The 144,179-nt window shown below is 45.0% G+C and overlaps 1 protein-coding gene across 3 annotated transcripts; it reads left to right on the forward strand.

Moving 5' to 3' along the window:
* The first annotated feature begins 6,391 nt into the window (after positions 1–6,391).
* On the forward strand, positions 6,392–105,476 carry SH2D4B (SH2 domain containing 4B). Of its 3 annotated transcripts, XM_087432938.1 has the most exons (11): positions 6,392–6,575; positions 39,098–39,257; positions 41,398–41,545; positions 59,941–60,088; positions 77,116–77,329; positions 81,552–81,676; positions 84,635–84,749; positions 85,943–85,956; positions 90,755–90,760; positions 101,505–101,725; positions 105,321–105,476. In XM_087432938.1, the coding sequence occupies exons 1-11, from the start codon at positions 6,392–6,394 to the stop codon at positions 105,411–105,413; spliced, it is 1,428 nt and encodes a 475-aa protein (XP_087289064.1). In that variant the 3' UTR covers positions 105,414–105,476. The 3 variants fall into 3 exon arrangements, with proteins under 3 accessions (XP_087289064.1, XP_087289065.1, XP_087289066.1); XM_087432939.1 differs by lacking the exons at positions 84,635–84,749; positions 85,943–85,956; positions 90,755–90,760 and having other exon boundaries at positions 6,392–6,589; positions 39,094–39,257; positions 81,549–81,676; XM_087432940.1 differs by lacking the exons at positions 84,635–84,749; positions 85,943–85,956; positions 90,755–90,760; positions 101,505–101,725 and having other exon boundaries at positions 6,392–6,589; positions 39,094–39,257.
* The last annotated feature ends 38,703 nt before the right edge of the window (positions 105,477–144,179 follow it).

Here is a 144,179-nt window from a genome sequence, read left to right on the forward strand (position 1 = left end):
TTGCCTCATCCATTTAATGCTGACAAGAGCCCTGTGCAGCTTACCCATACGCAGAAGGGGAAAAGGAGTCGTAGAAATGTGGAGCACTGCCAGGAGGTCAGGCCAGGCTGGCTGCAGCCCTGGGCTCTGCCGCTGCCATCATTAATGTATACTGTTGGTTTCTTGTTTACAAATGTGGGTATCCTTGCCCTTTAGAGGTACTTGGATCCCACCAATTCCATGGTGGGGAAAGCCCCAATTCTGCTAATTCTGGGAGTTCATGTTGTGGGGGTCTATAGTTAAGATTCCATGCTCTCACCACTGAGGCCTGGGTTCCTTTCCCTGTAAGGGAACCATACCACCTGTCTGTCGGTTGTCATACTGTGGCGGCTGCATGTTGCTGTGGTGTTGAAGCTCTGCCTCTGGTATTTCAAATACCAGCAGGGTCACCCATGGTGGACAGGTTTCAGCGGAGCTTCCAGACTAGATAGACTAGGAAGAAGGACCTGGCCACCCACTTCTGAAAACATTAGCCATGAAAACTCGATGAATGGCAGCGGAGCACTGTCTGATAAAGGTGAGAGGGTGGTGCAGAAAGACCTCGCAGGGTTCCGCTCTGCTGTGCACAGGGTCTCCAGGAGTCCGACTCGGGGCGCTAACAACAACATGCTCCTAGCAGCCCACGTGCCTCCAACTCCCGTGCCCCTGGCAGTCTCTGTTTTGTCATTCCTCTGTCCTGGCAGAATTGGATAAAGTTCACTTTTTTTTTTCTAAATTAGATACCTACTCACAGCAAGCGTTTTGTGAGTTAAATCATTTTGATGAAGATTTAGGGCAGGGTGGTCCACAGCCTCGTCTCCATCTCTTCCTCCCCTGCCAGCTCTACTGCTTAGGAACCCCAATATCCAACCCTGTGTATGTGGAACAACTCAGCTCACCACAGCTTGGCCTCCCAAATGTGCATATGCAAACCTAGCAAGGTTTCCAGAAGATCATGGCCTTTCCTTCTAATGGGACCTGCTTACTCTCCTTAGAAGGCAGTGGGGGTTAAAATATGCTTTTTCCTGATACATGAAACTGGGACCATCCTACACATAACACTTTACAACCAGCTTTTTCCCTTAGGAATACGTCATAAGCACCCTTTTATGCCAGCAAATATTATTCTCAATATCAATTTCAATGGCTGTATGGCATTTTATCCTACCGATGTGCCATGATTTACTCATCTAAACCCCGTTTCTTGAACCCATCAAGTATTTTGAAATTTGCACTATTATGACTAATGCTGCAGTAATTATTATGTATGTCCCAGAACCCCCGAGGCCACAACCACTGAGGGATGTCCTGGCTGGATCACAGGTAACAGGCGAGGATCTAGCTGTTTATTCCTGCTCTGTTTATTGGATGAATCTCCATCCTGTTCCCTCTATTATAACTGCCACTTTGATCACATACTAAATAATTATGTATATATTTGGATCTGTGTCTGGGTTTTCTCATGTCAGTCTGCTTGTTCTTCTGTCAGAACTGAAATCTTTGATTTTATGAGTGTGAATACTGGCCATGTAGAGTTCAGTATTCCTCGTTATTTTACTAGGAAATAGTCTAGGCTGTACTCATCTTTCATTCTTTCCGCTGAGTCGGGTATCATCAAACCTCTCCCAACTTCCCAATTCATTTTCAGGTTTGAAATTGTATTAAATATATAAATTAATTTGAGATTGTATTAGTTATGTATCGCTACATAACAAATTACCCTGAAGTTTAGCAGTTTAAAACAGCATATATATACATACCTCATACCCTTTCTGCAGGTCCGGGATCTAGGATCAGCTAGCTTAGCTGGGTCACTCTGGCTCAGGCTCCCTCATGAGGCTGCAGTGGGACGTTGGCCAGGGCTGCCATCTCTCCTGACCAGATCCCCTGCCAATCCACTCATGGGCCTGTTGGCAGGAAGCTGCAGTTCCTGCCATGTGGGCCTGACGACATGGTTTCCCCAGAGTGAGTGATGAGAGATAGAGAACCCGGGAAGGAAGCTGAAATGTCTTTATAATCTGATCTCCAAGGTGACAGACCATCACTTCTGGCATCTTCTGCTGATCACACAGACCAACCCTGACACGTGTGAGGGGCCACACAAGGTCGTGAACGCCAGGAGGCGGGGACCGTCGGGAGCCCTCTGGAGACCAGCTAACACAGAGATGAACTGAACATGTCCCAGGTTGGGTCTTTCTGAGGGTGAATGTGCTGTGTTCCTACTCCAGCTTAACGCCTAGGTATGTCTCAGTGAAGGTTTTCACCTTTCTTCCTACGAGTCCCCACACTGTTCCAGTCATTCCAGTATTTCATATCTGTTGTGAACGGGATCTTTTTCTTGTTGTATTTTCTAAGTCATTGTTGTACTCATACAGGGACACTATCGATTTTTACAGCCATGATTTTTCAGTGGAGCTTAACTGGTGACAAAGCAGTAACTACTCTAGACTTTCCCTGAGCCCTTGGATTGCAAAACCGAGACCAGGTGAGCTCCTAAAGGGGCTCTGGGAGCAGCTTCCCCAGGTGACTGTGCCAGGGGAGGAGGGGAGGTGGGAGGGATGTAAGGAGAGCCTTCCTGCGGCCTGTCCTTATGTGGTGGCTGTGCCCAGGGTGCCTGCAGCTGGGATGATGGGGTTCTCTGGCCACCAGTTGATCCTGCCTTTGAGGTGGCTGTGTGGTCAGGGCATGGGGGAACAGCGAGGGCAGGTGGTCCACCTGATGGCCCACAGATTGAGTCCCTCTGCCCACACCTCGCAGGTCCAAGTCTTGAGCAGCCTCTGTCCAGAGTATTGTTCTGGACACCTCCCCAGCACTGCACAGGCTCTGGTCAGCTCCACTGGGAGAGTTCCTTCATTCATTCTCTTCTCCAATAGCTCTCATCTAGCACCCCTCATCAAGCAGTGTTCTAGGCACTGAGAACTGCGGTGAAGTACCTGCCCTTGTGCTTGTTATCTAGTAGGGAGAGAGAGACAAAGCACAAACAAATAAGTAAAGTGGTATCTTACAAAGTAAGTGAGAAGGGAAAAAAATCCAGCAGAATAAGGGAGGATCAGGAGTATAAAGGAGTTAAAACTTTGAGCAAAGATTTGAAGGAGTGAGTGAGCCACGTGGGTTCCTGGCAGAGAGAACAGCCTGGTGTGTCTGCAGAACAGCAAGGAGGCTGGCAGGATGGCTCTGTGGTGGAGGGAGAGCGGGGCGGGGCTGGGGTGAGGCAGATGAGGGAGGCCTCGTGGGCTTCGCCTCTGACTGAAATGGGAGCCGTGCGAGGTTTTGAGCAGAGAACGACACGATGTAAGTTTTAAAAGGATCTTCGGTGGAAGCAGAGCTGCATGGCAGGAGGCTCTGGGATGAGGAAAGGCTCCCCGTTCTGCCCCAGGAAGACCGACAGTGCCCATACTGTCCTTGTCACCTCCCTCCTAGACTTTGGCCAAAGCCCGCTGACTGTTCTCCCTGCGTCCCGTTCTTCTAGTCTCCTCTCCGTGCCAGCGCCAGCGCCATCTCTGAGAAACGCCTCCAAGTCCTTCTCCAGCTTAGGAAGCTCTGGGGACCTGAACGGTCTATCCATCCCCACAGTGTAGGCTTCCTGGCTAGGGAGGTCTGGCTATGCCTGCAAGGCCCTCTCTGGGGGTGGGTGTGGTGTGGACAAGGCTGTGCATGTGGGTCTCTGCCCCAGCAGCACTCACTTCTAGAGGCCAATTTTTTGGAGTCGCATTTTAGGACTTTTGATATACATTTTATTTCAGTCATATGAATTATATAAGTATGCTTTGCTCATTGTATAAAATAATAGGACGTTTGTAAAAGTGGTCCCCCCACCCCTTGCAAGAGGAAAGCAGGAAAGCATGTGTGCTCTTCCAGTCTTTCCCTTTGTCTACATAAAAGTAATTAGACATAAAGAATTTAAAAAATGGATTACACTATGCACAAAGTTCTGCATGTCGCCTTTTCATTTCATCTGCCGTAGACCTTTTCCCTGCCCCAGGAGGCAGATAGACTCCATTCTTTGTGACAGATGTCGTGTTCTGCTCTGGGCGGCTCCCCACCCCACAGAGGGGCATCCGGGTGGTTTCCAGTCCCTTGCACAACACAGCTTGCTTGCACCTCCCGCCCAGAAGGAACTGCGGTAGCGTGCAAAATTACATCACACTGGCCAATGAAAAATGAAAACAACAAAACCAGTGGATAGGCGGCAGAAAACCGGGTCTGAATACCCAGGGGCCTCACCCTCAGCCAGAACCGCGGAGCTCCTTCCCCTGGGGTCCCGGCCGTTAAGAGGCCCAGTGTCCGCCCCTCCGCCCAGTGCGACCCCGGCCCCCCACGTGCAGGCTCCCGCCCCCGCCGCCAGGGGGCGCCCGAGGCCGAGCAGCCCCCACCCACGCCCGCCAGCGCGTCGTCCCTGCCCAGATCCGCCCCCGGGCAGCTGCGCCCGCGGACCCGGGGTTGCCAGGGAGGCTCCCCTGCGGCACAACGTGGGGCACTAGCTGTGTCGTTGCCGTCAGTGAGGATGACCCCGTCGCCACTCCGGCGGAGGCCGGCCCCTTCCTGCTGCGCCGTGCAGTGCTCGCTGCCCGCTCCTTCCTGTAGGGTCTGGGGACCCAGAAAGGAAGGAGGGTGCCGGCAGGAGGATAGACGCGCGTCTGCCCTCCGTCCCCTTGTCTCCGCTCTGGGCTCCAGGTGCCTACCCGGCCACAGTCAGGGCACGAAAAACGAGCTGTGCGGAGGCAAGGAGGCTGGGGAGCCCTCGTCTGAGAAACCGAGGAGGCCCGGACGCCGGGTCGGGAGTCGCTGAGAGGTCTGAGGTGGGAGGACAGACCAGAGGGCAGGGTGGGAGCCCGGAGCACGGCGTCGCGGGGGCTGGAGCCTCTGTGGGAAGGCTCCAAGGCCTGGGTCACACTGGGACGAGCCAGCTAGTCCTGGGGAGGGGCAGCTTGGCCCCCTACACTTCTTTTTGACCCTGGGGGCTTAAAGCTCATCTGAACCCGCCTGATCCTTCTCTCTTTTGTGGGAGCCTTGCAGAGGGAGAAGAGCGCCCACCCACAGCTGCCTCCCATCACTTTTGGGTGCCGGACCCCCCTTTGGTCCTCATGGGGAGGGGGGGACTCGAGGACCAGCAGTCCCACCAGGCCACAGTGCCAAACCCTGTTTGTTTTCTCCTGGTCGGGTTAGGTTTTCACGCCATCCAGTTTCAAAACACTCATCCAGTGGCCAGTGGATGTCCAATTTGAAAACGGAGTGGAGTCCCTGTGCAGAAACGTGTGGACTGGGTAGCCACAGGCAGGTCACTCACCCTTCCTGGACCCCAATGGCCTTGTCCAAAGTCAAGGGCAGCTGTGAGGAGCTCTCAGCACCTACTGGCTGAGCTTTGGGTCTCAGCAGCGGCAGCTCTGAGCCGTTGGAGAGCAACACGGCGCTCTGTCCGGAGCGCTTCAGATCCAAGGCACAGAGAAGACCCTGTCTCATTCTTTTTAGTGACCTCCAGACACCCGCAGAAAACAACAAACAGTTAGCGACAACAACCAAAACTGACCCCTGGAGGTTGATGTGTGAGCACACGCAGAGCTTTAGAACCTGTGACAGGGAAGGGGGAAAGGGCGGCCGCTGCCTCCGTGTCTGAATTCTGTGATAAAGCTCCTTCAGTTGTCCCTACTGATTCCATTCTGGTTTCTTCCTAGGCTGTAACACAGTTAGAAGAAAAGCTCTTTCCTCCCCCCAGGCAGTTTTAAAAGCATTACCTCAGGATGCCGAGTGTCCTGGAAAAGAAGGTTGGCAAGGTGGAGCAGGCAGGGCAGAGGCTGAGGAGCCCGGAGGCTCCTGGCTGGCTCCTCTGGCCTGTTTGAAGTTGGCTGAAAAGACATGGAATTAGTAGGCGAAGCTGCCTCCTCCTCTTACCTGTGGAGGAGAGATCGGTTCCTGGCTGGCCCAGGCAGTGTCATTGATACAACTGGTGTCATCGTTACCTTCCACTAACAGATCACTCGACACCTGCCAACCCAGGCGGGCCTGGGCCTGGGCATTGCCCTGTGAAGCTGGAGGCTTCCCCTCTCCCCATTGTCCCAGAACTCCAGGGGAGGCCAAGACACAGGCGCGCTGGGCTGCGGTGCTTGGTGACCCAACAGGAGGACTAGATTGCTTCTGGTGGCTGCTCCCCTTGCAGGGTCCGGCTCCCTCTCCGTTTCCTGCTACCTGGCCCCTGTTGCTGCCCTGGGCAGAGGAGATGAGTTTGTCGCTGGCTGGGAGTTGAGGCCGAGTGACGATGCTGCATGGAGAAGGGGCTCTGGGGGTGAGGAGCCAGGGGTGAGGAGGGGCCTGGGTGTGCCGCCTGCCCCGGCTCCCCTGGCTACTGCCCTTCTGCCGTGCGCATCCAGGTGGCATCATGCTGCAGCAGATCTTGCATGACCTGTACATCGACCCTGCGCTCCTCGCTGAGCTCAGCGATGTGCAGAAACACATCCTCTTCTACAAAATGCGAGAGGAGCAGCTGAGGCGCTGGAGGGAGCGCGAGGCTTGGGAGGCGCTGGCCCAGGCAGAGGGCCTCAGGCCCCCAAAGGTCAAGCGAGGTATGTGGCTGGGAGTCACTGAGGGGCCGACCCTGGCCTCCCAGGAAGTGGAAAAATTATTGATGCCAGGCTATGTTCTTCTTTGAAATGGGCACTGGTGTGATGAGGGCTGGGGGCTTGAAACCCTTCTTCTGTGAACATTAGCCCAGGCCTCTATATTTTGACCAGGTCTGTAGGGCTCCAAGGCTGCAGAGGGGGCTACCCAGGGACCCCCAGGGGGTTGGGGAATGGGGACTTGCTTTGTCTTGTTGTGGGAGGCCCAAGTTCTGGAAGACACCTTTGAGATCTCAGATTGTGCTCAGACACAGTTGGTGATTGCCTGGTGAGAGAGAGGGCGTATTCTTGACCCTCATCTGTGGTTCTGGGACAGAGGGACAGGGTGCAAGATGTGAAGTTCCTCCTTCCCTGGTGTGCACGCCCCAGTGGATGTCAGCTAGCCAGCACCGTGCACCATGCCCCGCCTCCCTCGGCTCGTGTGAGGTGATGCTTTGGGTTGTGCCTGGAGCCCCACTGGGCATCCGGAGAGAGGGTGTCAGGGAATGTCCTGCACAGTGAGTGACCAGCCCCTAATGGCAGCAGCAACTGCAGACAAGAAGCAAGGCTCCAAGCTACGTTTCGGGTGGTTTCTATGCAGTCAGGTGCCAGTCAAGCCCGTGGACCGGTGCACCTGTGAATGGAGGTGCAGCTGAAGCAGTCAGGCTGCTGAGGCGTGGCACCGGGGGACTCAAGACCCTGCTGGGGTGGCACTTGACGTGCATGCTGCACTTGACAGTTTGCGACGCCTGTTCATCTTCTCTCCTTCGCTCCCCACAGCAATCATCCTCTTGGCCTCCATGCTGTTCACCAGAGTCAAGTGTAGACGTGGTCTGTTTAAAGTTTTCAATCCAGGACAAAGTCCTGTTTCTGGACTGGGCACACAGGCCCCTGGGTGACCTGGCTCCTGCTCTCCACTCCAGGCTCCCTGCTGGCCAGTCCCTCCCGTGTGCTGCAGGCCACGCTCACCCATCAGAACCTGCTTGCTCTAGCCTCTGCCTTTGCACATGTAGTTCTTCCTGTTGCTCATGTCCGCCTGCCTCCGTCCTTCCGACAAACTCCTCCAGGACTAGCCCCCACCCCCTGGAGTCCTCTGGGGATGCTCCTGGCACGGGGAAGTCCTTGCTTCTCTGCAGCTGCTGGGTGTGTAGGACCCAGCCCTTCCCTAGTACTCACCATGCTGTCATCATCATTTGTCCCCTGCTTGCCTGGCTCTCCCAGGGGACTCAAAGCTGCCACACTCCATTCTGTTTTCCATCCTTGGGTCTGCCACAGAGCCAACAGAGTGTTAAATCCCTGTTTTGAACAAAACACTCCCAAGGAGGGAGAGCTCTGACTTGGCTGCACGTGTCTGGTGCCGAGGCTGGGGCCTTCCAGGGAGGCTGCGCTGGTAGCTGTGCCACTAGCTGGTGAAAAGGACGGGTTGCCTTTCCAGCCCCTCCCGGCCTGGGCCCTGGGGCCTCACATCGTCTGTATGGTGGCTCTTCTGGGAGGAAGACAGATGTCTCAAAATTTAACTGCAAAAATATTTTTACAGCGGTTTGTCACACAGTGACGTCTACATTTTCACGTATAAATTATACATTAAACTCATTTGGGTTTCTGGTGCAGAAGACTCTTTTCTGGGTAATTAGTTTTCTGATTTATAAACATGGAAAAGAGGGTGAAACACACTGTGGAATGTGTGTGTTCCCGGTCAGGGTCCTGCCAGAGCCTAGCTCTGTGCTTCGGTCCTGCCTGTGGAGGTGTCTGGGCAGACCATGGGAAGCCCGTGGGGAGGGCTCTGCCCCAGGAGGCTGAAGAGCATCCTGCTGCGGGCCCAGGATGCAGGGTGTCTGCTCCCTGTCCTGGGAGCATGATGAAGGGTCACAACCACCCCAACCTGCTCTGTGAGCTTTACGTTTACTAGGTGCCTGCCCTCCCGTAGCCCTGTGACCCCATTTCAGATGAGGAAGCCACGGCTCACAGAAGTGACACAGTCCATCAGATGCCAAGAAATGGAGTTGGGGGACACATCCCGTGACTTTGACCTTGGGTCCGATGACTGATGTTTTTCCATTCATATACTTCTGAACGCAGACTTCATCCCACAAATGATCTGTGCACAAGTTCATTTGCTCATCCATCCCTCATTCACTCCCTTATCCGACGTCACTAAGTACTGGCTTTGGTGTACAGACAGACCACAGGGAGCACAGCCAAGTGGAGGGCCAGGGGCCAGGCTTCGTGCAGAGCATCCGCATGTTGGCTCCGGGCAGGGGTGCGTGGGCATGGTCTCCATTGGCTAGATCTTTGCTCCTCCTACCTTCACAGGCACCCCCTTCCGGGTTTTTGCCAGCCCCCGCCTGTCCCTGCCCCCTGATTTGTCCTGGAGGAGGCATCTGCTGTGGCCTGTTGAGGTGTGTGCCAGCCCCTTGGGGTCTCTGAGCACAGCCTGCTCGGGCCTTGTCGGCCGGAGTGATGCCTCACCTCCTCCTGCCCGTCTCCCCGCCCTGCTTGTCCTCTGATGCCTCCCCCACTCTCTTTCCTGGGCACATTTCCCACCTCCTGGCAGCCCAGACCTCACTGTCCCTAGGGCTCAGGTCCTGCAGGGCAGGGCGGGGCAGGGCAGGGGACGCCCATCCCTGAGCATTTCCCCGCTCTCCACCTGTGCCTGGAAAGGGTGGAGTAAACACTGTGACGCGCCTCATTCTAGCTTACAGAACTTGGGGGTTTTACTGATGCAGGGCGCACATTTGGGGTCCACAAAGCAATAAACTGGGGTGAAAGATGACGGTCAAGGCCGGCACACGTTGCTCGCCTGACCGTGCCAGCCCGTCTCTTTTGTTTTCACTTTATACTCTGGTGCGAATCTTCTGCCATGTTTTGGAAGACGCAGACCCTCAGCTCGGGTCGTTTTCTCATTTACCATCACGTTTGCTGTTTTGTCACGTTTCTGACAAACTCTGAGGTTTGGCAGAAATTGGTGCGGCTATGCTGAGACCCTGGGAAGGCGTGTTGTAATGCTTGTTTCTGCTAGATTTCAGCCGAGCCCTTCAGCATCACTCTGACCTTTGCAATGTCTTCTGTCTCAGTGCCCTTTTGCCACCACAAGAACCCACAGCTCTATCAGGAGCTGCAGCCTTCACAACCTTGCAGGCCCCTCTGTGCTTGCTCCTTATCCCAGTTTCTTGGGGCTGGAGCTGGGTGTTGCCTGGGACACAGGACTCAGGACACGTGTTCACACTGCTGCTGTGACCCAGGAAGCTTCCCCACCTGGACCTGTCCATTCTGCCATGACTGACAGTTCATGTCAGTGTTAAACTGGTTCCTCCGTGACCACTTCCTTATCCGTCTGGATGTCCTTTGCCTGGGAACCAGATGGCCTTCCCCACCCCCCTCCTTCTGCTTTCTCCTTTAATGTGGCCAACACCAGCCACGCTGTGAACCAACCCACACACTGAGTGGGTGGCTTCCCCTCCTCGGTCTTTCTCACCCACACAGCCAGCCCTGGGTCAGAATCCCCGCATGCCTCCTGTGCTGGCTCACTGGCGCGCTGGCCTGCCCGCTATTCCAGCCTATGGAGCCCTGCTGGGCTCCAGCCCCCGCTGCCTCCATGCCCCACGGCTCGGGTCAAGAGGCAGCTCCCATCCTAGGCACCCCCCTCTCTGCAGGCTCAGCCCTGAGTTGGGGCTGGAGGGAGACACCCTCGTTAGCATCCTCTCTGTGTCTCAGCATTGACTCACTCCTGCTGCCTATCTGCCCTGGCCTTGGTGCCCCAGGAGGGCCACGTCCATGCCCTGGTGAAAGCTGTGGGAGGCAGTTCTTCTCACGGGGCATCTGCCTTCTCTCTTTCCCGGGAACCGTCCAGGAACCCTGGCAGCCTGCTGGGCCTGAGCCCTCCCAGCCTCCCTGTGTTCCCTTTCCGGCGTGGAAGTTCTGACCTGGAACGCCAGCCCTGCCTGGAGCCCTGTGCTTGCCTGCACACATTCCTAATGTAGCCGTGTTGTCAGTGGTCCCCCTACCCCCCCCGCCCCCCCCCCACTTTATACACACAGCAGCCGAAGGGCCTTTAAAGTACTACCTAGCTCAGGCAGCTCCCTGCCTCGGTGGCTTCCATTGCACTCAGAGAAAAGGTGAATGCTTTTCACTGGCCACCGCCCACTCTCAACCTAATTTCCACCCACTGGTGTCCCTCAGCGTGGAGTGCTCTTTTCCCAATTCCTCTTGAGGCTGGTTCCGTCCCATCATTCATTTCTCAGTTAAACATTGGGCTCTTCACTGACCCTCCAGTCTCTCTTACAACACCTGCCTAATTGTCTTCATAGCATTTACTGCATCTGAAAGTATCTTTTTTTCATTGTGGTAAAATACACACAACATAAAATTTACCCTTTTAACCATTTTTAAAGTGTGCAATTCAGTGATATTTAGTACATTCAAAATGTTGTGCAACCACCACCTCTATCTAGTTCCAGAACATTTTCATCCCATCAAAAGGAAACCCTGTATTCATTAAGCAGTCACTCCCCACCCCCTCCTCCCCTCAGCCCCTGGCAACCACCGATAAGCTTTCTGTCTCTATGGATTTGTCCTCCTACCCGCCCCCCCACCCACGTGAGGTACATCAGAGCCAAGTCATGATTATCTCCTTCCTTTTCTACTCCCCGTCCCTCTGGTTCTGGTGGCAGATCCCTTGGCATTGGTTCAGCCTCTTCCTGAGTGCTCCACCACTAGACCTAGGCTGTGGGACCACCTACATCACTGCCTGGCCAGCCTCTGCTTTTCTGGAGTCTCAGAGGTGGGGAGTGGGGCCTTTCCTGTGGCTGTCAAATCATCACCCCTTGTGCGGTTTTACTTTTTTAGGATAAGTTGGAGGAAATTCAGTTATTCCAATAAAAGTCGTCTTTTGGTTCTCGGGATGCATTATGGTGGATGCAGGACTAGTCCGCAGGGAGTTGCTGTGATCTGCTGACAGTATACGGTGGGTGCAGCACTAGTCCGCGGGGAGCTGCTATGATCTGCTCAGAATTGGAGGCATGGCATATGGCCTGGGACTGCCCTGGTTGTGACTGTGGGGCTAGGTTTGGGGCCCCCTCCTGGGAAAGGCAGTGGAACAGAGGCCAGGGATCTGAGAGCTGTGTGTGTGTGTGAGAGTCATATGTGTTCTCCTGGTAGTTTGGGTCGAGGAGAGAGGGGCTGGGGGCCGGAGCTTTCTGCTCCGCCAGCCTGGACTGTGAGACCCAGTGTGGGCCTTCCAGGGAGTAGGTGCTCCACCTGGGTTCATGGACTTGACCTTGATGGGGCCCCACTTTCGGGCTCCCCAGCCCCATGTTCTGCCCCGTGTGGCAGGCAGAAAGGTGGGACGGCAGTGCTGGTGAGGGAACTCCTGTCACTCTGCTCCCCCCAGCTCAGTTCCTTCCTCTGTAATGGGAGGGTCCTGGGTGGTGTGAGGGTGAAGGAGCCCACCCTGTCTGCACGGCACTGGCTGTGGGCCTCTGGTTCCTCTGAGCCCACCCCTCACTCCCTGTGCCTTCCCGCCTTCCCCAAGCTCGGTGGTGTGGTTCTGACGGAGGCAGCGCCGTCTGGCAAGGGGCGCAGGCTCCCCGGCTCCCCGGCTCCGGCGCCAGCACTTGCAGAAGCTGAAAGGCCCCCGAGTCGCTAGGCGGACAGCGAGAGGAGCCAGGCAGAGGCTGCTGGGAGAGGACGTGGGGGCACCCGCTGTGATGGCTCTTGGTGCCTGGCAGGTCTGGGTGTCTCCAGGGTGACGGTGCAGTTCTCTTGGCTGTGGAGAGAGATCAACCTTATGTGGGGCCCTTAACTGTCGGCCCCGAGATTTCTGTATCTAGAAGGAGAGAACCGAAGGCGTGGCCTCGTCCAGCTGAAGGCTTTGATAGGAGGACCCTGAAGGGGGTCCCGGAGAGGGGGCTCAGATTCTGGAAGCTAAGGAGGAAGGGTGAGGGCGGCCAGCAGAGCAAGGCCTGCAGACTCACCCAGAGGAAGTGCTTCCTCCTGTCTGGCGTGTCCTGGGCACTTTATGTGCCCCCATTTACCTCACCCCTTAGGGAGCTGGGAGTTGAGTCCTTTTTATTTCATAAAATCTAAGACATCATAGCTTGAAAATCACTGTTGTTTATATACTACTAAGAAAGCTCTAAATGAAACCTGGTATACCATTGTTTGTAAGACATCTTGATTTCAGAAATGTTTAAATGTGTGTCTTCAAATCAATTAAATTAGTTATTATCCCCATTTGAGTTGAGCAAACTGAATCTCAGGAAGGTCAAGCAGCCTGCTCTGGGGACCGTGCAGCAGGTGGGGTTGGAATCTGATGGAGGCTTGCTAGGTTCAAGATCCCTGTTCTTCTCAGCACAGCACACGGCATGTCCCTCCTCACAGCTGCTCCCTCGGGGAAAATGATATACTGCAGGTGATTACACACCAGCACGAGAAAAGCAAAAATAAAACAAAATTATAAAAGTAATCAAAGAAAATATGAGAGAATATTGGGGAGAGCAAAGGCTTTCTTAAAATAAGACACAACAAGAAAAAAAAGGAAAATAAAGATCACTATGACTATATTAAAAAAATCTTGATGAAAGATACTAAACTAAGTTGAAAAAAAGAACACAGATAAATGAGAGAAAAATATTTGCAACATATATAACAGGCAGAGGATTAGTATCCAGAGAACATAAAGATGCTCTCCAAATCAATTGGCAAAAGACAAACAGTAGAAAAATGGGGAAAAGATGTGAACAAGCAATTCACAGCAGTAAGATTTCAGCTCGCAGTGACCACGTGATGGCTGTTCAACCCCCGGTCAAGCACATGGATGCGAACTGGACAAGGAAGGTGGTGGAAGTGAAAGAAGTGCGAGGGCAGTCACGCCAGGGAGGACCCAGGGAGGCAGACAGCCTCTCCCTTCCATGGCTGAGGGGCAGACGTGAAGAGGGACACAGCGCTTGTCCTTTTCCATCATTTCTGCAGGTTCCTGAAGAGCTTGGGCCCACAGGATGGGGTAGATGATGAAGGCCAGTGCCCAGGACCGCACAGCTGGCAGTGGTCAGTGGCCCAGCAGAGGACTGGAGTTTCCGTACAGTTCTCCTCCGTCTCCTGTCCCGCTTTCTCCTGGCTGCTGCCAGAAGCCCAAGGACCGTTTGCACAGACGGAGTTTTTCTCGGCTCTGAGGGGAAGCGCCTCTCGTGCCTGCTGCAGGGCTGCAGTGGGGGATGCTGGGCTGAGCCCCCGGGGTTAATTTCTGTCCCCTTCCCTCAGGGGTGATCACATCTGCCACCTGCCTGTCTCTCCTTCCAGCCTGGAGGTTGGCAGGGGCCTGCTGAGAATGGCCACCACCTGGTTATCTCCTGGTTCCCTGTAACCCCACCCCGTCTCAGCTCCAGCTCAGAGAGGCTGGGCTGAAGGAGCAGGTTGCAGACAGCTGCCGGTCCCTCTGTGTCTCTCCCAGTGGCTGGTATGACTGCTTTCCAGGTGTTTCTCACGTAAACATTAGCTAAGCTTCTTAGGGTTTTCCCATTTGGAACCAGATTTTGCATTAGACTTTGGGGTCTAAATTCTTTGCGTGCATTTTCACACCTATTTCCCCCATGTCCTTTCAAACTTACATGACTGTAGGCCTCAGGGATTGTTTATTTTTATGCTTTCATTTCACTGATGTGCTTATCTGGCCACCACGGTTGGGTTCTCACATTTGGACTCTGTGAGATGCAAAGATTTAGGACATCTGGTCCCTGCCCCTGGTGCGTATGCAATGTCTGCATTTTACAGATTAAGCTACTTGTGCCTCAGACATTGTTCCAGATGAGGAAACTGAGCTGGTCAGGAGCAGGGGTGAGACAGGGCTCAGAGAACCTCCTGCACACTGACTTGGCCGTGACTCAGTACTGAGGGCGGCTGGCATTAGAGGCGGGCGACTGTGGATGTCCCAGTGATCATCACACCACGTCCGACATATGTGGGGCATTATGGTCCTGCTGGAAGATCTTAGGTTTGTCTCTTGTTCTTCTCATAAGAGAGGCAAGGCTGCGTAGAGAGGCGGCCTTGACCTTGGAGCCATCATACAGTCATGAGGTTGGAGGGAGTGAGGAGAGGATGGTTTCGTGCGACCTGACCCCATGTCTGTGTCATTCACCCACAGCAAGGACAGTTCTGAAAACAGCCTAAAGCCGCCTGGCATTGTTGACAACGAACCTTATGTCCACACTGTGCTGGCCTTCACATCCTTTGTGCTGGAGGGAGTTTGTACAGTGGTTAGGGTGCCTGGGTTCAAATTTCAGCTCTGCCCACTCACTAACTGTGGCTATTTTCCACTTATTATTAGACTTTAGCAAGTCGCTCAAGCCTCCCTGAGCCTCAGTTTCCTTTTACGTAAACTGGGGATGATGATAGTAGGACCCATGTCTCAGATTTGTGGGGAAGATGAAATGGGATGGTCCCAGTAAAGCCCGGTATGTTGTAAGTACCTGATAAACATTGGTATAAGCACATTTCTCACACGCCTGGTCGAGTTCTTTTCCGTTTTTTCCAGAAGATTGAAGTTCACAGCCTAGAACAAAGACACCTATGTTAAAAGAACACACTAGCTGTTGGGGCAGCCACCTCCCTGCAGGATTTGCTGGAAGGCACCATTTCATCAGAAGTGGCCCTCCCCTTAGGAGATATCTATCTGTCTATTATCTATCACCTATCTGTCTATCTGTCTATCTATCTATCTATCTATCTATCTATCTATCTATCTATCTATCATCTCTCTATCTATCTCTCTATCTATTTATTTTAAGGGACTGGCTCACATGGTTGTGGGGGCTGACAAGTTCGAAATCTGTGGGGCATTCAGGATCTCTATGTTACAGGCTTGAAGTAGAATTCCTTTATCTTGGGGAAGTCTCAGTTTTTTGCTCTTAAGGCTTTTAACTGATTGGATGAGGCCTACCCACATTATGGAGGGTAACCTGCTTTACTTAAAATCAATTAATTGTAAATGTTAAATCACATCCACAAAATACCCTCACAGCAACATCTACACTAGTGTTTGACCAAACAATTGGGCACCACAGGCTAGCCATGTTGACACATAAAATGAACCATCACCACCTGTAATTGATTCTGCTCACATGTAGTAAGCACCTACTGTGTGCAGTGTGCATCTACTGTGAGAGGTGCTAGGAGTCTGCTCATTAGACTCCTACGATCTGGCTTGGGGGTGGGGGGCAGACAATTCAGTAAGGACATGCTAGGGAAAGGAGGATTCTTCCAAGCTATCTCCCAGGATCCAACAACAGCAGACACAGCCCCACTAAAGCTATCCCAGATCTGAATCCTTGTGGCTTCCACTTCCAAGATCTATTATCATCAAATGACCCCCACCCTTTCTGTGTCTCAGTTTAGATCGCATTTAGTGGGCGTCTGATTGCCCAGCTCTGGCTCAAATCTGTGAGCAAAGAGGCAGGGTCGTGGCCAAGCTAGGGCTGCTGCCTTTCAGGCTTATGAGCTATGGAAGGCAGAGCTAGAAGGGAAGTTGGGTATGATGGGTAAGCTGATAATATCTCTGCTTAGGGTGAACCATCTTGTTTTCGTTGACCCAGACTTTCCCATTTTGGTTTGTTTTTTTTTGCTGAGGAAGATTCGCCCTGAGCTAAAATCTGTGCCAATCTTCCTCTTTTTTTGCTTGAGGAAGAGTAGCCCTGAGCTAATGTCTGTGCCAGTCTTCCTCTATTTTGTATGTGGGTCACTGCCACAGCATGGCTGAGGAGTGGTGTAGGTCCATGCCCGGGATCCGAACCCGTGAATCCGGGCCACTGAAGTGGAGCATGCTGAACTTAACTACTATGCCATGGGGCCAGCCCCCCCAGACTTTCCTGGTTTTAAAACTGAAAGTTCTGCATCTTGGGAATCCTCCCCAGTTCCAGACAAACTGGGATGGTTCGTCACCCTATCTCTAGTACCTTAAACACACTCACATGAAAACTCCAAAAAAAACATGAGTTTAAGGAACAGGAAAACTGGTACCGTATAAGTGCAGAGGAGGAGTCACAGAGAAGGGAAATCTTCCTGGGCTATTTCTTGAGGCAGAGACCTTGCAGCTGGGTCTTGAAGGAAAACTAGGATATGGTGGGCATGTATGGCTCAGGCTTCCCAGCACTTGGACACTCTTTCTATTTGGAGGGAAATTGGAAGGTAAAGGGGGTGATATCAGCTTTCCCGCTCTTTGGCTGCTGGAAGGTGCACGTCTAGAGTGTAAAGTAAGGGTGAAGGCTCTGTTTTGTTTGTTTGTTTATGAATGTTTATTTTTTCCAGTAGTATTTGATGGAAAAAAAAAATCCTTTCTCCATTGAATTACCTTGGCACTGTTGTTGAAAAGCAATTGACCATATATGTGTGGGTCTATTTCTGGACTCTATTCTGTTTCATTGATGTATATATCTAGACTTACACAAATACCACACTATCTGTAGCCTTATAATAAATCTGGAATCTAAGTTGTGTGAGTCACCCAACTTTGTTCTTTTTCAACATTGTTTCGGCTATTCTAGGACCTTTGCTTTTCTGCGTGTATTTTAGAATCAGCCTGTCAATTTCTATAGGAAGCCTGCTAGGAATTTGAGATTGTGTTGAATCACCATTTGGGGTGAGTTGACAATACAGTTGAGTTTTTGAATCCATGAAGAAGGTATAATTCTCCATTTATTTAGGTCTTTGATTTCTCTCAGCAATGTTTTGTAGATTAGAAAACACATTTTGTTAAATCAATCTCTCTTTTATTTTTTTTGATACTATTGTAAATGGTATTTTAAAATGTAATTTTTACTTGTCTGTTGATAAAATATAGAAATATAATTGAGTTTTGTATATTGATCACCTTATCTCCTATGACCTTGCTAAAATCACCTACTAGTGCAAATAGCCTTTTTTTATAGATTCTTTGAGATTTTATATGTAGATGATTGTGCCATATGCAAACAGAGACAATTTTATTTCTTCCTTTCCAATATGTGTACACTTTTTATTTCTTTTTCTTCTGTTATTTTACTGATTAGGATCTTCAGTACAGTGTTGAATAAAAGTGGTGAGAGCAGACCCTTGCTTTGTTCCTACTTTTAGGGGGAAGTATTCAATCTTTGATCATAAGGTCAGTGTTAACCAAGATTTTTCATAGCTGCACTTTATCAGGGTGAGGAACTTCCCCTCTATTCTTAGTTTGCTGAGAATTTTTTTTAATTGCTGTTTTAATAGTTTTTAACAATGTGAGATTTTGGGTGGTACATTTTTGTTTGTCCTTCACCATATATATGTCTCCCTTCACCCCTTTTGCCCACCCCCCACCCCCATTGCCCCTGGTAACCACAATACAGTTTTCTCTGTCTGTGTGTTGACTTATATTCCACATATGAGTGAGATCATACAGTGTTTGTATTTCTCTTTCTGGCTTACTTCACTTAACATAATACCCTCCAGGCTCATCCATGTTGTTGCAAATGGGACGATTTTGTCTTTTTTTATGGCTGAGTAGTATTCCATTGTATATATATACCACATTTTCTTGATCCAATCGTCAGTCGAGGGACACTTAGGTTGCTTCCACTTCTTGGCTATAGTGAATAATGCTGCAATGAACATAGGGGTGCATAAGCCTCTTTGGATTGTTGATTTCAGGTGCGTTGGATAGATTCCCAGTAGTGGGATAGCTGGATCATAGGGCATTTCTATTTTTAATTCTTTGAGGAATCTCCATACCATTTTCCATAGAGGCTGCACCAGTTTGCATTCCTGGCAGCTGTGTATGAGGGTTCCTGTTTCTCCACATCCTCTCCAACATTTGTTGTTTTTTGTCTTGGTGATTATAGCCATTCTAACGGGCGTGAGGTGGTATCTTAGTGTTGTTTTGATTTGCATTTCCCTGATGATTAGTGATGTTGAACATCTTTTCATGTGCCTATTGGCCGTCTGTATATCTTCTTTGGAGAAGTGTCTGTTCATTTCCTCTGCCCATTTTTTGATCAGGTTGTTTGTTGTTTTGTTGTTCAGTTGTGTGAGTTCTTTATATATTATGGAGATCAACCCATTTGTCAGATATATGTTTTGCAAATATCCTCTCCCAGCTGGTGGGTTGTCTGTTCATCTTGATTCTGGTTTCGTTTGTCTTGTAGAAGCTCTTTAATCTGATAAAGTCCCACTTGTTTATTTTTTCTTTAGTTTCCCTAGTCTGGGTAGGCATGTCATCCGAAAAGATTCCTTTATGACCAATGTTAAGTAGTGTGTTGCCTCTGTTTTCTTCTATGAATTCTATAGTTTCAGGTCTCACCTTCAGGTCTTTGATCCATTTTGAGTTAATTTTTGTGAATGGCGATAGCAGATGGTCCACTTTCATTCTTTTGCATGTGGCTGTCCAGTTTTCCCAACACCATTTATTGAAGAGACTTTCCTTTCTCCATTGTATGTTCTTAGCTCCTTTGTCGAAAAGTAGCTGTCCGTGTATGTGTGGTTTTATTTCTGGGCTTTCAATTCTGTTCCATTGATCTGTGTGTCTGTTTTTGTACCAGTACCATGCTGTTTTGATTACTATTGCTTTGTAGTATGTTTTGAAGTCAGGGATTGTGATGCCTCCTGCTTTGTTCTTTTTTCTTAGGATTGCTTTAGCTATTCGGGGTCTTTTGTTGCCCCATATGAATTTTAGTATTCTTTTTTCTATTTCCGTGAAGAATGTCATTGGGATTCTGATTGGGATTGCATTGAATCTGTAGATTGCTTTAGGTAATATAGACGTTTTAGCTATGTTTATTCTTCCAATCCAGGTGCATGGGATGTCTTTCCATTTCTTTATGTTATCATCGATTTCTTTCAATAATGTCTTGTAGTTTTCATTGTATAGGTCTTTCACTTCCTTGGTAAGATTTATTCCTAGATATTTTATTCTTTTTGATGCAATTGTAAATGGTATTATCTTTTTGAGCTCTCTTTCTGTTAGTTTGTTATTAGCATACAGAAATGCAACTGATTTTTGTAGATTGATTTTGTATCCTGCAACTTTGCTGTAGTTGTTGATTATTTCTAATAGTTCTCCAATGGATTCTTTAGGGTTTTGTATATATAAAATCATGTCATCTGCAAATAGTGAGAGTTTCACTTCTTCGTTACCTATTTGGATTCCTTTTATTCCTTTTTCTTGCCTAATTGCTCTGGCCAAAACCTTCAGTACTACGTTGAATAGGAGTGGTGAGAGTGGGCAGCTCTGCCTCGTTCCTGTTCTCAGAGGAATGGCTTTCAGTCTTTTCCCATTGAGTATGATGTTGGCTGTGGGTTTGTCATAAATAGCCTTTATTACGTTGAGGTACTTTCCTTCTATACCCATTTTGTTGAGAGTTTTTATTGTAAATGGATGTTGTATCTTGTCAAATGCCTTCTCTGCGTCTATTGAGATGATCATGTGGTTTTTATTCTTTGTTTTGTTGATGTGATGTATCATGTTGATTGATTTGCGGATGTTGAACCATCCCTGCGTCCCTGGTATAAATCCCACTTGATCATGGTGTATGATTTTTAATGTATTGCTGTATTCAGTTTACCAATATTTTGTTGAGGATTTTTGAATCTATGTTCATCAGCGATATTGGCCTGTAATTTTCCTTCTTTGTATTGTCTTTGTCTGGCTTTGGTATCAGGTTGATGTTGGCATGCTGAGAATTTTTATTAGGAATGAATATTAGATATATCAAATGTTCTTCTGCATTCAGATAATCATAGTCGTTTCTTTTTTAGTCTGCTGATACGACAAATTACTTTGATTGATTTCTGAATGTTGAATCAACCTTGAATTCCTGTATGGTCATGATACATTATTTTTTAAATATATTTCTGAATTCAATTTGCTAATACTTTATTAAGAATTTTTAAAATCTGTGTCTGTGAGAGATCTTGTTCTGTAGTTTTCTTGAAATATCTTTAGTTTAATGTCAGGATGATGTTGACTTCATAAAAATAAGTTGGAAACTAGTCTCTCCTCTTCCATTTTATGGAAGAGTTTGTGTAGAATTGGTAATATTTCTTCCTTAAGTATTTGGTAGAATTCACCAGTAATGTCTTCTGGGCCCAGGCATTTGTTGTGAGCAGGTTTTAAACCACAAATTCTTTAGTAGACATAAAGCTACTATTCACATTGTATATTTCTTCTTGAGTGATCTTTGGTATTTTATATCTTTCAAAGAATTTGTGTATTTAATCTAAGTTACCAAATTATTGGAGTTGAATTCATGATGTGAACTATTGAATTCATGAAGTTGTTCATAAATTCATTTGTCTGTAGGATCTGTAGTGATGACCCCTGTTTCAGGCCTGATATTGCAAATTTCTGTCTTCTCTCTTGCTATTTTGAACAATCTGGTGAAAAATTTATCAATTTTACTAATGATTTCAAAGAACCAATTGTTATGTCATCGATTTTTTTTTCTATATTCTGTTTTATGGATTTCTTTTATTATCTTTCTTTCTTTTATTTTTAGATTTAATTTGTTCTTATTTTCCAGTTTCTTAATGTGGAAGCTTAGACCATAGATTTGAGATGCTTCTTCATTCTTAATGTAAGCATTCAACACTATAAATTTCTCTCAATATACTGCTTTGACTACATCCCCTGGATTTTTGTGTTGTATTTTAATTTTTCTTCAATTAAAATATTTACTAATTTACCTTGTGATTTCTTCTTTTATCCATGGGTTGTTTAGAATTGTGTAGTTATACTTAGAAATATTCAAAGGGATTTTTTCTAGATAACTTTCTATTATTGAGGTCTAAATTGATTCTCTTGTGGTCACAGTACATACCATAAATGATTTCAAACATTTTAAATTTGTTGAGATTTTTTTTTTGATGGCTGAGAATATGATCTATCTAGATGAATGTCTTGTGTGCACTTGAAAAAGAAAATATTGTGTTGTAGTGTAGAGTGTTCTATAAATGTCAAGTAGATTAACTTTGTTGATAGTGTTGTTTAGACCTTCTATACCCTAACTAATTTTTTTCATACTTATCCTATAAATTACTAGGATGTTTTAAAAATAACTTTATTGAGAAATAGTTCAGGTACCATACAAGTCACCCATTTAAAGAGTAGAATTAAATGGCTTTTAGTATATTCACAGATGTGTGCAACCATCACCACAGTCAATTTTAGAATATTTTCATCACCTCAAGAAAACCCCATACACTTCAACTATCGCACACCCTAGACTCCCCTCTCCCTGCCTCAGGCCTTAGCAGCCACTAATCTATTTTATGTCACTATAGATTTCCCTATTCTGGATTTTCATATGAGTAGAATCATATAATATGTGGACTTTTGTGACTGGCTTCTTGCACTTAGCATACTATTTTCAAGGTCCATACATATTGTGGCCTGTATCAGTACACCATTCCTTTTTATGGCTGAATAATATTCCTTTGTATGGATTTACCACATTTTATTTATCCATTCCTCTCTTAACGGACATTTGGGTTGTTTCCATTTTTTGGCTATTATGAATAATGCTTCTACAAACATTCATGTACCAGTTTTTGTGTGGACATATGTTTTCATTTCTCTTGGGTGTGTACCTAGAAGTGGAATTGCTGGGTCATTTGGTAACTTGATGTTTAATCATCTGAGGAATTTTCAGACTGTTTTCCAAACAGTTGCACCATTTTTACATTACTACCAGCAGTGTGTGAGAGTTCCAATTTCTCCACATCCTCACCAACACTTGTTATTATCTATGGTTTTGATTAAAGCCATCCTGGTGGGTGTGAAGTGTTATGTCACTGTGGTTTTGATTTGTATTTCCTTGATGAGTAATGATGTTGAGTGTCTTTTCCTGTGCTTATTGGGCATCTGTATATCTTCTTTGGAGAAATGTCTATTTAGATCTTTTGCTCATTTTTTGACTGGGTTGTCTTTTTATTATGGAGTTGTAAGAGTTTTTATACACTCTAGGCACAAGTCCCTTATCAGATATATGATTTGCAAATATCTTCTCCCACTCTCTGGGCTGCCTTTCTACTGTTTTGATGGTGTCCTTTGAAACACAAGTTTTAAATTTCACTGAAGCCTAAATTATATATATATATATTTTTTTGTTGTTGTTGTTTGTGCTTTTGGTGTTATATCTAAGAAATCATTGTCTAATTTAAGGTCATGAAGATTTATGCCTATTTTTATATCTATATTTTCAAATTTATTGAAATTCAAATTTATTTAACACAGAATAGCACATGATATTCTCATATTCTCATGTAATCACTTCTTGTTTTACATTGTTTTTATCATTCCTAATGCTATGTATTTTTGTTTTATGTCTTTTTTGCTTAATTAGGCATGCCGGGTGGTTTCTTATTTTGTTACATTTTTCAAAGAACAAATGTTTGTTTGTATTTATAATATATATGCTTTGCATTTCACTAATATTAGCTTTTTTTCTTCATTAATTTTTTCTCTTTTTATCTTATTTTATTGTTCTTTTTTATTGTCTTAGATTGAAAACTTAGTTTATTTATGTTACATCTTTTTTAAATAAAGCTTTTAAAAACTCTCATTATAAAATATTTGAACATATAGGCAAGATATAAAATAACATAATAAATACTTATGGACCCATAATGTCTTTATTAAATATTAATATTAGTGCCTTCTTTGTTTTTATTTAAACAGTTCATATATATACTGTTGAGACCCACTTTAATGTCTTTCTAAAATTTCACTCCCCATCTCTCTCCCCATATGCAACTCTTATTATAAGTTCAATGTGAATCATTCTTATACCTCTTCCATACTGTAATATATATTTTTTAAGCAATATGTTGCTTAATCATTAAATTAATGACATTATACTATATGCAATCTGAATTTACTTTAATTTTGTGGTTCTGCATTTTTAAAAGAAATATATCTGTGTTGTTCAAACATATCTATTTTTCTTGCTATAGAGTATTGCATTATAAAACATACCATGATTTATTTATGTTTTCCTTTATTGGGTATTTATGTTGTTTCCAATTTTTCATATTTTGAACAATATTTACATGAACCTTCTTGTTCAGGTTTCTCTGGGCATATGTGCACAAGATTCTGTAAATTATGTACCTGGAAGTGCTGTTCCTTAGTAATACTGTATAGCATCTTCAACTCTACTAAACATTGCCAAATATCTTCAAAGTGGTTATATCAGTACCTACTACTCTCAGCAATTTGTAGGAATTATTATTACGCCATATCTTTTCCAACACTTGCTCCATCAGACTTTTTCATTCTTTCCAATCTTGTAGGAGTGAAATTGTAGTTCATTCTTGTTTTTGTCTGCTTGTGTCTAATTAGTGATGAAGTTAAACATCTTTTTGTGTGAAATTTTTGTTGTACATTATTGTTTGTCAGTCACCATATAAATGCATCCCTCCACCCCTTGTGCCCATCTCCAACCCCCCTTGCACCTAGTAACCACCAAGCGGTTCTATCTGTTTGTATGTTGGTTTATCTTCCACATATGAGTGAAATTATACAGTGTTTGTCTTTCTCTTTCTGGCTTATTTTGCTTAACATAACACCCTCCAGGTCCATCCATGTTGTTGCAAATGGAATGATTTTGTCTTTTTTTATGGCTGAGTAGTATTCCATTGTATATATTTACCACATCTTCTTTATCCAATCATCAGTCGAGGCACACGTGGGTTGCTTCCATGTCTTGGCTATAGTGAATAATGCTGCGATAAACATAAGGGCGCATAAGCCTCTTTGGAATGTTGGTTTCAGGTTTGTTGGGTAGATACTAGTAGTGGGATAGCTAGATCATAAGGTATTTCTATTTTTAATTTTTTGAGGAATCTCCATACTGTTTTCCATAGAGGCTGTGCCAGTTTGCATTCCCACCAGCAGTGAATTAGGGTTCCCATTTCTCCACATCCTCTCCAACATTTATTGTTTTTTGTCTTGGTGATTATAGCCATTCTATGGGTATAAGATGATATCTTAGTGTGGTTTTGATTTGCATTTCCCTGATGATTAGTGATGTTGAGCATCTTTTCATGTGCCTATTGGCCATCTGTATATCTTTTTTTTTTTTTTTAATTTATTTATTTTTCCCCCAAAGCCCCAGTAGATAGCCGTATGTCATAGCTGCACATCCTTCCATTTGCTGTGTGTGGGACGCGGCCCCAATGTGGCCGGAGAAGCAGCGCGTCGGTGCACGCCCGGGATCCGAACCCGGGCCACCAGCAGCAGAGTGCGCGCACCTAACCGCCAAGCCACGGGACCGGCCCTGCCATCTGTATATCTTCTTTGGTGAAGTGTCTATTCATTTCCTCTGCCCATTTTTTGATCGGGTTTTTTGTTTTTCAGTTGGGTGAGTTCTTTATATATTATGGAGATTAATTCCTTGTTGGATATATGGTTTGCAAATATTTTTTCCCAGCTGGTGGATTGCCTATTCATTTTGATCCTGGTTTCATTTGCCTTATAGAAGCTCTTTAATCTGATAAAGTCCCACTTGTTTATTTTTTCTTTTGTTTCCCTTGTTTGAGTAGACATGGAATTTGAAAAGATGCCTTTATGGCTGATGACAAATAGTGTACTACCTATATTTTCCTCCGGGAGTTTTATAGTTTCAGGTCTCACCTTCAGGTCTTTGATCCATTCTGAGTTAATTTTTGTGTATGGTGAAAGAAGGTGGTCTGCTTTCATTCTTGTGCAAGTGGCTGCCCAGTTTCCCAGCACCATTTATTGAAGAGACTTTTCTTTCTCCATTGTATATTCTTAGCTCCTTTGTCAAAGATTAGCTGCCTGTAGATGTGAGGTTTTATTTCTGGGCTTTCAATTCTGTTCCATTGATCTGTGTGTCTGTTTTTGTACCAGTACCATGCTGTTTTGATTACTATAGCTTTGTAGTATGTTTTGAAGTCAGGGGTTGTGATGCCTCCAGCTTTGTTCTTTTTTCTCAGATTGCTTTAGCTATTCAGGGTCTTTCCTTGTTCCATATAAGTGTTAGTATTCTTTGTTCTATTTCTGTGAAGAATGTCCTTGGGATTCTGATTGGGATTGCATTGAATCTGTAGATTTCTTTAGATAGTATTGACATTTTAACTATGTTTATTCCTCCAATCCAAGTGCATGGAATATTTTTCCATTTCTTTATGTCATCATTGATTTCACTCAATAATGTCTTATAGTTTTTATTGTATAGGTCTTTCACTTCCTTGGTTAAATTTATTTCTAGATATTTTATTCTTTTTGTTGCAATTGTAAAGGGGATTGTCTTCTTGAGTTCTCTTTCTGTTAGATCATTGTTAGTATATAGAAATGCAACTGATTTCTATAAGTTGATTTTCTACCCTGCAAGTTTGCTGTAGTTGTTGATTATTTCTAATAGTTTTCCAATGGATTCTTTGGGGTTTTCTATATATAAGATCATGTCATCTGCAAACAGCGAAAGTTTCATTTCTTCCTTTCCAATTTGGATTGTTTTTATTTCTTTTTCTTGCCTAATTGCTCTGGCCAGAACCTCCAGTACTATGTTGAATAGGAGTGGTGAGAGTGGGCACCCTTGTCTTGTTCATGTTTTCAAAGGGATGGCTTTCAGTTTTTCCCCATTGAGTATGATGTTGGCTGTGGGTTTGTCATATATGGCCTTTATTATGTTAAGGTACTTTCCTTCTATACCCATGTTGTTGAGAGTTTTTATCATAAATGAATATTGGATCTTGTCAAATGCCTTCTCTGTGTCTATTGAGATGATCATGTAACTTTTACTCCTCATTTTGTTAATGTGGTGTATCACATTGATTGATTTGTGGATGTTGAACCATCCCAGCATCCCTGGTATGAATCCCACTTGATCATAGTGTATGATCTTTTTAATGCATTGCTGTATTCGGTTTGCCAATATTTTGTTGAGGATTTTTGCATCTATATTCATCAGGGATATTGGTCTGTAGTTTTCTTTCTTAGTATTGTCTTTGCCTGGCTTTGGTATCAGGGTGATGTTGGCCTCATAGAATGTGTTGGGAAGTGTTCCATCTTCCTCTATTCTTTGGAATAGTTTGAGAGGGATGGGTATTAAATCTTCTTTGAATGTTTGGTAAAATTCTCCAGAGAAGCCATCTGGTTCTGGACTTTTATTTATGGGGAGGTTTTTGATTACTGTTTCAATTTCTTGTGATTGGTCTATTCAGGTTCTCTATTTCTTCTTGATTCAGTATTGGGAGGTTGTATGAGTCTAAGCATTTATCCATTTCTTCTAGAGTGTGCAATTTGTTGGCATATAGTTTTTCATAGTATTCTCTTATAATCTTTTGTATTTCTGTGGTATCTGTTGTAATTTCTTCTTTTCCATTTCTAATTTTATTTATTTGAGCCTTCTCTCTTTTTTTCTTGGTGAGTCTGGCTAAGGGTTTGTCAATTTTGTGTATCTTCTCAAAGAACCAGCTCTTTGTTTCATTGATCCTTTCTACTGTTTTTTATTTCAATTTCATTTATTTCTGCTCTGATTTTTATTATTTCCCTCCTTCTGCTGACTTTGGGCTTTTTATTCTTCTTTTTCTAATTCTGTTAGGTGTAGTTTGAGGTTGCTTATTTGGGCTTTTTCTTGTTTGTTAAGGTGGGCCTGTATTGTTATGAGATTCCCTCTCAGGACCACTTTTGCTGCATCCCATATGAGTTGGTATGGTGTATTTTCATTTTCATTTGTCTTCTGATATGATTTTATTTCTCCTTTAATTTCATCGATGACCCTTTGGTTGTTTAGTAGCATGTAGTCTACACGGCTTTGTCACTTTCCCAGTTTTTTTCTTGTAGTTGATTTCTAGCTTCATGGCATTATGGTTGGAAAAGATGCTTGTTAGGATTTCAATCTTCTTAAATTTATATAACCTTGCTTTGTTTCCCAACATATGGTCTATTCTTGAGAACATTCCATGTGCGCTTGAGAAGAATGTGTAATCTGCTGTGTTTGGATGCTCAGTGATCTCTGTATATCTATTAAGTTGATCTTGTCTAGTTTTTCATTTAAGTCCACTGTTTCCCTGTTGACTTTCTGTCTGGATGATCTATCCATTTATGTAGTAGGATGTTAAGAGCCCCTACTATTATTGTATTGTTGTTAATATCTCCTTTTAGGTTTGTTAATACTTGGTTTATGTATGTTGGTGCTCCTGTGTTGGGTGCATATATATTTAAAAGTGATATGTCTTCTTGGTGGAGTGTCTCTTTTATCATTATATATTGCCCCTCTTTGTCTTTCATTATCTGTTTTATCTTGAAGTCAACTTTGTCTGATATAACTATGGCAACACCTGCTTTCTTTTGCTTGCCATTAGCTTGGAGTATTGTCTTCCAACCTTTCACTCTGAGTCTGTGTTTGTCTTTAGAGCTGAGATGTATTTTCTGGAGGCAGCATATTGTTGGGTCTTGTTTTTTAATCCATCCCACTACTCTTTTGATTGGAGAGTTCAGTCCATTTACATTTAGGGTAATTATTTATATACGAGGATTTATTGTTGCTATTTTATCACTCTTTTTCTGGTTCTTTCGCATTTATTTTGTTTCTCGTCCTGTGTGTTTTGGACTACCAATTCAGTTTCGTAGTTCTGTATGGGGGTTCTCTTAGTTTTCTTTTTCTTTATCATGTGTGACTCTGTTCTGATTATTTGGCTAGTGGTTACCATGAGGTTTGTATAAAAAATCTTGTGGATGTTATAGTCCGTTTTTGGATGGGCTCTTATTCCCCTAGATTAAGTCGATTCGATCCCTTTCCTCTTCTTCTTCTAAGTTATTGTTGTCACATCTTATTCATTCTTGTATTGTGAGTTTGTGTTTGACATCATGAGGTTATATTTATTTTTGGTGCTTACCTTCCCTTGATCTTTGTTTTTATAATTAAGTGTTTGCTAATCTATTCTGATAGAGAGCTGCAATTTTTCTGGTTTTGTTGACATATTTTCCTCCTTGTTCAAAACTTTGAATCCCCTTTCTCTTTTTTTTTCCTCAGGCACAGGGCTTCTTGAGCACTTCTTGTAGTGGGGGTCTTAAACTTCCTTAGCTTTTGCTTATCTGTCATAGTTATTATTTCTCCATCATATCTGAAGGATACTTTCACTGCATAGAGTAGTCTTGGCTGAAAGTTTTTGTCCTTCAGAATTTTGAATATATCATTCCACTCTCTCCTAGCCTATAAAGTTTCTGTTGAGAAATCAGCTGAAAGCCTGATGGGAAATCCTTTGTAGATTATTATTATTTTTTTTCGTCTAGATGCCCTTAATAGTTTCTCTTTGTCATTGATTTTTGCCAACTTTACTACTATATGCCTTGGAAAGGGTCTTTTCGTGTTGATATATTTAGGAGATCTATTTATTTCATTCACTGGTATTTCCAGCTCCTTCCCCAGGTTTGGGAAGTTCTCAGATATTATTTCTTTGAACAAGTTCTCTTCTCCTTTTTCCCTCTCTTCTCCCTCTGGAATACCTATAATCCTTATGTTGGATTTCCTAATTGAGTTGGATATTTCTTGGAGGGTTTCTTCATTTCTTTTTAGTCTTAGTTCTCTTTCCTCCTCCATCTGGGGGCATTTCTGCATTGCTGTCATCAATATTGCTAATTCTTCCCTCCATATTGTGAGCCCTGATGCTTACGGCTTCCAGATTTGTCTTTATCTCCTCTATTGTGTTTTTCATCTCTAATATTTCTGATTGGTTTTTCTTTATAGTTTCAATCTCTTTTGTGAAGAAACTCCTGATTTCATTGAATTGTCTATCTGTGTTTTCTTGTATTTCATTAAGCTTTTTTATGATGGCTATTTTGAATTCTCTGGCACTAAGGTTATACATTTCTGTGATTTCTGGGTTGAATTCTGGGTGCTTGTCATTTTCCTTTTGGTCTGGAGATTTAATATATTTTTGCATATTGCCTGTCAGTGTTGGCTTATTTTTCCTCATAGTGAAAATATATGGTCACAATTTCCTCTTGCTGCCACTGCGTGGGGGTCAAGGGCTGTGTATTCTGGCCCACCTTGATCTGCGGGCACTCTGGTTGGCCCCCAGCTGAGCTGAGGCATGGCTGAGCTGAAGTGCAGCTGATCTGAAGTGGCCCTGATCTGAGGTGTGGCTGAGTGGATGCTGCTGGGGAGGAAGTGTGGGAATAGCTGGAGCTGGAGCGCAGCTAGGCCGAAGCAGCTGGGGCTCAGGTGCGCGTGGGTTGAAGCAGCTGCAGCTGAAGTGTGGCTGGGCTGAAGAAGTAGGAGCTAGAGCACCACTGGGCTGAAGAAGCTGGAACTGGAGTGCGGCTGGGCTGAAGTTGCTGGTACCAAGTCAGCTGGAACCTGAGCACGGCCAAGCTGAAGCAGCTGAAGCCAGGCTGTGGGGAAAGTCGACTCAAAGGAGCTGGGGCCGTGGTGTGGTGGAGCCAGAGCAGCTGGGGCTGTGGCGCGGTGGGCCCTGAGCTGCTGCCACCTCTGGTACAGGGGTGCTGGCACGCCCTGCTGCTGGTGGGCCCGGGCACCTGGGGTCCACTGCCTCTGGGGCTGAGGCCAAGCTGAAGTGCCACTGTGCCAAGGCTGCAGGTCTGCTGTGCTGAAGCGCCAGCAGGCCAGGTGGGGGAGGGGCGCTTACCTTCCCCTCCCCTATCTCAGAGGTCTCGCACCTCGCTGTCACTCTCTGCTCTCCTGGGGGGCTAGCTTGCAACAGTTCCACTCCCTCCATAGGGGGATTCCCCATGGGCTGTGAGAGGTCTTGGAGCACGCTGGTTTTCCCAAGGAGACCAGCCCCTCCCCCCCTCTCTGAGAGGTGGGTGGTCTCAGTCTCAGGGTCACAGTCCTTGGGGAAGGAAGGGAGCCCCTCTTACCTCCTTCTACTTCCTCTGGGGATTCCAGCACCTCAGTTCTCATGTGTACGGCTATGTGGGTGCCTCTTATGTCCCCTGTGTTGTGTGAGTAGCTTCTGTTGGAATATGAATGTCCTTTTTGTTGTGTCCTAGAGGGAGAGTTCAATGGGGGAAGCTCCCTCCACCATGATGCTGACGTCACTCCTAAACATCTTTAATGTGTTAGTTACTATTTATGTTTTCTCTCCTATGAAATACCTGTTCATAACAATAATCTGACAGGAATGTGTTAAGCTGCAAGCAAGAGAAAATCCAATCACCAGGGAATTCCATAGTAGGGTTTTTTTCTCACCTAAGAAAAAAAATCTAAAAATAGGTAGTCTGGAGCTGGGTTAGTGGCTCTATGATATCATGACTGTCTCTGGCTCTTCTTTCATGATCTTCAGATGATGGCTCAGCCTTTTGGGTCTTCACGTGGTTGTTGTATTTCTTAGCATCACGTCTGTGCGCCAATCATGAAGAAAAGGGGGAAGAAAGCATGGTCGTGTCTATATCAGAACAGCAAAAATTTCTCACTACCTTCTACTTATATTCGTTGGCCAGGAGTTTGTCATGTGGCTGCCCTTCCATGGAAGGGAGACAGAAAATGAGATTTCAAAGCAAGCACATTACTCTCTTGATTAAACTCAGATACTAAGAGCAAGGAAGTAATGGAAAGAAGGTGGATGGATAACCAGTGGGTAACTCAGCATTTGTGACAATATCTATTGCCCTTTTTTTCTGTAGGGTTGTTTACCATTTTCTTATTGATTTACAAGGATTCTTTGTATATTCCAGATAAATTTTTTTCCAATCAAGATTCTGTGAGAAAATTGAGCCCTAATGTTGAAGTGTGGTCCATGGATTCCTGGAGGTCTGAGACTTTCCATGTTGATAAGGTCAAAACTGTTTTCACAATAATACTAAGATGTTATTTGCTCTTTTTATCATGTTTACACTTGTACTAATGATGGAAAATCAAAGGTGGGTAAATCTGTTGGTATCTTAATAGTAGTAGTCATTGTATCTTTTCACCGTCACACACTCACAGTAAAAATAATGATGGTTTCACTCGATGAAATAGTAAACCTTATTCAGTTTATTGTATGACAAAATGGGAAGTATGCATAAAGCATTCTGCTGCATATTGAAGAATGATGAATGTCGTGAGGAAAAGCACTGTGTGATTCTTTGAGTTACATGCTGAACTAGCCTCTTTATTCATGGAATACCATTTTTACTTGAAAGAAGACTGACAGCCAAACTATATCTTTTTTCAGACTTGGGTATTTGAAAGTGAATAAAGTGAATCCATCACTTTAAGGAAAACAGCTGATAGAATTTATGCCCATGATAAAATTCCAGCTTTCAAGCAAAAATTAGAATTTTTTGGAAGACTTGTACCTGCCACAATGAGCTTATTAGATTCCCAATACATAAAGGCTTTTCTCATGAGATTCATAATGATATTAATAAATATGATTTTCTAATGTCGTAAAATAAAATGAGTCCACATTCAGAAGATCTGCTTGACTCAGTGAGCAAATATTTTCCAAAGGACCAATGAATAATGTTGCAAAATCATTCAGGAGTAAAAGCTCCATTCCAAATGCAAAACAAATCAATGGATTTTTATTTTATTTTGCTTTGTAAAATTATAAACTTTTTGTTTTGAAGTAATTTTAGACTTACGGAAGGGTTGCAAAGTGGTTCAGAGAATTCCCATATAAGCTTCCCCCAGCTTCCCCTAATGGTAACACCTTATGTCACCATGGTACATTAACCAAAACTAAGAAATTAACATGACCAAAGAATTTTAATATAAAAAAGTACAATAAATTCATTGTTATGGTTTCAGGTTCCACATCACAACTAACCCACTACCACTTGTTTGAGTTTTAGTATAGTATCAAAGAAGATTATTGATAAATACCTGTAAAACTATTAATTTTTCTCTTTTCTTGTTTTCCAACTATATACCTGTGTGAAGTCAAAATTTTTTTATATACTTCAACTAACATTACGGATCGGAACAGAGCAAATACAGAAGCAGATATGAAAATCCAGCTGTTTTCTATTAGCTGGACATTATAAATAGATTTGAAAAAAATATAAAACATGGCCATTCTTCCAATTAGATTTTTTTTGTTTTAGAATATTTAGTTGTTTCATAAAAATGTTATATAAGTTAGTATGGAATGAATTTGCCATTATTTTAAATAAATAAATATTAAAATTTTTCTGTTTTAATTTTGAATGTGGTAAATATTGACAGATATAACCCATATGAACAAAAACTCTTTGACATACTCAATATTTTTAAAGAATGTAAAGGGGTTCTGAGAACAAATTATTTGATGACCATTGCCCTAATAGACGTTGAATGTAGTGAGTTAACTTTCCTACAATGCATCTAGACTAGTACTATCTTTATATACCATCCTTGGGAGAACTCAGAAAAATCATTATTCAAATTACATTTTATAGGGTTTATTTCTCTCACAGGACCCCAGTAGAGAAAGATTGTTCTAAACACTAATACATTAATAGAAGTAAGATATATTGAACCATGATTAGCAGATAACCCCTCTGTAGATGTTAGCTGTTATTATTGCTTTTATTAATTGTTGAAATCATTTGACAGTTATGTGTATTCAAATATCTTCTCTCAGTTGGTGTTTGATTTTAATTGTTTTTATGGGGTGTTTTGTTGTGTAGAAATTTTAAGCTTTATGCTGTATTCAAATTTATCAACATTGTCTCTTATACAACATGATTGTCCTTTATTCTTTCTATGTCTTGTAGAAGAAATTCTTCCCTTCCCCAAAGTTATAATGATATGCTTTTATATTTTCCTCTAAAAGTTTCTAAGTTTCCAAGTATTCCTTTTCACAAACTCATGAAACCAGTCTTTTCAACATCACCAGTGACCTCCACGTTGCTGAATCCAGTGGTCAATTCTGTCTTCATCCCGTCCACCATCAGCAGCCTTTGACATGGTTGATCTCTCCTTAATTCCTGAAATTCTTTCTCCCCTGGGCTTCTGGGATGTCACTCTTGCTCGGTTGTTCTGCCTCACAGACCTCTTTGCCCTTGCCTCCTTTGGGGGTCGTCCTCCTCTCTAAGTGTTGGAGGGTCCGAGGCTTCCATCCAGGGACCTCTTCTCTTTTCTACCTGTTCTCACTCTCTACCTGCTCTTAACCAGTTTGGTGGCTTTAAATATCTACGCACTGATGACTCCAAACCTTTATATCTGAGTTCCAGCCTCTCCTCTGAACTCTGTTTTATTCAGCTGCCTATTGGATGTCCAAGAAGCACCTCAAACTCACATTGGCCGAAAGAGAAACAGTGATTTCTCTAAGCTGTTTCTTCATGTTGCCCATTGCAGTACATACACCATTCACTTGGCTGCTTAAGCTGAAACCTTGGAGTTTTCTTGTTCTCTTTCTTTCACAATACATATCCAAAAGTTAAGCAAATATTGCTTTTTCCTTCAGAATAAATCCTAAATCTTAACCACGTTGTACCTCCTCCACCAGCACCACCTGAGTCCAAGAAAACGATGGTCTTTCACCTGAACTATCACAAATGCTAACTCGCTTACAGGCTTTCTTGACCCCATCTGTTTTCCACAAAACAGAAAGAGTAAGCATTTTGAAATGCAAATGACATTATGTCACTTTCCCCACTCTCCCCCTCTCATGGCTTCCCATCTCACTCAGAATAAACTCCCCAGTCCTCACCATAGCCGAATGCCAGCACGCTGGGCCTGCTGCTGCCTCTCCAACCTCACTTCCAGTCCTCCTGCCCGCCCTCTCGACTGCAGCCGCGACAGCCTCCTTGCTGTTTCTTGAACTTGCCAAGCACATTACCAGCACCTGGCTTCAATAATGATCCCATTCAGGCCCCTGTGTCACCTGGAGAACTTTTATTCCCCTTCACCCTGTAGGAGTCCCATTCCTGGTGACCACTCTTTGCTTCGAGACCCACATGGAAGCCTTGAGTTTCACACATGTTTGATACAGATTCCAGAGAGGTATATCTTGTATTTCTATGCATTTTTTCTTGTTATTTTGTATCTATTATTGCTATGTGTTTGAAAAAAAAGAGATATCTTCATGGGGACATCAAAAAGAAAAGCCTTTAAGCCTATAATTTTCTTTTGTGCTCACTGTTACCTGTGCACATATTTTTTTTGCTTCATTTTCCTCCCTACATAATGTGTAATTTCAGTTTTGATTTCCTCTAAGATTCATGGGTTAGCTAGGAGATATTTTCTTGATTATACATCAGTTAAGATTTTTAATGGTTATTATCCCCCATTGAGTTCTAATTTTTGTATTATTATTAAAGAATATGGCCTATATAATTTTTCTCATAATTGCAAGATCAAAAGGAAAAAATATATTCTCAATGTTTAAGGAATAAAGTTCTGTAGTTGTTAAATGAAATTTATTGACTGTATTATTCAAATCCTCTATATTACTAATTTTTAAAATCTATTTTAAAACCCACTTCTGAAACAAATACAGTAAAACTTCCCCCCCATGAGTATATACATTTTCAAATTCTCCTTGAGTTGTTAGGAGTTTTTTTTTTTTATGCAGTTGTCTGCTATGTTGTATGTTGTATAAAGTTTTATGACTGTTATATCTTCTTTGTAGGTTGCATCTTTTATTATCACATAATATTTTTCTTTGTCTTGTTTAATACATTGTCCTTGAATTTGCTTTGTCTGACACTGCCACTTCTGCTTTCTTTTTGCTTGCCTTTGCACAGTCTGTTGTTACCTAGCTCTTTATTTTTTAACCTTTTTCTTTTTTTCTTGGTGAGAAAGATTGGCCCTGAGCTAACATCTGTGCCCATCTTTCTCTATTTTGTATGTGGGATGCCGCCACAGAATGGCTTGATGAGCGGTGTGTCAGTCCGTGCCTGGGATTCGAACCTGTGAACCCTGGGCCACTGAAGCAGAGTGCACAAACTTAACTACTATGCCACTGGGCCAGCCCCTACCTTTTTCTTTTTTTAATGTGTGTTTTATTGAGATAATACATAGTTGGATTTTATTTTTTAGCCACATCTGACAGTCTCAGATTTTTAATAGGGGAATTAATTCTGTTCATATTTTTGTGTTAACAAATATACTTAAGGTTTAGAGCTTCAGTGTTATTTTGTGTTTGTTATCTTTACCAGTTGGGATGTGCTTGACCATAAGTAACAGAATACACGACTAAGAGTTGCTTAATTAAATAAATCCTTTGTATTATATTCTCATAGTTCATTTAATAATTATAGAACTTTATTCCTTGAAGTGCTGTATTTTTCTCAAATGACAAGAAATCTGGAGGTGTACTTCGAGGGGCACTATTGGCTTAGCCACTCGACAAGATCATTGAGGCTCCATTTCCTTCTGTCTTTCTGCTTACTCATCCTTAGCTTTTGTGGCTTTCTTCCTCATGGTTGCAAAAGTCTTCCAACAACTCCTGTGATCACTTCTTCATTGCAGGAGGAAGAAGGAGGTGAGGTAAAAGAGCAAAGGGTGAAGGGGTTTCTCCTAAGGAGTTTTCACTTTTAGTTTGGAGAAGGAAAGCCCTTCCCTGGGACTTCTGCCTACATCCACTTCGTCAGGAATGGGGACATCCGGTCACTCCTAGACTGATCACTTGCCAACGAGAATAATATTACGTGATGGGTTTAGAACAATTTTATTTGTCCTTTGAGGCTGGGGTGGAAACTTGCCTCTCCTGAAACTGAGGGATCTCTGTTGTTCCCTGAACAAATTGGAGTTTTCTGATCAGGGAGGAAAGTGGGCTGGAATGGATGGTGGGTAGGTAACTGCAGTGTCTGCTGTAACAGCTACATATTTTTGTTCTTTTTTCTTTTCCCTTTTCATATTTTTGCAGGATTGGTAAGCCTCTCAGTATTCCCTTTCCCCCACTATTAATTTGGAAGTTTTATAATTCTAACAGTGGTTGCCTCCTTGTTTCTATCTAATCATAATTAAACCTGTGTGTATCTATAACTATACTGCTTTTAACATGCTAAAAAATAACAATGTCCTCCTATATTAGTCAGGGGAATTAATGCTGCCTTCTGCAATAGATAAACCCTGGAATTTCAGTGGATTAATACAAGGAAGGTTTATTTCCTGATTACACCACAGTTTGATGTGGATGGGGTAGCTCTTGTGTGGCTCGCTTTGAAACACTGACTCATGGATCAGAACGCTTTTCTCTTGCAATTCCACCATCTTGGAGTCACCTATTTCCAGCTGGGTGGATGAGACACAGAATGTGGAAACGGCACACCGACTGCAAAAGCCTCAGCCTGAAAGTGGTACAGTCACTTCCCCCGACATCCACAGACTAGAATTCAGTCATATGGCCCCAAGGAACTGGAGGGAAGCTGAGAGAAGTAGTCATCTGGTGCGCTCAGGGAGAGGAAATGGGGTGCTGGACATAGCATGCTCGCTGTGACAGACTGTCATTCTGGTCACCCACACATTTGATTCTTCTCCTCCATATGAATACACTCACCACCTGCTTAAGGGGGGCACTCTCATGTCTCATTCAGTCACTGCATCCAGCCCAAAGTCCACAGTCTGCAAGGCTTCTGCATTAGTCTCTATAAAGTCTGTATCTGGCTGAAAAGACAGATCATCTAAACACCCCTCACCCCTTTAAGAGTCAACGTGCAGCGGTGGAGCAGGGTCAGTATACCCACCGCGGAAAAGAAGGCGGGTGCGCACCCCACTCAGGCACTAGTCTAGAGCACTGTGACGTCCCCTGCCTGGCAGTGAAGGGACGGCCTTGACCAGATGCTGACTGGCCCTCGAGGGGCTCCTCCTGTTCACTGTTCCCTGGGCCTCATCTGAATGAGTGTTGAGGATCACGCTTTCCTTGGACCAGCATAGCCTTTGAAACCTGCCTCCTGTTCATTGAGGTTGGGTACCCGAGGGCTGTTTAAGTCTTGAACAATCAAAGGCTTTTTTTAGTCCAGACTGAAAACCTCAGGAGGCTTCTGATGTGTTTGCTTCCCAGTAACAACAGCTAAAATTCTTTTCGGGACATATTCCACAAATTGACTGTACTTCTGCAACTCTTTACCCCATGTCTCTGCCTTTCAACTGAAGGACATCTACCTTAGGCTCTTTGAAAAATAGTTGTGAGAGATCACACTCAATGTGTTTGCATTAGCCAGGCTCTGCTGAGGAGCAGAGACAAGGATGGGATTAAACACACTAGGGTTTTGTTAAGGAAATACCTGTGAGAGAAAGAGGGCAGAGAGCCGGCGGAGTCTGGGAGAGCCATCACACCGAGACGCAGGTCTGACCTTGAGTGAAGGAGCCGGGAAGGAAGGTTGGATGGAGGTATTATAGCAGCCATGCAGTCCACGGAAGGTCTGCCAAGGCCTCAGGGAAGCTGTCCATCAGAGAAGTCCCGTGTCTCCCAGGAGCGAACCTGCCACGCTCAGTCTGAGGCTGGGTGCCGCCTCTGAAAGCCCCGCCTTGGGCGAACCCCGGAGCAGGGAGCTGGAGTACTCAGTCATTGTGCTCCCTGTGGTTGGACGTCTGCGCAGCACATCCTCATGGCCGCCATGGTGCTCTCTGCCCTAGGTCACCTGACTCACTTTGGAAGTTTTACTGGGCTCTGTCATGCAAAACCTTTAAAAATCCCATCTCTTGCAATTTGGGCCCTAGAAAGAGGTGGTTTTTCCAAGCCTACAAAGTCCCAAATTTCTGTATTCTCTCTATTCTCTTTCATTTCTACTTGCAAAGCACTCAATTCTTTCTTGAACTCATTTCTTTCTCTTAACACCTTGCCAAACACAGCTGCTAGCAACCAACACACAGTGCCCACGTTCTATTTTCCAATCTCCTCCCTTAGAGTGACAAGTTCAGAAGGCATGAAGGTGTCTGCCTTTTGGGTTGGTGTCTGACAATTTTACCAAATGTTTTGCTCCTGCGTCTCATGGATCTCCAGCCATTCAGCCTGCTAAACCTTACTCACGGCCCAACTGCTAAGGCAATGACACAGTTTATGTTTCTGTCTCAGTAGTACCCCACTTTGCGGATAGATTTCCATTTTAGTCATGGTATCATGGAATCACTTGCAGTAGGCAAAGTGAAAAATCTCAGCGTCTTCACGCAACAGGGGTTTGTTTCTTGCTCATGTTACAGCTGATGGAGGTCAGGCAGCCGCCCAGGGCCTTCATCTTGCAACTCCACCGTTTCCAATTCCTTGTTTCCAGACAGCAGATGGGGAAGAGAGAAAGAGAGAGAGAAGGCTCAGGGCTCCTAACTGGCTTGGCCCCGGAGCCACACGGTCACTCCTTCAGACAGTGCTGCTCTGTGTCTGGTGTTCTGTGCTGCAGGCCTCCAGCCGCGGCCGCCAGTGCCGGCCCTGGACACCTGCTCCAGCAGGCTGACTTGGCTGCTGCACTGCTCACTAGAGGCAGTGGCAGGGAGAGAGTGCAGGCCCGTGTCTCTCTGGGATCCTTTCTGTAGATGTCAGCGTTCCGCAGAGTGATGTGAGGCTGTGCACCAGCCCACCGGGGTCATTCCTTACTAATGAGAACTGGGGCCTGTTTCTTTTCCTCCCTCATTCCTCCTCCTGCTGTGAGGCAGCGAGCGACAAGCACATCCAGTGGCTCCAGGGGGCGGACGGCGAGGTCTGGGTCTGGATCATGGGAGAAGGCCCCGGCGACAAGCCCTACGAGGAGCTCTCGGAGCAGCTGATGGCGGAGCGGGCGCGGCTGCAGGCGCAGAGGGAGGCCGAGGAGCTGTGGTGAGCGGCGGGTGCGGGGGCCCGGACGCGCGGCCTGGGGTGCCGTCCGCTCCCCTCCCCGCGAGCGTGGTCGCTGTGAGCATTTCTGCCGCAAACATTTTCCCCGCTTTAATGATGGGCCGTCAGGCAATTGGCTGTAAAAGATAGCAGAGACTGGTTGACAGTGTCTGCCTCGGTCGTTTCATTTCTCTGTTGACGAAGTCCTCGCAGTCACTCCGTTGGACGTGACGGAAGTCTCAGCCCTCCTAACGGTGCGCACAGCGAGGGTGCGGGTGGTGCTGGTCTGCAGTCAGCAGCGTCCGCTCCCGCGGCCACGACACCGACGCGTCCTCGGGCTGGCGGGGGCGGCTGCCCTGGAGCGCTGGGTGCCCCGCCGCGCGGCGGAGGGCAGCCCGGCCTGCAGAGGCCCCTCGTGGAGCCGGACGAGTGCGCGGGACGTGCCGGCCACACACGGAATAAAATCGGTTATTTGCACAGCATCACCATGAATCTACATACACACGTTTTAAATGTATTCAAATATTTTGTATTTCGCTATAAAGTCTTTAATTTTGTTATTCGTTTTTTTCATGTTTCATTATGTCCTTTTTAATTAATGTCCCTCTTTTATTTTTCCAGATTTTATCTTTTACGGCAAATTGCCTTACGGCCAATGAGTTATGTGGAAAAGATGCTTCCAGCAAAGATGCTTGTGGGGAAACTACCCAGACCCCTTGGGGTGGGTCTGAGCTGGAGGACAGGGGTGGGTGGAGGGAGCAGGTGCAGGCGGCTGGCCGGCTGGTCTGCGCTCCGCTGAGAACAGGTGACCCAGCATCAGGGTCTTGCCTCAGGTGGACCTTGAGGGTTGGAATCCTGGCTCCACCAATGAGAAGTGAGCTGAACTGGGGCCTCAGTTTTCACATCTGTAGTGTGGGCCTCACAACGCCCTTCTCCATGGGCAGAATTCAGATTCACCGAGATGGTACATACAGAGCTTTCGTGTTTCCCTCAGGGGGTTGCCCGTGGGACAGGAGAGCCTTCACTTCCTTATCCGCTTGTCCTCCTCCTGTTACCTGCAGTTTTCATACAAGATGGACAGTGGAGCCCCCAGTGAGACTTGGAGTCGGACTTCTTTCATAAACAACTTGCAACATTTTTTTGCCAAACTTAGAAATCCATATAAAATTTACTCCAACATTTTCCACCCAGTTTTTAATGATAGTGTTATTTTGTTTTTGTGAGGAAGATCAGCCCTGAGCTAACATCCAATGCCAATCCTCCTCTTTTTGCTGAGGAAGACTGGCCTTGGGCTAAAATCCGTGCCCATCTTCCTCTACTTTATATGGGACGCCACCACAGCATGGCTTGCCAAGTGGTGTGTTGGTCCATGCTCAGGATTGAACCTGCGAACCCTGGGCCAATGAAGTGGAGCGAGTGAACTTAACCACTATGCCACCAGGCCGGCCCCTGATGATAGTGTTTTAATTGTAAAATTGTTAACAACAACCCACACTCACCACCTAAGATGACCTGGGTGAGCATTTTGGCAACACATGCTTTGTAAACTGCTTTATTCACATCTTGATAAATTGATTAATATAGATCCACAACATCATTTAAGATTACTGTATTCCATTACATGAGAAACCCAACTTACTGGTCCTGTTAGTGGACATTTAGGTTCTTTGCCATTTTTTATGTTATTAAAATCCTCTAATAAACATCTTCTACCTACACTTTTGTAAACTTGAGTGAGAAATGGGATTTCTGACTCTTTTTTCCTGGCTTCCAGAACAGTTCGACTGATCTACACCCCCATACAGGAGAGTGCCTATTTCTCCTTACTTTTGCCAACATTCAATTTATTTAATTTTTTTTTTTTACTTTTTTTTTGCTGAGGAAGTTTCACCCTGAGCTAACATCTGTGCCAATCTTCCTTTATTTTGTTTGTGGGTTGCTGCCACAGCATGGCTTGGTGAGAGGTGTGTAGATCTGCACTCGGGATCCTAAACTGTGAACCCCAGACCACCGAAGCAGAGTGCATGAACTTAAGCACTACACTACTGGGCCGCCCAGTTCCTAGTTTCTGTTTGAAGTTCTGTTGTTATGTGGTCCTTCAGTTTCCCATAGGAGCTTATACCTGCTGCTGTTCTCTTGCAAGGAGACAGAAGGAGGCAGAGATCACCAAGAAGTTCCGGGATGCTCTGGCCAATGAGAAAGCCCGGATCTTGGCAGAGAAGTGGAAAGTGGAGATAAAGGACCGGAAGGCTGCGAAAGTTTTGGAGGAGCGCATCCATGAGGAATTCAAGGTGCGACAGTGCATGAGGCATCTGTGTGTGGCCATCTGCTCTAGCTCCCACGCCTCTGGGCATGATCTCAGGTTTGGACCAGTCCTTGGCCATTGGTTGGTACTGAGTGCTTTATGAGAACAGAAATCTGTCATGTCTGAGCAGGAAGGAATTTGACACATCATTTGGGCTAATTTGCTTCTCATTGTACAGATAAGGAAACTGAGGGTCAGACAGAGGAGGAGACTTGCCAAGACCACACGTAATTAAGGACAAAGCCTGGATCAGAACTCAGGGCTTCTGCCTCCCAAACCAAGTGTCCTGAAAGGAGGCCTGGAAAGTGCTGAGTTTGTGGTCAGACCATCCTGGGATACAGTTCCAGCTCTACTGCTTACTGCTGTATGACCCTGGGAAGCTTCCTGAACTTCTCTGAGCCTTCACTTTCTTGTTTGTAATATTAGTGTAATAACAACACCCACCTGGAGGTTTCTGGAGGGTTCAAGGAGATGAAAAAATGCACATTTTCTAGTCCTGGATAGGGAGTTGTTGGTAATCTTGCACAGTTTTTTTTTTTTTTTTTTAATAGCTGTAAATGCACTGGCCACCCAATCCCAGACATTCACAATAACTTATATATACCTATGTGGTTCTATTTTTTGGTCTTTTGTAAGTTTATTGTTTTATTTAAGTGCTCCACATTTCTTTTCTAGTTAAACCTTTGGTTTAATATTTTTTGTTGCTATTGTGAATGAGATTGTTCTCATTACTTTAAAACCTGTTGCATTCTGGGAGAGTTTGGAGCTGGTAAAGGCGCTTTACAGTCCTCTGGTAGGAAGGTTAGGTTGCCTGAAAAAAATTTCTTTTATGGTTCCTATTTTGAGATTTTTTTTTGTTTTGACTACAGGAATAATACATTTTTTGGGGGTAGAAAAGTCAGAAAATACATACAAGAAAAAAGAAGAAAATAATAATTGTACTGAATTCCAACAATTGTATTATTTTGTGAATTGTATATTAATGGCATTTGCCTATTTTTGAGTTTTTAAGACCTTCCCCCCCCCCCATAATGATTAGGTAGTGAGGACATTGGCGCCTTAAGATCATATCTGTTGGAAATATTTTTCACAGTGATGTTGTTTTTTCTTAATTTTGGTTATGGTGCTTTTGGATGTACAGAAGATTAAAATTTTTATTAGCCAACTATATCAATCTTTATTATTTGTTTCATGCTTAGAAAGATCTGTGCCACTACAAGCATATAAAAATACTAATTTACAGTTTTTTGTATGTCTCTCATGATTTTATTTCTTTGCACTTAATTCTCCTTCACTTTGGTGTGTGTTGTGACAACAGGGCTCTGACTTTCTTTTCTTCCAGACGGTTAGCCAGTGGCCCCACATCGTGTGTCATGTAGTCCGTCCTCTCTCCTCTCATTGGACTTGCTGCCTTCATTCTTACTTCTTACTTCTGAATCTCTTCCTGGATTTTTCTTCTTTGACTGGTTATTCCTGAACCAGATTTACTTATTATTGTAGCTTTAAAATAAATCTTCACATCTGTGAAGGTAAGAACCCGTCATTGCTCTTCATTTCCAAAATGTCCTTGGCTCATCTTGTCCGTTTTTTCCAGCTAGAGCTACGTACGAATTATTTTGTCACTCTCCTCCTCCCCTCGACAGCAAAAACACCACATGGTGATTTTCACTGGAATTGCCTCAATATTATAGCTGTATTTGTGGAAGCTGGACATTTTTACAATAGTGAATCAATAAATCTTTTTGTTCAGGAATATGGTATGTTCTTCCTGTTAGTCAAGCTTATTTTTGTCTTTGATAAAGTTTTTTTTTTTTTTTTACACCTGCAAATGCACTAGCCACCCAATCCCAAACATTCACAATAACTTATATATACCTATGTGCTTCTATTTTTTGGGGTTTTGTAAATTTATTGTTTTTTTAAGTGCTCCATATTTCTTTTTTATTTAAACCTTAGGTTGAATATTTTTTCTTGCTCTTGTGAAGGTATTTATTTATTCTCATTACTTTAAAACCTATTGCAATTGCTAGTTATATATTTATACAGTTATTTTATTTATTGATCTCCTTATTTAACTTTCCCTGAGTTATATATTTTTTCGGAGATTCTATTGCATTTTTATTTATTTATTTTTCTTCCCCCCAAAGCCCCAGTAGATAGTTGTATGTCATAGTTGCACATCCTTCTAGTTGCTGTATGTGGGACGCGGCCTCAGCATGGCCAGAGAAGCAGTGCGTCGGTGCGCGCCCGGGATCCGAACCTGGGCCGCCAGCAGCGGAGCGCACGCACGTAACCGCTAAGCCACGGGGCCAGCCCTCTATTGCATTTTTAAATGAAGCGATATTTACTCTCAAAACATTTTATTGGGAAAGAATTTCAAACTTGTAGAAAAGTTGAAAGAAAAATAAAATGAATACTCATATATTCTCCACTTAAATTCACCAATTATTAATATTTTGCCATATTTGCATTCTCTCTTTCCTCCTCTCTCTTTCTCTATATATATGTATATAGACACATACATATACATGTGTATACCTTTTTTTGCCTTTTTTTTGATTGAGGTCATAATAGCATAGAACAATGTGAAATTTCAGTTGTACATTATTATTTGTCAGTCACCATATAAATGCACCCCTTCACCCCTTGTGCCCATTCCCCAACCCGCTTCCCCCTGGTAATCACTAATCTGTTCTCCCTGTCCGTGTGTTAGTTTATCTTCCACATATGAGTGAAATCATATGGTCTTTGTCTTTCTCTGTCTGGCTTATTTTGCTTAAATAATACCCTCAAGGTCATCCAGTTGTTGTGAATGGGACAATTTTGTTCTTTTTTATGGCTGAGTACTATTCTGTTGTATATATATCACATCTTCTTTATCCTTCATCAGCTGATGGGCACTTCGGTTGCTTCCACTTCTTGGCTATTGTGAATAATGCTGCAGTGAACATGGCGGGGCATAAGTCTCTTTGAATTGTTGATTTCAATTCTTTGGATAAATACCTAGTAGTGGGATACCTGGGTCATCTGGTATTTCTATTTTTAATTTTTTGAGGAATCTCCATACTGTTTTCCATAGTAGCTGCACCAGTTTGCACTCCACCAGCAGAGTATGAGGATTCCCTTTTCTCCACATCCTCTCCAACATTTTTTATTTTTTGTCTTGGTGATTATAGCCATTCTAATGAGTGTAAGGTAATATCTTAGTGTAGTTTTGATTTGCATTTCCCTGATAGTTTATGATGTTGAACATCTTTTCCTGTGCCTATTTGCCATCTGTATATCTTCTTTGGAAAAATGTCTGTTCATATCCTCTGCCCATTTTTTTTTTAATAATTTTATTTATTTATTCCCGCCCCCCCCCCCCCCGCAAAGCCCCAGTAGATAGTTGTGTGTCACAGCTGCACATCCTTCCAGTTGCTGTATGTGGGACGCGGCCTCAGCATGGCCGGAGAAGTGGTGCGTCGGTGCGCGCCCGGGATCCGAACCCGGGCCGCCAGCAGCGGAGCACGCGCACTCAACCGCCAAGCCACGGGGCCGGCCCAGTACCATGCTGTTTTGATTGCTATAGCTTTGTACTATATTTTGAAGTTAGGAATTTTGATGCCTCCAGTTTTATTCTTTTTTCTCAGGATTGCTTTAGCTATTTGGGGTCTTCTGTTGCCCCATATGAATTTTAGGATTCTTTGTTCTATTTCTGTGAAGAACGTCATTGGAATTATTATTGGGATTGCATTGAATCTGTAGATTGCTTTAGGTAGTATGGACATTTTAACTATATTTATTCTTCCAATCCATGTGCAGGGGATATCTTTCCATTTCTCTATGTCATCATCGATTTCTTTCAGTAATGTCTTATAGTTTTCATTGTAAATTTCTTTCACCTCCTTGGTTAAATTTATTCCTAGACATTTTATTCTTTTTGTTGCAATTGTAAGTGGGATTGTATTCGTGAGTTCTCTTTCTGTTAGTTCGTTATTAGAGTATAGACATGTGACTGATTTTTGTAAGTTGATTTTGTACGTGGCAACTTTGCTGTAAGTTGGTTGATGGTAAGATGATTTTGGTGTAGTTGTTGATTATTTCTAATAGTTTCTGGATGGATTCTTTAGGGTTTTCTATATATAAAATCGTGTCATCTGCAAACAGTGAGAATTTCACTTCTTCATTGCCTATTTGGATTCCTTTTATTCCCTTTTTTTGCTTAATTGCTCTGGCCAAAACCTCCAGTACTGTATTGGATAAGAGTAGTGATACTGGGTACACAGGTTTTCTTCCTATTCTCAGAGGGATGGCTTTCAGTTTCTCCCCATTGAGTATGTTTTTGGCTGTGGGTTTGTCATATATGGCCTTTATTATGTTGAGGTACTTTCCTTCTATAACCATTTTATTGAGAGTTTTTATCATAAATGGATGTTGGATCTTGTCAAATGCTTTCTCTGCATCTATTGAGATGATCATGTGGTTTTTATTCCTCATTTTGTTAATGTGGTGTATCACATTGATTGATTCGTGGATGTTGAACCATCGCTGCATCCCTGGTATAAATCCCACTTGATCATGGTATATGATATTTTTAATGTATTGTTGTATTCAGTTTGCCAATATTTTGTTGAGGATTTTTGCATCTATGTTCGTCAGGGATATTGGCCTGCAATTTTCCTTGTTTGTGTTGTCCTTGTCTGGCTTTGGTATCAGTGTGATGTTGGCCTCATAAAATGTGTTAGGAAATGTTCCATCTTCTTCAACTTTTTGGAATAGTTTGAGAAGGATAAGTATTAAATCTTCTTTGAATGTTTGGTAGAATTCTCCAGAGAAGCCATCTGGTCCTGGACTTTTATTTTTGGGGAGATTTTTGATTACCGTTTCAATCTCTTTACTTGTGATTGGTCTATTCAGATTCTCTATTTCTTCTTGATTGAGTTTTGGGAGGTTGTATGAGTCTAAGAATTTATCCATTTCTTCTAGATTGTCCAATATGTTGGCATATAGTTTTTCATAGTATTATCTTAAAATCCTTTGTATTTCTGTGGTATCCATTGTAATTTCTCCTCTTTCATTTCTAGTTTTATTTATTTGAGCCTTCTCTCTTTTTTTCTTGGTGAGTCTGGCTAAGAGTTTGTCAATTTTGTTTATCTTCTTGAAGAAACAGCTCTTTGTTTCATTGATCCTTTCTTTGGTTCCTTTAGTCTACTTTTCATTTATTTCTGCTCTAATTTTTGTTATTTCCCTCCTTCTGCTGACTTTGGGCTTTGTTAGTTCTTTTTCTATTTCTGTTAGGTGTAGTTTAAGATTGCTTATTTGAGATTTTTCTTGTTTGTTAATGTGGGCCTGTATTGCTATGAATTTTACTCTCACGACTGCTTTTACTGCATCCCATATGAGTTGGTATGGTGTATTTTCATTTTCATTTGTCTCCAGATATTTTTTGATTTCTCCTTTAATTTCTTCAATGATCTATTGGTTGTTCAGTAGCATGTTGTTTAGTCTTTACATATGTCACTTTCGCAGCTTTTTTCTTATAGTTGATTTCTAGTTTCATAGCATTATGGTCAGAAAAGATGCTTGATATGATTTCAATCTTTTTAAATTTATTGAGGCTTGCCTCATTTCCCAACCTATGGTCTATCCTTGAGAATGGTCCATGTGCACTTGAGAAGAATGTGTATTCTGCTGTTTTTGGATGGAGTGTTCTATATATATCTGTTAAGTCCATCTGTTCTAGTTTTTCATTTAAATCCACCATTTCCTTGTTGATTTTCTGTCTGGATGATCTAACCATTGATGTAAGTGGAGTGTTAAGGTCCCCTACTATTATTGTGTTGTTAATTTCTCCATTTAGGTTTGTTAATAGTTGCTTTATGTACTTTGGTGCTCCTGCATTGGGTGCATATATATTGATAAGTGTTATGTCCTCTTGGTGGAGTGTCCCTTTTATCATTATATACTGCCCCTCTTTGTCTCTCCTTGCCTGTTTTATCTTGAAGTGTACTTTCTGATATAAGTATGCCAACACCTGCTTTCTTTTCTTTGCCGTTAGCTTGGAGTATTGTCTTCCATCCCTTCACTCTGAGCCTGTGTTTGTCTTTAGAGCTGAGATGTGTTTCCTGGAGGCAACATATTGTTAGGTCTTGTTTTTTGATCCATTCTGCCACTCTGTGTCTTTTGATTGGAGAATTCAATCCATTTACATTTAGAGTGATTAATGATATATGAGGGCATAATGTTGCCATTTTGTCACTCGTTTTCCAGTTGTTCTGTATTTCCCTTGTTTCTCGTCCCATGTATTTCAGACTACCAGTTCAGTTTGATAGTTCTTTATGATGGTTTTCTCTTTATTTATCATTTGTGTCTATGTTCTGATTATTTCTTTAGTGGTTACCATGAGGTTTGTATAAAATACTCATAGATGAGATAGTCCATTGTCTGGTAGCCTCTTATTTCCTCAGTCTAAGCCAATTCCATCCCTTTCCTCTTCCCCTTCTAAGTTATTGTTGTCACAATTTATTCCATCTTGTGTTGTGAGTTTGTGGTTAAATGATAAGATTATATTTATTTTTGATGTTTTTGTTTCCTTTATCTTTAATGTTATAATTAAGTGTTTGCTAACCTGTTCTGATAGAGAGCTGCAATTTTCTGATTTTGTCTACCTGTTTATCTCCTTGCTCAAGGTTTTGTAAACCCTTTGTTTTTTTTCTTCAGGTATGAGGGCCTTCTTGATCATTTCTTGTAAGGGGGGTCTTGTGGCGATGAACTCCCTTAGCTTTTGTTTATCTGGGAAAGTTATTTCTCCATAATATCTGAAGGATATTTTCACTGGATAGAGTATTCTTGGCCGAAAATTTTTGTTTTTCAGAATTTTGAATATATCATTCCAGTCTCTCCTAGCATGTAAGGTTTCTGCTGAGAAATCCGCTGAAAGCCTGATACGGGTTCCTTTGTATGTTATTTTCTTCTGCCTTGCTGCCCTTAATATTTTTTCTTTGTCATTGACTTTTGCCAGTTTTACTACTATATGCCTTGGAGAAAGTCTTTTTATATTGCTATAATTAGTAGTTCTGTTAGCTTCTTTTACTTGTATTTCCAGCTCCTTCCCCAGGTTTGGGAAGTTCTCAGCTATTATTTCTTTGACCAAGCTTTCTGCTCCATTATCCTGCTTCTCCCTCTGGAATACCTACAATTCTTATGTTGCATTTCCTAATTGAGTCAGATATTTCTCACAGAAATTCTTCATTTCTTTTTAGTCTTAGTTCTCTCTCCTCCTTCATCTGAAGCATTTCTATATTTCTGTCCTCCAGATTGCTAATTCTGTCCTTCATAATAGCAGCTCTGTTATTCAAGAGATCCAGATTTTTCTTTATCTCATCCATTTTTTTCATTTCCAACATTTCTGATTAGTTTTTCATTATAGTTTCAATCTCTTTTTTGAAGAATTCTGTCTGTTCATTAATTTTGTTCCTGATTTCATTGAACTGTCTATCTGTATTTTCCTGTAACTCATTACTTTTTTTATGATAGCTATTTTGAATTCTCTGTCATTTAGATTGTAAATTTCTGTGCCTTCAGGATTGATTTCTGGGTGCTTGTCATTTTCCTTCTGGTCTGGAGTATTAATATATTTCTTCATACGGTTTAATGGCATGAATTAGTGCCTTTGCATAGTGATGGTATCTGGTTGCAGATTCCACCTGCCACCACTGGGGGAGTATCAAGAGCTGTGTATTCTGAGCCCACCGTGATCTCTGGCGTCTGTGCCAGTCCTTAGAATCTATGCTGACAGGCCCCATCTGCAATTTCTGGCTTGCTCGCTCACAGCTGCTGTTTTTCTAATGTATGTGTGGGCGCTCTGGCCAACTGGCTGAGCTGGAGCACTGGGCAGGGAGAGGGGCAATTTCTTTTGTGAGTGTGAACCCAGGGCCAGTATCGCTCTTCCCTCACTATCTGCTATCCTGGGGTGCTGGCTTGATGAAGACACCCCCACAATAGCTTAGCCTCCTCTGTGTGGGGCTTTCCCATGGGCTGTGAGGGAACCTGGAGAGCGAAGGTGTTCCTGTGCAGAGCTGCGCCTCCTCTCTCTCCTCTCAGAGCTGCGCACAGTCCTGCGCCCTGGGCCACTGCTGGGGAGGGAAAGGAGCTCCCCTTACCTCCTTCCACTTCCTCTGGGGGTTCCAGCACCTCCACCTTCAGATGTATGGCTGTGTGGGTCTCTTAGATGTCTTTTGTGTTGTGTGAATGTCCTCTGTTGGTATATGAATGTCCTTTTCCTTGAATTTTAGGGGGAAGAGTCTAAGGGAAGAGCTCACTCTACCTTGAGGCTGATATCACTCCCCAAACGGTTGTTGTTTTAAGCCACTAAATTTTCTGGTAATTTGTTGTTGCTCAGATAACTGAAACAGTTTCAATGAAGTGTTTTATGCATTGGGTTAGAGATTGGCTTAGACAATTTTTACTGTGCCTTTCAACACCAAGATTCTAATATATGCAAGTCTTGCATGCAGCGGTGTGCCAACAACATTAATTTAATTTAGTACCTTTTTTTTTCCTGAGAACCTAAGTGCAGGTTGTTTGGGGGAGGGTGGTAGTGGTAGCAATAAACACCCTGCTCTCAGAAAGCTGACAGGATTGCAAACTGGGGCAGCCACTATGGAAAACAGTATGGAAATTCCTCAAAAAATTAAAAATAGAAATATCGTATGATTCAGCTATCCCACTACTGGGTATTTATCCAAAGAACATGAAATCGACAATTCAAAGAGATGTATGCACCCCTATGTTCATCACAGCATAATTCACAATAGGTAAGACGTGGAAGCAACCCAAGTGCCCATCAAAGGACGAATGGATAAAGAAGATGTGGTGTGTGTATGTGTATATATATATATATATATATATATATATATATATATATATATATATATATAATGGAATACTACTCAGCCATAAAAAAGACAAAATTGTGCCATTTGTGACATGGATGGACTTTGAGGGTATGGTGCTAAGTGAAATAAGTCAGACAGGGAAAGACAAACACCATATGATTTCACTCATATGGAAGATAAACAAACACATGGATAGGAGAACAGATTAATGGTTACCAGAGGGGAAGAGGGTGGGGGGAGGGCAAATGGATAAAGGGCCACATATGTATGGTGATGGATAAAAACTAGACTATTGGTGGTGAACACGATGTAGTCTATACAGAAACTGATAAATAATAATGTACATCTGAAATTTATACGACATTATAAGCCAATATGATCTCAAGAAAAAAAAAAAGCTTACAGGGTGCTGGGGAGAGAAAAGTGACTCTATGAGCAACCCTCAGCCCAACCACACCCTAGGGGCTGCAGTGGAGGACAAAGGAGTTCCTCTAGGAATCTGGGCATGAGCAAAGACAGGAAATAGAAGGCATATATGTGGACCGATGAATGATCTGCTGGGGGAAAGAAAAAAGTACATGATGGGTGGAGCCAGACATACACCTGGAAAGGTAGGCTGTGGAGCCCTTGGATGAAGCTACATTAAAGAGGTGGACTATTCTCTGTGGGCAAAGCAGAGCTGTGAGGATCTAGCTACAGAGGGACATGGTTGGATCAAGTTTTATGAGGATAACTGGTGGTGATGGTGTGGTTCAAGTGATGCAAGTTTTGAGGCAGGGAGAGGCCAGTTGAGATTTTTGCAATGGTTGAGATTTTTGCCATGGTCTAAGTGGGAAATGATGAGTCTGTGACTGAGAAGAGAGAGAAGGGATGGACATAGAGAAGTGGTGGTGGTGAAATCAGCATGGCTTGGCATCAGTTAGGTGTTGGGATGAGGGAAAGCAAAGGGCAATGGCATCTGAGCCCTAGGTGGAGGGATGAGTAGATGGCACCACCCTCTTGCTATGGAGAGCTGGGAAGGAGGTGCTGTCTTGGAGGAAAGAGAATGTACTTGGACTGGCTGTGCTGAGGTTTTTTTTTTTTCTTACCACTCAGAACTGAGTGGAGAGAAGGGCTGGGGCCTGGGAGAGAGGGGAGAACGTGGGAGAGAATCCTGGTGGCGGAGGGAGGTTGGCTGGGCTCACTTCGGGCAGCCTGTGTTGGGGATGCAGGCAGCTTCTGCGAATTCTCCTGGTCATAGGAAAGATAATAGTGAAAATTCCTTGTAGAAAACAGGGGGAAAACATCCCAGAATCTTATGTAGGGTTAAAGAGGGAACTTCAAATTAGAAGATACAGACAGCCGGAAACCTGTTTTTAAAAACTACTCTGTTGTGGCTGGCACCATTTGAATGTAATTTACATGCATATAAAAGTGTTCCTTTAGAAAAAAGGAGATCAGGGGCCAGATAAAATTTGCATTTCTTTTCTGCTTTCATAACTCATAAGACTGCTTTTGGATGTTTCTTCCTCTGCTTAAGATGGCAGAACGGGGGCAGTAAGGATCCTGCTCTCTCCCTCTGCCTCAGGTCCTGTGACCTTCCTTCTCCACCTCCAAGTCTCCCTCCCCCTCCCACCTCCTTCCAGGTTCCTTGATAAGGAACAGACACAGTTGTCACAGCTGATACAGTGAAGTTGTCCTTTGATTTTTCTCCATTTTCTATTCAAGGCCGCTCTCTTTTTGTTTTTTCTCTTTTATGGTCGGGGCTCATTTTGGCCGCTTAGTGACATCCTCTTCAACTATAGAAACTATCGTTACTTTATTCCCAATAACGTTATAAGTGGTGGGAAAACCTCCCACTTTTCAATTTTCTCTTGAAAATTGTAGACTTTATCTGTGTTTCTCTTGGACAAGACTGGCATCAACAAGACGACATAATGTGGTTTACCCTTTCCTGTCATGGATCATCACAAACCCTGTCTTATCTTCATCTGTTAATTAGTTCACCTACTCGTCTGGTCAGCGTTTATGGAGCACCTTCTGTATGCTAGGCCTTTGCTGGGAACTGGTGATGGAGGAATGAATGACATAGGCCTGGCCCTTTTGGAGAGCGTCTTCTCACAAAGCACAGTGGTATTATTGGGACCAGGCTAACAACAAAAATGACTATGCCTTCCAGGAAAAAGCAGCTGTCTCGGTGATATTTTCCATGAGGGTGAGGCAGACTTGGGCTTCTGTGGGCTCCTGTGGTGTGCTCTTACTAATGGTTTACCAGGAGAAGGAGGACTGAGTAAGCTGGCCAGCTCAGAGGGCTTTGGGCTTGCCAGAAAAAGGCAATCGACTCCTATGGTAGAAGTGGGTATTCACATGTCTGCCTTTAGGCTGCATTGGCCTGTGGGTGCTAAATATAAGAAGCATGGGCTTTTCTCCTGTGATCACAGATGGGTCAAAGGATTTGAATAGTAGCAACAACAATGAGAGTTTCTAGGCAATTTCTGCTGAGGGTTGAGCATTTTAGCAAAACCATGGAGAGAAAGATGCAATACTCTTTATTGTAGTTGCAAAATGTTTTCTTTTGTGGTCCCCATCCCTGTGAAGAGCTTGCCTGTGTCACAGTAAGTGGCCGGTTATTTTCCTTTGAGATGGAGGTGGCTGCAGGCTTATGGCTCCCTGGGTGTTGTCTCACTCTCAGGGGAAGAGGATGGAGTGAACAGAGGAGCTGCTGTGTATTCATTTATTTGTATATTTATTTGGGAGTAGTAATTTTTTGCCCAACTTTATTGAGATGTAATTGACAAATAAAAATTGTATGTAAGATGTACAATGTGATATTTTGATATATATATACACATTGTGAAGTGATTACCACAATCAAGCTAATTAACATATCTCTCACCTTACTTAGTTACCTTTTTTTTGTGGTGTGAACACTTATGATTTACTCTCTTAGCAAATTTCAAGTATACAATACAGTATTAACTATAGTCCTCATGCTGTACATTAGATCTCCAGAATTTATTCATCTTGCATAACTGAAACTTCATGCCTTTTCACTAAACACAATCTAAGTGTCTGTTGACAGATAAAGGGATAAAGAAAATGTGGTGTATGTATATACCACACACACACACACATATATATATATATATATATATATATATATATATATATATATATATATATATACAATGGAATATTATTCAGTCTTAAAGATGAAGGAAATCCTGCCATTTGTGACAACATGGATGAACTTAGAGGACATTATGCTAAGTGAAGTAAGCCAGACAGAGAAAGACAAATACTGCATGATCTCACTTATATGTGGAATCTAACAAAGCTGAACTTGTAGAAGCAGAAAGTAGAGAAGAGAGAGTGGTGGTTGCCAGAGGTTGGGGTTTTGGGGAAGTGGGTTCTGCCATTTAACTTGCTGCTTCATGGTATCCACAGCGGGTTGGAGTAGGAACACTGCATTGTACTTTGAGGCGGGCGGTCAAATGCTGCTTATCCCCTGTACACCAGTCAGGGGATGAGTAGGGTTGCAGCCTCTTTGTTAAGGGCTGAACTGTGACCCCCTAAAATACATGTGATGAAGTCCTAAACCCTAGTATCTCAGAATGTAACTGTATTTGGAGATGAGGTCTTTAAAGAGCAAATTAAGTTAAAAAGAGATATTTAGGGTGGGCCCTAATTCAGTATGACTGGTGTCCTTATAAGAAGAGGAAATTTGGACACAGACATGTGTGAACACAGAGGAAAGACCATGCCCATGTGAAGACACAGGGAGAAGATGACCATCTACAGGCCAAGGAGAGAGGCCTCAGGAGAAACCAATGCTGCCCACACCTTGATCTTAGAATTCTGGGTTCTAGAACTATGGGACAGTAAATGTCTGTTGTTTAAGTCTCCCGGTCTATGATACTTTGTTATGGAACTGTAGGAGAAGAGAGACAATTGACCCTCACCCCTTTCCCGCTGGTTCTTATGGCTGGTCAAATAATTAAGAAGGCGGGTTAGCAGGAGAAAATAAAATAAAGTTTAATAACATGTATTGTACGTGGGAGAAACCCAGGAAAACTGAGCAACTCGTCATAAGGGCCAAAGTTGCCACCTTAAATACCATCTTCAGCTCAAGACAAAGGAGGATGTGGGGGTAGTGGTTTGGGACTTCAAAGGGGAGGAAGGCGATTCACATGGAGACAGAAAAGCAAATGTTTGTTAGACAACTGTTTGCTGGGCCATCTATAGAGAATGTGGCTCAAGAGACAGAATTTTCATAAGGTGGGCTTGTTGGTGCCTTTCTTATCACACCTATTTCACATTATACTATAGTTATCTTATGGTATTAGCTCCTTCCTAGAACAGGCCTTCTTTGTTAAATTCTTTTAGGCAATTTGGGGGAAGGCCAAATGTTCTTCCTGAGTCTTCTGAGCCTTTATTTTCTTCAGCTCGAAATAACTGCATTCCAGAGTGGTGCATCTTGGGGCAGCCTGCCCTGAACCCCATCAGCAGCCTGATCAAGCTAGTACACTCCTAATCTGTATAAGGGAGTAGGAACAGGGGATCGAAGCCCCTATGGCTCTGACAGGCCTTGCCCTTTTGTGTTTTTCCTGAGACCTGCTCCTGCCTGGAAGCCTCCCATGGGCGGGGATAGATCTGAGGTGCCTAGGTGGAAGCAGCAAGGTTGGTGCCCTGTGTACTGAGGGACGTGGTGATCACAGTCAGATTAGGGAGGCCTGGGGAAGGAATGGGAAACCCACTGTGTAAACTGAAGGGGTGTGCCAGTGGGAGAAGTGATTTTTTATGCTACTGAGATGCTAGTGACTGATGAAAGTAAAATATGGCTCTGAGGTAAAACTCAGCTTATTCTGCTTTGGAGTCAGGCAGACTTTGGTTCTAATTTTTCATCAGTCATTAACTCTCTGGTCTAGCATTTCCCATCTTAATACCAACCCACTCACCCCCTTTCCATCTTAACCCCACACTCCCCTCTGGCTGCCGCTCCCTGAAAGGGTCGTCTGCAGTCCCTTCCACCCCCTCTGCCCTGCAGCCTGGACAGTTGCCCCTCCACTCCACAAGGGCTGCTCTAGACAAGATCTCCCATCACGTCCTGTGGCCACGTCCAGCAGTCCCTTGTGGCTTCTCTGTCCTTATCTTTTGTGGTGTCTCAGCGGCCTGCAGCTCGGTTTACCACTCCCTTTTACTTGAAATGCTTTCTTCTCTTGGCTTCCCCGACAGGCATCGCCAGATAAAAACTTCTGGGTTTTTATCTCACCCCTTGGCCTCCTTCTCAGTCTCCGTTTCTGGCTCCAACTCTTTCTCTCAACCTTTAAATGGTGCAGTGTCCCAAGACCCTCTATAGTTTTGTCTTGGTCTGCATTCTTCTCTGGGTGACAGCACTGAGTCCCACAGCTGAGAAGCATTGTCCTGGTGGAGGTAACTCTTGGTCACCATCTGCAGCCCGTGCGCCCACTGCTAATGGCAGGCCTCTGGCGTGTTGGAGGGCATCTCAGACTCATCAAAAATAGAATTTTGATTTTTTTCCCTCCAGCCACAGTGGATAATTCTGTACTCAAACGTGCCAAACCCATCTGCAATGCTGGGGCTGCTGCATTGTGGTTCCCTCCACCTGGAAATTTCTTCTCCCTGATACTCGCTTATCAGTCTCCATATTGTTCAGGTCTCAGATCACGTGTCACCCCTTCTGAGAGGACTTCTGGTCAGGCAGCCTCAAGTGGCCTCCAAGATTCTCTCTATCACTTACCCTGTTTTAATTCTTTGCACACTGTTGATTATTTTCTAATATTTCTTGATTTTTATTTGTTGAGTGTTTTTCGCTCACTGGAAGGCAAGCTCTGAGAGATGGGGACTGTGTCTGCCTTGCTCACTGCTGTATCCCCAGTGCCTAGAACAGGCTGAGCCTCCTGGATTCTCAATAAGTATTTGGTGAATGACTAGATGAAACCACTTAACTTCTTTAGCCCTGAATTCCCAACTCTTAGAGAGTGGGTTATTAGGAAGTTGGAATTTTGTCTATTTTTTAGAATTAAAAAATTGATCATTGAGGTGGAGAAAAGTCCTCAATCTATGCCATTTCAGGGGCAACAAAAACCTTGTCTTTTTTAAAACAAAGGATTAAAAACTCACAGTTATCTCTTTTTTGTTGTTGATCCATTAAAATAGAAGCAAAGGACGGAAAACGTTATAAAACACAAAGAGAGAGAAGATGAGAGGAGAGAACAGATAAGAAGATGTCCACAGAAGTCTGGGAGCTGGAAGAGAGGGAGAGTGGTGGGGGTTCCCTGGGGCACCTGTCGGAAGAGGGCTGATGCTGTGAGCTGGCTCAGCCCAGAGCCCCACAGGCTCAGGACTTGGAGGCGCCAGAGACAGTGAGGGTGGAGCTGAGAATGCGGGATTGGCCACAAGTTTCTATGTGGGTGGCCGGACTCTCACGTCCCCACTTTCATCTGTTTCTTCCAGGCTCTACATCCCTCCTGCTGACCAGAAGGAGATGGGAAGTTGGAAGGGACAGGCTCAGGGCTCAGCATATCAGGCCGAGTGGAGAGAGCAGGCAAGGGGCAGATGGGAAACAGGAGGATTAAGCAAAGGTCTGAACTCTGAACAGTGGTACCTACAGTTGGGATTGCCCCTAGGGTGTATGGTGCCGACAAAAACATTTTTGTGAGGTCTTTGTCTATATTAACAGTTTGAACCACGTAAAATCAGCCTGTTAGCGCTACTCTGGTGACCCAATCTCCTGTGAGCTTGTGGTACAAATACTGTGCTGCCATCAGGATTCATCTGCTGGCCAGGCCACCTTCCTGGAACCATGGCTTGACCACAGGTCCCAGGATGACTCCATAAATGTGAATCCTGGGACTCCTTGGGGCATTTGGTCAACGCTTCGCATGGAGGAGAGGGTCAGAGAGCCCCCAAAGGGGAGAAACAGGGACTAGGGCTCATGCAGAATGTGATGTGGGCTTGGGACACCTTACCTGGACTGCACTTTGGCCCCTGCCAGTCCTTGGGGTACTAGTTCTCGCCAGGCCTGGGGGAACTTAAGGGGGAAATTTGCAAAGAAGGCCCTTCAAAGCATGGGGTTCCCATGAAGTGTGGGGCCCAGGCCAGGGGCCCTGCTTGCTTGGGTGTAAGGGCCGTCCTGCCTCCCCCACAGCCTCCTGGAATGCTGGTAGTCGGACACCACCTAGCTGGGATAGAGAAGACACTGAGTCATGTCAGAGAAAGGACCTGTAGATCCTTACACTTGAGGGTTCCTCAGTGAAATGGCTAGTTCCTCATCCAGTTGTCCTAGAATGAAGCCTAGCTCTCAAGGAAGCCCTGCGTACACACGCTGAGTCTCCATGCATATGCTTCCACTTCTCTCCTGAATGTGAACAGTCAGGGAACGTCAGGTGTCTGAGGAGAGCCTCCAACATGAATGACAAGCACCAGATAAAGCAAACTTTAAAGAAAACAAAGAGCAAAAAACAGAGGAAGTAGACCTAAATGAGAATATGGGGAGGAAAAGCTCTGAACTCCTCAGCGATGAGCTATTGCATCCATGAAATAAGTACAGGGTGCAATGAAGCGAAAGGGAACAACCAAAGAACAAGAATGAGGGCTTGGAAATGACAAAGGCAGTAGCTGAAATGACAAATTCCAGACGTTTGGAAGATAAAATCAGTGAAATCAACTAGGAAGTGGATCAAAAAAGAAAAGAGACAGGAAAGAAGAGAGAAGTGATAGGGCACTTGGAGGATCAACTCAAGAAGTCCAGCGCCTAACAAACAGGAGTTCTAGGAAAAAAGAAGAGAACTGAGAGGAGAGGAAATTATCAGAGGGATCCTAAGCACAGATGTGTTAGATGGGAAAGACCTGAGACTCCAGGTTGAAAGCACTGTGAGTGCTGAGCACAGTCAGTGAGGGAAAATCCACACCGAGGCACTCCATTTAACAAGTTCATAACATGAGTAACAAAGAGAAGAATTAGGGCCTTACACAGAAGAATGAGAGTCCGAGTGGCAGTACTGGATGCTAGAAGACAAGGAGGGAAAGACTTCCAGATTTGGCAGGAAAATGATTTTTAAGCAAATTTTCAGACAAGATTCAGGAGGTGTCTCTCTGTGCATCCTTCCTGAGAAGTGCTGGAAGCTGTGTTGCTGCAGAATGAGGAAGAGCATGGAACAAACAGACAGGGGCTTCAGCGCAGGAGAGGCTGAGGTGTGAGTTCTGGGGGGTAGATGGACAGGAGATCAAGATAGCAACCATTTGAGATTGGAGAAGAAGGAAAGATGGCGCCTGGGGGAAGGGGTGTCCCTTGGAAAAAAGATAACTGCTGTATTATCTGTTACAAGAAAAAGCACTTGGTTAAACACAGAGAAAGATTTACTACAAATCTTAGAGCAGTTTCGGGAAATTCAATATTCAACTTCAAGGTAAAACAAAAACTAACTCAGGAAAAAAATTATTTGAAAGGAAAAGCTATTATACTACCATATTTTACTGAATTTAAGATGCCATTAATTGTAAAAAAAAAAAAAAAAAAACTGTTCCCTGTTAAAAAAGCAACTTGTAAGTTGTGAGACATATCTGTATTTCAGAAATTATGTTATCAAGTTAAAAAATGTACTTCTTAGAATTAGTGGAAATAGCACCCTATTTGGCTTTGCAGTGAACTATATTTACACTGATTATTGATTTAACCACAAATTGTGATGTAAATATATTGTGAGGATGACAAGGGGAAAAGTATGAGTGTGTACCTGCATGGGAAATCTGAGTGTTAAATACTTACGTACCAAAAAAGAAAGGCAGTAATTAATGCCTAGAATTGATAAATCAAGAATTAGCAGCATTATTCAGACATAGATGTAACCATGTGAAGGAAGAGCTAAAGTAATTGAGAATGGTGACCTCTGGGCACTGGATGGGGTGGGGTAGGTTGGGTGAAGTGGCTTGGAGAATTGCTAATTGTTTTTTCTAACAAGCCTTTGGCATATAATGCATGATTGACATGTACATGTTACTTTGATATAAACAAAGGTAGAGGAAAATATACACATATAAGACCTTTTTGGAGCTTAAAAATGGGACGAAAGTTGGAGATTTGGGGCGCTGAAACCCGCTGTCTCTTTGAAATTTCTTATCTGGACATAAGGTTAAGACATGATCATATCCTGCTCAATTGGCCTCCAGAAAGACCAGGTCCCCTCCCATACTTACCCTCCCTCTTTCCCCAGAATGGAAGTGCAATCAAGGATGGTCCAGAGTCCTCTTATCTTTGCAGAAAGCTTTGAGTTTACAAACTGTTCCCACATATTTCAGCCATTTGATCCTTACCACAATCTTGTTGAGGTGTAACTGTCACCATTTCATGTGTGTAGAGACTGAGACTGGAGCGGCCACCACCGCCCACCCCACCCCGAGACAGCTCAGCCCTGCCCTGCTGCAGAGTCACAGAGGCTCTTCTCCTCTCTCGTGAAGTGTCACTGTCACCTAACGCCCTTCTGTCCCTATGATATTTTAGAGGAAAGAGGAAGAGGAGAGGAAGCGAGGAGAAGAGCAGATTCGCCTCCAGGAAGAGCAGAGGGCGAAGGAACTCTACTGGAGCCTGAAGCAGGCCCAGCTGCAGAGCCACGCCAGTGAGAGCGAGGAGCGCCAGTGGGAAGAACAGTGTGAGTAGCCCTCACTTCTCAGGGATGGGAGACCAGCCTGCCTGCCCCGCCTGCTCTCCTCCCACTTGTTGATTTGCTCAGTCATCATGCCAGTTCACTCACTCAGCCCAGAGGCTTTACCAGGGCCAACCACATGCGTGGTCCTGCTGAGGACCCAGAGGTAAAGGCTGTGTCCTCAGGAGCTTACATGCCTGTGGGAGAGATTTCTTATACTAAAAAATCAAACCCTACATTTACTGAGTTACCAGTAATCTCCTGGCTCTGTACTAAGCCCTGGGGACCCAGAGGTGAGAGACCATGGTGCTTATCTCGGAGGAGCTCACCTGCCGGGCAGGAGATAGACACACAGGCTAAGGGCTTTGAGAGAGAATGTACCACGTACCGATAGAGCACAAAGTGTCTGTGGTGGTGGTGCTCCAGCTGAGGTGTTGTAAAATGAGGCTTGATGGTGGCATGGGAATAACTGAGCTGAAGAGGCTGGAGAGGCCCTCTAGAGGGAGGACCCAGTGTGTGTAAAGGCATGGCCACAAAAGAGTGTGGTGTACTTAGGAAGCTGGAGAGGGATGGGTGGCCATAAAGCTCGGAGAGTGTTGGGGGTAGTGAGAAGTTAGGTGGGAAAGGGAAGGTGGAGCCAGGTTTGAAGGGTGGTGTTTTAATATGTACGCGGGATTTCCTTTAATCAGGCGTGGTGAGACATGCAGACACAGAAATGACTGTCACGCAGGAGGAGGTGTTTACTCATGAATTCCTAGAAGCAGGAAGCATGGGACACCACACAGGGCCACATGGGGCAGCACCAGGGTCAGTCAGGAGGCAGAGGGAGTGAGGGGAAAATGTGGGCAAGAGCCTTTACTGTGGTTTCTTTGGGAAAGGTAAGGTGAGGTGGGGAGAACAGGTTTAGGATTGGCTAGTTTGAATAATTTCAGAGGGCTCTGGGGTATAGGCGCTGCTCTAGCTGTCTGGCACCCAGCCCTCGGGTGATGAGGGCAGGTGGATAGTGACCCAGAGTGTGAGAACTAAATAAAGGAGGTGGTTGGGATGTGGGTGTTGGACTGGTTGCTTGTGTGTGGAAGGCACACTTGCAGGTGAGTCCTTTCCTGTCTTTAGGGGTTGGCTTGCCCTCTCTAGGATCAGCAAGGCCCCAGATGTTAAAACATCAAAAAATACAGAAAATAAAAAGGTGTGATTAATACAGGTGGACCATGGGAAACTTGTAAAGGCAAGTGACGTGATTCAGGCTGGGTTTGGGAGTGAGTGAGAGGAGGCTGTTGCCATGGGGCACTTTAGAGATGTGGAACTAGGGCCGTGGCAGGGAGAGCAGAGATGTGAGGTCCCTGCTACTGGCCAGGCCTCTGGTCCTCAGCACTTAACCATGTGCCAGATTCATTAAACAGACTTTAAAAAAAGTTAAGATATAATTCACATACCATAAAATTCATCCTTTTACAGTGTACAATTCAATGGTTTTTAGTGTACTCACAAAGTTTTGCAACCATCACCACTGTGTAATTCCAGAACGTTTTTATCACCACAAAAAGAAACTCTGTGTCCATTGACAGTTACTCCTCCCCCTGCCACACCCCTGGAAACCACTAATCTAATTTCTGTCTCTATGGATTTGCCTATTATGGACATTTCATATAAATAGAATCATACATTATGTGGGCTTTTATGTCTGGCTTCTTGCACTTAGAATAATGTTTTCAAGGTCCATCCCTGTTGTGGCATGGATCAGTGCTTCCTTCCTTTTTATGACTGAATAAAATTTTAGTGTATGCATTTGCTACATTTTTGTTTATCCATTCATCAGTTGGTGGACATTTGGCTTGTTTCCACTTTTTGGCTATTATGGATAATGTTGCTCTGAACATTTGTGTATGTTTTTGTGTGAACATATATTTTCAGTTCTCTTGGGTATACATCTAGGAGTAGAATTTCTGGGTCATATGGTAACTACATAAAGTTACATTTTGAGGAACAAAAGTGACTGCAACATTTACATTTCCACAAGGAATGTATGAGGGTCCCCATTTCTTCACATCCTTGTCAGCACTTGTTTTTGATTATAGCCATCCTGGTGAATGTGAAGTGATATCTCATTGTGATTTTGATTTGAATTTCCCTAATGACTAAAGATCTTGAGAATATTTTTATGTGAGATTTGGTCATTTGTATATCTTCTTTGGAGAATTATCTATTCAAATTCCTTGCTCATTTTTGAAAATTATTTTTTTTGTGGACTTGTAGGAGTTCTTTATATATTCTGGATATTAATCCCTTACAGATATATGATTTGTAAATATTTTATCCCATTCTGTGGGTTGTCTTTTCACTCTCTTTATAGTATCCTTTGAAGCACAAAATTTTCGATTTTGATGAAGTCTAATTTATCTATTTTTTCTCTGTTTGCTTGTACTTTATGTCATACCTAAGAAACCATTGCCTGCTCCAAGGTCACAAAGATTTACACCTATGTTTTTTCTAAGAGTTTTATAGTTTCAGCTCTTTCATTTATGTCTTTGATGCATTTTGAGTTAAGTAGGGTTCCAACTTAATTCTTTTGCATGTGGCTATCCAGATGTCCAAGCACCATTTTATTGAAAACATTATTTGGGTGGTCATGGTACCCTTAGATGAAAATCAGTTGACCAAAAATGTGTTTGTTTCTGGACCCTCATTCTAGTCCATTGATCTGTATGCCTGTTCTCATGCCAATACCACACAATCTTGATTGCTGTAGCTTTGTAGTAAGTTTTGAAATTGGGTAGTATGAGACCTCCAAGGTTCCTCTTCTCTTTCTGGATTGTTTTGGCTACTCTGGGTCCCTTGCATTTCCATATGAATTTTAGGATCAACTTGTCAATTTCTGCAATAAAGCTAACTGGGATTTTCTTTTTCTGTGAGGAAGATTGGCCCTGGGCTAACATCCATGCCCATCTTCCTCTACTTTATATGGGACACTGCCACAGCATGGCTTGACAAGCAGTGTGTCGGTCCACGCCTGGGATCCTAACCTGCGAGGCCGCCGCAGCAGAGCACGCGAACTTAACCCATACGCCACCGGGCCGGCCCCCCAACTGGGATATTGATAGTGATTGCGTTGAATCTGTAGCTTAACTTGAGGAGCATTGCTATCTTAACAATAGTTTTTCTTCTAATCCACAAGCATGGGATGTCTTTCCATTTATTTAAGTCTTACTTAATTTTTTCAATAATATTTTGTGGCTTTCAGTGTAGAAGTCCTGTACTTGTTTTGATAAATTTATTACTAATTATTTATTCTTTTTGATGCTATTGTAAATGGAATTGTTTTCTTAATCTCATTTTTGGGTTGTTCATTGCTAGTGTATAGAAATGCAATTGACTTTTATATATTGATCTTGTATCCTACAACCTTACTAAACTTGCTTATTAGCTCTAATAGATTTTTTGTGGATTACTTATGATTTTTTATCTACAAGATAATTTCATATGCAAACAGAGATAGTTTTACTTCTTCCTTTACAATCTAGATGCTTTTTATTTCTTTTTTTTACCTAATTGCTCTGGCTAGAACTTCCAATACTGTGTTGAATAGAAGTGATAAAAGCAGGCATCCTCGTTTTACTCCTGGTCTTAGGGGGAAAGCTTTCAGTTTTTCATACCTAAGTACCACTTAACCACTTACGTAAGATGTTAGCTGTTGGTTTTTGTAAATAACCTTTATCAGATTGAGGAAGTTCTGTTCGTTCCTAGACTGTTGAGTATTTTTACGATGAAAAGGTGTTAGATTTTGTCAAATGCTTTTACTGCCTCTATTAAGATGATCATGTGGTTTTTGTTCTTTATTCTATTAATATGGTATAATAGTTGGTTGAATTTCATATGTTGAACCAATCTTGCATTCCTGGCATAAATCCTATTTGTTCATAGGGTATAATCATTTTGTATGTTGCTGGATTTGGTTTGCTAATATTTTGTTGAGGATTTTTGCATCTGTATTCATAAGAGATATTGGTCTGTAGTTTTCTTTTGTTGTAAGGTTTTTGTCTGGTTGCAGTAGCAGGGTAATATTGGCCTCAAAGAATGAGTTGGGAAGTGTTCCTTCCTATTCTGTTTTTTGGGAAGATTTTGTGAAGGATTGGAATTAATTCTTGTTTAAACACATGGTAGAATTTGCTAGTGAAGCCATCTAGTCCTGGAATTTATTTGTGGGAAGTTTTTTTTATTACTAATTTAAGCTCCTCACTTGTTTTGAGACATTTTTCTTGAATAAATGTTCCCCAGATTGCTGCAAGCCTTTGGTTAATTTCTAATATTCTGCGAAAGTTGATTCTGACAATTTTTGTCAGTGTTCTCATTGCTTTTATGGAGGAGAGCATTTTAAGAGGTCCTTAATTCACCTTTTCCACTGACATCCTCTTAAACCTATATTTAATTACTTCAATGCCAGTCCTAAAACACCCAGAACTTGTAGGGGGCAGATTCAGAGACATAGTTGGTCTGCTGGCAAGGGGGATGAGTGGGCAGTATTTATTTTAATATTGGATTTTTTTTAATTCCATGTGACCTAGTATATAATCAAGTGCCTGAAGAGAAATAAGCCAAACAGAAATTGATAAAATGAGAAATTGATTAAAAATTTTTATTTAATTTGAATTTTATGTTTTACATTTTTTGCACCATGAGTCAGTTGCAATTTTTAAGATACCAGTCTTCTTCCTACTTCTCAGCACTGATGTAGGATGACCACTTGACCCCCAGCTCTTGGGCCATGGCAGCCTGATGGGTGTGCGCAGGCCCAGAGCAGACGTTATCCCGTATGTAGAAGCCTCAGAGCACCAGTGCCAGCATGGTACACACTTCCTCTGTCAACCAGCCCTTCTGTCTTCCTGTCCTGGGGACTTGATGTCATAGTCATAAAAGAGCTTGAAAACCAGGCTCTCCAAAGTCCCCTTAGGGCTGTTGTTTCCATACTTTGTTGTTTATGCTGAAGCCCATGGGTAAAGCAGGTGTGAGCAAACGGCCTGGTGAAGAGGATGTGAGGGCGCTTGGTCCCTTAGCCCCGTGTTGTCTCCCTATCGCCTGTGGCTTCAGGAGCCCTTCCATGAAACCCTTTGGTTTCCATGACAACCTTTTGAACACTACTGGCCTGACCTAGCAGCTGCCCTTAACTTAAAATTTTCTTCTCTTAAGGAAAATTCCTTTCTTACGTGAGTGATCTCTATACTAGGCACTTAGAATCAATGAGAACCCAAGAGATTGTGTCATCCAGCTAGAACTGAATCTTGGGCCCATCCCAGCAGTGTAAGCAGGGGCAGACTCTCCTGGTCTCGCCTCCTGGAGCACCAGAGTGGTGAGTTCATCTAGCTCTTCAATTCCTCCTTAACAGTACGTGAAGGGTGAAGGGAGGGGTCTTGTCAGGATTTGTTGGAGACAGCAAAATGACTGGTTCAGAAGAAGCCTCTATTTGGAACAAGATGGAATTATTTTATGGAATGTGTGTGTGTATGTCATTGAAATTACAATGGGGTTTTGCTTTAGAGTCTCCATTCCTTGTTACTTGGGCATTGGTATGCCCTTAGGGCTGGGGAGGAAAATGCAGGTGGGGTTCCTGGCCAGAACCATGCCCTCTTTCTTCTGTTAACCACTTCTGGCCATGGCATCTGTGTCTGTCTGTACTAGTCACTTTCTCCTCTCAGACCCAACATTACAAATGCAGACTTTGGGTTTAAGGCTCATTTTTCTTCAAGGGCAAGTGCATGGGAGGGAGAATGTTCCACTCACTCATTGATAGCTGCTCTTTAAGTGTTTCATGCCCATTCACGTAACGGTTAGAATTATTTCAAGTATTGCCAAATATTACTAGTAACTGTGTCCTCATTAAATCCAACTGAATGCCCCAGACCCTGAGAGATCACAGAGCCTTAGGACAGTGGTTACTCATCTGCTTACAACAGCGTTACAGCAGAGCACTTGTAGTTATTTCTGTTTTATTGATGAGTAAAATGAAGCTCAGAGTCAGGAGGCACGTCGGGGGATCATGCACAAATGAAGGTTTCCTTTTTCCTTACTCCTAGCCTAGTGTCTGGCCTGTGGATTAGGTGTTCTCCAAAAGCAAGATGTAGGAGGAACGTCTTTGGCCATCAGCTTCACAGGGCCTCCAGAGGTCTGTGCCCAGGAAGTTTCACAGAGAAGCCATGAATACTCATCGATTCCTTCCTGTGGAGTTCCTGAAATGCAGTCATCAATGTTGCTCCTTCTGCTATGATGCTCTTCCCCACCTTCTTTACCCTCAATTTTTCCCAAACAGAATGCCACTTCCTCCACAGGGCCTTTCCAAAAGCTCATCCTTCTCAGATGGGAAAAGATATTCCATGTAAGTGGAAACCAAAAGAGAGCAGAGGTAGCTATACTTATACCAGACAAAATAGACTTTAAGACAAAAATAGTAACGAGAAAAAGAAGATCATTATATAATGATAAAGGGTCAATTCCTTAAGAAGTTAATAACAATCATAACTACATATGCACTCAACATTGGAGCAACTAAATACATAAAGCAAATATTAACAGATCTGAAGGGAGAAATAGACAGCAATACAATAATAGTAGGGGATGTCAGTACCCTACTTTCAATAATGGATAGATCATCCAGTCAGAAAAACAGTAAAGAAACATTGAATATGACTATGCTTGAGACCACATGGACCTAACAAACATGTACAAAACATTCCATTCAACAGCAGCAGAGCACACATGCTTCTCAAACACACATGAAACATTCTCCAGGATAGATCATATGTTAGGCCACAAAACAAATCTTAACAAATTTAAGAAGATTGAAATCATATCAAGTATCTTTTCTGGCTACAATGGCATGAAACTAGAAATTAATAATAGGAAGAAAACTAGATAATCCACAAATATGTGGAAATTAAACAACACACTCCTGAACAACCAGTGGGTCAAAGAAGAAATCAAAAAGGAAATAAAAAAATATCTTGAGATAAATGAAATGGAAACATAGCATACCAAAACATATGGGATGCAGCAAAAGCTGTTCTAAGAGGGAAGTTTATAGCAATTATGCCTACATAAGGAAAAAACAACATCTCAAGTAAACAATCTAACTTTACACCTCAAAGAACAAGAATAAGAACAAACAAAGCCCAAAGATAGCAGAAGGAAGAAAATAACAAAGATCAGAGCAGAAATGAATGACATAGAGACCAGAAAAACAATAGAAAAGATCAATGAAACTAAGAGTTGGTTTTTTGAAGTGATGAACAAAACTGAGAAACCTTCAGCCAGATTAACTAAGAAAAAAAGAGAGAAGAAACAAATAAAATCAGAAATGAAAGAGGAGACATTGCAACTGATAACACAGAATACCAAGGATCATAAGAAACTACTATGAACAATTATACTGCAACAAATTAGAAAACCTAGAAGAAATGGATAAATTTCTAGAAACATACAACCTACCAAGACTGAATCATGAAGAAATAGAAAATCCGAACAGACTAATTACTAATAAGGATATTGAATCAGTAATTAAAAATCTCCCACAAGGAAAAGTTCAGGACCAGATGGCTTCATGGTGAATTCTACTGAACATTTAAAGAAGAATTAATAAAAATCCTTCTCAAAGTCTTCCAAAAAATTGAAGAGGGAACACTTCCAAACTCAGTTTAGGAGGCCAGCATTATCCTCATACCAAAGCCATGTAGAGACAATACAAGAAAGGAAAATTACAAGTCAATATTCCTGATGATAAACAGAGATGCAAAAATTCTGTAATATTTTGCTACAAAATATTAGAGCAGTTGGAAAGGCCCTGTGGAGGAAATGGCATTTAGTTTGGGAAAAGTGGGCGGGGTGGAGGTGGTGGTAAAGAAGTGAGAAAGAGCATCATAGCAGAGGGAACAGAGTTGAGCAAAGGCAAGGCCATTGTGTGCACAGGACACGGCGCATGTTATGATGTGGCTGCAGCCTGGGGTTCACGGTGGGCAATGATGAAAATGAGGCTGGAAGATAAGATGGGCCAGAGTAAAGAAGAATTTATTCATTTAAATTCAGAACGGATGAAGAGGGAGGTGAAAAAAGAAGTCAGGGCAAAGGTTTTTTAGTAAAAACAACAGTGAACAATTACAAAGTGAAGTCATACGAGGCTGGCTGCTGTAGTGTGGGGCAGGAGCACTGGACTGGGAGTCCTGTCCTAGCTCTGCCACCAGTAATGTGACCTTGAGCAAGTTCTTGCTAAGTCGCTCAGTTTCTTCATTTGTAAAATGAAGGTAATCATGTTGAGTTGAGGCTTCTTGGCAGGGTGAAATGAGAAGAAGAGACAGAAGTGCTTTCTGAGTTGTAAAGGGCTGTCACTCATGAAGTGTTCCTCTTTCTGCAGCTACACGATGAGATGGAAAGTTATGGGCTGGGCTGGTGTTTCGTTAGAGATGGAGAAGTGAAATCATCTGGCCCAAGAGCTGCCTGATTGCTAGTTAATGTACCATGTGGGAACTGCAAATGGAAAAACCTCCAAAAAAACAGAGAAAAGATGGGATAATTCAGGCCCCATGATTTTGGTTCTTTATTTTATGCTTTCTTAAAGAATGATGAGCCCAACTCTGGAGCCTGTCATTCAAATCCAGCAAAGCCATTCTGCACTCAATTAATTTAATATGAAAGATATAGTGGGCCATTAATCTACCGGGAGCAGCAGTTTTTGATAAAACACCTAAATTAAATTCTCCAAGTTAGAAGGAAAGGGAATTGCTCCTTTCAGTATCTCTTGAATAGAGAGTTAGTTATTCCGTTCAAACAGCAGAGCAGGCTCTGGCTTCTGAGAAGCTCTGAATATGTCAGGCAGAAATTCATTTAAAAAAATTTCTCAACTGTGGATCTGTAGGGGTGTAAGTGAGGTAACATCTAGTTGCCCAGAGATTTAGAGATGAGCCAGTGTGACTTGGTAAATGGTATTATTTACAAAAATTGGAACTTTATTGTTGTTGTTATTTGATTAGAAATGTAAACAGTGTTTTGCAGCCCCCGGCCAGGCTTGTAAGGACCCCCTGGCTCCTTGTGCTGTGATTCTGGTCGGGCCCCAGATCTGCGCCCTGGCTGTTTCACACCTTGCTGGGCTGTTGTCAAAGCCGAGTGAGAAAATGCGTGCTCAGGCCCAGGCTGGAGTCCGGTTATGTTGGCTCCATCTCTTGCCTCTTAGGAAGGAGTGTGCTCTGGGGTCTAAGTGAACGGCAGTGACTCTAAAATGCTGTGTGCTCAAGACAGGCAGAGGAGCCTTGTGGAGATGGGGTGTGGTCTGGAGATGGGGTGGGGCAGAGTGGAAGGAAAGCTGAAGGATAACATAAAAGAAGGGCCTTTTCTATCCGCTGAAGAGTTGGGAAATTGTGTCGTTTCTCTTTGGACATAACCAGTTCAAACTGCTCTTCAAACTCCTGCTGCCACATATTTTTGGTTTTAAACCTCAGAATAATGCCAGCCTGAGTCCCCACATGCCCTATTCATCTCTTCTTAGGGTTCTCTCTCCTCTTGAATTACTCAAGAATCCCTGGGGGTCTGTGTTGTCCCAAAGTGGAGTCCTTCTGAGACTCACACGGGCGTGGGGAGTGCTCTGGTCTTACTGAATCCCTGCAGGTGCTCTGGCAGCCACAGGGGGTCACTGTTGGTAGCCACTCAGATTGCACGCAGGGCAAGGATGGCTGGAGCTTGCCCTGAGAAGCCTTGGGGTCTGGATGGATGGAGCCCCTTACCTTGCCCTCGTTTAGCTGTGGGTGAGCCTCGCTTGCTTTCCCTGAGGCTCATCTCTTAGGGTTGTCTTGGTGCCAAACCCACCTATTCCTCAGGTGACGGTTGTTCCAGCAGGCTGAGTCACCAGAGGCCTGCGTGTATATCCTTCAACATCTGGACTCCCTGTTTCCCTTTCCTAGGGGTCAGGAAGCCTCCCTGTTTCACGAAGTTTCACTTTTCCCTGTCTCCGACAGGAGCTCCTGACTCTACCCAGCCCTACTCTGCACCACTTCCCCAGCTCCACCCCTCTGTGCCTAAACAGGGCGGACCCCCCCTAAAGGGGGCCTTCCGGTCCGCTGAGCTCTGAGTGCACACGATGAGAACAACAACAATAGTATATTTAGTGAAGCTCCACATGTGCCGGGAACTGTCCAAGCCCCTTCTATGTGCTAGCTCGTGTACGTCTCAAAGCCACCCTACGAAGTCCCTGTTCTGCAGGTGAGGAAATAAAGTAGCGATCTGGCAAGTCAAGCTGCCCGAGGGCACGTGGAGCGGAACCGGGAGCAGAATTCCAGCTCGTCTGCAAACATACACCATTTAAACCTGCGTCGGCGCCTCTTCCCATGTACAGCACTACTCACTAATTTCAGGGACATTATACTATTCACCCAAAGGGTTATGACAAATTGATGTTACTTTGAAGCATTAGGCTTCTCTGTAGGATGTGACTGGATTGTCTGAATTCTATAAAGCGCTGAGTCCTTTCTGTCTAGGCTGAGGCAGGGAGAGGGCCCAGGGAACCAGCAAGTTCACCAGAGAGGGGTCTTGTGAAGAGCAGCGACTAAAGATCTTCCAGAACCTCCTGCTCAGGAGATCCTTCCTCCTGGAACCCCACGGGCACCTCTACCTCCACACATCCCAACCCCATCCTCCTCCCCCACATGCTTCGTCACCTGGCTGTCAGAGTCAGAAACTCAGCTGTCTTTCTGGTCTGTCACTTTTGCTCACTACCGGTCCCCAAACTTAGCAAGTTGTAAGGATTCTACTTCCTTACCGTTTGAATTTACACCCCTCCCTACACCTTCTCCAGACCCTGTCTTAGCTTTGACCCCCATTGCTCTTTGCCTAGATTTCTGTTTTTCAAATCTTCCTTCTTGTTCTTGTTGGGTTCATTCCCAACACTGTAGCCAAATCAATCTTGGAAAAGTGCAAACAACATCCTGCTCTCCTCATTAAAACCTTTTAGTGGCTTCCACTCATCCTTTGGTAAAGCATTAAAATTCATTAGCCCGTATTTAGTGGTCTCCTAAATGGCCTTTTCTGTTTCAGTAGGCACTGAATCCACATGTGCTAAATAAATGTCCACACCCTGCCCGAAGGTGTTGTCTAAAGCGTAAAAACCCTGTCTCTCGCCATGACTAGCCTGGCTGTTTTTGTGGAGATGTGTAACACTCACAGGGATTCTGCCAAGAGGAAAATCAATGCCTGTCATTTCTCTTCAGCGCTGAGACTGAGCAGGAGCCTTGAGCACAGACAAGGACATGATTCCAGAACAGCCTGGCACTTGTGGCTGCCCCTGGACAAAGGATGCACCGTCTCTATTTTCCATAGAGGGAAAACGAAGACCCAGAGAGATGAAAACCCTGTTGTAGGTTGACAGAGAGTTAGGAGCAAAGCCAAGCGGAATGCTCAGCCCTCTCCCCACCCCCACGCCTGGGGCCGCTGGAACTCCCAGGTCTGGTGCGGGTGAGGCTGGGCTCCGAAAACTGTGGGACTCCTGGTTTTTTACTGAGCAGAAGGGTTCTAGGCTGGGTGGTACTGGAAAGCGATGTCTCAGTTCTGGGGAGGTGGCCACGGGCCAGGCAGGTGTGGGTGCATCCCTGTGGTGGGAGGGCAGAGCAGGAAGGGACCTTCCCCTCCCATCTGCAGACAACAGAACTGAGGGATGGATGCGGGGACACAGCTGGGCACACATCTAGTTAACAGCGACACTGAGGTCCATCGATTCTCAGCCTAGTGCTCATCAAGCCGGAATATTATAGAATGTCCATTTTTTTAGTGTGGTAAAATATACAACCTAAAATTTGCCATTTTAACCATTTTTGTGTGTAGTCCAGTGGTATTGAGTACACTCACATTGTTGTTCTACCATCCACCATCCATCTCAAGAACTTTTTCATCTTCCCAAACTGAAACTCTGTCCCCATTAAATGATAGCTCCCCATTCCTCCCTGCCCCAGCCCCTGGAAACCACCATTCTTCTCTCTGCTCTGTGAATTTAACTACTCAAAATACAGTAAGTGGAATCATACAAAGTTTGTCCTTTTGTTTCTGGCTTATTCACTTAGCACAATGTCTTTAAGGTCCATCTATGTTGTAGCGTGTGTCAGAATTCTCTTCCTTTTCAAGGCTGAATAATATTCCGTTGTCTGTATGTATACCATATTTTGTTGATCTATTCATCCATCAATGAACATTTGGGTTGCTTCTGTCTTTTGGCCACTGTGAATAATGGTGCTATGAACATGGGTGGACAAATATTTGTTTGAACCTCTGCTTTCAATTCTTTTGGGTATATATCCAGAAGTGGAATTGCTGGATCACATGGTAATTGTATGTTTAATTTTTATGGAACAGCTATGTCATTTTCCACAGCAGCTGCACCATTTTACATTCCCACCAACACTGCGTGAGGGTTCCAATTTCTCCATATTGTCACCAACACTTATTTTCTGTTTTTTTTTTTTAATTAAAATTTTTTTTTATAATAGCCATCCTAATGGGTGGGAAGTGGTATCTCATGGTGGCTGGTCCATTTTTTAATGTCTAAATTCAGCCTCTCTTCTGCAGTCCTCAGTGTTTTCTTGCTGTCTCGGCTGTCTTCACAGTATTTCTGTGAGATGAGGCCCATTCTCCCATAACAGATGGAGAAAGGAGGCCCTGGAACCTGCCTTAGAAGTGGGAACGGCCATGTCCCCCTTTACTCTGCGTGCACTGCAGGCCCGTGGGGAGTCATCCTGAGCCAGAATGTGGGCCGTGGGAGGAAGCACATGACTCAGTCTGGGCCCTCACCTCTGCAGTGGGTCTTCTGGGGCACGGACAGTCCAATACTTGCTGGCTCAGGGCAAAAGATACTTGTGGCTGTTCCTAATGTAGCTTTTGGTTGTTTTCATTGGATTAGAAGAGAACTCCATGAGTTCTGGCTGAGGGTTTCCATGGCAGATTCACGGGACACAGCCCAAATCCAGCCCTGATTCTCAGAAGGAACTAAAGCAACCTTTCAAGCTTTCAAAGTATAATTTAGGGTGAGCTGCTTGTAAACTGACGCAGAGCAGATGCCAAGTGATTGATAATCAAGGGTGCCCTCCTGGACTGGCCAGGAGCTGTTCGTGGCTCCATTTTGCACATGGCAATACCAGGGCTAATGAAAATAAAAATTTCAGCTAACACTTACTGTGGTGTGTGATATGTACCTGACACGGTTCTAAGTGGTTTATATTATTAGCTCTCTTAATTCTCAGAACATCTTTATGAGGTAGGGACTATTATTATCTCCATTTTACTCATGAGGAAACAGAGGCCCAGGGTGATTAAGTAACTTGTCTAGTGTCACACAGCTGGTGAATGGAGTTGGGAGGTGAACCCAGGCAGCTTGGCCTCAGACTCAGGCCTTGGGAGATCTGAAGACAGGATCAAAGTCAGAGGCCTGACTTAATAAGACATTACTTTTCCTAAGCACTTCATAGTTTGTAATGTTTTTGTATGTTGTATTTAATCTTCATAATAGCTTCGTGAGGCAGACCTTCATGTCAGTTTCTTTTTGACAGAGGTGCAAACCGAGGCCTAGAGACATTCAGGGGTTTTCTTAAGAAAGCTGGCATGGGGTGCTGGCGACGATGTGGAGAGAAGGGAACCCTTGTGCACTGTTGGTGGGAATGTAATTGATACAGCCACTGTGGAAAACAGTATGAAGGTTACTAAAAAAATTAAAAATAGAAATACTATATGATCCAGCAATCCCACTTCTGGGAATAGGTCCAAAGGAAATGAAAACAGGCTATTGAAGAGATATCTGCACTCCGGTGTTCATGCTGCATTACTCACAATAGCCAAGACACAGAAATAACCTAAGTGTCCATCAGTGGATGAGTGGATAAAGAAGATGTGGTGTATATACACAGTGCAATATTATTCAGCCATGAGAAAGAAAGAAATCCTGCCATTTGTTACAACATACATGGACCTTGAGGACATTATGCTAAGTGAGATAAGTCAGACAGAGAAGGACAAACACTACGTGATATCATGTATATGTAGAATCTGAAACAGCTGTATCTCATAGAAACAGAGAGAAGGACGGTGGTTACCAGGGGCTGGGCTGGGAGGAACTGGGGAGATGGTGGTCAAAGGGTGCAAACTTGCAGTTAGAAGATGAGCAAGTTCTGGAGATCTAATGCACGACATGGTGATTATAGCTAAAAAACTGGATTATATACTTCAAAGTAGCTAAGAGACTGGGTCTGAAATGTTCTCACCACAAAGAAGAGATGATAATTCTGTGACGTGATAGAGGTGTTAGCTATGGTGGCAAACATCACAATATATAAATGTATCAAATCAACAGGTTGTACACTTCAAACTTACACAATGTTATATGTGAATTATATCAAAAAACAAAAAAAGAATGCAAGGAGAGAAATAAAATAAGACAGCTGTTGTGGAGCTGCCCTTGACCCTGTCTGCCTGCAGGTCACTTCTTTTCCATAATGCGGCTGGGCGGCAGGGCTGGCTTGGCCAAGGCTGAGCAGAGAGCCGCTTCCTCAGCTGGGTGCCCGCGGGGCCGCTGCCCCGGCAGCTTGGTCGCCCACGTGGTGAGCACGGCTGCACAGGGGGGCTCGCAGAGCAGTGGGAGCCGGGTGGAGCTGGGCGCAAGTGTGGGAGGCGCTCAGAGGCCCCCTGGGCCAGGAAAGAAAGTGGGGCAGCTGGGCCACTCCTAAGGGCTGGGGGTTTGCCCTCTGTCCTGTGTGCAGCGGGGCGCGGAAGGCCTTTGAGGAAGAGAGGGGCGGGGTCAGAGCCGGGCCTGGAGACTGGGTGAAGCCTGTGTGACCAGCGGCTGGGGCCTCACCTCGCTCAGCTCCAAAAACCTGTCTTCATGGTCTGCACGTGACTTCCTTCCGCCGCCTGGCTGTCTGTCTGTGAGGTTGCCGTCTCTCAGGGTCACTGGCCTTTGCAGGGCACGAGCGTCTGTGTTTAGTTTGCAGTCGAGTGACTGCAGAGCCTGGCCCGGGCATCCCTGTCTGAGCCGCTCACCACACCGCAGGGCAGGCGTCGTGATGTCGTGGCCTCCGCAACTTACAGACCAGCCAACTGGGCACCGAAACCTCAGTTTTCTTCCTGGGGTGGCTTTCTCCCTCCTCTTTCTCTGGAAAATCCCTAGTGACCTTTCTAGACTCAGCGGGTTCCACCCTCTCCCGCGATGGCTCCCTGCTCCCCCTCGGAACAGGAGTGCTGCTGCCCTCAACTCTGACAGCACTCCATCTGTCCGTCTCCACTGGGTCAGAAGTGCTTATGTGTCTCATTTCCCGGCCTGGCTCTGAGGGCCTTGAGGGAGGGGTCTGGTCCTTGTCTCTGTGCCCAGCCAGGACCTGGCACAGGCATCCAAGAATGTGGACTGCCCGCTGGCCGTGCTCTAGGCACCAGACTACAGCAACGAATGGACCGAAGAGGATTCCCCGCTGCCCTCGTGGAGCCCACAGCTACAGGATTCTCTGCGTGTGACCTCCACTTCCACAGTGCCTTCTGAGGGACAGACCTCATGCTGCCTTCCTCAGAGCTGGGGGATGATCTGTTTCAAGAAAGAGTGTTTGACAACTTGAGAAGCAGAAGTGCTGTTTCAGGACCGGGGCTGTTTACAAGGTGTCCTCCAGATGGAACAGAGCACAGTTCTCTGACCGTGTAGGTTGCAGGTGTTGCCACCTGTGCGTGCCTTGGGGTTGCAGTTGAGGTAGACTGCGGGTGGGGTTACTCCCAGGGCCGTGGCCTGCTTGGGCCAGTGTGGTCACTAGTCACGCCCAGTTGGAGGCACACAGCCAGCTTCAAGAGAAGGACTGGATTTTGGAGGCAGACGGGGCCTGCCAAGATGCAGTCAGACTACAGAAAATGATTTTGATTCTAGCCCTTGCCTGTAGCGCCCCTCGTGGCAGCTCCTGGGTCCAGGGCTCCCTTTTGAGTTCCAGAAGCAGCGACATGCAGATGTCTTTTCAAGGCCGCTCGGTTGAGACAGGGCCTGCCTTGAGGGACACAAAAAGCCAGAAGGCTGGAGATAGGGGTGTGTTGGAGCCTTGTAAACTGTGGAGTGACAGCTATCAAAGGACCCTCTCCCCCTCCCTCCAACACACTCCCCCAGCTGTCAAGGCCACAGGAAACCAGAGGAGGGGCACCAGAAAAGGACATGGTGTCTCCAACAGCTCATCCTGTGATAGCAGAAAGGACAGTGCCTGGCCTGGCTTGACCACTCAGCCAGCTGCACAAGGCACTGTCCTTTCCTGGGCCTCAGTTTCCACATGAGTAACACGAGAGGACTGGACTGGGTGGTCTTAAATGCTCTTTTGGCATTTGGTAGGCAAGAGCAGGGGCTCTGCTGTCAGACACATCTGGTTTTAAAACAAAGGGGGCTTCAGAGGTGGCGTCCATGTGGTGGGAAGAGATGCACGAGTGTTAGAGCCACACACGCCTGGGTTCCAATCCGAGCCCTGCCCCTTATTAGCTATTTCCCTTTGGGCACTATTTACCCTCCCAGAGCTGGGCTTCTGTGCAGAGTGACGGGCCCTCCTCCTGGGTGGTGGGAAGAGTCTACAATGAGACATGCAGGGAAAGGTAGGAGCCCAGGGCTTGGCACAGAGAAAGCCCTCAGTCATTGCAGGTGATGGCACGGTATTTGGAGATGCTGACCACTTTGACAGGTGCCCCTGAGGCTAGGTGGATGGGCACCGGGTTTGAGAGGCTGCTATGAGCCCAGCACTCCCAGGAAGAAATACATATGGAGATGTAACCATCCAAAGGTTGCTTGCTCATCCTGGAACAGGGCCACAGGAATAGCCAGATGACCCTAAAGTGCCATGAGTGTCTTTACCCCCAGAGCGACAGGCTAGCCCCAGGGTTGCTGGCTAGAGCTGGGCCTGCCCTGCCATCCCGGGGGCTCCGAGCCTCCATGTAGCTCCTGGCCTGCGCCTAGTCTCTGCTTGTGCAGTGTACAGCCTGGGCTGCGGGGCTGGGCAAACATGCTCTCCATCCGTTTCCAGTGCGTCGGTCCAAGGCGGCGGACGAGGAGCAGAGCCGCCGCGCCCAGCGCGCCCGGGACGAGTACCGGCGCCACTCGTTGCGCGCCATCCAGAAGGGCACGGTCGCCGGCCTCAGCTCCATGTTCCGAGAGCTTGGCCAGAGCCACGAGGAGGCCAGACTCTACCACCACCTTCCGGGGCTTGGTCCGCCTCTGCCCCTCTCGGTGCCTGGCAGGTGGGTCGGGGGCTCCGCGTGGTGGGGTTGGGGGAAGGGCCTTGGGCTGGAGCATGGGGCACGGGGACCCAGTCCCGGCTCTGCTTCCGAATTACTGTGAAACTGGGGGCTAGTCGTTTCCCCTCTGTGGGCCTCAGTGTCTATAATGGGGCGAAAGGGGGTGGGGAGGAGAGAAGTCGAGGTGGGAGATTTCTGGTAACTCTGAAGTTGGGCATCCTAAACCTTTTTACAGTCTAGGATTCCTTTGAGAATCTAAAGAAAGCTGTGTACCCTCTCCACTCCAAAATGTGCATGTAATTTCAAGCGTTTAAAGGTCCACAGACCCCACGTAAAGAACTTGTAATATAAGACCTCAAATGGGTTAAATACCTGGAATTAATAAATTAGTTAATTTAATTAATAAATTAAATACCTGGAAACCACAGGCGGTGCTGGTGCATCCCGGGTTCTGAGAACAGGTGTGCGCATGAGTGTGGCGGAGTGCAGGAGGGTCCCACACACAGCGGTGTTTCCAGAGGGGTTTGGCAAGGGCACTGCAGTGACTGCTGGTGATTTCCAGGCCAGAGGGTCAAGAGGTTGCCTGGAGCCTCTCCATCTTCCACCTGGGCCTACCTTAGGCCAGCCCCAAGGTTGGTCCCCCCACCCTTACACGCCCCATCATTGTTGAACATTGTTTTCTTTTTACAGCTGCATAGTATTCCACTGCAGGGATGTGCTATAATTTATTTATCAAAAACTCTATTAAGGGACATTGGTGGTGTTTTAAATCTTAGGTTATTACCAATATTGCCCTTAACAAATAACCTTGTAGACATTAATTTTATACACATACAATTATTATCTACAGGGGAGAGTCCGGAAGTGGGATCACTGGTTGAGGGTGTGTGCGTTCACAGCGGTGATCATTATTGTCAGATCGCCCTCCCCGGGGCTGGTACCAATGAACGCCCTCTTCCTTGAGCTTTGCCAACAGTAAGGTGTCAGATAATATCTCAGTGAAAGTTTAAATTTGCATTTCTATTTATGGGTGGGATAAAGTGTTTGAGTATGTTTAAGAGCCATTGGTATTTTCTTATCTGCCTATTCATTCCCCTACCTGGTTTTTCATTGTGTTATTGGTCTTTTGCTCATCTATTTCTAGGAAGTCCTTAGATATTAGGGAAGAGGACCCTTTTGTTTGTGATAAACATTTTTTTCTCAGTTTGTCATTTGTCTTTTGACTTTTGAGATGAAACTTTCTGTCACGCAAGAATTCTTTTTTTTTCTTGTGAGGAGAACTTTTTTATCTTTGGTGAGGAAGATTGGCCTGAGCTAACATCTCTGCCAGTCTTCTTCCACTTTGTATGGGGACGCTGCCACAGCCTGGCTTGATGAGTGGTGTGTAGGTCCGTGCCCGGGGTCTGAACCTGCAAACCCTGGGCAGCCAAAGCAGAGCACGTGAACTTAACCACTATGCCACTGGGCCAGCCCCCACTCAGGAATTCTTGATTTTTATGAGGTCAGATTTTCTTTTATGTTTCCTGGATTGGGAGACATAGTTAGAAAAGCTTTCTTCCCTGTGTGCTTTTTTTAAGGAAACAGATAATTTGCCCTTCGGGCCCATGTGACAGCACTGCATGGACTGTGGGCAGCCTGGCTCTGGGCTGGCTGTGTGTAATTGTCAGTAGTGACTGCCACCATGAGCCACTGAGGGGGCCGGGGGCCATGCAGATGGAGCGGCAGATCCGGGCACCGGGAGGCCATGCATCAGCCTCCCTGCTGTCGCTGCCTATGGGACTGCCCGAGCACTGTGGTGCGGGCACTGGCCGGCACGCCCTTGTCTGGCTGTCTGGCTGTGCTGAGGGGCGGGAGTGAGGCTTCTGGCCAGGTGGCCTCTCGGAGCACATCATCCTAGTGTTCGTGTTCTGGTGAATCAGGTTCTCTGCTTAGAAACAGAGGGAGAGGAGTGAATGAATTTCCTTTGCTGTTATTTATAACCTCCTCTTGCCTTCTAAGGAGAATGAGTCCTAGACACCAGAGAATTTTTTCCCCTGAGCACAGTTATTTAATGGGGAATGCAAGTGTGAAGGAAGAGGCTGGGGCAGGGCTGCAGTGTGCTGCCTAATAGAGAGGGAAGGCATCTGGGCTCACCGAGAAGGGGCAAATCCCACCAGTCAGATACAGCGGGAGTGAAGCTGGCTGGAGGGCATAAAGGAGAGCCTAGGGCTGCAGCAGTGGGAAAGTGGGGATGGAGAACCAACTCCACTGATGATGGCTGTGAGCCGTGCAATGGAACCTCACCCTCGGTCTGTCTTATGACGTTCTGCCTAAGATCCGCACGGTTCCCTGCTGTGTGAGTATGTGTGTGTGTGTGTGAGAGGATTCCTTTTGGGGTAGGTAAAAATATGAACTCATCCTGGGGTTTGCACGGAAGTGCTGAACTCAGCACCAGTGTGGGTGCAGGGCAAACACAGAGACAGCTGACGTTGATTTATAGAAAATGAGCACAACAGTAGGGGGTTCTAAATGCCAGTGCTCTCAGGTGGCTACAACGACCCAGCAAGAATGTACCAGGTTTCTGTCACTCAGCTGAAAATATGAAAAGGCTGTGGTTGTTCGACTTGCGTCAAAGAGCTGCTCTTCAGGTGCTGTATTTGCAGACTGTAAATTGATGCAGTGTGGTCTTGTCCTTAGTGCCCTTGAGTCACTTCCGACTCCCAGACCCCGTGCACAGCAGAGGGAGCCCTGCGAGGTCTTTCTGCGCCATCCTCTCACCTTACGGTGCTCTATCTGCCATTCATGGAGTTTTCGTGGCCAATTTTCTCGGAAGTGGGTGGCCAGGTCCTTCTTCCTAGTCTCTCTAGTCTGGAAGCTCCGCTGACACCTGTCCACCATGGGTGACCTGCTGGTGTTTGAAATCCCGGTGGCAGAGCTTTCAGCATCACAGCCACACAAAGCCACCACTGTGTGACAACAGACAGACGGGGTTAGGGCTGTGGTTCTCTAACTAGGAAATGAGCCCAGGGCACAGTCATGAGAGCACTGAATCTTAACCACTAGACCACCAGGGCTGGCTGTAGTGTGATCTTACTACATATTAACTCAACAGATGGTTAGTGTGTGCCTGGTGGGTCGTGTGCTGTGCTTCATGCTAGTGTAGCTCAAACGTCACAGGGGTCTCGTGCAGCCCAGTCTCTGTGTGCATTCAAGAACCACAATTCAGACACAAAAGCAATGAAAATCTTGGCTTACTTGTGAGAAAACCTCAAAAAGTATGGAATTCATTACTCATAAATTCTTCCGGTGCCCCATTCACTCACCCTCAGAGCCCCTTCCCTGATGGTCAGGAGTCAGCCAGTGTGTGGGGGGGGGGGCCTTCGGTCCTTCCCCTCCCCCTGTCATCTGTCCTCATCCTTTTCATTTCTTGCTGCTGAATCTCAGCCATTTCCAGAGCAGATCCAGGTTCTTGGTTTCTCTCTCTGTTCACTGTCCTGATTCTGCCTCACAAAAGCGTGGAAGGTAGCTGGCGAAGGCAGGGTCCCCTTGGAAGGCAGGGGAGGGGGACATGGAGGGCGAGACAGGATTCTCTTTGGGGGGAGGGGGGCGGAGGACACTCATGCATTCATAATTTTCCTCCTGTCACATTGGGATCCTTCTCATAGGTGACGTTGTTTATGCCCTGGCCTTTCTAGAAGGAAAAGATGCCATTTCTTTCCCTCAGATATCCCCTCCTGTCCTCTTTTCCACTCCCACCTATGTGGCTTTTTTTTTTTTTTTTTAAAGATTTTATTTATTTATTTTTTCCCCCCAAAGCCCCAGTAGATAGTTGTGTGTCATAGCTGCACATCCTTCTAGTTGCTGTATGTGGGACGCGGCCTCAGCATGGCCGGAGAAGCAGTGCGTCGGTGCGAGCCCGGGATCCGAACCGGGGTCACCAGCAGTGGAGCGCGCTCACTTAACCACCAAGCCACAGGGCCGGCCCTTCAAAGCAAGTAATAAAAGTTATCTTTTGAGAAAAACAGTAATTGCTGGTACATTATAATGCGCAAAGTACCTTCAGTACCTGGACTCATCTAGTCCTCTCCACAGGCACGAGTGTGGGCATCGTGCGTGTTCACTCTCACAGTGGGCTTCCCCTCCTTCCTCCTCCCTCCTCCCCTCTCCTCCCCCTCCCTCCTCTTCCCTCCTCTCTCCCTCTATCCGTCCCTCCCTGACTCCCACACTCCACCTCTCTTCTCAGCAGGACTTGGGAGCGCCCACTGCGTCCTGTCTCCAGAGAAGTCATAGTCCGCTGGTTTCGGGAGGAGCAGCTGCCTCGTCGAGCTGGCTTCGAGAGGAACACCAAGTCCATCGCCCCTTGGTTCCACGGTAGGATGGCTCTCTGGGCCCCGGGGCAGATAATTCCCAGCTCTTGGCCTCCCTGGTCAGAGGGAGTCCTGAAGGACTCCTATAATCAGGGAAGGAGAGGACTTGAGACTCTGCTGATTCTGCTCTGCCCCACAAGGACTGGCCAGTCTCCCGGCGTTGGGAATGAGCTTCCTGGCTGGCCGGAGGGGGGAGTGGGGGAGGCCCTGTGCTATCCTTTATCTGCCACTGAGTATGCTGAGTTCAAGGTGCAAGCTTTGATTTCCCAGGGGCGCGTGCTGAGACACTGAGCCCTTAGAGACCAGGGCACACCGTCTCTGGCTGAGTCCTGGAGACCGGAGGCACTCAGCGTTCTGCGCCCCCCCACTGCTCTCACCTCACAGCCTCCTTGGCCATCAAAGGCTCCTGAGAGGCATCTCCTCTATGCTCACAAGACAGTGAGCTGTCAGTGGACCGCGAGCTCCTAGTGGGCAGGGCCCACATTTCGTGGTCTGAGCCTGCATCCCTGGATCCTGGCCGTGGCCTGGCATGCAGCAGGCTCTGAGCAATTACTTGTTGATTGATGACGGAATGACTGAATGAGAAAGTCAGAGTCCTCCACACAAAACGTTAGAGCTGGAGGCTCCCTGCAAGTGTCTAATCCCTTCATTCTGCAGATAGGAAAACAAGCCCAGAGAGGGGAGGATATTTTCATAAGGTCACCGAGAGACTTGTAAAGTCAAGTTCAAGGCTATATCTCAAGCCTCGTGACCCCAGTCCAGGGATCTGACCATGCAGAGGCCCTAAACAGGGAACCTGAATTGGGATTTTAGCAGAGACTTGCTACAGAGAAACAGAAGGGGCTCCTGGCCATCAAACCCCTCTGTATCAGTTAGCGATTGCTGCGTAACAAATCACGCCAAAACTCAGTAGCTTAAAATGAATAAGCATTTATTATTTATTCATGAGTTTGTGAATCAACTGGGCAGTTCTTCTGGAATGGGCCAGGCTCAGATGATCTGAGCTGAGCTGGGTCATGCGTCTCCAGACAGGTAACAGGTCAGCTGGAGGCTGGCTTATCCAGGAATGCCCCAGCTGAGATGTCTGTTCTCTGCTCCACGTAGTCTCCTGGTCTCCAGTAGCCCACAGACTCTCAGGTTTCATGCTCGCTGAGTCTCCCCTTCCTCATCAGCACTGAGGATTCCCCTGGTCAGAACTGACCTCTCCTGCCACGGCTAGCACCCATCCGTTTCTCTCCTGCCAGCCTGCTGGGAGCTTGATCAGCCTCCCCCTTGGCCTGCGTTTCCCCTGGTGATGTGGACTGCCCACCTGCTCCCTGGCCAGCTTCCGTGTGTTCTCAGTTCCACCCAGATGGAGAGGAACCTGGTGTCATGGTGGGCACTAGAGACTCTGGGGTCTTGAGGGCAGACAGGGAGGCCTTCACGGGCAAGCTCTGGGCAGGGCAGCCCCGGGAAAGGCAGCTGGAGTGATCAGAAGACATCGTGCAGGGGAGTGAGGCCACGTGCACCATCATCCCTGCCGACAGGAGCCCACGGAGTCTGGCAGCCACACAGTGCAAGCAGTAGACACACTCTGCAGTGGGGATGGCTGAGACCTGGCACTGTGCAGGGTCTGCCCAAGGTCACAAAGGTTGTGGCACCACCCAGTCCAGTCTGCAGGAGTGTCCTCATCGGTATGTCTCCTTAACTCTGGCCCCTCTACAATCCACCCTCCACACAGCATCCTGAGAGTCTTGGACATATAAATCAGATCCCGTCGCTCCCCTGTTCAGTGCCCCTGCCTCCCTTCGTACTTGCAGTGAACTTCAAGCTGCATCCCGGGGCCCCCAGGGTGGCGGGGCCTGCTTCCCACTCCAGCCTCATGGCATTGTTCTCCCCTTGCCTGCCTTGCTGCCATAGCTCTGGCTTTTTTCCTCTTCCTCAAACAAGCCCTTTTCTTCTCCACCTCCAGCCCTCTGCACTTGCTGTCGCTCTACTTGCTATTGCTCTTTTTCTGCATGGCTGACACGTTCTCATTTCTCATCTCAAACATCCCCTCCTCAGAGAGGCCTTTCCTAGACCCTTTACCTAAAGCAGGCTTCTCCAGTTTCTCTCAATTCACCCTGCTTATTTCCTTAAAAGTACTCACCCAATTGGTATTTATCTTGTTATTTGCTTATTGTCTGTTCTCTTACCTGAATGTAAGCCTGTGAAACTAAGGCCCTTGTCCATCTTCCGCAATGCCTACCACAGTGAGCCTCCCTGGGAAGGATGGATGACAGTGGAAGTGAAGAGTCAGAGTTGGGATTAGACCCTAGTCTTTCCAGTTCCAGAGAGCAGCCCTTGCTTCTCTGCAGTGGGCGCTGGTGGGTGAGTCCCCGTAGGGCCTGATGGTGAGGGTAAGCTGGGAGCAACCAGAACGCGAGAGGTGAGGCTCGCCTTCCCGGTCGTGTGCTCCTCCAGGCCGGGGCCCAGGTCTCGGGAACCTCTGTAGTCAGCCGTCCCCTCTGCTTCTCGCCCGCCCGGGGTCAGGCGCAGAAGTCCATCTGAGACACTTGCCGTCTTTCTCCGTTGCCACTGTTGTCGAGCTCTCCAACTCAGTTACTGTCCCCTGTTGTGTCAGTCAGATTACTCCTGGTTATGCCGCTGTGACAAATGACCCAAAATCTCAGTGACTTCCACCAACCGAGACTCATTTCTTACCCATGTTATGTGCCCACTGGGGGTTGGTTGTGGACTTTGATCTGGCCCTCAGCCTGAAGTAGCTTCCTCTGTTGGAAACTCTGCTGGTCTCCTGACAGAGGGAAAAGGAGGCCTGGCCAGCCATGTATGGGCTCCTGAAGCTTCTGCCTGGAACTGGCACATGCCATCGTTCTCCCGTTTCTCTGGCCAGAGCCAGCCTGGCATCTGCAGCGTGGATGGTTTTGAATGACAACAGTCTGTTATAAGCACCGTCCACTTCTAGAGCCCTTCATGCTCTCAGGCCTCCACGTACTCTACAGAAGGATGCAGTGGCTTTTTATGGCTCAGAAAGAAGACAGTCAGCATTCACAGGTGACTGAGCCTCGTGTCCCTGGAGCTGGTCTTGGGGATCTTCTGTCCCTGGAGCCCCTGAGAGAGCTTCCGTTGGGATCACTGCTTTCCTTTTCATTCTGTGTCATGATCATCACAGGAACACAGCATCTTAGGCATCTGTATAGTGCAACCCAAATCTTCCGTGGATGCGGGGGTTTGGCAGGGGTGCCGGTTGCTCTGCAGTGCTTGCAGCAGCCGGTGGAGAAGGCACGACGGAGGTGCTCAAATTTATCTTGAGCTTTATTTTGTGATGAAAAAACGTTAACTTTATATTGTCACAGAACAAACAGAACCATGATTTAAGTCTTGAAGTTTATGTGACTGATTTCATGTTCTTTTGACAGCTCCACCATAAAGCATGCAGGAAAGTTACCAATACATGGACTGGAGCTATTTAGTAACAAAGTTTTCATTGATCTGTGACAGAATGAAAGAAAAAGGCTCACATCTGGAGGGTGGCCAATTCTTTGCTTGGAAAGGACTGTGTCGTGTTCTAAGTGATATTCTTTCCTCAGTTTTAGTGTTAGAATGTCCTTTCTTTTATGAATTGATGGTGATATTAAGCAGTAGTTATTTTAATATATTGCCTTTGCTCAGAAGAGCAAAAAGGGGCCGGCCCCGTGGCTTAGCAGTTAAGTGCGCGCGCTCCGCTGCTGGTGGCCCGGGTTCGGATCCCGGGCACACACCGACGCACTGCTTGTCTGGCCATGCTGAGGCCGCGTCCCACATACAGCAACTAGAAGGATGTGCAACTATGACATACAACTATCTACTGGGGCTTTGGGGGAAAAAAATAAATAAATAAAATTATAAAAAAAAAAAAAAAAAAGAAAAGCAAAAAGATGGCAGCTCCAAGTTGGTTTCCAAACTCTTTAAACGAACTTTACTCATACCTAAAACCCCCAAGTCTGGAACTACTGGTACGGCCCAACTTCTTCCCCAGTGTAGGATTTCCCTGACAGCATCCCTGGTAGGACTCCCCAGTACGAATCTTTCCCGCGTTGGAGCCTACTGTCCCACAGGCTGCCTGCACCAGTCTAATTGTTAGGGAGTCTTTGCTGCGGGTTGGCTGGGGACGCTGCTCTTGACTGGTCTTGGCTGGGCATCTTAGCGGGGGTGGCTCTGCTCCCTGTATCTCTCGTGCTCCTCCTGGGCCCAGTAGGCTTGCCCAGGCATGGTCTTCTCAGGGACCAGAGAGCAAGTGGCAGCAGGCTAGGCCCTTGAAGTCTAGTCTTCGAACCAGCACACTGTCGGTTTCACCTCCTGCCGTTGGCCACAATATATCACAGAGCTGAGTGGTGGGAAAATATATTCTGCTCCTTTTGTGTGAGGGACTGCAAAGCTGTATGCTGAAAGGTATGAAGACAGGGAGGGGAGGACAGTTTGAGCCAATAACGCAATCTGTTACAATCCCAATGTAAATCTTTTCTTTCCCAAGTAAAACATTCCTGGTAAATTGAGCCGGGTGTTAGATGCAGGTTACCAGTGACTACAGTGCTGTGACTGCTGTTTCCTTGCCTTCCCTCAAACACATTTGCATATGTTGTGGTGTAATGCAAAGAGCAATGTGGACAAGCAGTCTGAAGATACGTGGCCCACTCTAGAACCTCGCAGCTCTGTGACCTTGGGAGGGTCCTTTAAGTTCCCCATCTGTGAAGTGGGGATTAGGACATCGACTGCGCAGGATACTTAGGAAAATCAAGCCAACAAAGGTGCTTTGTCTACCATAACGAGCCATGTCAGGGTGAGTGCGCTATCTCCTGGAATCTGAGGGGCTGCCAGAGACCCCGCCTCCTCTGCAAAACAGAGTTTGGGAAAAAGGGCTCAAAGCATAGAGGGGAAGGGGAGGGAGAACTGGCTTCCCGCTGGGACCACGGGCTTCTCGATAAAGTGTCCTCTGTTAAAAAGAGAGATAAAGCCATAAAATCATTCCTTGTTTTTCTTTTGTTCATTGTTATGTTCCAGGGGCTATAAGAGACTCCTAGTCATACAAAAAGACTCCTGAGAAAAGCTAGTGCACATAAGCTGGGATTTGAGGAAAAAAATCTATTTTTGGACTTCAACAGTCTAAAATTATTAAGAACAACTCGGTCTGAAGATTGGCTCAGTTGGAACCCATTTCTCTTTCTGAGCTTTACTTCTAGAAAAGAGTCGCAGCGTGGTCCGTGGTTGATTGTCTTGGCACCAGCCACTGGTTTTCTTGCGCTGGCTTGTCCTTAGGGTTTGGCGGGGACTGGGGCTATGCGGTGGATGGTGTAGTTGGTGTTGGTAAACCATTCCTGCAGGACCCTGCTCACGTGCTGGGGGTGGCTCTCAAGCATGGCCTCACCTGCACTCACGTGGGGTGTCATTGTCCTGCCTTTTCTGACAAGCACAAAGTGGGGGCTTCACTAGGGAGGAGGCACTCCCCATCCATGTAGACAGTGCAGTCTGCAGGGAGCCCAGCGGTTGGGGGTGCTTTCTGTGTGAAGCAAGAGCTCCCACGTGGAGTGGGCATTGCTTCCTACCTTCCCACTCTGCGACTTCAGAGCATATTTAGAGGAGAGGAATGTTGAAGGTCACAGAGCTGCGAGATTCTAGAATGGGCCCATACCTGTAGCAGACTCCTTGCTCTACAATGCATCCAGATGTGTTTGAAGGAAGGGAAGGAAATAGAAGTCCTAGTAGCCATTTTTAGTGATTACTTGGGGCAATGTCTGTCTTGAAAAGAGAAGCCTTGTGGTGGGATGGATGGGGATGGAGCCATCTCTTTTCAATCTCTGGAGTCCCATCTTGAGAAAGGGAGATTGTCAGAGAGGACGGAACTAGAGTTGGGGCTGGGAGTTCTGAAGAGACACATTTTACATGTAGAAGAAAGGGCTTTTTGATGGTTGCAGCTTACTGTTGGGCAGTCTGGATGGCTAGTGGACCCCCCCAGGTTGGGGAGCGGGCGGCCTTGAAGCTTTCTGCCCCTGGCGTCTGGGACACGGTGTGATTCTGAGAGCGTGTTCTCCTGGCATCATTCCAGGACCACCGATCCTACCCCTGCTGAGCCTCCAAAGTTTTCTCAGGTGGTCGGAGCATTGGAAAGGTTGGCCAGGGTGCGGGGTTGGCCCCGGAGCGGGTGCCGGGCGGTCTGTGGGCTGAGGACTGAGGGCGTTCTCCTGCCGGCTGTTGGGTTTCTTTGCCTCGCTCGTTTCTTGGTTGCTGGTGGCGTTGTTGGTCCAGGAGCCGAGACATGGCCAGGAGTGACCCCTCTGGATGGCCCTTCCAGGAGTCCTGCAGGTGAGGGGCAGGGAGGCAGCCCCAGGGAAGGCGGGAACGGTTGTGCCCTGGGAGGCAGAGGCTGAGTGAGAGTGGAGTCTCGGCTCGGCCCCTCTGCCGCATGCTCTGGCAGGTCACCTCTTCTCTGAGCTGCACAGAACAGGAAGGGCCTGGACTGGCTGACCAGTGCTGGCCCTGGGCGATCCCTCTGGCGCGGTGCTGCTCTGTAGTCGATGTGTTTCCTGGCTGTGTCGATGGACAGAGTGGTTTGATGTGCTCTGTCTCATGGGTACTCTCAACTGCCTTGAGCCAGTCGTGGTTAGCCCTCTGCAGGTGACCACACTGAGGCCCAGAGGGCTCGGAAGACCAACCCCTCTTTACGCAGCAGTAAGCACGGGAGCTGGACGAGATGCAGGGCTTCTGGCTCCTGCTATTTCCTACTCTGTTCTGGCAGCTCCTTGAGTATGGTGCTCTCCAGGGGGGGAGATTGAGGCAAAAACGTGTCCCCCCTGGATTCACAATCCCTTCCTGTATCTTCATTTGAACTTCTTTTACGCACAGCCTGAGCTCTTTACTTTACATCTCACCCCTCCTCAGGCTACCTTGCAGAGCTGATCTGCCACCGTCTCCTGGCCCAGCTTGAGGGAGAGTCTGGGAAGGCCCTGTTTGCTCTTCGGGATTACTCTCAGGAGCTAGCGTCTGGGGCAGAGATGGAGAGAGTGAGTGAGCTCAGGCCCTGGTCCTTGGCTTCCAGGATCAGTGGGAGGACAGGAACCCATGGTGAGGCTTTGGAACCAGTTGAGAAGTGGCAGCCAGAGTGGGGACCTGGGCGCTGTGGACCCAGGCACTGAAGCCGTGTCAAGCAGGGAGAGCACGCCTGGCGTGCAGTAAATACTTCCCTTTGTTGCATGGAATAAGTACACACTGCAGTCTTGGGGATGCACATCAGGATTGGAAGTGTGTAAATGGTGGCTTCATACCCTCAGGATATGCCACTGACACCACTTGGAAGTAAAGAAAAAGACGACTTTAAATGACAGTGCACAAAAGGAAGATGATACTTATTTAGGCTTCCATAACGAAGCACAAGTCTGAATTCTCTTTCATTATGAATTGATACCCATCTTGAAATGTTTTGTAAAAGCTGTGAGGGGTGACACATGGGTTGTCTCTCGATCTGTCATGTCAAGTCAGATTGCTAGCTTTCCTTTCCTGAGCGGGATTTGGAATGGAAAATTTCCACCAACTCTGATCCCAAATGCAAAAATTCTAAAGAAGGAAGAAGAAGGTCAGTTGACTTGCTTTCCTCTTGAGTTCTTCGTTAAGCTGTTCCAACAAAGAAATAAAGGAATCTTTTTCCTTCTTTTTTTAAAATTGGGCCCTGGCTATAAAGTCTCAAAAAAAGGATTACAAAGAAGAGCGAAATTATTTTTTGCTTTAGGAAAGCATCAATGGTGGTGGTGTTCCTAAGATTTTAACTCTTTCCTTTCAGCTGTCTATGGTTCTGTTTTTGAGTTCAGACCCTTTGTGTCTGGTCTGCCTCACCCCTTTAGTTTGGATGTTTTGCTGAGATCTTTGTTTTCTGACCCACAAGTGTGGGTAACTAAAATATGGTGTGTGGGAAAGGGGGTTGGGGGACCTAGAGACTTGGATTTGATAGAACTGATTTCTTTATTTTCTATCTGCATTAAAAAAAGCAAAGAATAACAATAAACCGTGATTTCTGCTTATGTAATTGACTTAATATACTTCTGATAGTCCCATTGTATTTCTAGTGGATACAAACGATTCCTCATACCTCCCTAACTCTGGGAAGTTCCCATTATAGGTTAGAACCTTCTTCAACTCCAGGAAGCTGCCTTTGGGTTTTCATAATTTTATTTATTTATTTTTTTTCCCCCAAAGCCCCAGTAGATAGTTGTATGTCATAGCTGCACAGCCTTCTAGTTGCTGTATGTGGGACCCGGCCTCAGCATGGCCGGAGAAGCGGTGCGTCGGTGCACGCCCGGGATCCGAACCCGGGCCGCCAGCAGCGGAGTGTGTGCACTTAACCGCTAAGCCATGGGGCCGGCCCATGCCTTTGGGTTTTCTTTGCTCCAGGCCCTGTGGTCTAGTTTCCTCGACCCAACCCCAGGCTCATCCCAGCCCTGGCACCTGGGGCCCCAGCTCAGGCCAGAGCCCTGGCCTCACGTGTTCATGAGGGCAGTCACGGGACCGAGAAGGAAGACGTAGGGTGGGGGGCACAGCTCTGTCTTCAAACCACTGATATCCCCCAACCTGTAGGGGGCCTCAGGGTCAGGATACGGGGCACTTGGTGCTGACTTTGGATCAGTTGAATGCACTTTGTAGCAGTTAGTCATCTGAGATGGAATAAACTACCCCCAGGAGTTGTCAGTAGTGTACACAGGGGCCAGAGAGCCCCTCAGTGAAGACAGTGAGGGCATGGATTGTCCAGTCTGATGGGATTGGATCAGATCACAGGACTTTCCTCCCCTCCCCTCCCTCTGTGAGCGGTTCTGTTGCTGCTTATCAGAGAAACAGATGTGGTGACCTTGACACTTGCTGGAGAATAAAGTCCAGTCGCTAGAGTAGTTGAGAAGCCTTCCTGGAGGTGAAGACGCATGTTAATAGTCATGCTTAATTATTAAAAGTTTATCAGACTCAATTACTTTCTGTTTAGTAATTAAGTTCATTACAGATTCATGTGCCGGAATCATTTGCTTAGAGGTTTCATTTAAAATAGTGATGCTTCTTTGGGTGTTATGATTCACACGCCCCTCACCAGCCCCAGGTGTGCACAAAGCGGGAGAGCATCCCCCACCCAGGGATGTGGCAGCCTAGACTTGCCTCCTGGAGGGGTCAACATGGCTTGCATATGCAGTTAATATGTGGTTTCTCCTGTAATTGTCACAAGGACACCGTCTGCCCCCTGCAGACAGTAGGGAGGTACCAACATGCCTGCAGCCATGCTTCGAGCTTAAGTGTACAAAGAAAATGTAGTTCCTTCACTTCTCTGCAATTTCTCCAATCTCATGAAGTTATCACCACCCCCTTCTTCCCCTCCAGGTAGTGGGGAAAAAACCTCTAGTCCATTTTGTTTAACTTCATCCTATTCAATGGTGTAGTTTTTTTAGTTGACTTGGTCCTTTTGGGGAGACCAGGTCTTTAGGATCCCCGCCCCACTCCTGCTGCTCTCCAAGAGGGTGTCTGAGTGTGTGGGGCTTCCTTCGGCTTGTGGGAGGTGGTCAGGGCTGGGTTGCCATGCAGATGTGCAGACTTCGTCCTGCAGCAGGGTATGTAGCTGAGGGGACAAGAGAGGCCGAGATCTGGGTCCCCGCTCTGCCGCCAAGCCCTGTACCCTGTGTGGGGCTGTGTCCGTCTGGAGGTGCACAGGGGCACCACTTGGATGGGTGGCATCTCTGGCCAGGGGGTGCCTGATCTCGGACTGCTCCTCAGGCAAGCATGGTCGGTGTCCGTGGGGTGTGGTTGGTTGGCCTCACCTGTGGGGGTCATGCTGTCTTGTTTGTGTTAACTGACAATTTATTGCATGTTTACTTTGTGCTAGCTCTTTATCAAGTAAACATGGAACATCAGTGTTTCGTTTATTCCTCGCACAACTCTCTGGAAGAGATAATAATACTGCAACTAGGTCCACAGTGCTTACAGATGCCGCGCGCTCCGCTAAGCACTTCACACACATTAACTTATTTAATCCTGATACCATCCCTCTGTACTTGCTACTAGTGTTAGCCCCATTTTACAGGTGAGGGAGCTGAGGCAGAGAAGTGAGGCCACTTGCCCACGGTCACTGTTAATGAGTGGGGCGGTGAGCTCCAAACCCCAGTGGTCTGGCTCCAGACTCCATGCTCTTATCTGTGCTGCACCGCAGCCTTGTTGCCGTCTCACAGGTGAGGAACTAGAGCCTCCGAAGGTTAAGTAACTGCCCTGGGGCATCTGCTCAGTCAGTTTCTTTCCAGTCCAGGACGTCTCCTTGAGGATGAAGTGGTAGCTGTTCCTTTGGGAGACACCTAGCCGTTTCTGTGTCCTGGGCCAGCTGTTTCAGCTGCCATGCCTTATTCCTGGCTGGGGCAAGTGTCTGCTCCCCCTGAGGCTGGCGCCCCCTCCCATGGAATTCCTGATGGGTGTCATTCAAGTCTCCATGCCGTAAATGGAGTAAAACAGGGAACTGCCAGTGTTTGGGATTGTTGAGTTACTTGGGCAGGGGCACGAGGAGGCAGGCTCCCTGTGTAAGGCATTTAAATAATTGGTTTGTTGATTATTGGTATTAAGCTTCTGTTGTGTGCTAGGCACAAAGGGATATGTGGTGAATAAAACTGTTAACTTCCCTGCCCTCATGGAACTTACATTCACTTGCAAGTAACAGAAAAAAATCAAACTGATAGAATCAAAAAGAGAATTTATTGGCTCATGTGACTGAAAAACCCAAAGGGAGGGGCAGCTTCAGGCTTTGCTTGATCTGAGGAGCTTAAGTTCTCGGCACCTAGCCTCTCTCTGTCTCTCAGCTCTCTTGCTCTCCGTGTTGTTTTCATTCTCAAGCAATGCATTGGCCTGTGGTTGCATGCCTGCATTCTCCTAGGTTCAAATCCAGCAGAAGAGAGGGCACACTCTTCTCTCAACAGCTCCAGTATTAGTCCCAATATTCTGCCTTACTGGGTCTGGTTTGGTCACATGCCCACTCCTGAACCAGTCACTATGGCCAGAGGGATGAGCTCGCTGATTGGCTAGACTTGAGTCCCATGACCATATCTGGAGTGGGGTAGAGTCCATCCCATTGCAACTGCATAGGCTGAGTGGGAGGGTGTGGCTTCCCAAAAGAGGTCACCATTCTCTGGCCAGAAGAAGGGCAGACGGTCCTGAGCAGGCAAGACCAATCGATGTCCACTACAGAGAGGAAAATCACTTGTCCTCTGTCCTAGTGAAACCGTCAGTCCCGTCAGTGAGACTGGCATGAGTCAGATAATAAATTTACACCTCCAGTTGAGGTTCGTGCTGCACGGGATCCTTGCGTAGCCAATTTCAGAGGTCATTTTGCTGGGTGGTTGCAACCCTCTATCCTGAGCAGCGGTATTAGGGATTTGAACCTGGCATGTCAGCTTGGAGCAGACGATCGCGGGGGTGGGACGTTCCCTCTTGTAAATATATCTGGAACCAAGAAGCTTGTCCAGTGAAACCCTTGTCTCAGCAGTTAGCCGTGGGTCAATTTCGTTTGGAGTTATAAAAAATGAAGGCATTTGAACTCATTCATCACAGTCTTTGTCACTTTAGGATGCTTTGAGAAACTGCTGAGAATGAAGAGCTTAATAATTCCAGCCTCCTTAATGATACCATCTGGGAAGTATGGCAGTAAGAAAGGAACGCCACAGAAGTGAGAAATAGCTATGTGGTAACGGAGGCAGCGTCGGTCGGTCGGTGAGGTGTAGCTGCAGAGAGAGCTTTGAGAAATATGCACGTCAGGTAAACTGAGACCCATAAAAAGTAAAACGTCGTGTCTGGCCTGCCTGGGTTTCTTTCTTTTCAGGGAGAAGCCTTAACAGAGGACTAAAAGGAGCTCATTTGGTTGCTCAGGTTCAGTTCTGAGCTAATTATTTCAGGGGCCTGTATGGAGGTGGAGGAGGGGCTGGGAAGCGAATCCCGGCTCTGCTCGAGGACTTGCTAACACGTGGATTTATGGGTCCATTATAGCAGAGCGTCTTTTGAAAGTACGCTTAGCGTGCCTTTCCTCTGCTGGGTGCCGCCGATTAGCACTGACGGAGTGAATATTTTGATAGCGAACGTGAAGTGGTTGGTGATGTTTGAGAGCATCTGCATGGAGTCCAGGGAGATGATTAGAGAAGGTGTCAGGAGGAGTACAGGGGGATTGTAACAGAGAGGAGTTGGGGCTGCGGGCCCCGCCTCACTGGGGTGCCTGTGATGTTAGTGTGTGGGTACTGCGACAGCAACACAAGCCTTGACTTCTGTGCTGTGCCGGCACACACCTTCCCTTCTGCATTCCCTGCCTTCTCTCCCTCCCCTGATGCAACCACGGGGAAGGGGGCTGCTGCCCTGAAGGGCCTCTGTCCCTTGACCTTGGCCCTGTCTTCTTCTGAGGACCTGAGTTCAAATTCTGGCTCCACCACTTAATAGCTCTGTGACCTTGGGTAAGTCACTTGTCTTGCTGACCCTCAGTGGCCTCAGTTATGAACTGATGATGATGTTAAGAAGAGTAAATGAGATGAGGGCCACAGAGTCCCCCGGTGGTGCCCAGTGCTGGCTCTGACATAAGGCTTCTTATGTCACCCTCAGTGTGTTCTTTTGCCTCTCTGCCTAAAAATGGAAGCCGTTTCCAGCAGCCTGTTGGTCTGGGAGCTGGATTCTAATGCCACAACTGTGGAAACGTAGCTCTGAGGCAATCCTTAGATGAGGAAGCCCTCACCGAGTTGACATCCCGGACTTGTATGCCTCCAATCCATTTCCCACCCTTGAACATTCTCTTATTCTTCTGTTTAGGAAACATTGGTAGCTCCCCATTGCCCTCAGAATTAAGTTCACGATCCTTTTAATGGTATGGAGGGCGCTTGGGGCCCAACCCCTGCCCACCGCCATGCATCTTACCACTGCGCGGCTCCTACTTGAACGACAAAGAGCTGTGGGCTAATTCCTTCTGCAAAGTGCACTCCTTGCCTTGCCCCTTCGTCCTAACCTTTCTGGTCTCAGTCTAAATGACACTTCCATCCCTGGGCTCCATTGTTGGGGGGGTGCCTCCCCTAGGTCTGCCATAGCAGCTGACCCCACACCCTACATGGCTTTTATCGCCACCAATTACAGTGAGCCTTTTTTTAAAAGAAAAATTCTGCCGATATTTATTTCTGTCTCGAGTTAGAGCTTCTGGAAAGCAGGAACTGTTTCTCATTCACACTGACTCCCAGGAGCCCCACATGGGCCTGGCTCCGAGGGAGTGCTTAATAAATATTTATTGAAAGGAGAAGGAAAAGAGAAGAAAGGAAGGAAAGAGAGAAAATGCTCCTGGAAACTATAGGAAAAACTATGTTTCCCTTTGTCTGGGGGTGAGAATTGGCTCAGAAAGAATCTGCAGTTGTATTCTCCAATGATCATTCTAGAACAGCTGCCCTGGAGCGTCATCTGGTAGGGCCGCATCCCTCAGCTGGCCTGGTCATTAGCAGAGTTAGAAAGTTTCTGTGATCCTGACAACCTGCTTGCTACCCAGCTGGAAGGGGTGAGGTGAGGCCCTCCCCTCTTTCCTCTGCCAGGAAGTTGTAAAGTGTTTAGAAGGGGCAGAGGTGGGATGGGATGGGATATGATTGATGCTTGGTTCCCAGGACACTTGGCTTAGAGGTGATCCAGGGGCAGAGAGAGATGGGGAGGGCAGAGTGAATGGGGTAGGAAAACATAACACCTTCTCCTTGCAGGCTTCCTACAGGGCTCCCAGCCACCAAAGAATTCTCTTGGGGGTTGGGTTTTCTGTGAAATGGTCTTGCCATCCTGAGCTATGAGGGTGTATTACCTTTGTTCTTGGGCCAAATTACCGTTTTGATTTCTGGATAAGTATCAAAGATGGGGCAGAGTTGACAGATGCTGACTCTTTGAGACACCTGGAGAGTCTCCTGGGAATGGCTCAGCTGACTTTCTGGCCCAGGTTGGGGCCCAGAGATCCAAGCAGTCCCCTTCAGAGGAAGTCATCCTCAGCAGCCTCTGTTTGAGAGGACCTGGGGTGTGGGTAGCACAGCCTGGCAGGACTATGACCATTGCTGCTACCAGCAGAGAGTAACGCCCAACACTAGCACATGTGTAGGACTCTTAGTGTATCCAGCACAAACGAGTTACATCGTATTAGATAGTCCTCATGTTATCAGGCACCGTGATAAGCACATTCATGCGTTAATTTAATGAATTCTCAAACAACCTTATGATGTAGGTAGTAGTATCAGTACCACTTAGTAGATGAGGACACTGAGCTGGGTTTCAGAGGGGCTTAAGGAACCTACCCAAGGCCACCTATTGATCCAGTCCCTGAGCTGTGATTTTAATCCACATGCTTGATCACTGCACCAAAGAAGCCCCCCAACAAAAAGATAAGGTTTCGGTGTCTGTTTGGGTCTTCCAGGAAGCAGAAGTGCACGAGATTTATTGGAGGAAATGCCTGTGAAGGATAAAGGGGAGAGAGAACAGGAGAAGGTGAGGAGAGCCTGTGAAGGGAGAGAGGGAAGGAAGGATGGTGAGGAGGAAGAGCCTGCTACTGGAGCACAGCTCAGGGAAAATCTTGGTCAGGCTGATGGGATGCCCCAGAGCACAGACTGCTCACCAGAGGAGTCCCACATTGGTTAGGAATGGCGGCTCAGTCATAGATCCGCCTGTGCCCTGAGTCAGGGGGTACTCAGTCTAGTACCCCCTGTGCTGGAAGCAGCCTGGGGAAAGCATGCCTCAGTGGTGGATGGGGAGTGGCTCTCAGCTCCCCAGGCCGCTCCTTGCAGCAGTCTTTCTTGAAGGGAGGCTTGAGCAGCACACTCCCACGGCTGCCACAGGCTCTGTCCTTGAGCTGTTCACAGCCTGTTTATGCATAGACTGTAGAGTTTGGGCAGGATGTGATAAAAGCCCAAAGATGGGATGTCCATGCAGCCTCTTGGGATAGAAGCGACTTCCTGTGAGGTTGAGCAGGTTGTGCACTAAATAAAGAGACCCTGCGAAGGGGGCTGGTTGCAGGGAGGAGGGGTTGAAATGCAGATATGAGCTTTGCCATTTTGGCCCAGAAAGGCACCCTTTACTAATTCAACCGTTCAGAAGGACATCTTTTTCTCACCTGCACCAAGGATGTGTGTAGGCAACCAGCAGCCTGTGCTTCCTGGGAGAAGAGGAACCCTTCACTGAGGATTCAGGGTCTGCTGGGACAAAGGGGACTGGGAATGAGGATGAGGCTTCTGCACAAGGCGCTCGTGGTGAGCAGCCAGTAGGTGCATGAAGTGAGCGGGCAGTGGGCCTAGAGAGGTGGGCAGGGGTGGGTCCCAGAGCCCAGTGTCTGTTGTTCCTGAGCCTGGATTCTGCTGGAAGTCAATGGGAGGCCTTTCAGAGGTTTTAGATGACAGAGAGCCATGACACTGCCATTTTGGTGGTCCTGGTCACTGTTGGATATTAGAAAGTCGAGTCGTATTCCAACTGGACTGTTTGGTCTCCCACTCAATGTAGCACTCCCTCCTCTCCAACTCCAGGCTAGGCTGGGCTTCAGCTTGAGGTGCGTGGCTTGGGAATAGTGCTGACATCTTCTGGTCCTTCTTCCTCCCAGCCCCAGGCTCTGCCCCTGTCTCCTCTGACTTACCTTCCTGCCCCAGCCCCCTTTAGGTCTAGGTCCTCTGGTGTTAGGGCAGGGAGGTGGGTGAGGGAGAGATCCTTGCTGGGCCCTTTTGGCCCTGTTCTGTCTGTCAGTGCCCCTTGGGCTGAAGGCACTGAGGCCCTCTGGGGGCAGCCCCAAGGTGCATCTTCCATCCTTCATGAGATTCCTGTGCGAGTCTTCAGGTGCCCTGTGGCGGGAGTGCTCCCAGCTTCGTTCCCTCCCTCCCTCTCCCTATGTAACTTTTCTCCGTATATAGCCTGGTTGGGGAGGGTGTGGCTGGCTTGATTGCCTCCTAATAAGTCCTGGGCAAGGAGGAAAGAGGTGGCTCCCAGTTGTGTTGGTTGTCGATAAAAGGGGGACATGTGACAGTGTGATTGCTTCTGTGTCCTCTGCTTTGGGCACATGGCAAATGGGAGGGGAGTGGGTCTTCAGGTAAATTGGGAGTGGCACTGAAGAAGCACTGGGGGAGAAGTCATAGTGTGTAGTGCCTCTCAGAGTCTTGGGACAAGCAGCCCAGCTACCTTCCCCCCTCTGCTGTGTCACTGACAGTAGATCATCCTACTGAATGTCTTAGAGGGTAAACAAGTGGGAGTGTAAACGGGCAATGTTGCAATTCACCTCTCCCCCAAAATAACAGATGATAACAATAGCCAGCATTTCCACTGCTCTTCTCAGTTTTGAAATGATTTTAAATTCTTTATCTGACTTGAAAGTCATAATGTGCTTTTTTAAAAATTTTATTATTTTTTTTTATTGAGGTCACATTGGTTTATAACATTATATAAATTTCAGGTGTACATCATTATATTTCAACTTCTGTATTGACCACATTGTGTTCACCACCAAAAGTCTCGTTTCCATCCGTCACCGTGCAAATGTGCCCCTTTACTCCTTTTGCCGCCCCACCCACCACTGTCTTCCCCTCTGGTAACCACCAATCTGTTCTCCTTATCTATGTGTTTGTTTATCTTCCACATATGAGTGAAATCATATCGTAATTGTCTTTCTCTGTCTGACTTATTTCGCTTAGCATAACGCCCTCGAGGTCCATCCATGTTGTCGCAAATGGTCCGATTTCATCTTTTCCCTGAGTAGTTTTCTATTGTATGTATATCCCACATCTTCTTTATCCATTCATCAGTTGATAGGCACTTGGGTTGCTTCCACGACTTGGCTGCACTGAACATAGGGGTGCATAAATCTCTTTGAATTGTTGATTTCATGTTCTTTGGATAAATACCCCGTAGTGGGATAGCTGGATCATATGGCATTTCTATTTTTAATTTTTTGAGAAATCTCCATACTGTTTTCCATAGTGGCTGCACCAGTTTGCCTTCCCACCAGCAGTGTATGAGGTGTTCCTTTTCTCTACATCCTCTCCAACATTTATTATTTCTTGTCTTTTTAATAATAGCCATTCTGACAGGAGTAAGGTGATATCTCATTGTAGTTTTGATTTGCATTTCCCTAATAATTAGTGATGTTGAACATCTTTTCATGTGCCTGTTGGCCATCTGTATATCTTCTTTGGAAAAATGTCTGTTCAGATCCTCTACCCATTTTTTGATAGGGTTGTTTGTTTTGTTGTTGAGTTGTATGAGTTCTTTGTATATTTTGGATATTAATCCCTTATAATATATGATTTGCGAATATCTTCTCCCAATTGGTGGATTGTCTTTTTGTTTTGTTGGTGGTTTCCTTTGCCATGCAGAAGCTTTTTATTCTAATGTAGTCCCATTTGTTTATTTTTTTCTTTTGTTTCCTTCGCCTGGTGAGACATGGTATTCAAAAAGATACCGCTAAGACCGATGTCAAAGAGTATACTGCCTATGTTTTCTTCTGGGAGTTTTATGGTTTCAGGTCTTACATTCAAGTCTTTAATCCATTTTGAGTTAATTTTTGTGTATGGTGCAAGTTAATAGTCTACTTTCTTTCTTTTGCATGTGCCTATCCAGTTTTCCCAACACGATTTATTGAAGAGACTTTCCTTTCTCTATTTTATGGTCTACACTCCTTTGTCAAAAATTAGCTGTTCATAGATGTGTGGGTTTATTTCCAGGCTCTCAGTTCTCTTCCATTGATCTGTGTGGTTTTTTATTTTTTTTATTTTTTTAAGAGAAACTATTTATTTATTTTTGTTTTTGTGAGGAAGATCAGCCCTGAGCTAACATCCGTGCTAATCCTCCTCTTATTTTGCTGAGGAAGACCAGCTCTGAGCTAACATCTATTGCCAATCCTCCTCCTTTTTTTCCCCCCAAAGCCCCAGTAGATAGTTGTATGTTATAGTTGCACACCCTTCTAGTTGCTGTATGTGGGACGTGGCCTCAGCATGGCCGGAGAAGCGGTGCATCGGTGCGTGCCCTGGATCCGAACCCGGGCCACCAGTAGCGGAGCGTGCGCACTTAACCGCTAAGCCACGGGGCCGGCCCTCTGTGTTTGTTTTTGTGCCAGTACCAAGCAGTTTTGATTACTGTAGCTTTGTAGTATATTTTGAAATCAGGGAGTGTGATACCTCCAGCTTTGTTCTTTTTTCTCAGGATTGCTTTGTATGATCATCTCAGTAGATTCAGGGAAAGTATTTGACAGGATTCAACATCTGTTTGTGATAAAAAGTCTCAATAAAATTGGTATAGAAGGAAAATACCTCAATATAATAGAGGCCATATATGACAGACTCACAGCCAATATCATATTTAACAGTGAAAAACTGAAAGCCATTCTCTGAGAACAGGAACAAGACAAGGATGCCCACTCTCACCACTCTTATTTAACATAGTACTGGAAGTCCTAGCCAGAGCAATCAGGTAAGAAAAAGAAATAAAAGGAATCCAAATTGGAAAAGAGGAAGTAAAACTGTCACTATTTGCAGATGACATGATTCTATATATTGAAAACCCTAAATCCACCAAAAAACTTTATAAATAATTAACAAATACAGTAAAGTTGCAAAATCAACATTAAAAAGTCAGTTGCATTTCTATACACTAACAACGAATAGCAGAAAGAGAAATCAAGAATACGATCCCATTTACCATTGCAACACAAAGAATAAAATACCTAGGAATAAATTTAACCAAGGAGGTGAAAGAGCTGTACACTGAAAACTATAAGACATTATTGAAAGAAACTGAAGAAGACATAAAGAAATGGAAAGATATTCTGTGTTCATGGATTGAAAGAATTAACACAGTTAAAATGCCCCTATTACCTAAAGCAATCTACAGATTCAGTGCAATTCCAATTAGAATTCCAGTGACATTCTTCACAGAAATAGAACAGAGAATACTAAAATTTTTATGGAACAACAAAAGGCCCCGAATAGCCAAAACATCAGATGCTGTTGAAGTAGAGGGTTAAGATTATCCCTTAAATGTCAAAGGACATTGGAGAACTTGAGGGCTTGGCTGAAGATCACATAGCCAGGTGAGGGCAGAGTTGGGTGGGTAATCTAGGTCTTCTGACTCCCCTCCTCTTCCCGCCGCCCCACCCTCCAGACCTGATCCCCTACACTTGCACTGCTCAGATGACAGTGGCCCCTCCGAGCCTTTTGGGGGATTGCCACTGACATATCAACAGCTCCAAGGCCAGACCTGATGCCCATACTTGGTGAGAGCACATTGTGTAGGACTGCAGAACCTGAGAAAGTTTTGTTCTTTGAGCTGAAGTGAAGCTTAAGTATGTGACCTATCAAGAAACTGTTTGCCTAGTGTCCACAGGTAGACGAAGGAAGTCTTTTTACTTTTTAAGAGGAAACACTGTTTTCAGGTGCTGCTCCCCAGGTCCTGGGGAGATCGCTGAGTGAGGAACCATATGGCACTCTGGTCTCGTCGTTAAAGCGGGACTCTCAGGGCTCTCCACAGGGCAGCGTTTGTTGACTTGTACTTGTAATCGATAGATGCTTTAATTCCACCTCATGACTAATTCTGTGCTTACCCAATTTATCCAAATTAGTGTGGCTTCATTTGGAGGGAAGTGTGCTAAACTCGGGTCTTCGTAGAAACTCTGTCCCCAGGCTCACAGCTGGTTGCTCTGGGCCAAGATGTGCCCTCTGTGGAATGAGGCAAGTGCTGGACACCCTGAAGCCCCTCCCTTCCCAATCCCTCCACAGAGGATGAGGGGCAGGGATGAGTGGGGGAGGCTGCGGGAAGGGGTTGCAGAACCTGCTGACTTGTTCTTTTCTTTTTTCCACCAGGAATTATTAGCCGAGAAGACGCAGAAGATCTCCTCGAGAACATGACTGAGGGAGCATTTCTGGTTCGGGTCAGTGAGAAAATCTGGGGGTACACCCTCTCCTACCGCCTGCAGAAAGGGTTCAAGCACTTTCTTGTGGATGCCTCTGGGGATTTTTACAGCTTCCTGGGAGTGGACCCCAATCGCCATGCAACGCTCACCGATCTCATTGATTTCCACAAGGTAGCCCTCTTCGGGGTACTGGGGGAGATGAAGTGGGTGGAAACTTGAGCTGCAAGGAGAGCCACGCTGCAGGCATTCTAAGAGATGGGGATGGAGAGTGAGCAGGAAGCCCTGGAAGGTCCTTAGCGTCACAGGGGTGTGGAACATCGGGGTAGAAGAGACCAGAGCTTGGCTAGACCAGGCTCTGGGGCCCGCTGTTTTTCTGGCTGGCTTACCCTCTGACCCATGCAGGCTCCTCTAACCCTGGTGCCCAGGCCTGTTTTCACCTAGAGTACCTGGGTGCTCGCTGCTGTCCACACTTAGGGCACAGTTGACAGTTGGCTAGCCTTCTGTCAAGCTCATCCTCAGGATGTCCCTTCTGAGGACTTTCTGGGAAGGTCTCTGGCAGCTTTGTAGAGTTAGTTGAAACCTAGAGAGCAAGCCCGTGGATAGAGAAGCTTTTCTAGTCGAGTTATGTCTCTTGGTCCAACTGCAGCTTTACCACTTAGGCTGTGTGTGACCTTGTGCCGGTTGCTGAGCTTCGGTTTCCTAACCGGGCAAATGGATGTGTGTAATACTTAGCCCAGATCCTGTGAGCACTAGGTGAGGACATGTGCATAATGGCACTCTAACTGTGAGGTGGTAGGAAGTTCTCATTTCCCAGAACTCCTTCTGTTATCTGTTCCCTGTGTGGACCTCACATTGAGAAAGATGTTGCCTTCCAAACAATATATGTAGAGGGAAGCACCTTTTGTGTTCATGTGGCTGTTGGCATCAGCAGTAACTGGGAGAAAGCCAAAGGTGGAGCTCGGTGACCCGGAGGGTGGGACCAGGAATTCCCAGGGACAGAGTTGTGGTGGCTCAGGGTCCACCATCACCTGAGCTCTGCTCGTGGAAAAGGTTCACAGAATTACTTGCCCGTCTCACTGGGCTTTCGCTGTACTAGGGACTCTTGGATCTGCATTGCTTTTTCTTCCTGGATGTCCCCAGGGCTCTAGGGACAGTTCTTAACCTGACCTTATATGTAAAGTACATAGAAAATCACCCATTTACCATTATCTAGACGCCAGGAGGAGGGCACTGCCCGGAAAACTAGACTACCCATGATCAAGGCAGATTTGTACTTGTGTTGGGAAGAGCCTTCTGACAACCCTTGGAAAGAGAAAGGGAGGGGATGTGTCGGTATTGGTACCTTCTCTGTGTCAGGCACTGTGCCTGTTGCTCCACATCCGTATTTTCATTTAATCGTCATGATGGCTCTGTGAAGGTGGCACATTAGTCCCATTTCGCAGATCAGGAAACCGAGGCAGGGAGCTTCAGTAACTTGTCTGAGTTTTTAGGGCTGGTACCGGCCAGGTGCAGGAGTTAAGCCTCAGGTTGCGTCCCTCAAAAGCTGGTGCTTTTTCCTCTATACCACATTGTTTGCTTTCCCTGTCCAATGTAAGCTACTTTGAGCAGTGATGAGCTCCTTGTCCCTGGAAGTATTCAAGCCAAGGGTAAATGTCCATCTCTCAGAGATGCTATGGAGAGGTTCCTGCATGGGAAGGTTCGACCAGATGTCTTTGAAGGTTTTTATTCTCTCCCAGATTTAAGATTTGAGACTACCAATTCGCTTCCTAACACTAAAGAGGGATCTCATCTGTGCCCATGTGGAGATCTGGTGGCCAGCTTTTAAACATTAAAATTTTAATTACACACTTACTTTATGATCACATTCTAAGAAAAATCAAATACAATACAAAGTGAAAGCTTGTCCATTTCAAATATCCATTTTCATCCTCCACCTTGAATTATCAGTTTGCCACGTACCTGTTTAGGTATTTCCTGAGCATTAATGCAGAAATTTATGTACATAAGGAAATACATAGTTTTGTTATTTTTCACATAAATTGGATAATCCTTTACCAATAGCTCAGCAATTTGATTTTTTAACATCCTTAATATATCATAGAATGTATTTTTTGAAAGGATGGTCCCTGGAATTAGGCTGCCAGGTTTTAAATCCAGAGTTCATTTCTGTGCGTAACTTTGGGCAACTACTCAAACTTTTGTACCTAGTTTCCTCCTCAGTAAGACGGGTTTAATAACAGCACTCCCTCCTAGGGTCACTGTGAAGTTGCAATGAGATTTCACTGTATAAAGTGCTAAAACAGTATACCTGACGTTTGTAAGTTATCAGGAAATGTTGGCTGTCGCTGAAATATGTCTGTGAGATCTTTCCATGTCATACATGTACCACATCCTTGTAAATGCTCTATGGTATTCCATGGTATGGATGTGTATTACAATTTAGTTATCCATCCTCCTTCTGATGGCCACTTCTATAGCTTCCAGGTCTTCATGGTCACAAACAGTGTTGCAGAGACTTGCTTGTATATCACTTTGGGCACATGTGCAAGTATTTCTCTAGGATGGATCCCTCAAACTGGAACTGCTGGATAGAAGACTATGCACATTTTAATTTGAAGAGATCTGCCAGATTGCCTTCCAAAAATGTAGCACCAATTCATGCTCCTGCCAAAACTATGTGAGGCCATTTCTCCACACTGCTGCCAACACTGGGGGTTATCAGTCATTTTAATTGTTTCCCGTCAGATGGGCAGACACTGTGTATCACTGTTGTTTAGTCTGCATTTCTCTGATTACCAATGATGCTGAGGATCTTTCATATGTTTAATGGCCACTTGGATTTCTTCTGTGAATTGTCTGTTCATATCCTTCATCCATTTTTCTTCTTAGATGCCTCTGTTATTGGTGTGTCAATTCTTTCAGCTACTAAATTGCTCTTTAGTTATGCCAATGCTTCTCTTCAGTTCTTCTATTGAAATTTTTCTTTTAATTTAAATGGGCATCTTTTCCATTTCTAGGTTCTTTAATTGGTTCTTTTTTTCTAATGGCCCATTCTTGTTTCATGGATAATGTATCTTCTTATTCCACTGAGGACATTAATACACATCTCTTAAAGGCTCTTTCTGTTTTATAAGCTTGATATTCTTTTGGGAGTCAGTTTTGTTGTTGAGTTTGGCATCTTTCTTTTATGGTTGTGATTTCCTTAAATGTTTATAAGTTTGGGGCTATGAGGTGATCTTTGAACTGTGACTTTCCTGTTCATCCATCAGTGGATGCAGTCCCTGTTTCCCAGATCCCGTCTCTCCATGCTGTAAGGGTTGATGGTGAGTAGCTCATCGTGGGCGTGGGAGTATCCGAACTTTTTGGGTCTTTGCGGCCTCCTGAGGAACTGTGTGCCTCCCCTCACTTCCTGACCTACCTGAGGCAAGGACCTCTGCTGTCTGAGGTCCCCCAACCGGTCCCACGGATACTTGCTCTAGCCCTGCCCCACACTGACTCCTCTGACCATCTCATCCTGTATGTCTTTTGGTTTTCAAGGATTCTTCAACATTTTTGCTCTGTTGATGTCCTTCCTTCTTATTTTTCCATATTTTATGGATTCATTTCTTTTTAAAAGCAGATTTTTTTCTGTCATTTCTATAAATTATTGTGAGGAGGAGGCAGATACATATTCTTAGTCTTCCTTTCTTGAACTGGTCTCTTTCTGGTGGATGTTTATTTCCCTTTCTTGATTATAAGTGAGTTTTCCTTTTTTTTCCCCTTTTAGGAGGAAATTATCACTGTTTCAGGGGGAGAGTTGCTGCAGGAACCTTGTGGACAGAGGGACAGCCCACCAGACTACCATCTGTTGTTTGAATGATTTTTTTCTTTCCTGTCAATTGGATTCCTTTGAGCATCCTTTTGTGAACTCAACTTAGAAACTTCCAAGATCAAATCATTATGGCCTTTTGGAAGATCCACCACCATCCAAAGGATTAGTATATTTCAAGGGATATGAAATATGTGGCATAGGTGCTGGTGGTCCCTGACCCAAAGCCTAGGACAGAAATTGCTGATAGCTGATGCAACTCTTTCATGAAGAGTTTAGATATGACCTCAGAAGATGAAGCCTATTTGTCTTGACTGCCCTAAACTGAGCTCCCAGAGTGCACGGATCACGTTTTAATAATCCAAATAATTCCAGTGCCGAATTCCAAATTTAACATGTGGTAGACATTCAATAAATGTTTGTTGAATGAATGCACTTCTTCTGAAAGTTTTCCAACACCAGTCAGCAATGATTTCTAGTAAGTTATTTCCTGTTTGTCACTGTTTATCAAGTCATAGAGATTATAGGAGAAATATTGTAAAGGATTTATATGGAAGACGTAGACGCTGTATTTTCAATGATGTTTATTATCCTCATTGATATTATCATTGGAATTACCTAAGGCTCCTGAGCCCCAGCTTCCAGAACAGATGACTGATCTGACCCTGCCCTCCTTCTTTTCCTCTTCCTCTGCCACCCCTCCTCAGTTTTGGAATCATCTCTTGGCTCTGGTTTTGCAATATTGAGGCAGTGGTTTCATATGTTCCTACAGATGTGCCTAAGACCTGAGGTGAGTTATAAATCCAAGAGTGGTTTGTAGATGTCTGGTAAGGCTCTCTAGGATGTGGCCCTCATTATGCATGTTACTCAAATGGTTACCTCTGCCCCTATAGTCCTTTTGATTGTGAGTCTACTGTCCACTTCATCTGAGTATGTTCTTCACATTAACAAGAAGACTCTCCCAGTAACTCTCAGGGATGGTGTCCATTTGTGCATACTCATGTTGCACATTTATGGACATATACATGGAGACAGCATGGGAATATTACAGGTTCTAGAATCAAGCAGACCTGGTTCAAATTCCCACCCTGAAACTTACTAGTGTTATAATGCTAGCAGCATTCTATTTGGTGAGAGTCAAAGGATGAATGGACTCTGTGGATGTCAGTGAACGGGTTTACCTTACTTGATAGTTGCATCAAACATCTCTTATGCTCTGTTTACCTTCTTGCCTCACCTGTTCCTCGGATCCTTAGCCCCTTGTTTCACCCCAGTTGCTACCACTGCAACCAATTTTGCGTGGGCTCTGCTCTTCCTCACTGTATCCATCAGCTTCCTGTGAGCAGAAGCCATTGGTACCTTGTCACTTTGGTGCTCTGGGCCTCTCATCCCCTGTTGCTGCAGAGACATAAGACACCATGCAGCCAAGAAGATGTTCACCAGGCAGTGAGCCTTTGATCAGTGGGAGGCAGAGGCTGGTAGATAAATCCTTCTCCTTTTCTCCTCCTTGAGGGATGGGTCTGAGAGGCACTTCTTCATATGGCCTCTTAGAAGACAGTCCTGCAACATCCAGCAACCAGTCATGATGAAACCAAGAAGCAGACAGATCAGTACCAGGTCTTCCTCCTTCTCTGCCTCACTCCCCCTCTCCCCTTCCCCCTCTCCCCCTCTCCCCTTCCCCCTCCCCTCCCCCTCTCCCTCTCCCTCTCTCCTGCTCCCCTGGGATTGCTCTCCTGAATAAAGTAGCAGCACATAAGCATTTGCTTCAGGCTCTGCCTTCTGGGAAAGCCAGGTAGGGACCCATCATACAAATGTGTTCAATAATATCAATTTTGCAACCTGACTCCATGGCTTCTCTTTCATCTCTATGTGCCTCACAGGGCCCCTGAATGGATAAAATAAAGTGATTGTGGGAACCTGCTCTCTGAACTTTAAAAAGTGCTTTAAAACTGTAACTGATTATTATTATAATTACCTTCTTTCTATTAGCCCCAGAGGAACCGAATTTTAGTTTTGGCTGTGCTACTTACCGACTGTGTGACTTTGTTCAAGTCATTTAATGTCACTAAAGCTCGGCATAACAGAGGAGAACTTTCTGTATGGCCCTCATTAGGTTTCTTGGCAGATCAGTTAACTGATAAACATGAAAGCCTATCCAGATGAAAGATATTGCTATTGACAACTGCAGTGACAGCAGCAGCAATGTGCTCAGCAGTGACGTGTCAGGAGATGTGATGTGATGATTCTCAAGGTGTGAGAAGAAATTAACGAGAAGAAACTTCTTGTTCCAAAGCAGCTTTGAAAGCAGACCAAGATGGGTTGAGAACCTGAATCCCTGAGCTGTTGTTCCTGTCACCCCTAATTAATATGTGGGAGACAACAGCTGAGTTTTTCACGCCTAACACATTTATTTCATTTTATTTGGGGCCTGCACTTTCTGCATGTCTCATATATTTTAGGTTTTACCTGGCCTTAAAATAAATTCCTTGTAAGTTGTCCTGAAAATGAAGTTAATGTCTAGAAAACTGCGATTTCATCTTGAGAATTTTATTATGCTAATAAATGTCAAGATTCTCAAATAAAAGAGTTGCCTTTTTTTTTCCCCCCTGAGCCCTACAAATATAATGAAAAACAGTCAGCTACAAGACTCAGCAGAGGGAAAATTTACAATCTATAACTAGAAAGAAAAGTTACAAAAAACACTATGCAACTTAAGGGAAGATAAATTTCAAGGAATGAAAGGGTAACTTGGGGTACAGATTCAGGGAGATCCCTGTGTGGCAGAGTTGGGGAGCTGTGCGCATGGGGAGTGGGGGAGTGTCTAAGGGGCATGGGCTAAAAGGCCACTCGGTGGATGTTAGAAGGGACACGTGGACATGGAGACCTGGAGCCTGGGGAGTGTGTCCCCCTTTGGTACCCTTGAACTCCTCATTATCCTCAGGATTAAATTACTGGACACAGAAAGACTTTTGTTTTGTGACCCTAGACAAGTTTCTCTAGTTCCCTGGGCCACAGTTTCTCATGTGAAATGGAGTAAACAATGCCTGTTTAAGAGGGTGGCTGTGAAAAATAACATAATGTGAGATTTTGTGATAGTAACGACAAATACTGTTTAAGCTGTGCATGTGTGTTAGTGTGTGTGCAATTCTCACAACCCTGATGAGAGAGACAACTCTGTCATTTCCCTCTTGCACATGGGGAAACTGAGGCACAGAGCGGCTGAGGCCTTCCCAGGGCCGCTTCTCTGGGAAGCTGTATTCTAGCCCTGGGACTCACAGTCTGGCTTCAGAGTCTGCGTAGACCTACACCAGTACTTCTCAAACTGGGATGTGCAAATCAAAGACATGGTGATGTGGTCAAGTGCAGATTCTCCCCCAGTGGATCTGTCTTCTGACAGCTCCTGGTGCTGCTCATGCTGCTGGCCTGAGCCCCACACCTGGAGAAGCAGCCTTGAAAGTAGGCCTTGGCAAATTACAGCAGCAGGCCAGATTCAGTGTGCTGCCTGTGTTCCTACAGCCGGAGAGCCAAGGGTGGTTTTTAGATTTTCAAATGGGTGGAAAAAATTAAAAAGAAGAATAATATTTTATGACCTGTCAAAATTACATTAAATTCAAATTTCAGTGTTCATAAATAATTTTCTTGGAATACAGCCATACTCATTTGTTTACATGATGTCTTTGGCTGTGTATGGCCAGCAAAGCCTTAAATATTTACTACCCCCACCCTTTACAGAAAAGGTTTGCCGACCCTGGCTTTAAATTATGGTACATACGTTGGGAATTATGTTGCCCTCTTTCTCTGCTTTATCTAAATCTACTCTTAGGAAAGATGCTAACACCATCATTTTATACTTCAGAGAAACCTAAGTAACCGTGCTACATTTTCCAGTAGGGTTCCCGTTTTAAATTTGAATCTCATCTCTGGTAATCAAAAAGGAGGCTCCTTTCTTTGTCAAAGGATTTTAACCAAACGTAAGCACGTCCTATGTTATATAGAGTTATGTAACTGCTTTACATTGGCACTGAATCATTTCTTTCTAGAATTTATCATACTTTCCTACAGTTGACTGTGTAATACTTGCTTTGTCCTTCAGTCTGTGAGGTCCTGCAGGCCAGGAATGCCCTTTGACCGGTGTGTTTTACGGTGGACACTGTTGAATTGCATTTGTTATGGATTAGGGACAAACTGATGGTGCAGATCTCAAAGACTGGCTTTAACTTTTAGGGGAACTCTACAGTCAAAACGCCCGGGCTGAGCATTACAGTGGCTTTGGGTTGGAATCTCGAATCCACTCCTTTCAGTTGTTAAGAGGAATAAACAAACAATCGAGACTGAAAAAGTCCAAGACACCTCTGCCAGCAGCTAGTCTGAGATGCGGGAATTGAGACTTGAAACAGAAATCACGACTTGGAAAAAGTGTCCTGTAACTGGCAAAACAGATAAGCTGAACTTAGCTTATCTAAGCTATAGCGTGCAGGAGAAACTGGCTCAGCTCAGACTCATCCAACCAGCTATGCAGACCGTGTGTTTTAATAGGACATCAGATGAGCTGATCTAACAGTAACTTTGCACGACTCTTTTTTTCTATCATGGTAAAATATACGTAACATAAAATCTACCATTTTAACTACTGGTAAGTGTACAGTTCAGTGGTATTAAGTACATTCACATTGTTGTAAAACCATCACCACCATCCATCCTCAGAACTTTTCATGTTTTGAAACTGAATCTCTGTGTCTATTAAACAACAATTCCCCATCCTCCCCTCCCCCCAGCCCCTGGAAACCAGCCTTCTACTTTCTGTCAGTATTAACTTGATGACTCTAGTTACCTCCTCTAAGTGGAATCATACAGTATTTGTCTTTTTGTCACTGGCTTATTTCACTTAGCATAATTACTTCAAGGTCCATCCATGTTGTAGCATGTGTCAGTTTTTTTCCTTTTTAAGGCTGAATAATACTCCATTGTATGGATATACCACATCTGTCAACGGGCATTTGGGCTGCTTCTACCTTTTGGCTATTGTGAGTAATGCTGCTGTTAACTTGGGTGTGCATCTGTATGACTCATGTTCTAGAGAGTCCTGGGTGCTCCTGCAATTCCCCAGTTGACAGATTCTGACCAGTCCCTGCGGAGGCCATTCTGTGATCAACTCCAGCTCCCCCACCTCCATAAGTAACCTTTCCTAACTCCCACCTTTTGAAATGTTCATGATCCCTCTGGTATGTTCTCTGCCTTGTTGCAACAAGCTAATAAACCTAACTGTGGTTACATGTGTGTTCTGGGTGGGCTTTAGCTGGTGGGCTTTAAATAGATGATATCTGTAAAGTGTGGGGTCCATGATAACTGCTTAATAAGAGCTAAATGTCTTCTCTCCATTTACCATGCTAAGAGCAGCTGTGTCAGTCCCCACTGTGAGTAGTGCTCTGTGTCCATTGATATCCTCATCTCAGAGGATGTGCTCGTGGACTTGCTGGCTTATGAGCTCATCCCCCAGGAGACTGTGTAAAATGGAGGATGGTGAAGTTGCAGAGCCAGAGGCAGCTTCAAAAATGGTTGTTCCGGCTGCTGTTACAAAAGGAAATTTCTTACCCCAGGGGCATCCAATGTCAGAGGCCCAGCAATCGGAGGGACCCCCCTGGAGGGAAGCTAAAGGAGAGTGGACCTGGGAGCATCCACACTCTGCAGAAAGAGGAGGCTGGCAGAGCTTGTCTATGGTGGACCCTTAACCCATTTGCCAAGGGCTTCTACCCTCCATGGGCATGGGGTAGGCAGCAGAGTATAGTGGGAAGAGTGATACTTTGGGGTTCATCAATATAAATCTGAACTTAAATGGTAGAAGAACAGAAGAGGCTTCCAGGAAGAGGCAACAATTGGCATAAGCTCAGGTACAGAGGCATGAAGGTGCATAAGTGTCTGCATGTGTGTTTGAGGGCAAAAAGTCTTAAATATGACCCATGGGTCATTCAGACCCAAAGGCGGGCTCGCATGTGTGTGTGGTGTGTGTGTGTGTGTGTGTGTGTGTGTGTGAATGAAGGCCTGATATGGTTCCTTAGCATACTGTACTCTACCCCTCCCTTATCATACAAACTAAACATTTGCACAACCAAATTCATCACTAGGGACACATTTTTCTCAGATTCTCAGCCATCAGCCAAGTGTCTTGGACACTTCTGCAAGCCTATGGACCAACAGCAATTTGTGCCAATAACTTGGCTGTTGACCAAAAAATTCAGCCTAGACCTGCCATAACTTTGTTTGTTCCTCATATACCTTTTCCTGACTCCTTTAATCAATATTGTATATTGCTGATTACCTTGTACATCTTATGCTGGCATGTCTCTGGTGAATTTCCCTTTTATTCTCACTTCATGAGTTTTTGGTGGGTTTTCCATTTGGCTTGACCCGATTGGATGTAATTATTGCCTTTCATTTTGCCTTTTCATTCTTTAACAATTCTTTTTTCCCTGGGCAGCTGCTGGGCAGTTTGATAAGAGGGGGAACCCACCCCCTTATATGTGGCATGTGTATTCTTTGCAGCATCATATTTCTACTGGTAGTTGGTTGTTGAACAGAATTACAGAAAGTTCTTTGGGATAATTAAGCCTTTCCCCTCATTTCTAGTTTCTAAGGATTTATGAAAGGTAAGAAGCACTTGTGGCTTATAAGCAAACAAAACAAACAGAACAACCAAAATATTACTCTGAGATACAAAAATTAGTATTCAATAACTAACTAAATCCATAAAAACATCTATGAGCTGGGAGCCCAGAGTCTGACTCTAGCACACTGTTTTAGGAACAAATCAGACACCTCCCAAGTCTGCCTAACAAAATATCATTTTCCAGTAAGGGCTTAGCCGTTTGTTTGGGAGCATGGAATCCCTGAACAAATGGGCCAGCGGGAAACTAATGAATGACGCTCTGCACCAGAAACGTTCCTAACCTTAAAAAACAGATGCTAACTCATAGCTGAAACAGAAATGCAAAATCATTTTAGGAACAACTTAATTTTATTACTTAGTACCTAACAAGGTAGGAATACTTTGTGTTCAGAGCACTTACCTGACATGTCTATAAAACAATAAAGCCCAGGCTGGTAGGCATAGCACACACAGCTGTTAAAGAGAAACCGTCAAGTATTCACAATAGAGATTTATGTTCTCAATTAAGCAATTCAATTATTGGTTTAAGGGAGGTACCATTTCTCCCAGAAATTTTAAAAGCCCCTGAACACTAATTTTTAACCAATTGTACTCAAAAGTACAATGGTGACTCAAAAAGGAGAAAAAGTTAGAGACATTTCATAGGCCCCCTCAAGCTTTTTCTCTTGCCTCTGTTTCTTACTTCTTCAGGTGGAATCATTTTTATGTCCTGTTGAATATGTAATCTGTCTTTTTCCACACACACCTGGGAATGGCCAGGAAAAGAAGATCTAGGGGCTGTTGGGGTCTATGTTAGTCAAGGTCCTAATAGGAAAGAGCAGGGAGCCTCAGCAAGGGGTCATTTGATGAGGTTTCATTCACAAAAGTGGGGTGTAGGGGAGCCACAATGGAAAGTGCGGTGACCTGTGGCCTCGCAGTATCCCAGCTGTTACCTCCAGCCCTAATAACAGGGGAGGGAGCCATTACAGCAGGAGGAGGGAGATACGCATGCAGTGGGCCATTTTGAGAGAACCAGAACTGTGTTCTGGTTCTCAGAGCCAGCCTGAGGCGACCTTGCAGGGAGGCAGCCAGGGCAATAGATAGATACCTGACCTCACCCTCCTCCCTCCTTCTAATCTCTGCTAGGTGCCACAATGGCTGAACCAGCCCAAAGCCAGAGGGTCTGAAACTCTTGATAGTAGTTTTCAATGGTACTCACGTGAGAATAGTCCAGGGATCTCAAAAAGAAACAAACAAACAAACAATTCTTTCTCTCTAGAGATGCTGATACCATTGGTCTAAGCTGGGGGCCTCTGCATCAGTATATTTTAGGAAATGGTTTCTGAGGTTAAGTGTCCCCTCTGTGGGGCACAGGATAGTGTGGACATGCTATCTTTGTGGGGATGATGACATTTACAATCTTCATTAACTCAGATAGCTGTGCAAGAAATGCAACTTTAATTTTCTGTAATTGAATCTGATTTATATCAAGTTCCCATTCTGCTGAATAAAACTTGGTTACTTAAGGTTCAAGTCAGTCAGTTCACAATCCCCTCTTCTTCCTGGGGGATTTGTGACTTATCCTAGTGTGTGATGGGGCTGGCTAAAGGTCTGCCTTTCAGGAGATGTTCCATCCTAGTCAACATCCACTGGTACATGCAGACCCATCTGATCTTTGGGGTCTGTCCTGCTTTCCTGCTGGACCCTGGCAGGACCCATCTAGTTCCCAGGCATAAGATTCCCATGATACCTGCTGGTAGTCTTGCCCTGGCTTCAAAGCCCCTGCAGGTCCACCTTGTCTCGAAGCCACACAGGAAAGGGTTTGTCAGCTCTCTGAGTGCTCTCTAGCCAGACATGTGGGGACTCTGTGACACCACCTGGTTCCATCCTTCTGAGCACCTCCACGTAGCCTTCCCTTATATACATATAAATCTGCGGGATGGGCCTTCAGGCTGGAGACCCAGGAAGGAACCAATGTTGCAATTCAAGTCCAAAGACTGTCTGCTGTAGAATTCCCTCTTGCCAAGGGGAGCTGGGTCTTTTGTTCTATCCAGGCCTTCAACTGATTGGATGAGGCCTGCTCATGTTATGAGGAGCAATCTGCTTTATTCAAAGTCAACAAATTTAAAAGTTAATCTCATCTAAAAAACACTCTCACAGAATAATAATGTTTGACCACATATTTGGGCATCATGGACCAATCAAGTTAACACATAAAATTAACCATCGCAGCGGCCCTTAAATCCAGAAGCCAATCAATGGTGGTGTTAAACATTGACCTGCTGATGACACGACCTGGGCCATGGTGACCCTACGGAGGGCCTTACCGGGTGGTTGCCTCTCTTGGCGGTCTGCCACATTCCTGGGGCTACTGTCTCTGCCTCAGACTAGAAGGACCCAAATCTCTCTAGCATCCCCAATGGAGCCTTTGCTAAATCACTCCACTCTGCTTTTTCATCCTGAAATGGGAGAGGCAGATTGCCCCAGGCTCTGCTCTCTCTCTCTCTGAGGTTGGCCAATTCAAAGGCATAGGATTAAAAAGAGCCCTCTCTCCAGAGTCAGCCTGGAGAGATTATTCCGGGGGCTGTCCCGTGAAAGCACATCCATCAGGGGCTCACGAGCCTGTCCAGTCCTGCCTTCCACTTCTAGTAGGTGAAGAGAAGTGAGCGGCTGTAGCAAATCGCGCACGTCCTTTGGGTATTCCACGTGACTTCTGGAAGCCATCTGCATTAGCTCCAGCTTCTGTCCTCTTCCCGAAGGGACTGGTAGTTGTGAGCCAGCTGTGTCTGAGAACTCAAACGCTGTTCACCTTCTAGAGACAAGCTTTTACTCCACACTGGATCCTCCCTAACGACAGGGGCCCTCTGACCCCGGAAACTCCATGAAATTCTTTCCTTTGACAGTTAACAGTGTGGCCAGGGCTTTCGAGATAATGAAGGGACTATAAATCCAGATTGGAATTCCCTGACCCTCACCTGCTTGCCTCCCGTCTGGGTCTGCACTGGTCCCTGTTGCTTCATTTCACCCCGGAAGCAATATGCCCTTTCTAGCCAGCGTTTATTCACTTTTTGGACGTTTTCTGGACCTGCTAAACTTCTGCCCTGTGTGGGGTGCTGGGAACATAGGGGCAAATCAGCCACAGGCACACTTTCGAAGGGTCCCACTCCAGTGGGGTCACTGGAGCAGACAGTGTCAGAGCTCCACCGCAGCCCCCATTGGGCCACTGCTGCAGTCAACGTCGTGCTTTCAATAGCTTGCACCTGCCGCTCTTCTTGGAGGGCTGTGCTGGGGCACCTGGAGCCACTTTGCAAGGACGTGCCTTGGAGTTCATATTCCCACCTTCCTTCTCCAGCCCTGGCTGCCATTAATCAATGCCTTGCCTTGGGTTGGGACAGCTCTGAGGCGGAGTGTGCCCTCCCGAGTTCAGTTGTGGGGTCAGCTTGAAGCCAGCCTCCGCTTCCCTGTTGCCACATCCTCGCTCAGCTTCCTCCTCTTCCTGTGCTGCTGCCCCGGCCTCCCCGATCTTCCCTGGAGAACTTCCTGCATAAATGACTGTACGTGATTTCTTTTCTCAAGGCCTGCTTTGGGGGAGTCTGTCCTGAGGCAGTCACAGAAACCTAGTCAGAAAATTATAAAACCGTGTCATCAAGTTTAAGGGGTGCTGGGAGCATAGTTCAGGGGCTGTGTGTGTATGTGTGTGTGTGACACACACATACACACACAGAAAAGTGCATCAGGGAAGTTTTGGCACTACCGTGATGCTCATGAGGAGTTCTGGTGCCCATTTTCTTTCTGGCTGTCTGGCATCTGAGCCCTTTACCTGAGTGGGTCTTGCTGGAATGCAGGCTCTGTGTCCCACCAAGAAGTTGAAAAGCCCAATTTTCCCACTCTCTGCCTCCCTTGTAAGACGGGCAAAGTCCCCCACATTTGCCCAACTGGACGGATCTGCTGGAACTTGGCCTCGCTGCTGGTGAGCTCATTTCCTGGATCTGAGATGGCGGCAGTGTGGGGGCAGAGTCAGCCCGCGGTGGTGGGGGTGGGGGGTGGCATTGGTAGTGCATACACCCATGGCTTCCGGTGCTTGGCAGTGGCAGCAGAGGGGTCGTCCCTGGACTGTTCTGCACCACCGTCTTGGCTGTGCTTTTGACTGCGCTCTCCTTCATTCCCATCCACCTGCGCAGCTGCTTTCTCCAGCCTTCTTGGTGATTCTGATATCCTTGGATATGCTGCTTTACTGCTTAAGTCATCCAGAGACAGATTCTGTTGCAACCAAGAGTCTTGACTGGTCCTTGAGTCAGAAGTTTGGGGAGGATTGAGGGAAAGGACAAGGGAAGGGAAGGGGAAAAGGTGTGGAGGTGTAACAGGGCACCAGGATCTAGGGAGCGACGGGACTTTGGTGTCACTGGGCACGGAGTCAGGGATGAGCTGGAGAGGGCCAGTGCAGAAGCATCCTAAGGGCTCTGCTATGGAGATGGGACTAACATTGTGTCAGTCACTCTGCTTCAAAATGTAACCCAGTTGGGGAGATGGGCCTTCAACAATTAGTGACCTACACTTTTTGACCGTAAAATAAATTGCAGTATATTTTATTTACAAATGAACATTTCTGTAACATCTGCTGCCTCTAACTTCCTGGATCCTTGGGTCCAGAGCTAGCTGTGGAGAAAGCATCCCGATTGATCTTAAATTCCAATCCCTCTCACACAGGAGGAGCCCAGGCAAGGGGGATGATCATTTTCAAAGCAGGTCACATTCTACATCTAATTTGGAGGCATTATTTTCATTGTCTCATTTTACAGATGAGGAAACTGACGCTCAGATAACTTACGAGGTTTTCTGAGGTGGTGCAATGACAGAACACTGATGCAAGTGTGTGAGCCCAGACCCTCCAGCTCCACAGCATCCACTCTCCCTGTGTGCTCTCTGCAGATCTCATTTGCAGGTCACGTTCCAGTGCCTGCCTGGAGCGCGTGTGGAATACGGCTCACCTCCAGTGTGGTGAGGAGGCATCAATCTTGTTTCTTCTGTCTGTCTTGTGTAGATGGAAGAGGAGATGGGCATTCCTCAGGGATGCCTGAGACCACTGTTCGGGATTCAGCTCTAACTGACCGAGAGCCTCAGGGTTCACAGTTACAGGTGGAGCTAACCTTGGCAGCGAGGGGCTGATAAATGAAACTATGATGTTTGTAAGTTTGGGATGCTATGATTTACATGGTTGTGTAAACCAGAGCCTTTTATTGGTCTCCATGAACAGTCAGCTGCCAAGGACATGAACCTATTAGGAGAAAATTCACGTAATGGTAATAGTTGCCATTTACCAAACATCCATTACATGTCAGATACCATCCTAGATACTTATATATGGTAGCTATACAATCCATGCAAAATGTAGTGAGGTTGGTGTGGACATGCCCATTTACAAACAGGGAATTCAAGGTTCAAGATGGTTAAGTCCTTCGTCTGAGATCACGTAGCTGGTAAGTGGAAAATTCGGGATTCAGACCATTCTGTCTGACTCCAGAATCCAGGCACATTCATCTACAATCTTGCTACTCAAAGTGTGGTCCTTGAACCTAGCAGCATCAGCATCGCCTGGGACCTTGTTAGTGATACAGGATCCCAGGCTCCATCCCAGGCCTAGCTAATCAGAGTTTGCTTTTGAGCAAGATCCCCAGGTGACATCTATTCACATTAAATTTCACAGCCCTACTCTGGGCTGCACTACCTGGCCTCCATCCTTCCAGGATCTTATAGATGGAATTCTGATTGCCATAGTCCAATTGAGTGTGAACAGAACAGAGTCTCATGGAACATTTCCTTTCCCCTCTATGTGGAGAATTGTTCCACTGTAGCCCCATATCTTATGTACAGGTATTAACCCGCTGGAGACTGGAGACTGTAAAAGGGAGGGCGGCCAGGCCTGTGATATTTGGTTTGGCCAGCAGCGGGCACCTGCAGCATCTGCCATGGCAGCCTCTCTAGCAGCAGGAAAGAGAGGTGGGGAGCTCAGACCCCAGCAATACGGAGGGTGCAAGGTGTGGAGTAAATCCTGCTACGGTGAAAAGCTTGCAGCTTGCTCAGCCTGGGGGACCTGGCTCTGCAGCGTGTGGTGCAGAGGTGAGGGGGCTTTTGTCAACGTGTGTGTTTCAGAGTAAGTTGGGACTAACCCCTGGAAAAATCTGTAAACCAGTGCAGGGGGGCAGGAGTGTGTGGATAGGGGGTAAGTGGCTGGGTTCTCGTTCTGCCTTTGCGGAAGTCAGTGTGATTTGGGGACTTGGTTCCTTTTCTCGGTCTGAGTTCTCTCAGCTATCTGAGGAATAAGGCACAAAGATCACCTCGAAAGTCTTTTCAAGCTGTAATGTTCTATGAAGTCATAATTAAAATGCCCTGGGAGAACACTCTATTTAAAAGAATTTTTTGTTAAATCGAACTGTGTAAAGCTAATTATCGCTCCTTAATTCATCTATTTTATAACTTTCACTTTATTCTGCCTAAGTTATTTTTTAGGTATGAAAGGGAATGTTTCAAGTATGAAAAGAAATCACAACAAAACACAAATTTGAATAAGTTGCAAAATACCACAAACATCCTCAAATCCAGGAAGAAGGCATGTTTACTAAGTAACCACCTAACACATCTCTATAGTACCTTCATCTTCCTACTTTTTTTGGCTTCATACTCTTTGATCATCTCTCCATATAATTGTCATTTCACAATATTTTGCATACAAAGCATTAAAAAGATATGCTCTTGTTTTCTCTAACAGAGTTGATCAAAATTTGTTTTATTCTTGATATTTAGGATGTATGAACTATATGACTTCAGACAGACATACTCATTTTTTTGTAGTGTTGTTACCGAACCAAGTGGGCTCGCCTCCTGGTGAGTTAAATAAGACGCTACACCGGTGGAAGTTGTCTCACCAAGTAAAGTGTATTTGCAGCAAATAGGACGCCATGAGGAATCATTTCCAAAGTCATGGCGTCCCGAACAAAGGGAAGCAGGAACTTTTATTTGGTTGGGGAATGTATATTCAAGAGAGGGAGGTGGGTATTCACTTGCACAGGCTCAGCTGGAGAACATGAGTCCACATCATGAGGACTAAGCTCCTCCTGGAGAGATCTTTGCATTAAAAATAAGGCAAAGGTCATGGGCATAGCTCTTGTGGTGAGGCTTGGTCAGTTTCAGGATGGCTGGTGGTTACATCTCCTTAACATACAAAAGGAAAAGAAAGAACTTGGAAAAACAGTTAATTGCTTCCAAACCCACCCTTGAGTTTCTCGAGGCACCTAGTTGGTGACAGTATTGCTACAGGATTGTGCTTTTCAAACAGGAAATCTGAAAAAATCATATTTCACCCAATTCCCATCAACACAGAAAATATATGGTGCATTTATAACTTTATACACTGCATTCTTGAGTATATTCTTGAGAGGAGAGAACTTCCATTTTGACTAAATGTCAATGAGAATTCTGGTTTCTACCATCAATTGTATACGTTTGATGATTTGAAGACTTTTTCAGATTGACTTCTGGCTCAGTACATTTTAAACCCTGTTTCTCCTCCATTCTCGATTTACTTAATGTGCCAGGTGCAGCAGGACGTGTTCCTAGGGTGACAGAACCGGTGGTCCTACCCATTCCCGAGAGGAGGTCAAGTGAGCCAGCATGGAGTATATTCCTGGAAGCCACTCCTACACTCCTGCTCTCTGCAAAGCTCTGGGCTAAATCGGGCTGAGATTCCATCATTGCTGCTGAAGGATTCCATCGGCTATGGCTGAGCAAGGCTTTGATCTTCCCCAGGAGAGGCTTCAGTGGAGGATGGGGCAACTGGAAACCCTTCTGTCACTGCTTTGATTTTTCTTCACCTCCTCTGAGCTGGTTCAAACGAGTGTCATTTCTCTCCTATCTGATGTGTCCTTTCTTGCTATTAATTATTTTTCTCACCACATTCCCAAAGTCTGGAACTATGAGTAGGCTTGGGATAGAAATAGTTGCATCCTACTCTTCCCTCTTGCGTCTGTCCGGGGAAGAGGGAGAATCTCCCTCTGCCCTTTCCCTTAAGGTTCTTCTGGCTGGCCAAATAATCAACAAGACAGGTTAGCAGGAGAAAACAATACCAAGTTTAATAACATGTATACATGGGAGAAAGCAGGGACACTGCGTTTCTCAACACAATAGCAGAAATTCTCGTCTTAAATATCTTTTTCAGCCAATGACAAAGGAGGATTTTGGCGGTGGGGGGAGTCAGTTACAGGAGATTACCACTAAAGCACAGTAAACAAGAGTAAGGTTTATTACGTAGCTCAAGGCCTCACCTTCCACATTGATAGGTCACTAGAAATGAGCTCATCCCCCTCTCTTCTCCAAACAGAGAGGGAGATACCTTTACAAATGGAGATTTCCCTTATAAATGTAAATGATTGTCTGGCAACTCTTCGCAGGGTCATCCAGAGAATGTGGCCAGAGAGACAGAACTTCTGATAAGAGGGGCTTGTTGGTGCCTTTCCTATTGTAACATTTACCCTACGTTATCTTTACAGCCATCATGATAGAAGATCTGTTCCAGGAAGGAGCCACCATGTCAAATTCTTTAGGCAGTTAGTGGGGGAGGTCAAATGTCCCTAGAGAAAACAACCAAGGTAAAGAGATAGATTTCAGGGTGGCCAAATCTTGATCTCCCACACGTCAAACCACAAACAGAAGGATTGGTATAAAGGGAAGCTGATGTTTTGGTTATTTTGTTTATTTATCTGGAGAATATCTCTCTGGTAGGCCCCTCTGCCTCTCACTTGTCATGGAAATTCTCTTTTTTTTTTTTTTAATTAAACCTCTGTGGGAGATCAAGATTTGGCTCACCCTGAAATATATCTCTTTACCTTGATTGTTTTCTCTGAGGGACATTTGACCTCCCCCACTAACTGCCTAAAGAATTTGACATGGTGGCTCCTTCCTGGAACAGATCTTCTATCATGATGGCTGTAAAGATAACGTAGGATAAATGTTACAATAGGAAAGGCACCAACAAGCCCATCTTATGGGAAGTTCTGTCTCTCTGGCCACATTCTCTGGATGGCCCTGCGAGGAGTTGCCAGACAAACATTTACATTTATAAGGGAAATCTCCATTTGTAAAGGTATCTCCCTCTCTGTTTTGGGAAGAGAGGGGGATGGCCTCATTTCTAGAGGCTTATCAATGTGGAAGGTGAGGCCTTAAATCTGCATAATAACCTTACTCTTGTTTACTGTGCTTTAGTGGTAATCTCCTGTAACTGACTCCCCCCATCCCCAACATCCTCCTTTGTCGTTGGCTGAACATGGTATTTAAGACGAGAATTTCTGCTATTGTGTGGAGAAACGCAGTGTCCCTGCTTTCTCCCATGTATACATGTTATTACACTTGGTATTATTTTCTCCTGCTAACCTGTCTTGTTGATTATTTGGCCAGCCAGAAGAACCTTAAGGGAAAGGGCAGAGAGGGATTCCTCCTCTTCCCCCGACAGTTTTGGCGTAGTCTCTAGGAGCCACACTGGCTGGCAAGTTGCCTTCTCTGGCTGGAAGACCTGCCTTCTCCCTGGACTACTGCAGATGATGAGATACGGGAACGCCTGACAAAAGCCGGCAAAAAGGTAAGACTTACCATGTCAGCCTCCCGGAATCTCTATCTGCGGAGTCCGGCGGAAGGAAATGGTGAGAATTTTTTTCTCTTTCTAAATTTAGATTGGCAGGAGAAAATATTTGGGAAACTAGTTTCTTGTGCTTTTAGTGACTCTTGGTTTAAATTTGGTAGAGTACTCTTGGTTGTGATCTTGATCCCTTTTCCTCCCAGAGCAGTCTCTGTCTTGTTCTGTGTCCTGAGAACTTGGCTTTGTGACCAGTGAGAATATTCTCCTTGGTCTCCACCATACGGAAGGTGCATTTACCGGGGAGCCCCTTGGTGGCCAGTTGAGTAGACTGGGGTTCCGAACTGTCTCTTTGTCCAGCTGTGCCAAGCTCTCAGGGGAGCTTGTCATAAAGGACCCAGTCCATAAGGGCTTTTGTCGTCTTAACCTTCGTTGCTTGTTAGTGCTGGAAAATCCCATTCCAGTATCACCTGCCCGGTGTCACAGATTAGCGGGTCTGTGACTGGAGGCGTCCCACACTATTGTGGGAGACTGGAGACACCATCCTTACCGCCTGTGCAATGAAGGTCTTTACTTTACTGTCTCTGAATATCTTTGGGAGTGAATTCTGTGGATCATGGGGGCTACATCATCTGCGCCCTCACCAGGGATGCCTCTTGCGTCCATGGTAAAGGTTTATTCTAAGCATGGAAAGTTACCTCCAGGTCTTTCCTTAAAAAGGCTTATTGGTTCGAGTCACTATTGGAATAAATATACAAATGAAGATCCTACACGTCAATGGCAAGACGATGGATCATTTAAATTGGAAAAACTTCTAAATTGGGGGGGAAAAATGTTTTGAGAGCTCTCACATAATTATTTATTTGGTACCTAAGAAAAGGCCAGAAAGTGGAAGGGAAAAATTTGAATAGCCTTAAGACCTTGACTCAGGTTACAATTGAATTGAGAACATGTAAAAGTGTAAGTGTTGATAAGATTATAAAGGTTAGAATGTTTGAGCTAATTTTATATAAAGAGGTTACATCAACTTTGCCTGAGTATGTTTTAAAATGTCTGACTGGGAATGCTTCCCTTGTCCAAAATTATAAGACCAAGACCTATTGATAAAAATCTTAATGATAACTATGTTTCAAGACCTATTGATAAAAATCTTAATGATAACTATGTTTAAAGGTATAAGAGGTGATGAAATTTACATGAAATTTTGTAGAAAAAAACTGATGTTATTTCTATTACAGAACTGGTTAACAAAAATAGTAATTTAAATGATGGCTAACAAAAAAAAAAAAAAAAAAAAATAAATGATGGCTAATTTTATCTAATGTCTTATGAAGTCTTGTAGGCAATCTAAATAGTTATTGGGAATAAGTAACTAAATAGTTGTGAAAAAGATGAATGTTAGATGAACTTTAAACAATAATTATGTGTTATGGTGGTTACAGCTTCCAAACTCTTTTTGGTGACTTAAAACTTTAGAGTTTTGCTAAATTTTATGATAAAAATTCACTGAGTATCATCATTTCCAAATAAGATATTAGACATTGATTGCTAAATGTACATTTGTCTACTTTTGGCTTTTCATTACACGAAAACTAAAAGGTGTTTTGGGTGTATTAGTAAACGTGTTTTATTAAAAGATTGTACTATAAAGTAACATATTTCTAGAAATTATGAAGTGTTTATAAATTTTCCAAGCCACAAGATACTAATGTAAAAGAAAGTTTATAATTGTTTACTTAGTTTTTACTTACAAATTAAGGTTTCTAAAGGTTAAAATTTCTAATTAGTATATGTGATTGAAGCTACTAAATATTAAGAAAAATATGTCTGTGCACAAGGAAAGTAAGATGTATAAAGGTACAAAGAATGGAAATATTTTGTTTGATTAAGAAAGATAAATTTGTCCTCAAATACTAGGAGGGAAAAGAAAGACATGGGACAAATTCTGAATGTAAAAAGAAAGTTATAGGTTTGTGGAAGAGGAATTCTGGAAAAAGAGTTTTATGCATGGTCAAGTTGGCTAAGATTAAAATGAATTTAATTAAGTAAATGAGTCTTAATAGCAGAAGTAAGCTAGCGCAAAATTAAAATTTGGTCTTCTGTCTCTTAAAAGGATAATTTGCTTAAACTTGATAAAGAGGTTATGAAAGATTTTTCTTTACCTTTGGGTAAGTCTACCTAAAAGACAGAAAAAAAACAAAACAGAACAAAATAATTTCCTGTGTTCAAAAGACTGAGGTCTCTCTATTAAGGCTTTTTGGACTGGTAATGCTCTGTTTGCTTTGACTTTTTATATTTTTGACAAGCTCCCCAAAATTCATATCTTAAATAAAGTCTTTTTTTTTACTTTTTTTCTTTGAGAATTTTCAAAGGGCCCGGAACTTCTCAAAGAAATTTGCTCTCTTCCTGTAAGGAGAAAGATACTTACCTTATTAGGCTTATTCAGTATGTTAAATTACATGGGAAGCATTGTCAGACAAGTGATGATAAGTCTGCTTAGGTGCTATTATGTGGGTAAATGTTATTGATATAGGTGTTTTAAAATTGTATAACATTACTGAAATTCTGATTTGTCCTGGTTATCAGTCATAATTCTGGTTATTATTATTTTAAAGTGTCGTATGTCACAAAATTAACCAAATTTCTCTGTCAATTGCCATTTTGAGGTCTTGTTGTTTACAGACTTATTTCTTTGCTCTAATGCTTTTGCAAAATGTTTCAACTTCAGAAAAATTCATGGAAAGGACTCTGACATTTACACTGGAGTACAGGTTTCTGACAAACTTTCTGATCATAAAACTGAACTGGGTAAGAAATTACAGAAATCTGATGGAGAAACTGATAACTTCATGAAGCTGCTAACAAAAAGATTGGGATCAAGAATGGATTACACAGGACTGAATGAACTGATAAGGATGATTATAATTTTTATGATTTTTCGTTTAAAGTATTGCTGAATTTTTAATGTTTTGTTTTTTCACATTTAAGGAAAACTTTTTCTCTTTTCTCCTGAGCTAGCTATGACTTATAGCAATTTGGTAAATGATACTTTTGTAAGTAAAATTGAAATATTTATCTTTTTCTCTCCACCTGATCCCTCCAGGATTTGGAAACTCTTAGTAAATGAGTATTGTTGTTTTCATGGCAATATAGTTATTTGCATAAGTTCAATAAGAGTCTGTTCTCCTTATAACAGGACACAATTGAAAACACTGGTTATATTACCAAGGTTGTGACTGAAACATCATATTTGCGATATGACCATACAGCTTTTGAGAAATGAAGATTGGACTTTATGGAATAAAGCCACGTGGAAATATTGGCCTGGTACCTTATGTTCCAAGCAGCACTTACCAGGATAAGTAAAGAATGTCACTTATCCGGCAGGTACAAGGAAACTCGAAATATTTTGGGGAACCTCGGAAGAGAGGAATTCACCCAAATCTGTAGGTATTGCAGGCGAAGTCTGATGACAAAATCCTTGGCTTGGCTTTCCTGGCCTCGAGAGGCCTTTAAAGTTCAATCTGAGATTCCTTATAAAAAGTTCCAGCAAAGCAGATTTAAAAGAGCCTATGTGATTAATTGCTATTCTTGCTGTACTTATGTAAATAATTGGGCCAACTTTATTGGAACTAGACTTATTTTGCAAACTAGTTAGTTTTAATTTGGCTATCTTAATAAAAATGAGGGTGATTTGAGAGAGAAAAATTATATGTCAGTAAAAACTATAGTATACATTTGCGGATATTAGATCCTAGTTTTGTTAATTGTCTTTTGAGGTTTTTGTTTTCTATCTGTTGACTGGACTGGATCCTGATTTCTTCTAGTCTGCTGAAATATCTGGCTACAGATCTCCAAACTAATGTTTTTCATTTTTTTTCCCATCATTTTCATTTGAAATCACTGAAAACTGAACCTGCCCTTTTTCCTGAAGCCTTACAAACTGAAGCTGATAGACTTGATACAAACTTAAGAGATTACCCGATGACATCATCAGAGACATTTTAAACTGCAAAAGATGCTTTGACGCTGACATCTAAAACCTTCTTAACAGGCTGTCCTCTAAACTCAAAAACTGCTTTACAACTTGCTCCAACCATTAACCTTATTTTTCTTTTGTTTACATAGAAATGCTCCTACTAAATATTTGATTGCTTGCTTCCACAATATAGGCGTAACCTTGAGAGCTCACCTACATCACCACCTTCCAAAAGGAACTTAATCACTACCTTCCAAAAGGAACTTAATTGAACTGATCTATTATCAGGACTAAAAAATGTGTTCAGTGAGATAAAACAATCTACCAACTCAGCTTCTGGACTATGAAACTTCTTTAAGTATCAAAAGGACTGTGAAACTTTTAGTTTCAAAGGCGGGACTGTGGGAGATCAAGATTTGGCTCACCCTGAAATATATATCTTTACCTTGATTGTTTTCTCTGAGGGACATTTGACCTCCCCCACTAACTGTCTAAAGAATTTGACATGGTGGCTCCTTCCTGGAACAGATCTTCTATCATGATGGCTGTAAAGATAACGTAGGATAAATGTTACAATAGGAAAGGCACCAACAAGCCCATCTTATGGGAAGTTCTGTCTCTCTGGCCACATTCTCTGGATGGCCCTGCGAGGAGTTGCCAGACAAACATTTACATTTATAAGGGAAATCTCCATTTGTAAAGGTATCTCCCTCTCTGTTTTGGGAAGAGAGGGGGATGGCCTCATTTCTAGAGGCTTATCAATGTGGAAGGTGAGGCCTTAAATCTGCATAATAACCTTACTCTTGTTTACTGTGCTTTAGTGGTAATCTCCTGTAACTGACTCCCCCCATCCCCAACATCCTCCTTTGTTGTTGGCTGAACATGGTATTTAAGATGAGAATTTCTACTATTGTGTGGAGAAACGCAGTGTCCCTGCTTTCTCCCATGTATACATGTTATTACACTTGGTATTATTTTCTTCTGCTAACCTGTCTTGTTAATTATTTGGCCAGCCAGAAGAACCTTAAGGGAAAGGGCAGAGAGGGATTCCTCCTCTTCCCCCAACACCTCATATAAGGATGTAGTGAGCCAAATTTAGAGTGAGAGAAACTCTATAGGACAAATGACCTGACTTCTTCAAAAAACAAATGGCTGAAAAAAAAATAAGGATGAGGATGTAACTTTGAGATGAAAAGAAACTTAAGAGATCAACCAAATGCAATGTGTGGACACTGTTTGGATCTGGATTTGAACAAATTGCCTATAAAAAGAACGTTTGTGAAACACATAGGGACATTTGAACCTGTTCTGGAAATTAGTTGATACTAAGGAATTTTTGTAAATTTGGCTAGGTGTGATGTGGTGATAGTTTGGCTTATGGTTCAGCAATTGGTCATCCTCCTACAACCCGTGTCCCTCAACTGTAGGGGATGTAGAGGGGAGGAGGAGAGAGGTGCAAAACTCCAGAGAGGAGATGACAACAGCCTCAGTCAAGGGACGGCGAAGGGTTAGTGGGAAGGGATGAACCACAGAATGTTTTTTCTCTCTCCATTTCTCCCATTGCTTCCTCCCCGTACAGTTCTACCTTTTCTTACCCTCAGCTTTACTTATCCTGTTGCCTCTTCTTAGGAAGGCTTCCCTTGGCCTACCCTTGCCTTCTTTCCATCCTACCTTTGGCCTGCCTCCTCCGGGAAGCTCTCTCCGCTGTAGCACACACTTTTGGCCCCTTCTCTGAAAGCCCACAGTACACCCTGAATTTACAGCAGTAGGTACAGGTCAGCCCTTGGTCAGCTGCTCATCTCCACAGTTAGATAAGGGCTCTTTGAGGGAGGGCCGGGGCTGGGTCTGTATGTGTGCTGCACCCCTCTTATCCTGTGTGCTCAGAAAAGGTTTGCTGACTGAAAAGTACACCAGAAAAAGATAATTTCTCCTGGGAAATACATTTGCCTAGAGATGGGGTGGCCCCAGCAGTGCCTGTACCAACTGGAGTTTGACGGCAATGAGAGCACCAGGTGGGAACCTGCAAACCCCCGGGAAGGTAATGAGTGATGTGGCTTTATTTCATCATGTCGCATTCCTGATCATGGCACTTCAGCGATGCTCTCCTGAATGACGAGGCAGGACTCCTGGCAGAGAAGACGCTGGTCTGCGCCACCACAGTGGTCTTCAACCCTGGTCACATGTTAGAATCACCTGAGGGGCTTAAAAGTCAGTCTTCATGCACAGCCCTCCCCACCCCTTGCAGACTAATTAAAACAGAATCTCTAGGGGGTGGGGACCCAGGCATCTTATTTTTAAAAATCCATCCAGATGATTCCAACAGCAGCTAAGGTTGAGAAGCACTGGGCTGTGGAAATCTTTGCTCCACTACAGAGCTGGGATTTAATGGAGTCATTTACAAAGCTGCCAGCTGTTCCTTGTTGGCTGTGCCAACAGAGAACAAGCCTATAGTTTTCTATTTCTATAAAACCATCAATAGGATAAAAGGGAAGGTTCTTAAAGCCATAGGCTTCAGGAGAAAATTGGGGTCTGGGCTTAGCTGCCAAGAGGAGAAATTCAGAGGGATGGGAGGGGCCTCTTTGCTGAAGAAAAGGGGGCTGGGCAATCATTTTGGATGCTTTAAAAGTCTTTGTTTTGGGAAGGAGGCTGGAGCATGGGGTGGAAGAACAGTGGACAGGAGGCCAGGAGGAAGGGCATCTACCTTTGGGATTCAGAGTCAAGGAAGAGCTCTGCCAGTCTGAAGAGGCCTCTGCTGCCTGGAGCCCAAGGTCCCACCCACTGCTTCCCTCTACCCTGGGGTTAAAGTGTCATTCTCGATGCGGGCCCTGATGAAGGCTCTGAACCACCGCCAGCCCTTGCCAAGAGGGTGTGACCTGCTGGGGTGTAGCTGAGAGCCGAATGGGGCAGGTCTGTGTGGCTGAGGGGTGCGGGTAAAAGGAGAGAAGGGTTAGCCCACCAGGTGACCCTCCTCTCAGGGGCTCTCCCTCTTAGCACTTGCTACCCTGTAAGACCACCGAGTGGGTAAAAGGTATGAATTACTTACATGATACTCAAAGGACAAAAAGTGACACATTTCCTAATTTTTTTCAATAATACAAAGTCCAGTTCTGAGATCCAGCTCATAAGGAAGCCAGGTCCCGACATTTCTGGGCTCTCCTTAGACAAGCTCCCCAAGGCTCATGCGATCCACGGTGGCCGCCTATGTCCTTTCCTTTGCTCCATCTGCCTACAGCGTCACTGCTTCCCTGGGAATGCTGCTGTGATGATGTCCTGGTTCCCAGTAGGAGCAGAAACTCAAACCCTTTCCCTTCAGCAGCTGATCTCCAGGGGTTGGAATAACACTTCTCCAATCCCCAGTGTTCAAAGCTGCAAACCACTCCCCTTAGACTAGCCGTTCTCATTGGATTCACCTGGGGAACTTCAAAAACTCTGACGACTGGCTCTTGCCTCAGATTTTCTGATTTAATTGCCTGGATGTAGTCTGGGCATAGTGACTTTTAAAAGTTCCAGGTGGTTATAACCTGCAGCCAAGATTGAGAGCCACTGCCAGCCAAGATTGAGAGCCACTGCCCAATTCCTCTTCGTTGGGCACAGAGAAGATGCACCAACCCAGCAGCCTGCAGAGCATGAGTGGTTAACATCAACTCAGGACACCAGGTCTCCACCTGCCCAGATCCAGTGTCTTTAAAAGCCTTGTGCAGGCTGAAGACAGGGGCTACAGGGTGGCCTTAAGTGGACAGTGTGGGACTACTTGCCCAGATTTTTGAAAACAAAAGCTTACTCAGGTAATCACCCAGCAGGTAAAGGAAGCCCAAGCCTTCAGGACTGAAAGCCATGGCTATCTCTTTTGGGGAATAACATACAGTTATTTCTAAACCAGGTTATAGCATGTCTCTAACAAATCCTCCTGCTACACTAGTTTACTTGTCTGTATCCACCTTGAGTGCCAGTTTCACAGGACTGGGGACCTCGTCTGTGTCTACTGCTGTAACCCTACCTTACGAGACAGGGCCTGGCACTCAGCCAGTCACTGTTACAGGAACAGATGAATGTCTAAACAGATGGATAGATGGGTGGATACGCGATGAGCATATGGATGGATGAACCAGATACATGGCAAACCAGCCTCTCACTCAGGGTTTATGGCTCTTTTCAAAAGCCAGAATTGGCGAGGGACATCTGAAAGCAGAGCAACCAATAAATTCAATTTTTAAAAAGGCCAGAACCTCAGAGCCCTGGGAAGTTTTGTTTTAGCGATTCACGTGGTTGCAATTTAAGATTTTATAAGAGTAGCCACAGCCTCAGCCTCTCTGTCTTGTGACGTGCAGACCCCACCACTGAGGAGCGGAAAGAAAGCGCATTCCTAAGAAAGCCATCAAACTCAAAGAGTGACCTTTCAGATACGATTTATAAGAGAAGAAAAAAAATGCTGCAATGAAAAGAATAAGATTTTTTTCTTTCATTCTTTTCCAGCTACCTTTATTCCTGGAGGAAATATCTTTGAGCTGCCTTTTATTCCATCATTGTGTAGGGCTTCTCTCCGCATCCTGCCCAGAAGGGAATTCCCCAGGGCAGAGACACCTCTGAGCTGGTGGGGGAGATGGGAGGATGTGAGGTGGCTGCTGTCAACTCCTGTCCTGACCTGGTTTCATTCCAGCTGTGCCTAATCAGCATGCAGGCCAGAAAGCTTCTCGCTTCTCTTCCTACTAAGTGAGTAGAAGCAGTCCATGTCCCTGAAGCACTGTCCACGTCTACCAGGGACACTGGATCCAGGCCTGTCCATACAACCACGTCTTCGGTGGCTGGCTGGTTCTTTTGCCCTATGGAAGCTTTTACAACCTGATGTTGGTCGGCCTATAGGACAATGGGTGAAGAGTTCAATAAGAACTCCTGGGTCAGCAGTCTGTTACACAACCTGATCAGCTCTCACCTCTGACCCCTAACCCTTGCCCAGGCAGAGACTGAGCCCACCTAACCCTGCTTTCAGCCATTGTCATAAACCATAAGCCAATCTCTCGGGGGCATTGGTGCTCTGTCCCTGTTTGAAGTAGTGAGTGCACCAGATGATGGTTGAGATGTGCCCAATGTTGAACCTTTCTAAGGGGGGGCAGTCAACTATCGATCCTCAACACAGACAGTGCTGGATGCTAGCACCATAAAGGAACCGGTGAACCGAGAAGGGGTGTGTTATTTTGAGGCTGTGAACTTTCCTCGTTGGCGTCCTGCTCTGTGTCAAGCTCTGTGTGTTACACATTTTATCTTCTTTAATCCTCACAACAGCCCTGCAAATGAGCATGATCACCCATCTCACAGGAGAGGAAGTAGAGGCCCAGAGTCATACAACTAGTAAGTGAAGGAGCCGTGTTTAAAATCTCAGCGTGTCTGATGCAAAGCCTAGTGACTGACACCAGAGGGTCCCCGCAGAAATTCCCAAGGCTCCGCAGGGCACCCGTAGAAGAGGTGGAGGGGCGACACGTGGGCAGGGCACTGGCCTTGCCAGGCAGTGTCAGGAAGAACAAGGCCCCCGAGAATTGGGACTCAACAGTGGGTGCCAAGGACAGGTGGGCTCAAGGGCCTGTTTGGTTTTGTCTGGAGTTAGTTGAACAAGGATGGAGTCTGCCTGCTGTTTCAGGTGAGGCTGACAGATGGAGCTGCAAGCACGCTATTTTGCTTCCCATTCTCTCTGGGGGCACCACTTCATGTAGCCACCCAATTTGGATGGGAGAACCAATACAGAAGGTCATTGGATAGACCCTCAGAGACAAATGGCATCATTCAGATAAAATAAGTTTTAACAGGAATGAGTCCCCAGTTCACCAGTAGGTTCATAACATCAACCAGGCAGGAAAGTCAGAAGAGGCAGAGCTTTATGCCCTGCCCAAAAAAGGCTGAGGATTTTAGTCTCAGTGCTCATGAGAGCATGGGCTCTACTAGGAGAAACAGTGGCACCAGAGAAAAGATGAGCAGTTTTGCTTTATAGAGATCCCTCCGGAGGGCTGGGTTGCACTGTTCAGACTACATTTGGTCAATTAGAGCATCTGTAGAAAAGCAATCATTCGTTCATTTATTCCAAAGTATTAGTGAGCATCTGCCAGTGTCAGGCACTCATGGATTTCCTAATCTAATGTAGAGACTGATAGTAAAGTGCAGAAATAACAAGACTGATTCAGATGCTGATATAAGTGCATGAAGCAATTGAAATGGGGGTTATGTCAGAAAGTAACTGGTGAGTGGAGTCTACTTTAGATTGGGTGGCCAGGAAAGCCATCTTTGAGGAGGTGACATTCCAGCTAAGGTCTGAATGACAAGAAGAAGCCAGCCATGTGGAGATCCAGGCAAAGGGAACAGCAGTGGACAACCTGAGGCAGGAGTAAACCTGGTGTGTCTGAAGAACAGACATAAGGAATTGAGCTTTAGTCCTAGTTGGTGGGAAGTATGGCAGGGGTGGCTAATTCACCAAGACCTTTCTTCTTCTGGGTGACCAAGTCTTGTATATTTTCTAGTCACTGTTGATATTAGGTATGACTATCTGATTAAGTTTCAGCCAGTGGAATGTGAGTGCCAGTAGTACATGACACTTCTGGTCCTGGCCTGTAAAAATCCCCCACACCTATTTTCCATGTCCTTTTTCCTTCTGCTGATTTGATGAAAATGAGCAAGGAGATATTACGAGCCATGTTTTGAAGATACAAAAAATATTCTTAGTTTATTTTTTGGAAGGGCAGATCAAGATTCCTGTTTTGGAGACATTAGTTTTGAGATGCCATTTAGACATACACAAGTGTTTGCCCACCACTAAGTTAGAAGGCACATGGTCTAGAAGACCATCCTCACTTATGACACCAACTGCAGGTTTGGGGACTTTAAAAAATCACCTTCGTGTTTAATAATTCAGTAGAAGGACTCACAGAACCCACTGAAAGTTGTTATACACATGTTTATGGTTTATTCCAAGGAAAGGATACAGATTAAAATCAGCCAATGGAAGAAGCTCACAGCAGAGTCCAGAAGTACCCAACATGGAGCTTCCACTGTCCTCTCCCCATGGAGTCTGGACAGCATCGCTCTCCCAGGATCAAGCTGTGACAATATGCATGGAGTGTCATCAACCAGGGAAGCTCATCTGAGCTTTGGTGTTCAGAGTTTTTATTGGGGCTCCATCTCGTAGGCATGATTGATTGCTCATGTGGCTGATCTTAATTTCCAGTCTCTCTGGTTGTGCTGAATGCACGTAACTCAAATCCCCCACCCTAAGTCACATTGTTAGACTATTTGGTGTCATCCAAGACTCTCAGGCAAATAAAGACACTCCTATCAGGCATGGCATTCCAAGGGCTTAGAGATAACCTCCCAGAAGCCAAAGGCAAAGACTAGACCTCTTCTTGGGCAAAGTTAAATGCTTTACTACACAACATCCAAATGGAAATGTGAAGTAAACAGTTAGATATATGAGTCTGGAGCTCAATGGAAATATCCGAGCTAGGGCTAAAATGTTTGGAGGTATTAGACATAGGGATGTTATTAAAAGCCAGGGGTACATAGAGGAGGTTTGAAGGCCTAGGACAAAGCCTGGGCATCCCACCATTTGGAGGCATCCAAAGAGCCTGAATTAACAAAGGACACTGAAGGGTATCAGCCAGTGAGGTAGGAGGAAACTAGACACTTTCAGAGAGACTCAGAGAGAGAGAGATACCAAAATAGTTAAAGTTGTCAGAATCATAAATGCAAGAGAGTTTGAAGGAAGAATAATTACTAGTATTTAACGGAATGCTTAATATGCATTAAGACTTACGTTTGCATTGTGCACAAAACTATGAGCTATCTTCTCCTGTAAATTCTCCATTTTATAAAAATTACTAACATTTAGTAAGTGCCTAATATGAGTTAAGATTGGTGTTCACATCATGCATGAGACTCTATGAGGTATCTTCTCTTAAATTCTCCATATTACAGAACAGGCATTCAGTCTTAAGAGGGTAAAGTAACTGGACAAGGGCCAAACCAGATTCACTCCATGTTCTCCTGACTTCAGAGCCCTTGCAATTAAGCACTATGCCACACAGTTTCAGTGCAGGCGTTGGGTACTGAGGAAGGAATGGGGGGGTCCTTAGTGGAGACAAACAGTGTTTTCTGCAGGGCCACCATTTGGAAGCAGACATAGAACTGCTCTAGGGAGCAGTAGAGGGCAGACCTAGGGCCTACCCTGGTCTCTGAGAAGACTTCACCTGATACATGGAAGACTTCCCAATAGCCAGGGCTCTCTGAGTCAGGCACAGGTGATGGAGGAGGAGTCCAGGCTGGTGAGCCATGGTCAGGGAGGGTGGACATATGTCCCTCTTCCAGTTCATCCTGCTGTTCCTCATATGGGACAGGCCACTACTGGGGTCCAAGCTTTGTTTCCTTCTATGCTTTTGAGGCCATGAAGTGTAATCCAAATACCACAATCCCCCACTCCTCTCAAATTTTTCTTCCTGAGTCTTCAGTTTTCTTAAACAGAAGTCAGATAATCAGTGAGCTGCTGGGTGATGGCATGTGGTTGTTGCCATATAGTGCTGTACTGAGTATTAATGATGCGCCAGGTGCTGCGTTCAGTGCATCGCAACAACCCAATGAGGTAGGTGATATCATTCCCATTTAAAGGTGGAGAGACTTCAGAAAGGTGAAGTTGCAGAGCCAGGATTCAAACTCCAGCTGGCCTGGCCCCAAAGCTTGTCCACTTAACCCCTGTGTATAACTCTGACCACATCCTGGGGTTACTCTGACCAGATTCCTTGAGGTTGTCATTGGGCTAATGTGCAAGTTGTCTTGTCAACCTCATTGGTTAACTGTGGGATTGCTGTGTTTCTTCCCTTAAGCCACTGGAGATAAATAACTAGGTATCGATGTTTTGGTGAAGGCCCAACAGCAGAAACATTAGCTGTTTCTGAGGAATAACGTGGGCCTTCCTTGAGGATCAGCTGTGGGCAGTGGGGGAGAGATGCCCCACCCACATCTGTAGCCACCAGTGTTTGTGCCAACCCTGACACTCAGCCAGGTCTCAGGCTGGGAGGTGGATGTGCAGTACTCATGTATAAATAACTGAGTCTTCAGCTTCATGCTGTTTTTTGGCTAATGATCCTTTGTGACCAAAGCACTGTTCAGTTAATGAAGTGTAAATAATACTCTGTAATCTCATGTGATTCTCCTATCAGGCCTGGAGGCACATAAGGCTGTGCTATTGTTCCTGTTTTACAGGAGAGGAAACTAAGACCCAGAGAGGTTGAGCAAAGTGTGGGAAATTACATAGTTCGTTAATAGCACAATGGGGACTCCCACGTGCTTTCTGCTCCCATGCTGCCTTCCCAAGGGAGGAAAGCTACCTACCAGCCTTGCCCACAGGCCAGGAGGGAAGAGTTCAGCCTTACTGCAGAGTTGGAGAACTGAGTGTGGGAGGGGGAAAACCCAGGACAGCAGCTATTGTGTTTCTCTATGAGAAACATTCTAAAAATTTGATTATCCCCAGATCTAAACCAAGCATGGCAGCTGGGCTAGTACCTAATTCTTAGGCTTGCCCATGCATGGAGGAAAATGGGATATTGAATGCTTAAATGGTGTTATTGTCACGTTAATGCAGGAGCTCGGAGTGATTACACTGTGAAATTTACCCGGCAGCTCAACAGTGAAATTGAAGCTAATTAATTTTGCTTGACTTGATGGAATCCTCCTCATTCTTAATCCTCTCTCTGCTCTTTGACACAAGATGAGTGAGGGGATGTGGATGGAAATGTAATCTGTAATTTGCAAAGTAGCTTCTATGTATGGCCACCTGGCACTTCCCCTAGCCCACGCTTGGTTTTCAAGCACAGACATTCTCTTCTGGTGGGATCTGGGTGAAACGGAAGCTGGAGCTCATAGGGAATTTCATTTATTTCATTCAGCAGGACTGTAGAGGAGCTGAAAATAAGGAGTCTGGAGGAGGAAGGAGAAGGGGATTTAAAAGTCTAGCTATGCAGATTTGATGGAGAAATTCAGACAATTTTTTAAAGCTGGAAAAGTTCTCAGAAGTCATCTATTCTATTCTAGCCCTCCCTGATAAAATTATGGCAATCTTCGAGGTAGTTTGGACTGAAGTCTGGGAACCTGACCTGAAAGGGGAAAGCTTGGGCAAGGACCCATGGGACTATTGTCCAGAGCTTGGTAAAGTCCAAGGGTTGAGGGTGACATCTGAAAATGATCTGTGGCTGCAGCGATGGGGAACAGCATCTGATCTGGCCAGCATGCATGGGCCATTTAGATCTGACTGGACCATGACTGACCGTATCTAGATGCTTTGGTTCGTGGGGGGACCCCTATAAGGCCAATGTTAGGGTTCTGCCTGGGCTACTGTACCTCCCTAGGTCTCAAGCTTAAGGAGCAGAGCAGCAGGGGTCCCTCCAGCTGTGACTACATGTCCCCAAGGCATGCCAAGGCTCCTTTTGGGGAAGCTTGTAGAATATTTTGCTGATCAAAAATCAGGGCTCTTCCTCAGCTTAAGCCATTTCTCAGAAGTCTCTTTGCTTCCTGTGCTGGGCCCTGTCTTTTTTAGTGTTCCACCAGAAATTCTGTTCCGTAGCCTGGGTAAGTGATAAGAAGCAGGCTTCCTATATCTCTCCATTCTTGCTGTCCTGGTCACTGGTCTCTGCCCTCCGAGGAACACCAGCTCATGAAGGGCTGCATTTTCAAGATAAGACACTTGGATTTAGAAGCGTTGGGGAACCCCTGAAGGGTTGTTTTTCTCCATTAGATTCTTTTTGGTGTAATAACTTTCTATTTTACGATAGTTTTTAGATTTACAGAAATATTGTGAAGATAGAAAGAGAATTCCCACGTACCCCTCACCCAGCTTCCCCTGTTATTAACATCTTACATTAGTATGGCACGTTTGTCATCATGAAGGCACCAATGTTGAGATATTGTTATTAACTAAAGTCCACACTTTATTCAGACTTCTGGGCTTTTACCTTGTGTCCCTCTTCTGTCTTAGGATCCCAGCAGGGGTACCATATTACATTAGTTGTCATGTCCCCTCAGGCCCCCCTTGGCTGTGACAGTTTCTCAGACCTGCTGAAGGGGTGCTATCTGGTCGGATTTGAGTTTTGGAAAACTCTGGGACTAGAATGACGGGAGGTGGGTGCCCTCTCAGCTGGGTCTCAGGGTGCGAAGGATGACAGGTGGCCTTGCTGACATCTGGGCTCAGACCCTTTGTCTGAGGGGCAGGAGTCTGGGGCGGTGGGCTGTGCTCCTTGCTGGTCAGGGCCACCCTCTGCCCCTGCCAGAAGCATTGTCAAGAAATCTAGTCCTTTCATCTAGGTTTTTAGATTTATTAGTATATAGTTGTTTTATTTATTATTGTCTCATTTATGTTGTGTCTGTAGGTATTTCCTATTTCATTCTGCTGCTTATTTCATTTTCCCTCTTTTGTCTTGATCAGTCTGGCTAAAATTCTGCTGTTAATTTCTTCAAAAAACTAGATTTTGGTTTTGTAAAATGTCTGTATTTTTATTATCAATTTCATTTAATTTTGCCTTTATCTATATTATTTTCTCCTTTCTTATTTCTTTTATTTGCTCTGTTGTATTTCTGCAACTTCTTGAATTGAATGTTTGTTTTCAATTTGTATTTTCATTTTTCTTGATGGATTTATGAATATCTGAAAAGTTCTGCTTCAGCTGTTCCCACAAATTTTGAAATGGAGTGTCTTAATTGTTACTGAGTTTTTAAATGTTTATTAATTTCAGTTATGATTTTTTTTCCCCAAAAGTTATTAGTAATATGTAATCCTGTTTGTGATACATAGAATTTTAAACTAAGTTTTTGTTGGTAATTTCTAACGTTATTCTATTAAGAGTAGAGAACATACCTCTATGATAGTGAGTCCTTAGAATTTATTGACACTTCCATGGCCTAATCCTTGGTCATTTCTTGGTGTATATTAAATGTTTAATTAAAAAGAATGCATCTATATTTACTGGATGTGAAGTCCTCTCTATTCTATAATTGCATTTTTCAGACATTCTATATTTTTTCTCAATTTTTATTGCTTTATTTATCAGTTTAGGGGAGGGGGTACTAAATTCTCAACTGTAATTGTTGATTTATATATTTTTCCCCACAGTCTGTCAATTATTGCTTTATATATTTTGAAATTATATTGTAAAGTGCATAAATATTCATAATTATATTTTCTTACTCTGCTATTCCTTTTGATCAATATATAGCATTACTCTTTGTGTTTTGAATTCTGTTTTGTCAGATATTAAGATTGCTCTCCCAGCTTTATTTGGCTTCCTATTTGCCTGGTGTATCTTTCTTCCTTTAAAAATTTTTCAGCTATTCTCTATTTTTTGGTTTGAAATGTGTCTAAGACAACATATTGGTGGATATTGTTTTCTTTAATCCAATATGGGAGTCTCGTTTTAAATTGGTAAATTTAACCCATTTTGATTTTTTATTATCATTAGATTAGAACTTATTTCTGCCATCTTATGTCCTATTTTCCATTTGTTGTGTGTATTATTCCTCTTTTCTGTTTTTCATTAAATAGGTTGAGTTTTTCTTGCTGATATAAAAGCCATATATTCTATTTTGCTCTTTCTGTGATTTCCTTCTCTTGTCTAATTGAATTGGCTATCATCTCCAGTGGTGTTAAGTGGGCATCCTTGTCTTGTGTCTAACTGTAGAGCGAATGCCTTCAGTGATTTCCATGGAATGTGATGTATGCTATGAATAACCACCTTCTCTCTTGTTGAAGTTAAGGGTAAAACTCATTTCCCTCCACCTCACTTGACCCCAAAGCATGAGGAATTTTACAGTCATTAACTTTCATACTTTCCTGGCTTCTTAAGATAGCTTAGTGTCCTTCTGAATGAATACACATTAATATAGAAATGTATCCGTTTTCTTTGGCAGGAACAGTGTTGTATTAATATAATAATTTTGAAATAATATTGATAACATATTTAATATTAAGTATTTGTGGCAGAGGCAGTTAGTTGTTTACCCTATATCCATTTCCATTTTCTAGAACCCTTGATTTTCACTAGGGACCATGGCTGCATTGAATAAGGGCTACATTTCCCATCTTCCTTCGCATTTAGGTGAGGCCATGTCGCTATGTTCCAGGCAACAGGATTAAGTGGCATTGTGTATAACAGCTTTCAGAGTGCTCTATCCTTCTTCTTCTGCTTCCTTCCCTACTTCTTGGACTATGGATGTGGCGGCTGGAGCCTCATGTTGGAACATGAGCAGACGGGCTGTGCCCTGGGAATGTGGTGACTGATGACTCTGCAGACACTAACCCAGACCCGATCTGCTTACTTTCAGACTTTAAACAAGAGAAACATAAACATCTACCTGGTTTAAGCCACTGTCATTTTGTGTCACTGTTAATTGCAACTGAACTTAATTCTAACTGCTATAGCTAGGATTTTTGGGTGTTCATTTCTTATTGCCCATCATTTTATATAATGGCTTTTATGTTCTTTATTTTGATTTAACATTTGATCTGGGCAGCTGGTCTTTGAATTAGTCAGATTTGAGTTTGAATTCTAGTTTTGTCATTTATTAGCATAAAACCAGGACTGTTTTCTATTTTAAACCTGATTTCTTTATTTGCAGATGGTGAATAACATGCATCTTGCATGACTGTTGTGAGATTCTGTGTTTATAAAGTGCTCAGCATATAATAGCCCCTTGATGCATTTCTTTTGTTGTTCTCCTCTGTCCTCCCCATGGTGAGGAATCACATCCTGCTCCATACGATAATTTTCCAAAATATTTCCCATGAAAATCACTATATTTTGGCACTGAGTGACTTATCCCGTGATTTCTGCTCCACTTACTAGCTTTTCCTGATCTTTTCTTTTTCTTGTTAGTCTCAGGGTACCTTGTGGCCAGTACCTAGGATAGGAGTGAGTTATTATACCTAAACTTAAAGTATGTCATGATCTTTTACCTTTAAATATCATTTTCAAGGAAGATGGAAAAATATGTATTCAAACTCTTTAAACAAAGCGATGAACTTCAGGTTTCCTGCAGTAAATTCATTTGGTAGCATTTAGTTTGGCTCATTCAGTGTGACAGGCCCTCTGGATATGTGGTAAAGAAAACTGAGCCTCTGGTAGTTCAATGAGATGTCACAGGTGAACAAGTTTGCTCGTGTATATAAAACATACCAAGGAAGGACTGACTAGTGCTACGGGGAGATTGGAGGTGTTCGGTAAGTGTTCGTCCCTCACACGGAACCTGAAGAGGAGTTTGAAGAAGAGTAGGGATGTTCCTGGTGGATGATTGGAAATGTCCTAGGTAGACCTGGGAAGGGGCATCAGATGGAAAGAACAGCATGCACTGAGGAACACAGGTGTGAAAGAGCATGGTCTGCCTGTGCACCTGGAAGGGGCTCCATCTTGGTCCAGTACAGGCAGGAAAACGCTTGTAGTTTGTGCAGTTCTGGGGTAGGGTGGACTGAAAGCTATAGACAGACAGTAGCAAATACAGTGTTTTCAGAGGTTAGAATCTGTGTTTCCTACAGAGGAATGAGGCATCAGAGATGAGGGAGGATTGGATTATTCAGGGGAAACCATAGACAGGCAGACCAGTTAGGGAGCTACTGTGATCATCCATGTGAAGATGATGAGGATGGAATCAGGGACTATCATCTACGGACAGAGAGAAGAGTGTATGTTTGAGACATATCAAAGAGACAAAACTGACAGCTCTTGGCTACGGATTGGATATGGGATTTCAGGGCCGACTCCCCCTTTCTGGAGTGAGTGACTGAATGAATGATGAGGCCATTAACTGAGACAGAGCATCTGTGAGGAGAAGAGGGTGGGGGAAGACAAGGAGCTCAGTTTGGGACCTGTGGAGGTGATGCGGCCTTGTCAGAAACCTCCTCACTACTCAAATCTGGTCCTGACTTTTATAGGGTGCTTCTTGAAACCAACTGCCAATTACCTCCCTCTTTTGATGGCACAAAATAGCAGCTCGGTTTCAAACACGTGGTGATTTAGGAAGAGTATTTCATGCACCAGAACAAAGCCCAGAGTAGAGCAGTGTTGGAGAAATGGCCTAGGACTTTAAGAAGGCAGACTCAGTGCACTGTGGGTTCTTGCTGCTCAAATCCTCAGGAAATTCCTTACGGGAAAAGTGAGTGAACTCTCAGTGGACAGAGCCTGAGGAATCTCTGAATTATGGAGAGCATGTGGGAGCAGACAGAAGGAAGAAACCACGGCCAGAACTCCTGCAGGAGAGGACCATGAGCTGGTGGGAGGGCTCTGGCCGGTGTTCAATCCCAGAGGAGAGGACCCTGGGGGTAGAAGGAGTATTTTCTCCATGAGAGCAGCCAGGTAGGCCGGTGTCCTCAACGCCCTCTCATTGCCCTACTTGGCCCATGGGACAAGGACAGGGGTATGTACTCCTAGGTGGAGAGAATGAGAAGTGGAAACATGAGGAGAAAGACAAGGCCGTGCTTGTTAGGAACCACTCAGGAGGGTTTCTGTGTCCCCAGGTGAGGTGTTGGCTCTGCTGCCCCGCAGCCCAGACACTTTGGACCCCACACTGACCTCAAGTCAGCCTCACCTGCCGCTCTCCCCTCCCCCATTCTCTTCCCACAGGAAAGCCACTACGTTGGTGGGGGAAGAAAGACAGGAGGGAAGATCTAGGAAAGCCTGTATCATTGCTCATCTGAAAAAGGTGCTAAAGTATAGAGGGTGTAATTTGTGTTTTAATAAAGGTTCTATAGATATGATTTCACAGCGGCCCTTTCGATTTCCAGGCAAACTCCTAGCATTTTGGCAATTTTAGGTGCTTTTATGATGTGCAGGGGCATTCAGTCCTGCATCAAGATGTCCTTATTTGGGCTCATGCACATGTTAACTTTTTAAATTTTGTGGTTATTCAGCTGGGAATTTGTGTGACATTACACAGCGATAGCACAGATTAACTGCACATAGTACTCTACTTGGCTGGTTGGGAGTCTGGGAATTAAAGCACTCTTTGCCGCTCATTATTTGATTGATTAGGGAGGTAATGTATTTATGAGGATTGCTTTAGCTGCAGTAGCGGGAGGGCTGGTTTTCAAATGAGACAGTCGCAGGATATGGAGTTTTCTACATGGTGGGGCAATGTAGGGAGGGCAAAGGCATAGGTTTTAGATCTAGGTGACCTGAATTGGAAGCCTGCCACCATCTCTTATTTGCTGGGTGACCTTGGCAAGTTCCTTGACCTCCCTGTGTCTCAGTCACCTCATTTGTAAAATGTGGATGATGATATCAGCCTTATGGGGCCACTGAAAGGATTTCAGGGCCGACTCCCCCTTTCTGGAGTGAGTGACTGAATGAGATGAGGCCATTAACTGGGACAGAGCATCTGTGAGGAGAGGAGGGTGGGGGAAGACAAGGAGCACAGTTTGGGACATGTGGAGGTGCTTGTAAAGTATGTAATACATCTGGAACACAGGAGGTGCTTGATCAAGGTGACTTTCCCTCCCTCCTAGAGAAGTTTAGAGGGTTCAAAGCTTCTATGGAACAAGTGGAGTTGCAGTTAGAGAGATACTTTTGGATGCACAGGCTGGTGTGTTGTATTGTATGTCCAAGGAATGTTGGATAGAAACAAAGATGAATGAGGTGGAGTCTCCATTTCTGGCAGAGTTTGTAGTCCAGTGGGGAGGTAGACATGTACATCCCTGATGTGGGAAGGGAGCGAGTAATTAGGGTTGGAAGAGAGGCCAAGGGCAGGTGACATGAGTTCTCAAAGGAGGGTGAGATGTTGTGTGGTTCAGGACATCAGTGGAGGGGTGAGCTTAGATCTGGCAGGATTGGACCAGGGGCATGAGGCCAAGGGTCATTCAGATACCAGTTCTGAAACCCTGTGAGGGAAAACCTAATTGTCCCTACCTGTGACATGTATGCATGCTGTTCCTCTCAACTGTGGCCAGGGAGGTGGGGTCATGAGAGGAAGACATGTCTGCAGGGGCCTGCACTTCTTGTCCCTCCATTCAGATCTTGGAGATGCCGTCCCAGGTACCCCTTATCAAGTCATTATAGCTCGGTACTGACAGTCTGGCTTCCACGGAGCTACCTAATTTATCCTTCAGAAGCATGACTGTTTAGTTATGACCCTGCTCTAAAACCTTCAGTGACTCCCAATTGCCTCTGCAAAGTTTTCCAAACTTCCCTGATGACAAGAATCACTGGAATGTCAGGACCCTCCCTCTGAAATTCCAAACCAGAATGTCTAGGTTAGGCCCCAGCCATCTGTTTCTTTCACGAGCACTCCAGATGATTCTTAACCTCAAGCAAACTCAAGAAAACTGCAGAATAAATTATAAACTCATGAACCTAAGACTCTGGAGAATGTAGTTAAGTGGCCTACAGAAAGAGAGACTAGATGGATGTTCTGGGAGAGATGGAGATGAAAGAGAGGGAGAAAGTCCCAGCAGTTTTCTCATTTTCACAGGACACCATGTGTTCTTATAATAAACACCTTCTGTATTTTGTCTAAAAATACATGAGCTTCCATACTGTGCCACCAAGGAATCACGACTAGCATAGGAAGAGTTAAGGGGTCGTCATTCTGTTGTCACAGGTACGCAGACGGGTTAGTGCACGTCCACCTCTGCTGAGCCTGTCTCCCAGAAGGCGGTCACTCCGCTGCCCTCTCCTCTTCTCTCCTGGCTCTCAACTTCAGGCTAGGGAATGTGTAGCTTGTCAGATTACACAATAAACTCGTCTAGTTCACACTCCTCTCTGCTGCCTGAATTCCTTCTAGAGCATATTCAGCAAGTCTTCTGGCATCTCCTATCTCTGCTTAGACACCTGGAATGATGGGGAACTCACTACTTCACATGATAATCTTCATATTTTAAAGAGTTCCAGTGATTAAAATGTCATTCTTTTATCTTTCTTCATTGAATCCAGCTTTGCTTCCTAAAATGACCCACAATGATTCTGTTTTCTTTTTCACATCATTTTCCAGCTATTTGAGGTCAGATACAATATGTGTTTAATCTTCTGTTCTGTAAACTAAATTTCTCTTGGGCTTTTAAACACAATTCCTCACATTGTTATTTTGAGTTAGCTTGACTTCTTGGTTGGTGTTCTTTGCTCTAGTTTGTCAATTTTCCTCTTAAAGTGAACATAACTCTCTGCATGGGATCTGGTTAGCAAGGACGACCATCTCCCTTACTCTGGCATCAAAAGTTTATTAAGCTAAATGTATACGTGGATGTGTGTGTGTATAATATACATGTGTGACACGTATATATCACATTAGCTAGCGTATGAATCCTTTGATTCTGCGTTGTGGGTGGTGATTTTGTAGCAGGTAAATCACAGTGTTGACTCACAGACCCTTCCAGTCAACCAAAGCTCTGACCCTCTTCACAAGTCTTATTGACAAACCAGGTCTATCAGCCAACCTTATCCATTTCTATGGGCTTCCCCAGGTCTTTAGAGGGACATCAGGACATTGAGTTTTCTTTTGTAGGAGTAAAGTCTGGAATCAACATAGCACCAGGTTAGAAGTCTGCCTCCTGGGTCTGGTCTCAGCTCTGCC

Source organism: Ceratotherium simum, chromosome 6 (genome assembly GCF_057802395.1).
Source record: "Ceratotherium simum simum isolate JZ-2026a chromosome 6, ASM5780239v1, whole genome shotgun sequence".
NCBI lineage: Eukaryota > Metazoa > Chordata > Mammalia > Perissodactyla > Rhinocerotidae > Ceratotherium > Ceratotherium simum.

Bases quoted from the DNA above. Each gene is read 5' to 3' on its own strand.
- SH2D4B (XM_087432938.1), top strand. From the start codon at position 6,392: ATGCTGCAGCAGATCTTGCATGACCTGTACATCGACCCTGCGCTCCTC. The intron at 6,576-39,097 runs GTATGTGGCTGG...GCTGTGAGGCAG, and splicing joins GCCCCCAAAGGTCAAGCGAG to CGAGCGACAAGCACATCCAG. The intron at 81,677-84,634 runs GTAGGATGGCTC...TCATGCTCTCAG, and splicing joins CATCGCCCCTTGGTTCCACG to GCCTCCACGTACTCTACAGA.